Genomic DNA, 131,050 nt, shown 5'->3' with positions numbered 1-131,050 from the left:
GCGCAGGGTGCTTGGTCACCTGTTGGAGCATGACCTGTACGTCAAGAAATGAGAAATGCATGTTTTTCCAGCAGTCCGTCTCCTTCCTAGGGTATCGCATTTCCACCTCAGGGGTGGAGATGGAGAGTGACCTCATTTCAGCCGTGCGTAATTGGCCGACTCCCACCACGGTAAAGGAGGTGCAGTGGTTCTTAGGGTTTGCCAACTACTACCGGAGGTTTATCCGAGGTTTTGGTCAGGTAGCGGCTCCCATTACCTCACCGCTGAAGGGGGGCCTCGGTGCGTTTGCAGTGGTCGGCTGACGCGGACAGAGCTTTTAGTCACCTGAGGGCTCTGCTTACCTCAGCTCCCGTGCTGGCCCATCCGGATCCCTCTTTGGCGTTCATAGTGGAAGTGGACGCGTCCGAGGCTGGGATAGGAGCTGTGCTCTCTCAGCGCTCGGGTACGCCACCGAAGCTCCGCCCCTGTGCCTTCTTCTTGAAGAAGCTCAGCCCGGAGGAGCGAAACTATGACGTGGGGGACCGGGAGCTGTTGGCTGTCGTCAAGGCCTCGAAGGCGTGGAGACATTGGCTTGAGGGGGACAGACACCCTTTTCTCATCTGGACTGACCACCGCAATCTGGAGTACATCCGGGCAGCGAGGAGACTGAACCCTCGCCAGGCAAGGTGGGCCATGTTTTTCCCCCGTTTTGTGTTTACCCTTTCCTACAGACCAGGCTCCCAGAACGTGAAGTCAGACTCATTGTCCTGGCTGTATAACACAGAGGAGAGGCCCATGGATCCCACTCCCATACTCCCCGCCTCCTGCCTGGTGGCGCCGGTAGTGACCGGTTGATCTATTGGGCCCACACGTCACCCTCCTCTGGTCATCCTGGGATCGGTCGGACAGTGCGCTGTTTGAGCGGGAGGTACTGGTGGCCTACCTTGGCTAAGGACATGAGGGTTTATGTTTCCTCCTGCTCGGTGTGCGCCCAGTGTAAGGCTCCTCGGCACCTGCCCAGAGGTAAGCTACACCCCTTACCCATTCCACAGCGGCCTTGGTCGCACCTGTCGGTGGATTTTCTGACGGATCTTCCACAGTGTAACACCGCGATCCTGGTCGTTGTGGATCGTTTCTCTAAGTCCTGTCATCTCCTCCTCCAGATCCACATGCTGTGTGTGCCTCCAGTTAACGAACTGCACTTCCTCCCCAGTTATGCTTACACACAGGTGTTCTGAGCACGCTGGATAGCAAATTAACACTGGTGGCCGCCTATGTCTTCCGTAAACAAATGATTTAACATTGAGATATAGCTGTGTGGGAACACTAAACCTAACCCTATACAGTGCCTTCAGAAAGTATTCATACCCCTTGACTTATTACACATTTTGTTGTGTTACAGCCTGAATTCAAAAATTGATAACTTTTTGTTTTCTCACCCATCTACACACAATACACTATAATGATGAAGAGAAAACATGTTTTTAGAAAAATGTGCCAATTTATTGAAAATTAAATACAGAAATATCTTAATTACATAATAATTCACAACCCTGAGTCAATTATTTGTTGAAGAACCTTCAGCTGCGATTACAGTTGTGAGTCTTTCTGGGTAAGTCGCTAAGAGATTTTCACACCTGCGCAACATTTGCCCGATATTATTTTTTAAATTCTTCAAGCTATGTCAAATTTGTTGTTGATCATTGCTAGACAATCATTTTCAGGTCTTGCCATAGACTTTCAAGTAGATTTAAGTCAAAACTGTAACTTGGCCACTCAGGAACTTTCACGGTCTTTGTGGTAAGCAACTTCAGTGTAGATTTGGCCATGTGCTTTAGGTTATTGTCTTGCTGAAAGGTGAATTCATTTCCCAGTGTCTGCTGGAGAGCAGACTGAATCCTCTAGGATTTTGCCTGTGCTTAGCTCCATTCTGTTTCATTTTTACCCTGAAAAACACCACAATCCCTAACGATTACAAGCATACTCATAACAAGATGCAGCCACCACTATGCTTGAAAATATGGAGAGTGGTACGGTACTCAGTAATGTGTTGTATTGGATTTGCCCCAAACATAACACTTTGTATTCAGGACAAAAAGTTAATTGCTTTGTCACATTTTTGCAATATTGCATCAGTGCCTTATTGCAAACAGGATGCAAGTTATGGAATATTTGTATACTGTACAGGCTTCCTTCTTTTCACCCTGTCAATTAGGTTCATATTGTGGAGTAACTACAATGTTGTTGATCCATCCTCAGTTTATTCCTATCACAGCCATTCAACTCTATAACTGTTTTAAAGTCACCAGAGATTTCCTTCTCTCCAGCAACTGAGTTAGGAAGGACGCCTGTATCTTTGTAGTGACTGGGTGTATTGATACACCACCCAAAGTGTAATTTAACAACTTCACCATGCTTAAAGGGATATATTTGTATTTATTTTTTTACTTGTCTACCAATAGGTGCCCTTCTTTGCTCGGCATTTGAAAACCTCCTTGGTCTTTGTGGTTTAATCTGTGTTTGAAATGCATTGCTCAACTGAGGGACCTTACAGACAATTGTATGTGTGGGCTACAGAGGGAGACCATGCATTTTTTAGACATATTTAACCCGTTTTTTGGGGTAGACACAAAACTACCTTCATACTTCCATAAATTTTTTAAATACCGTACCGTACCGGTTACCTTTAGACGAGTCCTGTGACACATTAGTTTGTAGCCGAAACGGTTTGGACGCTACAAACAGAAGTTGGAACATCGACGATACCGACTACAGAAGATTCCCCTGACATTTTTGGGGTTGGTAGAGCAAAACGGAGACCACCATTGGGGGTGGTAGAGCAAAACGGAGAGCACCATTGGGGGTGGTAGAGCAAAACGGATACCACCATTGTGTTCGTGAGTGTCTCCCCTTTCCATAGAGTGGACAAACCGTTCGGACACTACAGATATTTTCGTGAGGAGACCAATTTCGGAATGTGGTCTGACAAACACCGCTCTAACTCTGCCACCTTTCAACTCTGATGTGGAAGTGCAACACTGGCGCATGCGGTGGATTGAGACGGATCCAATGCAAGAAAACATATCTCTAGCTTAAATTGACAGATTTTTATCTTTAATCGGCTCAATCAACTCTAGGGGGTTAAGTCCACTTCAATAAGGGTAGATGAAGGGGAGGAAACAGGTTAAAGAGGGATTTTTAAGCCTGAAGACAATTGAGACATAAATTGTGTACGTCTTCCATTCAGAGGGTGAATGTGCAAGACAAAATATTGAAGTGCCTTTAAACAGGGTATGGTAGTAGATGCCAGGTGCACAAGTTTGTGTCAGGAACTGAAACGCTGCTGGGTTTTTCACGCTCAACAGTTTCCAATATGTACTGTATCAAGAATGGTCCACCACCTGAAGGACATGCAGCCAACTTGACACAACTGTGGGAAGCATTGGAGTCCACATGGGCCAGCATCCCTGTGGAATGCTTTCGACACCTTGTAGAGTCAATGCCCCGATGGATTGAAGCTGTTCTGAAGGCAAAAGAGGTGCAAATCAATATTAGCAAGGTGTTCCTAATGTTAGGTATACTCAGTGTATACCACCATTCATTTTTTAAACTGTCACTTGGCTACCTTCAGTGTGCCTTCATTGTGTAGCCCAAAATGTTTGGACGCTACAGACAGAAACTGGCAGATCGGCGGTACTGACATCAGACGAGTCCTGTGACACGTTTGGGGGTCGTAGAGGATGCGGTGGATTGAGACGCAGCACATGCAGAAAAAACAGATATCTCTAGCTTAAACAGATGGATTTTGATGGGGATTTTTATTATTATGCTAATTAGATTTCTACGGGGGCGCTTACATCGACTCTAGGAGGTTTAAGCACATTTTCACTCCTGAACTTATTTAGGCTTGCCATAGCATAGGGGTTGAATACTTATATTAGTTTTATAATTGAATTGTAAACATTTTGAAAAACATAATTCCACTTTGACATTGTTGGGTGTTGTGTGACCAAAAATGGGTGACCAAAAATCAGTGACCAATTTGATACATTTTTAATCCAGGCTGTAACACAACAAAATGTGGAAAAAGTCAAGGTGGTGTGAACACTTTCTGAAGGCACTGTAAATAAAGGTGTGTAGCAATTTAAACTTAAATATATTTATATACATATATTATATATATATACATATATTTCTAGCTAATATGAAAAATATGATCCGTATGTTTCCAAACCCGCACTCCAAGCGATATGCTTTAACGTTCAGAACGAGCTTTAGGGATTTTAACAAAACTCACCCAACCAGAAGACACTATCGTCAAAGCAGTTAGCGTCTATGAATGGGGTAGTTAGCAACATTATCCTGGCTAGATGGCTACATTAGCAGTCTATTTATCTAGCCATTTAAATGCATGTGAAATTCCTACACATTTGTTTAGCTTTCTTTGGCTTTAATAAACCAACAGTTTAGCTTGATAGTTAAACTAGCTATCTAACTTAGATGGTGAAGCTAGCATTCTAGATCATGTTTGCTTGTATCTGTGGGTGAGGGGTGGGTAGCCTAATTCAAGTACTAATTGACTTGTAGCTACCCTAGCTAGCTGTATTATTTTGGTCTGGCTTTCCGAGAGGTTTCAGAGATGGATTGAGTAGCATCCTTTCAAGTCAACAGTGTGCTTGCTTTACTGAGGGAAGACATTGGTCCATTTGCTGTTACTGTTATAGCTAGTAGGCAAGGTTATTCCTCATATGGTGGATTTTAAATTAATTGGTATTCACAGATTTGTTTTTGGGTAAAATTACTGTCATGTTATTGATGCCAAATTTCTAACCAAATAAAATAAAATTGTATTTGTCACATGCGCCAAACACCATGAAATTCTTCCTTATGAGTCTTTAACCAACAATGCAGTTTTAAGTAAAAATAAGAGTTTATAAAATATTTACTAATACAACAAAATAACAATAACGAGGCTATATATACAGGGCGTACCGGTACCGAGTCAATGAGAAGATTGTCCTTCTGGAAGGTTCTCCCATCTCCACAGCGGAAGTTGGTCACCTCCCTGACCAAGGCCCTTCTCCCCCGATTGTTCAGTTTGGCTGGGTGGCCAGCTCTAGGAAGAGTCTTGGTGGTTCAAAACTTCTTCCATTTCAGAATGATGGAGGCCACTGTGTTCTTGGGGATCATCAATGCTGCAGAAATGTTTTGTTACCCTTCCCCAGATCTGTGCCTCGACACAATCCTGTCTTGGAGCTCTACGGACAATTCCTTTGACCTCATGGCTTGGTTTTTGCTCTAACATGCACTGTCAACTGTCAACTGTGGGACCTTATATAGACAGGTTTGTGCCTTTTCAAATCATGTCCAGTCAATTGTTTTTACCACAGTTGGACTCCAATCAAGTTGTAGAAACATCTCAAGGATGATCAATGGAAACAGGATGCACCTCAGCACAATTTTGAGTCTCATAGCAAAGGGTCTGAATACTTATGTAAATAAGCTATTTCTGTTTTTGTTTTTTTCAATACATTTACAAACATTTCTGAAAAACTGTTTCCGCCTTTTCATTATGGGCTATCGTGTGTAGATTGACAAGGCAAAAAATATTTGTATCCATTTTAGAATAAGGCTGTAACATAACAAAATGTGGAAAAAGTCAAGCGGTCTGAATACTTTCCAAATACACTGTACGTACGTACGATGCACTTATTGATGAAGGTGACTGATAGTATACTCCTCAATGCCATCATATGAATCCTGGAATATATTCCAGTCTGTGCTAGCAAAACAGTCCTGTAGTTTAGCATTTGCGTCATCTGACAAACCATTTTGTCAAACCAATACAACAAACCATTTCGATGGTATTGATATATAACGCATGCACCACTCTCAAGTTGAGACTTGTTGACTGATGCTAAACGTGGCTGCTGTGAAGAAGGGAGCAGCTGCGGACCAGAAGACTACAGCCATAGCAGCAGTGGTCCACACATGCCCTGACTGTTGGGTGAGTATTTTTGGTTGGTACTGTATGTACCTTTAGGTTCCTCTCTATGTGTAGGCTGTTGTACTGGCATGTGTGGTATAGTCTTTTATATGTGTATTCATTTGTTACATCGTATTGCTTTGTTTATCATTTGTGTCAACTTTGAATTCAATCTAAACCACAGATTAACTTCCTCCATTTTGTACATGACATTTAGACGTAGACCTGAAGACATTCAAGCAGCACTTAGAGAGCAAGCATCTCCAGTCTCCACTGGTCCCAGTACTGGTTGATGCTCAGGCCTAAGTGACCACACACACTTTAATGGACCTACAGGTGGGTTAAGATTCTTCCATAATTTACACATAGTTGACATAGTGTAAACCATCATGTTGTCAACCAAATTCTGTCCTCAATGCTTAAGTTGTATTGTGTATGTCTCAATTGGTGGAAATGCTGTGATCACTTATCGTCTTTAATGTTGTGATCACTCATCGTCTTTCATGTTGTGATCACCCATTGTCTTTAATGCTGTGATCACCCATTGTCTTTAATGCTGTGATCACCCATTGTCTTTAATGCTGTGATCACTTATCGTCTTTAATGTTGTGATCACTCATCGTCTTTCATGTTGTGATCACTCATTGTCTTTAATGCTGTAATCACTCATTGTCTTTAATGTTGTGATCACTCATCGTATTTAATGTTGTGATCACTCATCGTATTTAATGTTGTGATCACTCATCGTATTTAATGTTGTGATCACTCATCGTATTTAATGTTGTGATCACTTATCGTCTTTCATGTTGCGATCACTCATTGTCTTTAATGCTGTGATCACTCATTGTCTTTAATGTTGTGACCACTCATCGTCTTTAATTCTGTGATCACTCATCGTCTTTAATGTTGTGATCATTCATCGTCTTTAATGTTGTGATCACTCATCGTCTTTAATGTTGTGATCATTCATCGTCTTTAATGTTGTGATCACTCATCGTCTTTCATGTTGTGATTCACATACACAAGATGACCACGATTTGAATGTTGTAACTGAGATGGAATGACATCGAGGGACACAAGCTCCCCCTCCCCGAGTATGACTGGACATGGGCAGGATATTTGTGACAACAACCTAAAGGGGTGCAGAAGCACACATCACCTATTCCATGGCCATCCATCCCTCTAGCAATGTCCCATTGTCCCTCAACTTCAGACACTTTGGAACTCTTCATTTTATCTTTATAAATCCACTCTACCTTCACCCGTTTTGCCTACGTTGCTTCCTTAACTTGTTCTTCTCCTGATTTGATAACATCTAGACTCGGTAACACGTTTTAAAGTGTTGTGGTGTACTGTTTCTGCGACCTTTTTTAAACCTGTGTAATGTTGTCCTGCTTATTCTAGGATTCAGGCTGAATGCAGTGGTAAATGTGCTGCTCACAATTGACAGCAGCAACACAGACCTGTTAAATTGACAAGAAAGATGTTGATATAACTGTGTTTAGGCATGACTTCCTTGTTTTGAGTTAAGTGTATTTCTCATTCTGCTGGAGTTGACCTAGTATTACATATTAAACATACCTTAGGGGCAGTTTGACATTTACTGGGGTAAGAGGGCTGGTTCAAAATAGGGGAGGGTTGTCAAACGTAATTTTAAAAAAATATTTGGCACGGGAGGGTGGTGTTTTCCTCCGGAAGGTTTTACTATATATCTTCCATGTAGCCACATTTTATCATCTGGTCCTCTCCTATCAAGATGATTTGGTGCTAACCTTATGCACTGTTTTTTTCTGTGTGCTTACTATACCACAGGTCAATGTAGTCTACCAGTCCATTGTCTATCCTGCCCTCTATCCATAGTGACAATAGTGGTAGTTGGATCATTTGTCCAGAGCTGCAATAGGTTAACTAACATTCATACCACACATAAAATATTTCAAATCTGCACCAATTTTCAATATAAATCCACAAGATAGAGCTGATAGGCAGCTCAAAAAGCTCCCCTATTGATCTTGTTTAGGGACAATAAAATTATCCTACCTAGACTAGCCTACACCACCACATTCCAATGAACAATTGAGTACAATTCATCTCTAGGCTCTAAACTACATTAAACATTTCATTTGAATAATGGCACAAAAGCACTGTTATTTGAATGTTCCATTCCATTTGGATCAATTGTGGGTCCACTCTCTACGGTTTATAGAAAGACACAGTCGCAGGCCAGTCTGATTGTATTTTTTACTTCTGATACTGATGTGCTGTCTGCAGGGCCTAAAATTAACATCCGCCAAGATTTTAGCTAATCACACAAAGAACTACGAATCCTATAATATCCCACCTCTGCGCAACACTGCCTGGCTTGGGAGCTGTGCACTGTCATTGAAGTGCTGAAGTAAGATTAATTTTTAGAAACGCTGTGCACAGGCATAAAAGTTGATCTAATTTACTCAAAAGTAAACTAAAGTGAGACTTTGTCCTTGTGTTCCTTGGCTATTTAAATGATTTTGTTCACAAGCTCGGTTGCTAGAGACATATTGGCTACCAGTCAGATTCTTTATCTCACAGGCAGGTGTAATTATGGCATAAATATATTTTGGTTGGTAAAAATCTGAGTGGCTGGTAGATTGTTAAACTGCCACATTGGCTGGTGGACCAAAAAGTTAATTTCAGGCCCTGGCTGTCTGTTGTCGATCATCATTCCTCCAAGTTGTCCTGTATAGTATGGCCACATAGGCCTTATCCTCCCAGCAGTTATTACAAAAAGATTAAGACTTGTTCTGCCTCCTTTCCGAGCAGCTATTCTTCGACCTAGAACCTAACACTTCAATAGCCTAAGTATTTTCCATTTCATTTTTTCAATATATGACCTTTTATGTGACATAAAGTCACAATGAACTAGTCACAATGAAAATTCATTGCATATATTTTATATAATTATAAATACAGCATCAAAATGCTGAAAATCTTATTTCCCACAAGCTGATCATCAACCTAAGTGTATGTAAACTTCCGACTTCAACTGTACTTTGATGCTAATTAGCTTTTTTCAAATCTAAGAGTAAATAGAGCCAGATATATTGATTAAAGTTACCTTGTCTGAGATTGATTTAACATGGTCGTCAAAATGTCACGCCAGGGGAAAACCTACATGAAACAGGCCTCGGTTGAAGTGGTTCCCTATTGGAAAATTGAATGGCGGAAAAAAACCAAATGGGAACATTTTCTGTGGGATTCTATTACAGATGACTGTGAAAACAGACTATAGAGGGACAATCCAGGAGGAATAACACTGTTGTGGATGACATACCAGAGTCTCCACATGAGACCTGGACGGAGTCCGAGGAGAAAGTGAGAAAATATTTCACCAAAAAGCTGCAGATGGATCATAGGAAGATTGAGGTGGAGTGTGCACACAGGTCTGGAAAACCTGTAACCAGCCCAGGTGACAGACCCAGGCTGATAGTGGTCAAGTTCCTCAGGTTCAAGGTCAAGATGGCTGTTCTGGAGAGAACCAAGAACTTGAGGGACCAACATCTTACTCAACGAGGACTTCTCTGAAGCTGTGCGCCAGAAGTGGAAAGAACTTATCCCAGCTATGAAAGCTGCCAGAGAGCGTGGGGACATTGCTTACTTACACCCGCTACGACAAGCTCATTGTCCACCCTTCCTCGCAAAAGCCTGGGAGGAGTGAGAGCCAAACTTTTGGGTCAGTAGCTTCAACCCATCACACACACACACACACACACACACCAACTGACACTCACAAGTGCCTGATTGACTGACTGTTAGTTAAACAACGTTTAAATTGTTATTTTACTTATTTTCTTTTCACTGATAAGCTACCCAGGAAAGGTCTAAGAAAAGTCCATATTAATAAAAAGTAGCCTTTGAAATAAAGGTTCATGAAATCAATAACTTGCTAACATCACATATCATTCCTATACTGGCCATCTCAAACTCACTTTGATAATTCCTTTGACGATACAGCAGTAGCAATACAGGGATATAACATCTACAGAAGATACAGGAATGCCTGTATATGTTCAGAGCATTATTCCTGTAAAGGTTTAGAGGATCTCATGTCAAATGATTTGGAAGTGTTGTGGTTGCAAGTTCACCTGCCTCGTCTAAAGCCTCTTCTTTAGGGGTGCCATTATAGGCCACCAAATGCTAAAGGTATCAATATCAAATCAAATGTATTGGTCACATACATGTTTGTGGGTGTAGCGAAATGCTTGTGCTTCTAGCTCCGACAGTGCAGTAATATCTAACAAGTAATATCTAACAGTTTCACAACATATACCCAATACACACAAATCTAAGTAGAAATGAATTAAGAATATATACATATATGTCAGAGAGGCATTGGACTAAGATACAGTGGCATAGTATAGAGTACAGTATATACATATGAGATGGGTGATGCAATATTTACACACAATTAAAGTGACTAAGAAACCGTAGCATTGTGTAGAGTGCAGTTTATACATATGAGATGAGTAATGCTCGATACGGAAACATTATTAGTGGCTAGTGATCCATTTCTGAAAGTTTTAATCTATGTCTATAGGCAGCCGCCTCTGATGTGCTAGTGATGGCTGTTTGGCAGTCCGATGGCCTTGAGATAGAAGCTGTTTTTCCAGTCTTTCGGTCCCAGCTTTGATGCACCTGTACTGACCTCGCCTTCTGGATGATAGCGGAGTGAACAGGCAGTGGCTCGGGTGGGTGGTTGTTGTCCTTGATGATCTTTTTGGCCTTCCAATAGCATCGTGCGCTGTAGGTGTTCAGGAGGGCAGATCGCACCATCCTCTGGAGAGCTTTACGGTTGTGGGCTGTGCAGTTGCCGTACCAGGCGATGATACAGCCCGACAGGATGCTCTCAATTGTGCATCTGTTAAAGTTTGAGAGGGTTTTAGGTGTTAAACCAAATTTCTTTAGCCTCCTGAGGTTGGATAATTTGTATTTGGATAATATGTGTCCAATGCTTGATAGTGTGTGTAATGTTAGAGGTCTATTTTCTGGGTGACCTGAACATTGACTGGTTAGCAACTAGCTGTCCTCTCAAGAGGAAGCCTCTAACTGTGACTGATGCCTGTAATATGAGCCAGGATATCACTCAACCAACTAGAGTGTAAACCAATAGTGTTGGATCTGTGACACCCGCTTGTATTGATCATATCTTCACTAATGCTGCAGAGCTTTGCTCCAAAGCAAAGTTCCCATTGGCTGTAGTGACCATACTATTGTGGCAATAACAAGGAAAGCCAAAGTGCCAAAGGTTGGGCCTAAAGTCATTTATAAGAGACCACACAAAATGTTTTCCCAGGACTCTCTTGTTGAACATGTTGGTCTGATGTGTATGAGGAGGTGAATCCAAATGCGACACTGGAATTGTAAAATGATTCATGCCAATTAACTGTGAGAACCGGTTGGAGAGTTATGTTAACGTATATGCACACTCAGTGGCCAGTTTATTAGTTACACCAGCTCGTTCCCGAAAAAGGGCTCGCTCCTACAGACAGTAAGTCACGTGGCCGTGGCTATATATAGCAGGCAGACGGGCATCAAGGCATTCCAGTTACTGTTCGATTGAACGCTAGAATGGGCAAAACAAGTGACCTTAGCGACTGAGCATGGTATGATTGTCGGTGCTAGGCGTACCGGTTCCAGTCTCTCAGAAGCCTCCTGTACTTTTCACGCACAACACTGGAATGATTTGTAAAATTATTCATGCCAATTAACTGTGAGAACTGGTTGGAGAGTTATTTATCCAACAGAACCCAGAGTGTTCTCCAATGGAATCTTCTCTAACATCAGATATGTACAGTGCGTTGTCCCTCAGGGCAGTTGTCCTGGACCTACTCCTCTATATTTTACTAATGATTTGCCACTAGTCTTACAAAGCTAAAATTACAATGTATGCAGATGATTCCACACTCTCCATGTCAGCATCCAAAGCCAGTGAGATCCCTTAAATTCTAAATAAGGAGTTACAGTCATCATCAGAATGGGTGATTAATAATAAACACATCTAAAACTAATAGCATTGTATTTGGTTCAAACTTTCTTAAAAGGCCTAAACCTCAACTGGAGTTGTACATAAAGGGTGTGAACATTGAGCAAGTTGAGGAAGCTCAACTTCTAGGTATAACAATGGATGGTCAATTATCATGGGCAAGTCATTGAAAAAAAGTTGTGAAGATGAGGGGTATGTGTCAGACTCACTGAGGTAGCGTTGTGGTTTTAAAATGTAACACAATGACACCCGAAGAGTTGAATTCAACCTTTATTGTGTTTGCTTAAATTAATTATCTCCTTTGTCAAATCTGAAAACAAACAAAAAGAACCTGAACAGGAGTGATAAAGCCCGCCTTAATTTAAATTGATACACAACAAAAAAATAAAACAATTGGTAACTTTAACGTGTTTGCAAAACACCGCTCCAGCTCAGCTTGGTATGGTAGGTTTTGGCATCTTAATATAATTGCCTTCAGTTGTTTGCTTCTTTAAAAAAAATATTACTGCAATTCAGACAAAAAAAATAATATTTCTGCTAAAACCACAACTTAAGAGAAATATGCATTAGTGCCTATGTTCTTGAACTTTCCACACACACACCTGCATCAAGTACATACACACGGAACACCTGATGTAAAAAATGTCCGCCTACCAAGTGTTTGCAGACACACACACACTATCTCTCACAATCACTCGCTTGTTAATCATGAATCCACTTGTTAATCATGAATGAATCTCTTTGACAAAAACACATTCACCACGGCAACGACAGACACAGGGCGCGTTCCTATGCTTAGACGTTGCTGAAGACAGACCTTACTTAAAATACCTATTCAGGCGTTGTATCAGCTAACCACATCATTGGTTATAGCAATTTGTCAGTCGATGACGTGGCACGCAACCGTTGGTTGTTGCATCGCTTCTCCTTAGCTGTGGACCGCGCCCACAGCCTCACAATATCATCATCAACATACCGTCATGCCTAGCACATTCACACAGGCAGGCAGGAGGGAACATTGTACAGCTAGTAATAAGTGATCATCATGACATAATAACCAACTTGATTGAGTAAGAACAACTATATAACGAGGTCAGCATTTTGAAGGAAAAACAAAAAGAAAAGACATCTTGGATTGTTCCACTTTTCTTTTTTTTTACAAACAGGAAAAAAATGACATACAAGAAGATACATGTTTGCTTGTTAACCATCAGAGCAGTGTGTAACTGGTGAGAAATAGAGAGAAGGTGATTCCCAATGTCAGAACGGGTTGGGTCAGGTAGGTACTGTAAGCCCAACTGGCCCGGCGCTGTAACGTCCTGTAGGTTTGTGTAGTACAGAGTTGTTGTAATAAGTTGTTACACATCACATAGGAAGACCTCCATGTGTTGTCACGTTGTTAGTTCCTCTACAGGGCATGCCTGAGTGATAGGGGCTCAGTATGCTCAGTGTGAGTTCTGTTTTTGTATTACATGGGTGTAGAAAGAGGAGTCATCCAGGTGAGTCTGTCAGTCCAACAGATTCCACCTCTGTCTGTTCAAGTCTTGCTGAAGTCTTCATTTAAAGGTAAAAGGTGTGCGAATGTATGTGTGTGTGTGTAAGATTTTGTGTGCGGGTAGTGTTGGCATGTCACCGTCTATTCGTGACATAATGTGTGACAGTTACCGTCAGTGGACCTGCATGTTTGTAACCAGTGTAGTATGAACTCATTTCATCGGTGTGTTAACGTATATGCACACTCAGTGGCCAGTTTATAAGTTACACCAGCTCGTTCCCGAAAAGGGCTCGCTCCTACAGACAGTAAGTCACGTGGCCGTGGCTATATATAGCAGGCAGACGGGCATCAAGGCATTCCAGTTACTGTTCGATTGAACGCTAGAATGGGAAAAACAAGTGACCTTAGCGACTGAGCGTGGTATGATTGTCGGTGCTAGGCGTACCGGTTCCAGTCTCTCAGAAGCCTCCTGTACTTTTCACGCATAACACTGTCTAGGGTTTAGTGAGAATGGAGCGACAAACTAAAAACATCCAGTCAGCAGCAGTCCTGTGGGTGAAAACAGCTCATTGATGAGAGGTCGAAGGAGAATGGCAAGAAAAGTGCAAGCTAACAGGCTGGCCATAAACAGGGAAATAATGGAGCAGTACAACAGTGGTGTGCAGAACGGCATCTCGGAACACACAACTCGTTGGTCCTTGTCACTGATGGGATATTGCATCAGACTACCGCACTGGGTTTCCACTCCTATCAGCTAAAAACAAGAAGAAGCGGCTCCAGTGGACACACGGTCACCAACACTGGACAATTGCCTGGTCCAACGAATCCTGGTTCCTGTTGTGTCATTCTGAGGGCAGTCAGGATCTGGTGTAAGCAGCATGAGTCCATGGCCCCATCCTGCCTGGTGTCAACAGTACAGGCTGGTGGTGTAATGGTGGGGGAATGTTTTCCTGGCACACGTTAGGTCCCTAGATACCAATTGAGCAACGTTTCCATGCCCCGAAGAATTCTGGAGCCAAAGGGGGGTTTGACCCGGTACTAGATGAATGTACCTAATATACTGGCCACTGGGTGTGTGTGGTAGAACTTGTGTAAGTGCATGTTTTTTCGTAATGTATGCGTTCATGTATTAGGTGTGGTCATTCAGATAGAATCAGCCCCTCCTCCGAGCAGGTCTCCAGGCAGCAAAGCAGCAGGACTCCCCATCTGGTGTCGATCCTCCATGGCAGGGGACCCCCACATACTACTGCTGGGGTACCCTCCACCCCCCATCCCTCCCCACAAACCCTGTCTGCCGGGCTCTACACCCCCAGCCACCCCTCCTCCCCCAGAACCGTTGCTGCTCCACTGGGCAAACATACTCAGGCCGGGCCCCTGGGTGGGGGTAGGATCCAGGGAGCCTCCTGTACCGTCTAAACTCTGCCAGCCAGAGCTGACGGGCCCCGAGCTGCCTCCTCCCCTCCGTTACCTCCTCCTCCAGGGGCAGATCCCTCTCCTTCTCTGGTTCTGTCTCGTTCCCTCTCCCCGCTGCTGTTGGCCCCCATGGCACCTGTCCCTGTGGGGCCTCCCTGGCCTCCGCTGGACCCTGGGGCCCCGGCTGCTCCGCTGGACCCTGCCCCTCCCGCCTGGGAATGTGCAAAATAGCGAGCAACCTCCTCTTCGCTCACAAACTTGGCCAAGATGGTGGTATTGCCCAGGACACACCTGGAGAGAGAGAGGAGAGAGTAAGGAGTGATTGAATGTTAGTTTTGTGTTCACCGGCTATTATCTATTAGTGTTCACTTTTTATTATAGTAATCGCCATTAAGTCTAAGCAGGTTTTCCCCAGCCCATTCCTACGAAATGAGTGTGTTCCATGCCCACCAGACAGCCAGCATGGAATGTCCTTGATTTTCAGTCTATGGTATGTCCATCTATGGAGCTGGAGATTGTTCATCTACAGCAGTGGCTCCAAACTGTGGGGCGTGCATTAGTCATTGCATACCTTACATGTCTAGATCAACTAGCCCATGTTAGCGAATGTTTGATTTTTTAGGCCATAGATATTTGAGTGACAATAAAATTACAACTATCAAATGAACACACATTAGACATGACAAAATGTATACAACTGCAGGAAATAATCTTTAAACCATGAACATTCCCTCCACCAAAACAGGGGTCTGAATAGCTTGTCATGAACAGTGCTTGTGCCCATAGAAATAGATGTGGGGGGGTTGGGTGTTTCCCCCAATGCTGAAAGGGGGGGCACCCTGAGTGAAAAAGTTTGAGAAGCCCTGATCTACAAAACTACACCATTGAGGCTGATTGACAAGCTGAGAGGAGGGGCTTACATGTGTAGTGCGCTCTGGGCCTTTGCTGCTTCCTGTGGGGTGCTGTAGCGAATCAGAGCACTGCCCTGGGTCAGGCCGAGGTGAAAGGTCAGCAGGGGGCCATGCTGCATACAGATGGTACGGAGGGTGGAGCCGTCAATCTGCAGGAGGGAACAGACGGACATGGGTTAGGGATGACTTATGTGGTAGAGGGGGATATGTGAAGGAGAAGTGATGGTGCGTGGGTAGCCTCGAGGGGCGGTGTGTGTAGGTAGCCTCGAGGGATGATGTGTGTGTGTGTGTGTGTAGGTAGCCTCGAGGGATGATGTGTGTGTGTGTGTGTGTAGGTAGCCTCGAGGATGATGTGTGTGTGTGTGTGTGTAGGTAGCCTCGAGGGATGATGTGTGTGTGTGTGTGTGTGTAGCCTGAGGGATGATGTGTGTGTGTGTGTGTGTAGGTAGCCTCGAGGGATGATGTGTGTGTGTGTGTGTGTGTAGGTAGCCTCGAGGGATGATGTGTGTGTGTGTGTGTGCCTGAGGATGATGTGTGTGTGTGTGTGTAGGTAGCCTCGAGGGATGATGTGTGTGTGTGTGTGTAGGTAGCCTCGAGGGATGATGTGTGTGTGTGTGTGTAGGTAGCCTGAGGGATGTGTGTGTGTGTGTGTGTAGGTAGCCTCGAGGGATGATGTGTGTGTGTGTGTGTGTGTGTGTGTGTGTGTAGGTAGCCTCGAGGGATGATGTGTGTGTGTGTGTGTGTGTGTGTGTGTAGGTAGCCTCGAGGGATGATGTGTGTGTGTGTGTGTGTGTGTAGGTAGCCTCGAGGGATGATGTGTGTGTGTGTGTGTGTGTGTGTGTGTGTGTGTGTGTGTAGGTAGCCTCAAGGGATGATGTGTGTGTGTGTGTGTAGGTAGCCTCGAGGGATGATGTGTGTGTGTGTGTGTGTGTGTAGGTAGCCTCGATGATGGATGATGTGTGTGTGTGTGTGTGTGTAGGTAGTCTTGAGGGATGATGTGTGTGTGTGTGTGTGTGTGTGTAGTCTTGATGAGGGATGATGTGTGTGTGTGTGTGTGTGTGTGTGTAGGTAGTCTTGATGAGGATGATGTGTGTGTGTGTGTGTGTGTGTGTGTGGTAGGTAGCTTGATGAGGGATGATGTGTGTGTGTGTGTGGTAGCCTCGAGAGGATGATGTGTGTGTGTGTGTGTGTCGGTAGTCTTGATGAGGGATGATGTGTGTGTGTGTGTGTGTGTCGGTAGTCTTGATGAGGGATGATGTGTGTGTGTGTGTGTGTCGGTAGTCTTGATGAGGGATGATGTGTGTGTGTGTGTGTGTGTGTGGTAGTCTTGATGAGGGATGATGTGTGTGTGTGTGTGTGTGGTAGTCTTGATGAGGGATGATGTGTGTGTGTGTGTGTGTGTAGTAGTCTTGATGAGGGATGATGTGTGTGTGTGTGTGTGTGTGTGTAGGTAGCCTCGAGGGATGATGTGTGTGTGTGTGTGTGTGTGTGTGTGTGTGTGTGTGTGTGTGTGTGTGTGTGTGTGTGTAGGTAGCCTCGAGGGATGATGTGTGTGTGTGTGTGTGTGTGTGTGTGTAGGTAGCCTCGAGGGATGATGTGTGTGTGTGTGTGTGTGTGTGTGTGTGTGTAGGTAGCCTCGAGGGATGATGATGTGTGTGTGTGTGTGTGTGTGTAGGTAGCCTCGAGGATGATGTGTGTGTGTGTGTGTGTGTGTAGGTAGCCTCGAGGGATGATGTGTGTGTGTGTGTGTGTGTGTGTGTGTGTGTGTGTAGGTAGCCTCGAGTGATGATGTGTGTGTGTGTGTGTGTGTGTGTAGGTAGCCTCGAGTGATGATGATGTGTGTGTGTGTGTGTGTGTGTAGGTAGCCTCGAGTGATGATGTGTGTGTGTGTGTGTGTGTGTGTGTAGGTAGCCTCGAGTGATGATGTGTGTGTGTGTGTGTGTGTGTGTAGGTAGCCTCGAGTGATGATGTGTGTGTGTGTGTGTGTGTGTGTGTGTGTGTAGGTAGCCTCGAGTGATGATGTGTGTGTGTGTGTGTGTGTGTGTGTGTAGGTAGCCTCGAGTGATGATGTGTGTGTGTGTGTGTGTGTGTGTAGGTAGCCTCGAGTGATGATGTGTGTGTGTGTGTGTGTGTGTAGGTAGCCTCGAGTGATGATGTGTGTAGCCTCGAGTGATGATGTGTGTGTGTGTGTGTGTGTGTAGGTAGCCTCGAGTGATGGTGTGTGTGTGTGTGTGTGTGTGTGTGTGTGTGTGTGTGTGTGTGTGTGTGTGTGTGTGTGTGTGTGTAGCCTCGAGTGATGATGTGTGTGTGTGTGTGTGTGTGTGTGTGTGTGTCGGTAGTCTTGATGAGGGATGATGTGTGTGTGTGTGTGTGTGTGTGTGGTAGTCTTGATGAGGGATGATGTGTGTGTGTGTGTGTGTCGGTAGTCTTGATGAGGGATGATGTGTGTGTGTGTGTGTCGGTAGTCTCGATGAGGGATGATGTGTGTGTGTGTGTGTGAGGGATGATGTGTGTGTGTGGGTAGTCTCGATGAGGGATGATGTGTGTGTGTGTCGGTAGTCTCGATGAGGGATGATGTGTGTGTGTGTCGGTAGTCTCGATGAGGGATGATGTGTGTGTGTGTCGGTAGTCTCGATGAGGGATGATGTGTGTGTGTGTCGGTAGTCTCGATGAGGGATGATGTGTGTGTGTGTCGGTAGTCTTGATGAGGGATGATGTGTGTGTGTCGGTAGTCTTGATGAGGGATGATGTGTGTGTGTGTGTGTGTGTGTGTGTGTGTGTGGTAGTCTTGATGAGGGATGGTGTGTGTGTGTAGTCTTGATGAGGGATGAGGTGTGTGTGTGTGTGTGTCGGTAGTCTTGATGAGGGATGATGTGTGTGTGTGTGTGTGTGTCGGTAGTCTTGATGAGGGATGATGTGTGTGTGTCGGTAGTCTTGATGAGGGATGATGTGTGTGTGTGTGTGTGTGTCGGTAGTCTTGATGAGGGATGATGTGTGTGTGTGTGTGTGTCGGTAGTCTTGATGAGGGATGTGTGTGTGTGTGTGTGTCGGTAGTCTTGATGAGGGATGATGTGTGTGTGTGTGTGTGTCGGTAGTCTTGATGAGGGATGATGTGTGTGTGTGTGTGTGTGTGGTAGTCTTGATGAGGGATGATGTGTGTGTGTGTGTGTGTCGGTAGTCTTGATGAGGGATGATGTGTGTGTGTGTGTGGTAGTCTTGATGAGGGATGATGTGTGTGTGTGTGTGGTAGTCTTGATGAGGGATGATGTGTGTGTGTGTGTGTGTGTGTAGTCTTGATGAGGGATGATGTGTGTGTGTGTGTGTGTGTGTGTGTGTGTGTGTGTGTGTGTGTCGGTAGTCTTGATGAGGGATGATGTGTGTGTGTGTGTGTGTGTGTGTGTGTGTGTGTGTCGGTAGTCTTGATGAGGGATGATGTGTGTGTGTGTGTGTGTGTGGTAGTGTTGATGAGGGATGATGTGTGTGTGTGTGTAGTCTTGATGAGGGATGATGTGTGTGTGTGTGTCGGTGTGTGTGATGTGTGTGTGTCGGTAGTCTTGATGAGGGATGATGTGTGTGTGTGTGTCGGTAGTCTTGATGAGGGATGATGTGTGTGTGTGTGTCGGTAGTCTTGATGAGGGATGATGTGTGTGTGTGTGTGTGTGTGTGTCGGTAGTCTTGATGAGGGATGATATGTGTGTGTGTGTACCTGTGGGGTGAGGTTGCAGAGCACCAGCCAGCAGCTTCCTCTGGAGGTCCCCCCATCACTCCAAGCAGAGCCTGCTAGAATCAAAGCACATAGGAATCAGTTCCAGATATTAGAAAACCACTACCTCTGTACTTGCGGCAGGCAGCTCTGGAGCAATGAATGATAAATAAGCCCTACTGTACTTTAAGCTTGCAGCACCCAGAATAAAATATGTAATTTATCTGGGTCTGCATCCCAAATGGCACCACATTCCCTTTATAGTGCACTAGTATTGACCAGTGCCCATAGGGAATATGGTGCCATTTGGGATGGCACATCAGATCAAGGCAAGGGACATCCTGGGTACATTTAGTCTGCTGAATGCTTTCCCAGGCAGCAGGGCAGCACAAAACAGTACAGGGTGGAAAGACTCAGAAACACAGGCCCCTCCATTCTCTACAACATTGTGTTATGACATTACCAGGGCCATATCTGGTTTCCTGGATCCCACTCGAGCTGCCCCAGCCACGGGCCTGCCACGGGCCACGGGACGGTGAGGCCTGCTTCTGATTGGTGAGTCCCGGGGGTGGGCGTGGCAGCTGCTGGGACTGTTGGTTGCGATTGGTCTTCCACATCTTGTTGTGTCCAATGGGCTCAGGGGGCCAGCTGGTCTTATACTCTGTGTAATTTGCTAGGAGTAACAGGAAATGAACTAGTCAGAACTGCCTCTGTTATAACCGCACATGTGGCGGATGGAACACACAGAAAAACTAAAAACGAAGACAGAGTTGAAACTTGATTTACTGAATGATACAACAGCTGAAACAGTATATGAGTGAAAAAAGCAGAGAAACACTACTGAGTGAATGTGTAACACTTTCAGTGAAAGGCACATTAGGACATTCATAAACCATACATAACACATTTACAGCAATACTGTGAGTGTTTTCCAGTCTGCTACCTGAGTTGTGTGCGTTGTTGAGGGGGCTGTCTGAGGCACTGTAGGGCCAGGCACCAGGTGAAGGCAGCAAGGTGTTCAGGGAGGGGTTGGGTTCTGAAACAAACACCACAAGCTTAGCTAGCATCAACACACATGTATTATTATCACAACCTGATGTTTAACTGACTGATGCATGTATTGATGGGTATGATTTCAGTGTTCTGTGCAAGTTTTTGACTTTGTGAGAACACGGAGGGTTGACAATATACTTATGTAATGTGTTACTGTTAAGTAATAAGTAATGTCAGGTCAGCCGGTCTCAGCAACTAGTGCTCGGAATGTGGACTTAGTCATAGAAACAGGAGTAACTCTGCTTCAATCTAGGTAGGTACCTGTGTTGTCTCTTAGCAACTGGTGCTCTGTGTCGTTGAGGCTGGACGGCCCAGGGATTCCCATCATGCTCCCTGGGGTCATGTAGGGATCAGACTCGGGGTCGATGCTCTGGATCCCCTTCCAGGGCACGCCGGGCTGGAACTCTGACATCACAGACAAACATACAGTAATTCTGGATTAGAATGGCAGGGGCAGTATTGAGTAGCTTGGATGAAAGGTGCCCATATCAAACGGCCTGCTCCTCAGTCATAGTTGCTAATATTTGCATATTATTATTAGTATTGGATAGAAAACACTCTGAAATTTCTAAAACTGTTTGAATGATGTCTGAGTATAACAGAACTCATATTGGCAGGTAAAATCCTGAGTTGAAATCAAAACAGGAAGTCAGAAATCTGAGCTTGTATGTATTCACCAGAGTCCCCAATGAAATCCCCTTGAGATATGAATGATGTTGCACTGCCTAGGGGTTCCACTTGATGTCAACCATCAATATAAATTATAATGAGGCTTCTATGTTGTTGTGGGAGTGAATGAGAACAGAATATATTAGATGTCCATCAAGCAGCCATTTTGAGATCGCCCTTCTTCCTCGTGGTAGTCACTTGCGTTCCATTGCTCACGTAGACAAGAAGGAATACTCCGGTTGGAACTTTATTGAAGCTATATGTTAAAAACATCCTAATGATTGATTCTGTACTTAATTTGAAATGTTTCTTCGACCGGTAATATCACTTTTTGAAGTTTTTGTCCGATATAATAATGACCAGAATTAGCGTTTGGATATGTATACCAAACGCACTAACAAAAGAAGGTATTTGGACAGAAATAACGGACATTTTCATTTATTGCGGACCTGGGATTCCTGGAGTGCTTTCTGATGTAGATCAAAGGTAAGGGCATATTTATCATGTCATTTCATGTTTATGTTGACGCAATCTTTGCAGCTGTGGTGTTTTTACTTTTGAGCGCCGTCTCAGATTATTGCATGCGTTTTCTTTTCTTTAAAGTTTTTTTGAAATCTGACACAGCGGTTGCATTAAGGAGAGGTATAGCTATAATTCCATGTGTATAACTTGTATTACCATCTACATTTATGATGAGTATTTCTGTTGAATGATGTGGCTATGCAAAATCACTTGATGTTTTTGAAACTAGTGAATCTAACGCGCCAATGTAAACTCAGATTTTTTTATATAAATATGAACTTTATCAAACAAAACATGCATGAATTGTCTAACATGAAGTCTTATGAGTGTCATCTGATGAAGATAATTCAAGGTTAGTGATTCATTTTCTTTATTTCTGGTTTTTGTGAATGCTATATTTGGCTGGAAAATGGCTGTGCTTATTGTGGTTTGGTGGAGACCTAACATAATCGTTTGTAGTGCTTTCGCTGAAAAGCCTATTTGAAATCGGACACTTTGGTGGGATTAACGACGAGAATAGCTTTAAAATGATATAAGACATGTATGTTTTAGGAATTGTAATTATGAGATTTCTGTGGTTTGAATTTGGCGCCCTCTATTTTCACTGGTAGTTGTCATAGCGATCCCGGTATCGGGATTGCAGCCATAACAGGTTAACCCTAGTCACAGAGAGTTGCAGGCTTCTGTTCCAGCCCAACACTAACTGATTCAGGGGATTTGATCAAATCAGGTGTGTTAGTGGTGGGATAGAACAATCCCTGCACATTCAGTTGATATTTAGAAGGGCCACTCACCAGGAGGCCAGCTGGACGTGCCCTGGGGCTTGGAGCCCATCTTGTTCCCAGGAGTACGGTGCCAGTTGTCCCCCTGTGTGGGCATACCTAGCCCCTCCCCTCCCATCATGTCATACTGGGAATATGGCGAGCCCCCCCTCCTCATAGGGGTGGACATAGGACCTGAAAGAGAGAGGGGGATAGAAAGACAGAGGGGGAAGAGAAGACCATGAGATGAAGAGAATACAAAAATAAAGTCAGATGAAAAAGCAGCTGATGGGTTGACAATGTTGGCATGTCATACTGTAATTAATTCAGTACACTCACTACAGAATAAGGGCGTTCGCTCTCACCGTTTTTGTGGAGGCTCTCAGGAAGGGAAGGGGCAGGAGAGTGACCCTCCATCATCCATTTGAAGCGGGATTGCTGCCCCCCCACATCCTTCATGCCACCTGGGCCCCCCACCACCGAGCCCCCCATGTCCAGACCAGACATGTTCACTCCTCCACTGTACCCTAGGTGGGGGGGAGCAGAAAGGTGTCAGAGCTGATGGCAGGTGGCATGTACAATGACTCAATTACATGCAGAGCGTCAGTCAGTATGCAATGAAAATCCACAAGACGGTCTACATTGTTAGTGGTTTGTAATGACAATAATATATTCTAGTTAGGTGTTCATTTTAGGAATGTTCTCTCAGGTAAAAAGGGAAATCTCAAGTATGTGGCCAGAGATTATTATCCATCCTTTATCTCCATTCATGTCTGTGTGTACACCACTCACCAGAGTAGCCCTGTGTTTTCTGGTGCAGGTCCAGAGAGCCCCCCATGCCTGGATGGGGCAGGGTGTCTGCCATAGGCAGTTTTGGGCCTCCCCCTCCCAGGTGAGAGGGGGACAGTTTGGAGCCCACTCCCACCCCACCGATGCCCTGCTGCTGCTGTTGCCTCTGCTGCTGGAGAATAGCCACGATCCTGGCCAGCTGAGGAGAGAGAGATGACGGATTAGTGGGATTGAAAACCCTGTAAGCAAACACAGCAACATGCGCGCATCACCACAGTCTGACTATCTATGCGATGCTGTGAAAGTAATTCCTCAAGTACAGAAGTTTACCCGAGTCATAGCATGAAATAAGTGGGGTTGTGTTGTTTCCAATGCAGTAGTATTAGTAGCTGCTGTACCAGAAGTAGTAGGAGTACCTGTTGTGGGTCGGCCTGCTGCCGTACGTTCTGGTATATAGTAGAAGTAGTAGCAGTGCTTGACTTGGACTGAAGTAGGTGCCTGTACTCATTTTGGGTGCAGTAGCTGTAGTGGTTGTAACAGTATTATTTTATTTTATTTAACTATTTAAAAAAATAAACTTTTATTTAACTACGCAAGTCAGTTAAAAACACATTCTTATTTACAATGACGGTGGGTCGTTCAGGGGCAGAACGACAAATTCTTCCCTTGCCAGCTCTGGGATTCGATTCAGCAACCATTCGGTTACTGGCCCAACGCTCTAACCAATAGGCTACCTGCCGCCCCAACAGTAACAGTAGTGGTGACGGTAAACAGTAGTAACAGCAGTGGTGCTGGTAACGGTAGTAGTGGTGGTGGTGGTGGTAGTAGTGTTCCCCCCCCTCAACAATAGTTTACAGACAGATTATTTCACTTATAATTCACTGGATCACAATTCCAGTGGGTCAGAAGTTCACATACACTGAGTTGACTGTGCCTTTAAACAGCTTGGAAAATTCCAGAAAATGATGTCATGGCTTAAGAAGGCTAATTGACATCATTTGAGTCAATTTGAGGTGTACCTGTGGCTGTATTTCAAGGCCTACCTTCAAATTCAGTACCTCTTTGCATCATGGGAAAATCAAAAGATATCAGCCAAGACCTCAGAAAAACAATCGTAGACCTCCACAAGTCTGGTTCATCCTGGGGAGAAATTTCCAAATGCCTGAAGGTACCACATTCTGTACAAACAATAGTATGCAAGTATCACCGGGGGCAAACTACCTGCCCTCCAGGACACCTACACCACCCGATGCTACAGGAAGGCCATAAAGATCATCAAGGACATCAACCACCCGAGCCACTGCCTGTTCACCCCGCTGTCATCCAGAAGGCGAGGTCAGTACAGGTGCATCAAAGCTGGGACCGAGAGACTGAAAAACAGCTTCTATCTCAAGGCCATCAGACTGTTAAACAGCCACCACTAACATTGAGTGGCTACTGCCAACACACTGTCAATGACACTGACTCTACTCCAGCCACTTTAATCATGGGAATTGATGGGAAATGATGTAAATATATCACTAGCCACTTTAAACAATGCTACCTTATATAATGTTACTTACCCTACATTGTTCATCTCATATGCATACGTTGATAGTGTACTCTATATCATCGACTGCATCCTTATGTAATACATGTATCACTAGCCACTTTAACTATGCCACTTTGGTTTACATACTTATCTCATATGTATATACTGTACTCAATACCATCTACTGTATCTTGCCTATGCTGCTCTGTACCATCACTCATTCATATATCCTTATGTACATATTCTTTATCCCCTTACACTGTGTATAAGACAGTAGTTTTTTTGGAATTGTTAGTTAGATTACTTGCTCGTTATTACTGCATTGTCGGAACTAGAAGCACAAGCATTTCGCTACACTCGCATTAACATCTGCTAACCATGTGTATGTGACAAATAAAATTTGATTTTGATTTGATTTGATTTAAACACCATGGGACCACGCAGCTGTCATACCGCTCAGGAAGGAGACGCGTTCTGTCTCCTAGAGATGAATGTATTTCGGTGCGAAAAGTACAAATCAATCCCAGAACAACAGCAAAGGACCTTGTGAAGATGCTGGAGGAAACAGGTACAAAATATCTATATCCACAGTAAAACGAGTCCTACATTGACATAACCTGAAAGGCCGCTCAGCAAGGAAGCAAGCAAGCCACTGCTCCAAAACCACCATTAAAAAAAAGCCAGACTATGGTTTACAACTGCACATGGGGACAAAGATCATATGTCCTCTGGTTTGATGAAACAGAAATAGAACTATTTGGCCATAATGACCATCGTTATGTTTGAGGGAAAAGGGGGGATTCTGGATGGGGCAGTGAGTTTTTCGACTTGCAAGCCGAAGAACACCATCCCAACCGTGAAGCACGGGGGTGACAGCATCATGTTGTGGGGGTGCTTTGCTGCAGGAAGGCCTGGTGCACTTCACAAAATAGATGGCATCATGAGGAAAGAAAATTATGTGGATATATTGAAGCAACATCTCAAGACATCAGTCAGGAAGTTAAAGCTTGGTCACAAATGGGTCTTCCAAATGGACAATGACCCCAAGCATTCTTCCAAAGTTGTGGCAAAATGGCTTAAGGACAACAAAGTCAAGGTATTGGAGTGGCCATCACAAAGCCCAGACCTCAATCCCATAGAAAATTTGTGGGCAGAACTGAAAAAGCGTGTGCGAGCAAGGAAGCCTACAAACCTGACTCAGTTACACCAGCTCTGTCAGGAGGAATGGGCCAAAATTCACCCAACTTATTGTGGGAAGCTTGTGGAAGGCTACTCTAAATGGTTGACCCAAGTTAAACAATTTAAAGGCAATGCTACCAAATACTAATTGACCCACTGGGAATGCAATGAAAGAAATAAAAGCTGAAACAAATACTTCTCTACGATTATTCTGACATTTCACATTCTTAAAATAAAAGTGGTGATCCTAACTGACCTAAAACAGGGAATTTTTACTAGGATTACATGTCAGGAATTGTGAAAAACTGAGTTTAAATCTATTTGGCTAAGGTGTATATAAACTTCCGACTGTATATATTTTTGTAGTCGGGACCCGCAGTCCGTACTGACCCCGCTCTGTGTCCGGACCGCCAGTTGAGTATGGGGGAGGGGGAGCGTCAATATTATCAGATGTGCTATTGGCAATAAGCATCATCACCTGTAGCCTAAATGATGCAGCATAGTGGATATAAAATGTACATAGGTTGAAGCATAAGGTTTGTCCATCTGCATTTACACCATTGGACATATCCTGATTGTAATTATTATTAATAATGTTATTATAAATACATAAATTATTATTCACTCAATTATTTTGGGGGGTTTATTACAAAGTAGGCCTGTTATTGCTCTTTTAAGATGCCATTGCCACTTTAAGAGCTCTGTTGCGCAGCTGCGCCTAACATGTTTGTAAAATGATGCCACTCGCGCAATTGGAAGGAGCAGACAAATAAACGTGGTAGCAATGGAAAACTGGGATCCCCCTCTTTCAACAAAGGACAAAACTGCTTTGTTGAGCATTGACTTCTTGTCAGAAAACATGTTTCCCTCCTATGGCTCTCGCAATTAGAATGCGCCTCGAGAGGAATATTTATCTCGCATAGAACACACAACAAGACGATTTGGTAAATAGGTCAAACTATTCTATAGGGTTGTCTGATAAAAAAATAAATAAAATAAAAATAATAAAAACAATAAAAACATGAGCTGGCGTACACCCAGAGCAAATTATTTTATGTAGAGGTGCTGACTAACGGTGAATAAACTATAAGCTATAAAAAATAGAGTCGCACACTATATATAAATGCCCAGTAATTTATTGGGTAAGTCACCACGGTTTCAGCATCACTGTGCCTTCTTCAGAGTAATGTCAAGAATGCTTGAACCAGGTTATGTAGAGAAACAGCGCAACCAATGACAACAGTGAGGGGTGTGCCATAATTATTAAGTGAATTAGAATGAATTGAGTAAAACTTAAAAAACAATAGTTTAACATATTGAATATATTAGGCTATTGTTATCATATGGAAACAATTAAATATTGTGCATAATATTAGCATAAACATACATTGTTTAATTAAATGTCACATATATTTAATTGTTTCCTATTTAATAAAAAAGTGTTACATGTAATGCATAATAAGCATCATCAACAGAGGGAACATATTGGGTGTACGCTGATGAGCTGTGGAAAGAAAATATCCATTTATAAGACTTGCTCATACAAGAGAGAGTTGTTCATTTGGGGCCTGAGATCAAAGTCAATTTCCAGACCACTAGGGGTCAAAGTATTTAGATGGGATATCCAGTAAGCCTCCTTTTGAAAAAGTAGGATCTCGATGTTACCTCCTCTCCTTGGTAGCGCAATATGCTCAATGCCTGTGTATTTGAGGGAGGAGATGGGATGGTTAGCTTCAACAAAGTGAGCTGCTACTGGATAGAGCAAAAAGTTCATTCGTACCTCCCTCCAAATGCAATGCATCCATAGAAACCTTCTGCAGGATTGTTGAAAATGATGTAGGTGACCTACTGAAAGACTAACAGAAACACAAATCCTATGATAACTGGAGTAGAGACGAGAGAATGGCTCTTAAGGACTTAGTCAGATCCTTCGATTATCATTAAAAACATGTGACTATGTGAATGAAAGTTGTGACAACTATCTAAAGGTGAATTCTATCGCAAACTGAATTATAACCCTAACCTAGAATTCCAGCATAATATCTCATCCACAGTGGAAAGCTGTTCGGAATCACGCCAAATCACCAAAATATTATGTGAATTTCTGTGTTAAATTTTCTAAGATAGCAATTTTTTTATACAGTCGCTAAATTACAAAAGAAAGTCTCCTCCCCAAGGTAGACCCATTGTAGCAGCAATCAACTGATGTCCAACATTTCTAAGTTTGTGGATCACCATATTAAACCGATGGTTGAGAATCTCCCATCTTATTTCAGACACTAGTCACAAGATCTCATTGATAGAGGGCTTAGGAAGGATACCCGAGGGCATCCTGCTGGCCACTTTTGATGTGGAGAGCTTGTACACCAACATCCCACACACTGGAGGCTTGCAGGCGCTACAACACTCCCTTCAGCAGAGAGACTCTACCCTTGCGCCATCCAACAGACACACCCCCTACTTTCTAAAATCCTCCTATGGAAGAGATGCATAGATGTCTTTGTGCTCTGGGAAGGAAATCAGCAGTAACTAAATTAATTCCATACTCGCTCTGAATAATTAAAAATTCACCATGCAGACTGAGGAGAAATAAACTACCTGGACTTATGGATCATAAAAGAGCATTACGTCTACACAAAGGCCACAGACCGCAATACCCTGCTATGTGTGGATAGTATGAATCCCCTTCCCCTCAAGAAAGAGTTAAACAAATCTGTGGCCACCAGACAGATTTTGACAGCAATGCTAAAAGAAAAGGACAGAAATTCTAAATGAGAGGCTACAAGGACAAAACTCTTCATGCTGCAATGATGAAAATATCTGAAAAACCAAGAGAGGAAATGCTAAAAACTCAACCAAAGAAGAAAAACAACACAACAGCTTTTTTTCACCAAGTACACCAAGTGTATGGAGGACATGAAAGAAATTGTGAAAAAGCACTGGCATATTCTGCAATCAGACAAAACAATATATATATAAAAAAATAATCACGCAACTCTTCAAGGAACCCCCACTGGTGGTCTAGAAGCGTGGTCACAATATTGGAGATAGCTTGGTGAGATCTGACCTGCCCACTCAGACACTCTTGACACCCATTCCAAATGTGAACTACAAATGTGGCTATAAGATCTAAAAATCTCTGTTAGGTGTATCTCATGCAAGACCAAGGCAGTAATCTATTTTATCACTTGTTCATGTGGGAAAGCCTACATAGGACAAACGAAAAGGCAATTAAAACAACGCATAGCTGAACACCGCAGCCCCAATCAGGTGTAAGAACATTTGACTATCCAGTAGCAGCTCACTTCGTTGAAGCTAACCCTCCCATCTCCTCCCTCAAATACACAGGCATTGAGCATGTTGCTCTACCAAGGAGAGGAGGTAACGTCGAGATCCTACTTTTACAAAAGGAGGCTTACTGGATATCCCATCTAAAAAAATTGACCCCTGGTGGTCTGAATAAAATATAAATATTTTCTCCAGACGATTTGAGGGAGTGCACACAGCTATTCTATGTTGAGCAGTTAACAAAGAAACAGCTACTCCAATATGCTTAATGTAGAGTTAATGTAACTTTAGTTCTACAAATGTTGGGCTATATGTTTTGTCGTTTAATATATTGTAAGGCTGCATGATGAGACTAATGATGATTTGAAAAAGTCGGGACGAGTTCGGGGACGAGTTCGGCTTTGTTTTTTGCGAAGGGTGTACACACTCCAATAGTCTCATTTACAATTTGACAAGCACTTGATAATGCCTTGAATTTCACAGCAGCATGCCCTTTGTGGCTCAGCAACAAACAAAAAAAGTGTCTTCTCACTGTTAAGTTTGCTGAAAATAAACGCAGTTAACACATGTAAATATTTGTATGAACATAAGATTCAACAACTGAGACATAAACTGAACAAGTTCCACAGACATGTGACTAACAGAAATGGAATAGTGTGTCCCTGAGCAAAGGGGGGGGTCAAAATCAAAAGTAACAGCCAGTATCTGGTGTGGCCACCAGCTGCATTAAATACTGCAGTGCATCTCCTCCTCATGGACTGCACCAGATTTGCCAGTTCTTGTTGTGAGATATTACCCCACCTCTTCCACCAAGGCAGCTGCAAGTTCCCAGACATTTCTTGGGGGGAATGGCCCTAGCCCTCACCCTCCGATCCAACAGGTCCCTGGCGTGCTCAATGGGCAGAACACTAAATTTCCTGTCTTGCAGGGAATCACGCAAAGAACGAGCAGTATGGCTGGTGTCATTGTCATGCTGGAGGATCATATCAGGATGAGCCTGCAGGAAGGGTACCACATGAGGGAGGAGGATGTCTTCCCTGTAATGCATAGCGCTGAGAACAAGCTCAGTCTGATGATGCTGTGACACACCACCCCAGACCATGACGGACCCTCCACCTCGATCCCACTCCAGAGTACAGGCTTCGGTGTAACACTCGTTCCTTCGACGATAAACGCGAATCCGACAATCGCCCATGGTGAGACAAAACCGCAACTTGTCAGTGAAGAGCACTTTTTGCCAGTCCTGTCTGGTCCAGCAACGGTGGTTTTGTACCCATAGGTGACGTTGTTGCCGGTGATGTCTGGCGAGGACCTGACTTACAACAGGCCTACAAGCCCTCAGTCCAGCCTCTCTCAGCCTATTGCGGACAGTCTGAGCACTGATGGAGGGATTGTGCATTCCTGGTGTAACTCGGGCAGTTGTTGTTGCCATCCTGTATCTGTCCCGCAGGTGTGATGTTCGGATGTACTGATCCTGTGCAGGTGTTGTTACACGTGGTCTGCCACTGCGAGGACGATCAGCTGTCCATCCTGTCTCCCTGTAGTGCTGTCTTAGGCGTCTCACAGTACGGACGTTGCAATTTATTGCCCTGGCCACATCTGCAGTCCTCATGCCTCCTTGCAGCATGCCTAAGGCACGTTCACGCAGATGAGCAGGGACCCTAGGCATCTTCCTTTTGGTGTTTTTCAGAGTCAGTAGAAAGGCCTCTTTACTGTCCTAAGTTCATAACTGTGACCTTAATTGCCTACCGTCTGTAAGCTGTTAGTGTCTTAACGACCGTTCCACAGGTGCATGTTCATTAATTGTTTATGGTTCATTGAACAAGCGTTTAAACCCTTTACAATGAAGATCTGTGAAGTTATTTGGATTTTTATGAATTATCTTTGAAAGACAGGGTCCTGAAAAAGGGATGTTTATTTTTTTGCTGAGTTATATAGGCCTATGGGCTAGGCTACATGAGGTGAGCGAGTAGGATTCAAACAAGTTGACAAGAATAGGCATTGTTTCTTATGCTGGGTATCATTCACAGGTGATTAGCTAATATTGTCACCCATCACACTATTCTTGATTTAACCTTGTCTTTACATAAACTAAGTAATATATGTGACATGTGTTTTGATTTAGAATCGACCGTTATCAAGCACCTGTATCAAAACAAGGCAGAGGAAAAAATACATGTCATCTATGCACTTAAATAGCGAACGGAGGACTTTTCCCAGTGGTTTATTTTCATGCCAGCCAGGTAGGGTATTCTCCTTTCGTAAATATAAGCAATGTACTTAATATTAGGAAAGTTAAGAAATAAATATAGTAGGCCTAGCCTATAGAAAGCTGATGGGATCCTATTTTTATTACCGGCCATCACTCGGTTTTCTCCCGCAACTACATAGCCTATAGAAATGTTGCTCAACATGAGCTCATGGGCTCTCATGAAGTGTTTGATTAGATTTTCAAAGACATTTGCATTGATGTCAGAGTGATGAGGGACAATAGAGTGCTGAGTACCAGGCAGTTAGCAAGTTTGGTAGACTACTAACGACCAGCAGCAGCATCAGAGCTTGGAGAAGCCTAATTACCGGGACTAAACGGTCATGTGGAATTGGACTGCCTTCATGACTGGTGACAGCCGGTAATACGGTCACCGCAACAGCCCTTGGTGTGACCACCATTTGCCTCATTCAGCATGATACCTTCTTTGCATAGAGTTCATCAGGCTGTTGATTGCGGCTTGTGGAATGTTGTCCCACTTTTCAATGGCTGTGCGAAGTTGCTGGATATTGGCGGGAACTGGAACACGCGGTAGTACACATCGACCCAGAGCATCCCAAACATGCTCAATGGGTAAAATGTCTGGTGAGTATGCAGGCTTCCAGGAATTGTATAAAGATCCTTGCGACATGGGGCTGTGCATTTTCATGCCGAATGGAACGACAATGGTCCTCAGGATCTCTTCACAGTATCTCTGTGCTTTCAAATTGCCATCGATAAAATGCAATTGTGTTCGTAGCTCATGCCTGCCCATACCTTAATCCCACCACCACCATGGGGCACTCTTAAAGTTGATATCAGCAAACCGCTAGCCCACCGCTAGCCCCACCATGAGGCCAGCCGGATGTACAGCCAAATTCTTTCAAATTACTTTGGAGGGTTATGGTAGAGAAATGAACATTACATTCTCTGGCAACAGCTCTGGTGGACATTCCTGCAGTCAGCATGCCAATTGCACGCGCCATCAAAACATGAGACATCTGTGGCATTGTAGTGTGTAACAAAACTGCACATTTGAGGAATTAATTATTCCTAGCACAAGGTGCACCTGTGTAATAATCAAGCTGTTTATTCAGCTTTTTGATATGCCACACCTGTCAGGTGGAAAGATCATCTTCCCAAAGGAGAAATGCTCACCAACAGGGATATGAACTAATGTGTGCACAAAATTTGAGAGAAATACATTTTTGTGCGTATGTAAGATTTCTGGGATCATTTATTTAATCTCATGAAACCAACACTTTACATGCTGCGTTTATATTTTTGTTCAGTGTATTTGGGAATATATTTCATTGGACAGACATGATTCTGTATTAGACCTGTCATCTCCTAATCAATATAATAGTAGTAGTAACAGTAAAAATATTACCTGTTGTGGGTCGGCCTGCTGGCGTGGGTTTTGGGGGAACTTCCTCTGGTTCTGTAAGAGCTGTTGGAGCTGCTGTGGTGAGGTGAGCTGTTGCTGCTGGGGGTTCTGCTGCTGCTGCTGGAGGAGGAGCTGGCAGGCCTGGGGGAGAGGGATAGACGACTGTAAACACCTGTTACAACACCCTAAGAAGAGGAGGGCAGTTTGAACACAGCAGATAGAGAGAGGAGGGGTATGGACAGAGGTTGATGTCTGATAAAGCTGTAAGATCTCAAAATATGTTTTAAAAACAAATTGGGCCTACAGTATAGTTGGAAAGTATTCAGACCCCTTTCCTTTTTCCACATTTTGTTACGTAACAGCCTTATTCTAAAAAAAAAATTTTTTAAATTAAAAACTCAATCTACACACAATACCCCATAATGACAAAGCAAAAATAGGTTTAGACATTTTTGCAAATTAAATTAACAACAAAGCCAGAAATCCCTTATTTACATAAGTATTCAGACCCTTCGCTATGAGACTCAAAATTCTGATCTCTGATCATCCTTGAGATGTTTCTACAACTTAATTGGAGTCGACCTGTAGTAAATTCAATTGATTGGACATGATTTGAAAAGGCACACACTTGCCTATATAAGGTCCCACAGTTGACAGTGCAAGTCAGAGCAAAAACCAAGCCATGAGGTCGAAGGAATTGTCCGTAGAGTTCCGAGGCACAGATCTAGGGAAGGGTACCAAAAAAGTTTCTGCAGCATTGAAGGTCCCCAAGAACACAGAGACTATCATCATTCTTGAATGGAAGAAGCTTTGAACAACCAAGACTCTTCCTAGAGCTGGCCGCCCGGCCAAACTGGCAATTTGGCTTGAATGCTAAGAGTCACATCTGGAGGAAACCAGGCACTGCTCATCACCACTCCTGAATGGTAAAGCGGTCAGTCCCTGGTTCAAATCCAGGCTGTATCACATCCGGCCGTGATTGGGAGTCCCATAGGGCGGCGCACAATTGGCCCAGCATCGTCCGGGTTTGGCCATTATTGTAAATAAGAATTTGTTCTTAACCGACTTGCCTAGTTAAAGAAAGGTTCAAATAAAATCACCTGGTCAATACCATCCCTACGGTGAAACATGGTGGCGGCAGCATCATGCTGAGGGGATGTTTTACAGTGGCAGGGACTGGGACACTAGTCAGGATCGAGGGAAAGATGAATGGAGAAAAGTACAGAGATCCATGACAAAAACCTGCTCCAGAGCAATCAGGACCTTAGACTGGGATGAAGGTTCACCTTCCAACAGGACAACGAACCTAAGCACACAGCCAAGACAACGCAGGAGTGGCTTCGGGAGAAGTCTCTGAATGTCCTTGAGTGGCCCAGCCAGAGCTAAATGCCTTTTATGCTCGCTTCGAGGCAAGCAACACTGAAGCATGCACGAGAGCACCAGCTGTTCTAGATGACTGTTTGATAATGCTCTCTGTAGCCGATATGAACAAAACCTTTAAAACAGGTCAACATTCAGAAAGCCGCTGGGCCAGGCATATTACCAGCACGTGTACTCAAAGCATGCGAGGACCAACGGTCTTCACTGACATTTTCAACCTCTCCCCAATACCTAGAGAGACCATAATAGTCCCTGTGCCCAAGGAAGCGAGGGTAACCTGCCTAAATGATTACCGCCCCGTGGAACTCACATCGTTAGCCATGAAACGCTTTGAAAGGCTGGTCATGGCTCACATCAACAGCATCCCCTCAGACACTTTAGACACACTCCAATTCGCATACCGCCCCAACAGATCCACAGATGACACAATCTCATTTGCACTCCACACCGCCCTTTCTAACCTGGAGAAAAGGAAAACCTATGTGAGAATGCTGTTCATAGACAACAGCTCAGCGTTCAACACCATAGTGCCCTCGAAGCTCATCACCAAGCTAAGGACTCTGGGACTAAACACCTCCCTCTGCAACTGGATCCTGGACTTCCTGACAGGCCGCCTACAGGTGGTAAGAGTAGGCAACAACATGTCTGCCACGCTGATCCTTAACACTGGGGCCCCTCAGGAGTGTGTACTTAGTCCCCTCCTGTATTCCCTGTTCACCCACGACTGTGTGACCAAACACCATCATTAAGTTTGCTGACGACACAACAGTGGTAGACTTGATCACCGATAACGATGAGACGGAATATAGCGTGGTCAGAGAACTGGCAGTGTGGTGCCAGGACAACAACCTCTCCCTCAATGTGAGCAAGACAAAGGAGCTGATCGTGGACTTCAGGAAAAGGCGGGCCGAAGAGGCCCCCATTAACATCGACGAGGCAGTAGTGGAGCGGGTAGAGAGCCTCAAGTTCCTTGATGTCCACATCACCAACGAACTATCATGGTCCAAACATACCAAGACAGTCGTGAAGAGGGCACAGCAAAACATTTTTCCCCTCAGGAGACTGAAAAGATTAGGCATAGGCCCCCAGATCCTCAAAAGGTTCTATAGCTGCACCATCGAGAGCATCCTTACTGGTTGCATCACCACCTGGTATGGCAACTGCTTGGCATCTCACTGTAAGGCGCTAGAGGGTAGTGCGAACAGCTAAGTACATCACTGGTGCTAAACTTCCTGCCATCCAGGACCTATATAATAGGCGGTGTCAGTGGAAAGCCCATAAAATTGTCAGAGACTCCAGTCACCCAAGTTATAGACTGTTTCCTCTGCTACCGCACGGCAAGTGTAACCGGAGCGCCAAGTCTAGGTCCAAAAGGCTCCTCAACAGCTTCTACACCCCCAAGCCATTAGACTGATGAACAATTCATAAAAATCGCCACCGGACAATTTACATTGACACTGCTGCTACTCGCTGTTTGTTTATTACCTATGCATAGTCACTTCGCCACCACTTCCATGTACAAATCACCTCAATTAGCCTGTACCCCTGGACACTGACTCGGTACAGGTGCCACATGTATATAGCCACGTTAATCTTTTTGTGTTACTTTTTATTTTAGCCTACTTGGTAAATATTTTCTTCTTTAACTGCACTGTTGGTTAAGGGCTTGTAAGTAAGCATTTCACAGTATAAATTTGCAAACATTTCTAAAAACCTGCTTTTGCTTTGTCATTATGGGGTAGTGTGTGTAGATTGGGGGGAGGGGGGGGAACAATTTAATCCACTTTAGAATAAGGCTGTAAAGTAACGAAATGTGGAAAGTCAAGGGGTCTGAATACTTTCCGAATGCACTGCCTATATTAGAGGTCGACCGATTAATTAGGGCCGATTTCAAGTTTTCATAACAATCGGAAATCGGTATTTTTGGACGCCGATTTTGCCCTCTTTTTTTTTTACAAAAATATTTAACGAGGCAAGTCAGTTAAAGAACACATTCTTATTTTCATTGACGGCCTAGGAACGGTGGGTTAACTGCCTTGTACAGGGGCAGAATGACAGATTTTTACCTTGTCAGCTCAGGGATTCAATCTGGCAGATTTACGGTTAAACTAGTCCAACGCTCTAACCGCCTTACTTTGCACTCCACGAGGAGCCTGCCTGTTACTCGAATGCAGTAAGAAGCCAAGGTAAGTTGCTAGCTAGCATTAAACTTACCTTATAAAAACAAATCAATCATAAACACTAGTGGTTGATGATATTACTAGTTTATCTAGCGTGTCCTGTGTTGCATATAATCAATGCGGTGCACATTCGAGGAAAAAGGACTGTCGTTGCTCCAACGTGTACCGAACCATAAACATCAATGCCTTTCTTAAAATCAATACGCAGAAGTATATATATATTTTTAAACCTGCATATTTAGCTAAAAGAAAGGTTAGCAGGCAATATTAACCAGGTGAAATTGTGTCACTTCTCTTGCGTTCATTGCACGCAGAGTCAGGGTATATGCAACAATTTGGGCTGCATGGCTCATTGCGAACTAATTTGCCAAAATTTTACGTGATTATGACATAACATAAGGTTGTGCAATGTAACAGCAATATTTAGACTAATGGATGCCACCTGTTAGATAAAATACGGAACGGTTCCGTCTTTCACCGAAATAAATGTTTTGTTTTCTAAATGGTAGTTTCTGGATTTTACCATATTAATGACCCAAGGCTCGTATTTCTGTGTTATTATGTTATAATTAAGTCTATGATTTGATAGAGCAGTCTGACTGAGCGATGGCAGGCACCAGCAGGCTCGTAAGCATTCATTCAAACAGCACTTTCGTGCGTTTTTCCAGCAGCTCTTCGCAATGCTTTAAGCATTGCTCTGTTTATGACTTCAAGCCTATCAACTCCCGAGATTAGGCTGGTGTAACCGATGTGAAATGGCTAGCTAGTTAGCGGGGTGCGCGCTAATAGCGTTTCAAACGTCACTCGCTCTGAGACTTGGAGTAGTTGTAACGCTGCTTTGAGGGTGGCTGTTGTCGATGTGTTCCTGGTTCGAGCCCAGGTAGCGGCGAGGAAAGATACGGAAGCTATACTGTTACACTGGCAATACTAAAGTGCCTATAAGAACGTCCAATAGTCAAAAGGTATATGAAATAAAAATCGTATAGAGAGAAATAGTCCTATAATAACTACAAGCTAAAACTTCTTACCTGGGAATGTTGAAAACTCATGTTAAAAGGAACGACCAGCTTTCGTATGTACTCATGTTCTGAGCAAGGAACTTAAACGTTAGCTTTCTTACATGGCACATATGGCACTTTTACTTTCTTCTCCAACACTTTGTTTTTGCATTATTTAAACCAAATTGAACATGCTTCATTATTTATTTGAGGCTAAATTGATTTTATTGATTTATTATATTAAGTTCAAATAAGTGTTCATTCAGTATTGTTGTAATTGTCATTATTACATTTATTTTATTTATCAAATCGGCATCGTTTTTTTTTTGGTCCTCCAATAATCGGTATCGGCGTTGAAAAATCATAAAAATCGTCCAACTTCTAGTCTATATAGGTACAGTTGAAGTCAGAAGCTTACATAAACAAGTTTTAATGATTCCAACCTAACACGGAATTCAAACCGGCTGAGCGTGTACGCCATCGTGCATAAATATATTTTGTCCCCCTACACCAAACGTGATTACGTCACGCAGGTTAAAATATCAAAACAAACTCTCAACCAATGACATTCATTTGGGGACAGGTCGAAAAGCATTAACCATTTTTGGCAATTTTTCCTATTTAGCTAGCTTGCAGTTGCTAGCTAATTTGTCCAGGGATATAAACATTAGGTTGTTATTTTAACTGCAATGCACAAGGTTCCCTACTCCAACAATTAATCCACACATAAAAACGGTCAACCGAATCGTTTCTAGTCATCTCTCCTCCTTCCAGGCCTTTCCATCGTTTAACATATGGTGATTGGCATCTAAACTTTCATAGTATTACCACGACAACAGGCAACAGTTCGTCTTTCAATCACCCACGTGGGTATAACCAATGAGGAGATGGCACATGGGTACCTGATTCTATAAACCAATGAGGAGATGGGAGAGGCAGGACTTGCAGTGCGATCTGCATCAGAAATAGGAATGACTTCATTTTAGCCCTTGGCAAAGCAGACGCTCGTTGACAAGCGCGAGCAGTGTGGGTGCAATAATTGAATAACATAGATTCCTAAATTTATTTTGCAACGCACGCGAAGCGAGCGGTGTAGTCAGGGTATGTATATGTGTGTGTGTATATACACTGCTCAAAAAAATAAAGGGAACACTTAAACAACTCAATGTAACTCCAAGTCAATCACACTTCTGTGAAATCAAACTGTCCACTTTGGAAGCAACACTGATTGACAATAAATTTCACATGCTGTTGTGCAAATGGAATAGACAACAGGTGGAAATTATAGGCAATTAGCAAGACACCCCCAATAAAGGAGTGGTTCTGCAGGTGGTGACCACAGACCACTTCTCAGTTCCTATGCTTCCTGGTTGATGTTTTGGTCACTTTTGAATGCTGGCGGTGCTTTCACTCTAGTGGTAGCATGAGACGGAGTCTACAACCCACACAAGTGGCTCAGGTAGTGCAGCTCATCCAGGATGGCACATCAATGCGAGCTGTGGCAAGAAGGTTTGCTGTGTCTGTCAGCGTAGTGTCCAGAGCATGGAGGCGCTACCAGGAGACAGGCCAGTACATCAGGAGACGTGGAGGAGGCCGTAGGAGGGCAACAACCCAGCAGCAGGACCGCTACTGCCGCCTTTGTGCAAGGTGGAGCAGGAGGAGCACTTGCAGAGCCCTGCAAAATGACGTGGCTGGAGTGTGTCAGCAGTTCCTGCTGGTTCCCTAGACCTGAATCCAATTAAGCACACCTGGGACATCATGTCTCGCTCCATCCACCACAGACTGTCCAGGAGTAGGCGGATGCTTAATCCAGGTCTGGGAGGAGATCCCTCAGGAGACCATCCGCCACCTCATCAGGAGCATGCCCAGGCGTTGTAGGGAGGTCATACAGGCAACGTGGAGGCCACACACACTACTGAGCCTCCTTTTGACTTGTTTTAAGGACATTACATCAAAGTTGGATCAGCCTGTAGTGTGGTTTTCCACTTTAATTTTGAGTGGGACTCCAAATCCAGACCTCCATGGGTTGATAAATTTGATTTCCATTGATCATTTGTGTGTGATTTTGTTGTCAGCACATTCAACTACAGTGGGGCAAAAAAGTATTTTGTCAGCCACCAATTGTGCAAGTTCTCCCACTTAAAAATATGAGAGGCCTGTAATTTTCATCATAGGTACACTTCAACTATGACAGACAAAAGGAGAAAAAAAAATAATAATAAATAAAAATCACACTAGGATTTTTAATGAATTTATTTGCAAATTATGGTGGGAAATAAGTATTTGGTCACCTACAAACAATCAAGATTTCTGGCTCTCACAGACCTGTAACTTCTTCTTTAAGAGGCTCCTCTGTCCTCCACTCGTTACCTGTATTAATGGCACCTGTTTGAACTTGTTATCAGTATAAAAGACACCTGTCCACAACCTCAAACAGTCACACTCCAAACTCCACTATGGCCAAGACCAAAGAGCTGTCAAAGGACACCAGAAACAAAATTGTAGACCTGCACCAGGCTGGGAAGACTGAATCTGCAATAGGTAAGCAGCTTGGTTTGAAGAAATCAACTGTGGGAGTAATTATTAGGAAATGGAAGACATAAAAGACCACTGATAATCTCCCTCGATCTGGGGCTCCACGCAAGATCTCACCCCGTGGGGTCAAAATTATCACAAGAACGGTGAGCCAAAATCCCAGAACCACACGGGGGGACCTAGTGAATGACCTGCAGAGAGCTGGGACCAAAGTAACAAAGCCTACCATCAGTAACACACTACGCCGTCAGGGACTCAAATCCTGCAGTGCCAGATGTGTCCCCCTGCTTAAGCCAGTACATGTCCAGGCCCGTCTGAAGTTTGCTAGAGAGCATTTGGATGATCCAGAAGAAGATTGGGAGAATGTCATATGGTCAGATGAAACCAAAATATAACTTTTTGGTAAAAACTCAACTCGTCTCTGTTGGGAGGACAAAGAATGCTGAGTTGCATCCAAAGAACACCATACCTACTGTGAAGCATGGGGGTGGAAACATCATGCTTTGGGACTGTTTTTCTGCAAAGGGACCAGGATGACTGATCCGTGTAAAGGAAAGAATGAATGGGGCCATGTATCGTGAGATTTTGAGTGAAAACCTCCTTCCATCAGCAAGGGCATTGAAGATGAAACATGGTTGGGTCTTTCAGCATGACAATGATCCCAAACACACCGCCCGGGCAAACGAAGGAGTGGCTTCGTAAGAAGCATTTCAAGGTCCTGGAGTGGCCTAGCCAGGCTCCAGATCTCAACCCCATAAGAAATCTTTGGAGGGAGTTGAAAGTCCGTGTTGCCCAGCAACAGCCCCAAAACATCACTGCTCTAGAGGAGATCTGCATGGAGGAATGGGCCAAAATACCAGCAACAGTGTGTGAAAACCTTGTGAAGACTTACAGAAAACGTTTGACCTCTGTTATATACCCTTTGTTGGCAATGACAAAGTATTGAGACAAACTTTTGTTATTGACCAAATACTTATTTTCCACCATAATTTGCAAATTAATTCATTAAAAATCCTACAATGTGATTTTCTGGATTTTTTTTCTCTCATTTTGTCTGTCATAGTTGAAGTGTACCTATGATGAAAATTACAGGCCTCTCATCTTTTTAAGTGGGAGAACTTGCACAATTGGTGGCTGCCCCACTGTATGTAAAGAAGAAAGTATTTATTAAGAATATTTCATTCATTCAGATCTAGGATGTGTTATTTTAGTGTTCCCTTCATTTTTTTGAGCAGTGTACACACACACACACACACAGTTTGAAGTCAGAAGTTTACATACACTTAGGTTGGAGTCATTAAAACTAGTTTTTCAACCACTCCACAAATTTCTTGTTAACCTGTTAAGCTTCCCCCCTACTTTTTCTGAAATTCTGTTAAAAATCGCGCAACATTTTGGCGTCCTGCTACTCAGGCCAGGAATATAGTATATGCATATGATTAGTATGTGTGGATAGAAAACACTCAGACGTTTCCAAAACTGTTTAAATCACGGCTGTGACTATAACAGAACGTCTGTTTCATCAAAAGCGCAGGAAAATCTGATCACTGGAGATGGAAAAAGTATCCATGCGCCACTCCCATGAATTGTTAAAGGTGAACCGTAATATATTTGGCCAAGCTTGCAGTACCTACAGCTACCACAGGATCTATAGAGTCTCCTCATTTGAATCTGAATTGATTCTTGGTAGATCCGCCCAAAGGGAACCGATTCTCTCCGACCACCAACCCGAGGCATTGTCTGTCTTTTTCTCCGGACATTTTTCCACACGGCAGGCTATCGAATTTACATCGCCTCCTGATGATTTTTATAGCTTATTAACGTGTAGTTATACCTAAAGTTGCATTAGAAAGGTATTTCAAGTGTTTTGTAAAAGTTTATCGTCGAATTTTTAACTTTTAAAAATGACGTTACGTTATGAAACGCTCTTTTTTCCGTTTTCCACACAGTCTTCATAGATCGATATCTAGGCTATATATGGACCGATTTAATCCAAAAAAGACCCAGTATTGATTATGGGACATCAAGGTGTGCAAAGAAAGAAGATGGTCAAAGGTAATTAATGTTTTATATTTTATTGTGCGGTTTGTGTAGCGCCGACTATGCTAATTCTTTTGTTTACATCCCCTACATGCTATCAGATAATAGCTTCTCATGCTTTCGCTGAAAAGCATTTTAAAAATCTGACACGGTGGCTAGATTCACAATGACTGTAGCTTTATTTTAATACCAAACATGTGTATTTTAATGAACGTTTGCGTTTTAACTAATACCATTAGCATATAGCGTCGCGCATGTGCATTTCTAGAGCTCTAGGTGAGACGTCTGCGTCTCAAGTAAGCTCAAGAGGTTTTAACAAACTATAATTTTGGCAAGTCGCTTAGGACATCTACTTTGGGCATGACACAAGTACTTTTCCAACAATTGTTTACAGACAGATTATTTCACTGTATCACAATTCCAGTGGGTCAGAAGTTTACATAAACTAAGCTGACTGTGCCTTTAAACAGCTTGGAAAATTCCAGAAAATGATGTCATGGCTTTAGAAACTTCTGATCGGCTAATTGACATAATTTGAGTAAATTGAAGGTGTACCTGTGGATGTATTTAAAGACCTACCTTCAAACTCAGTGCCTCTTTGCTTGACATCATGGGAAAATCAAAAGAAACCTGCCAAGACCTCAGAATTTTTTTGTAGACCTCCACAAGTCTGGTTTATCCTTAAACAATTTCCAAACGCCTGAAGGTACTACGTTCATATGTACAAACAATAGTACGCAATTATAAACACCATGTGACCATGCAGCCGTCATACCGCTCAGGAAGGAGATGAGTTCTGTCTCCTAGAGATGAACGTATTTTGTTGCGAAACGTGCAAATCAATCCCAGAACAACAGCAAAGGACCTTGTGAAGATGCTGTAGGAAACAGGTACAAAAGTATCTATATCCACAGTAAAACGAGTCCTATATCGACAACCTGAAAGGCCGCTCAGCAAGGAAGAAGCCACTGCTCCAAAACCGCCATAAAAAAGCTAGACTAAGGTTTGTAACTGCACATGGGGACAAAGATAGTACTTTTTGGAGAAATGTCCTCGTCTGACGAAACAAAAATAGAACTGTTTGGCAATAATCACCTTTGTTATGTTTGGAGAAAAATGGGGGAGGCTTGCAAGCCGATGAACACCATCCCAACCGTGAAGTACGGGGGAAGCAGCATCATGTTGTGGGGGTGCTTTGCTGCAGGAGGGCCTGGTGCACTTCACATAATAGATGGCATCATGAGGTAGGAATATTATGTGGATATATTGAAGCAACAACTCAAGACATCAGTCAGGAAGTCAAAGCTTGGTCGCAAATGGGTTTTCCAAATGGACAATGACCCCAAGCATACTTCCAAAGTTGTGGCATAATGGCTTAAGGACAACAATGTCAAGGTATTGGAGTGGCCATCACAAAGCCCTGACCTCAATCCTATAGAACATTTGTGGGCAGAACTGAAAAAGCATGTGCGAGCAAGGAGGTCTACAAACCTGACTCAGTTTCACCAGCTCTGTCAGGGGGAATGGGCCAAAATTCACCCAACTTATTGCGGGAAGCTTGTGGAAGGCTACCCAAAATGTTTGACCCAAGTTGCTACCAAATACCAATGCTACCAAATACCAATTGAGTGTATGTAAACTTCTGACCCACTGGGAATGTGATGAAAGAAATAAAAGCTGAAATAAATCATTCTCTCTACTATTATTCTGACATTTCACATTCTTAAAATAAAGTGGTGATCCTAACTGACCTAAAACAAGACATTTTTACTAGGATTAAATGTCAGGAATTATGAAAAATGGAGTTTAAATGATTTTGGCTAAAATGAATGTAAACTTCAGACTTCAACTGTATATAAAAACATTGATGCTTCAACCAACATGGCTTTAATCAGAACAAATCTAAGGTAAGTTTTTGTGTTCCTCAAGGCTTTGTTCTCTGACCACTACTGTGATCATTCTAGTGTTGTATAGGAGTATAGCTACTCACCAGCTGGAACTGGATGTGCGGAGGGTAGATGCTGCTCAGCATGGCGATGTGCTGGGGGGACAGCTGAGGGGGGAACACGCCCCCTCCTACAGCCCCCACCCCACCCACACCTCCGACTCCACCCACGCTGGGAGGCGGCATCTGCTTCAGCACAGAACCTGGCACCTGGAACACGGACCATCGTGTTACCATGGGAACGTGGAATAAAGCATCTTGTCTAGCACATTCCATTTCAAAACAGAAAATCAGTGAGTGCACTCCTCATCGATTTGCTGAGGTTTTTTTTAATCCATTGAGTGTAGTCACCTAAATACTCCCATTAGCCTATGATCAAGAGCAGGCTGGTGAAATAAATCACATCTCTGGAAACAACGTTTCACAGAAAGAACTTACTAAGAAACCAACGGACCAAAAATCTTTTGTTCTGAGCAGAGGTTTGGGCATATAGGAGACTGATTTACATAAGGGAGTCCCTTGAAAAAAGCCTTGTAAAGGTGAACGTAAAAACAACTGACTACTTCTAGTCTGATAAAATGTTAAAATATATATATATTAATAATAAACAAAAAGGGTACCTGAGGTGACAGGAACTGATGAGGCACTTGTGCTCGTATCCCTGCGGACGGGTTTATGGGTGGCACACCGGGCTGGTGTCTGGACTGGGGCATCCCACCACCGCTGCTGCCAAACATGTTATGACCACCCTGACAAGGAAACAGAGGGAGGGAGTGGGTTACAAACATGGCTGACTCTTTGACAGACATAACGATGGGGGAGATGGGAAATGAGACGATACAACACTGACACAGAGGAAATGATTTTGGGGGACTTTGTACTTGATGCTTAAAGGGAAAATCTGCAATTGCTGCATACATTTTTTTTTCTATTAAATGATATGTACTCATTGATTTTTAAGAACACAATTTATGAGGGATGGACAGTAAGATAAGTTTCTATGTACAGGGAGATGTGGTGAAGTAGCCTGTCCCAGATCTTATGGAATAACAACAATAATCAGTTGGCTAAAGCAGAAACAGATCTGGGACCAGCTTAGTGGTGAAGCAATGAGCTGATGGTCTAATGGAGACAGAGGGACACAGCCTTACTTGTCTAGGGGGGATAGTGTGGTTGTAGAGAGGGGAGGGCTTGTAGACAGAGGGTGGAGAGTACTCCTCCCCAAGGCACCCATCCTGATTGGTGAAAGGCAAGGTCTGCTGATCACAGTGACAGCCAATCAAAGTAGTTTCCCAATATGGGGGAAGAAGTAGGTGAGACAGGGAAGGGACCGGAAGAGGGACACCAAAAGAAGGAGGGCACACGAAGAGGGACACCAAAATAAGGAGGGAACAGGAAGAAGGTTACCAAAAGAAGGAGGGGAAGGAAGAAAGAGACATAGAATAAAGTGTTAATGAGACAAGTGGTACTTGGAGAAGTCAAAGTCACAGAGGTTGCGTCCGAAATGGAACCATGTACCCTTTAGTAAACTACTTTTGACCAATACCTATAGGGCTCTTATCAAAAGTAGTGTACTATAAAGAGAATAGGATGCCATTTGAGACCCATCCACAGAGCGTTGCAATGGTCTGAGGTACCAACCTTGTCATAGTAAGGCCCAGGGTCGCCAGGCCCCATCTCTTTGGAACCAGGTGAACGGTAGACCATCCCTCCTCCTCCCATGGCTCTCTGCCCTCCTTTACGCATCTCTCCATTGTAGTCATTCAGGACCATCCCTCGCTTCTCTCCTTCCATCTTCTTATCCTGAGGAGGACCAGGGGCCAAGTCCAGAGGCCGCCCACTAGGATCATCACCCTGCAAACACAGCACATATCCTCATCACTACCACCATCATAAATCAACCCCACCACACCTATTGGCATGTCACGCTCATTGTAATAGATACAACAACACATTTCTCACTACATACAGTATCTCAAACACACAGTGGATGCCTGTGGGCTCTAAACTTAGCCTTTTCTCTGAAACTTACCAGGAGCCCCATGTTGGAGAACTGTTTGTTCATGGGGTTCATCCAGGAGTCTCCTCCTCCACTCTTCAGGGGAGCCTGAGAGACAAACATACAGATATAACATTTCTGGCAGTAGGTTTTCTTCTGGCACAAACAAAGGCCATTTTCCCACCAAAAGGCCTCATCAAATATCCAACTCCTCTCAAGTTTCTGAATGAGGCAACCACCATAGAAAACCTAACCTAACCCATTGTGGATGCTGTCCTACCTTGTTGTTGGGCTTCTTGCCCCCATGACCTTGGCCCCAGCCCCCACTGTTGTAGGACGAGCTGCTGCCCTGGGACCCAACACTGTTCCACACCCCTGCTCCTCCCTCCTCCTCTTCCTCCCAGCTGGGGTGACGCGAGGCCGCCACCGAGCCCTGGTCTCCCTCACCCCAGCCTCCTTCTTGCATAGACTTTGAACCTGCTATGGAAATAACAATGAGTAGCATTATTACACCAATAATATGCTGTGTGTTATGACGACACTGCAAATCTGTGATTGTGTCTGGATTTTTTGGGAGACATTTTGTAAACAAACCCTATGTCTCCACCATTAATGGTTAAAAAGTTACTGACGATTTACTCTGAGAATTTAGCATGATCAGAGTAAATAGAATATTATAACGGTCATGGACATAAATGGTCGCTGCTCACTAGAACTCGTCACTGCTCTGTGGGCAGAATGGCACTAACTTCATGACAGTCCGCTTGTAGTTTGCCAAAGGGCACCTCAAGGACGCAGACCATGAGAAACAAGATTATCTGGTCTGATGAAACCAATATTGAACTCTTTGGCCCGAATGCTAAGAATCACGTCTGGAGCAAACCTGGCACCATCCCTACGGTGAAGCATGGTGGTAGCAGCATCATGCTGTGGGGATGTTTTTCAGCGGCAGGGACTGGGAGACTCGTCAGGATTGAGGGAAATATTAACAGAGCAGAGGGAGATCAGAGAGATCCTTGATGAAAACCTGCTAAATAGCTGTGCAGCAATGGGAGAAACTTCCCAAATACAGGTGTGCCAAGCTTGTAGTGTCATACCCAAGAAGTTGAGGTTGTAGTCTCTGCCAAAGGTGCTTCAACAAAGTACTGAGTAAAGGGTCTGAATACTATGAAAATGTGTACATTTGTAAAAAAAAAATATATATATATATATTTTTTTAACATTATGGGGTATTGTGTGTAGATTGATGAAGGGAAAAATCAATATACTCAATTTTAGAATGTAGAAAAGGTAAAGTGGTCTAAATACTTTCTGAATGCACTGAACCTAATCAGACATCGTCATGTCTTTTTGAGGCTTTACAGTAGTTAGTTTCCTTACCAGATTTGATGGGGTTGGGTGAGGGGTTTCCCCAGCCAGAGGTGTTCTTCCCAGGTTCCTCCCCAGGGTCTCCCCAGCCGGTGGGGGTCTCAGTGGGCTTTCCCCAGGCTGCGGTGCCGTTGTCCACCGGGGGGTCTGAGGGAGAGCCACCGTCCCAGCCAGACGATGGAGCTACACACATGGGCAGGGATAGGGATGTATCCATCAGTGACACAGTGGTGTGATTTATGTACTGTGCTCTATAGGTTGATGGGAAAGACTGAGTTCTATAAGCCTTCCACTCCGCATGTCTATTAGGTAATAGGCTTAAATCTTATATTTAAAAAAATCTATGCGAACGGTCCTGCACATCAGCCTAACAGTTAGTCTCTTACCCATCCCTGGAGCTTTCCCAGGTCCAGGTCCATGGCCAGGGTTGATGTCCCTGCCTCCCATCCCAGTGGGCTGCCTCCCAGGCCCAGGTTGCTGCTGTAGAGCTGGAGGCCCAGGCTGCTGCTGTTGGGGCGGTGGTCCTGGTCCCTGGCCGTGCATTGGCAGCTGCTGACCAGTGGGAACGCCGTTCTTCTCCCACAGGTTGACAGTCTTGTTATTAAACTGGCTGGGGTCTCCCCAAGCCGACGTCCCATCGTCAATGTCCATCTTCCTGCTAATGAATTGTGGTGAAGGTTCCTCCCAACCGCTGGACTGCGGCCCCTCTCCTCCATTAGGACCGCTGGGGATGGGTCCGGCCGTCCAGCCTGAGCTGCTTTGGTTTTGGGCCTGGGGGCCCGATGGTCTCCCCCAGCCCTCTCCTCCTTGCATGTCCCCTGGGTCCAGTGCTTGCTGCGGTAGCGGCTGCTGCTGGGGCTGTGATTGGTGCTGCTGCTTTTGTGCCATGGGACCTTTCACAGAGGCTGTCTGGCTGTTTGGCATCTGTGACGGGTGCATTTTCCCACCCCCCCCTCCACCCCAACGCCCCTGGTGGGGTTTGCTGCCCCCATGTCCACACCTGCCCCTCCTCCACATGTACCTCCTGCCCCCAGGCTCTCCTAGGGGCTCCCTCGTCCCAGCTACCCCACGTACCGACTTCTGAGTCTCCCCACCTTTCCTTTCCTCTCCCCATGCTCCTCCTCCACTGCTCGATTTGGCCTCTCGCTCTCCCCAGTCCCCCCACCCCTCTCCCTCTGTCCACCACACCCTCCTCCATCCCTCCCCATCTCCTTCCATCCTCCTCCTGTCCCCTTCTCCTCCTGGCTGCCTCCCCAGCCACCACCTCCTCCTCCTCCACCTTGGTTACCCTGTTGTCCATTATCTCCCCACCCTCCTCTACTACTACGTTCCCTCCCTCCACCCCACTCTGATCCTTCGTTCCCCCATCCTTTTCCTTGGCTCTCCCCTGGTCCTACCCCACCCCAGCCTCCTGTAGGCTTACCCTGGCCTGGTCCAAGGCCTCCTCCTCCTCCCATACCTGCTCCAGTGGTCATTGACGCAGATTGTGTGACACCAGAAACATTCCTCATGTTGGATCCCGGGTGAGGTGGTCCTCGGTTGGGTAGGGAGTTGCTGCAACCGCTGCTGCTGTTACCACCACTCTCCCAGCCCTCCCCAGAGCCACCAGAGGTCCCCAGGGAAGGGTTGGAGTTCAGGTTTGGAGCTGAGCCAGGGAGAAGGGAAGGAGAATCAGTAGTTGTAGCAGAGCCAGTGGAGTACTGAGAAGACGGACCAATGGGAGGTGGAGAGTTTTTGGATGAAGCAGACAACCCAGAACCTCCTTTTCCTGGTTCTAGGTCCCAGGCCACGTTCTGTCTGATCTGGGTCTGGCCCCAGCCTGTGTTGGAGAGGACGCGCGGGTCCAGGTCATTGCGGCTGAGCATTGCCTGTAAGGCCACTTCAGGGTTGGGTGGTGGGGGATGGGAATACCGGTGGTGGCCATACCCATGGTGTTGATTGTGATTGCCGCCACCTCTGGATGAAGAATGACCTCTTCCACCCCGGCCCCCCCCCCACTCCCCTGTGTCCCCCTCTGTCCCTCCGTCCCCCACTCCAACTCCCTTCTGATTGTCCAAAGCTCTTGTTGTAGTGGTGGATGATTTGGGAGAAGAGGCGGCGGCAGGGGGGTTGCCGATGCTGCCCCCACTGCTGCTGCTGCTACTGCTGCGGCCGCCGACACCACCAGCCTCCCCTCCTGAATTGCCAACTCCACCACTTCCACCCATCCCACCTGAATTACCTCCCCAGTCTCCAACTGAAGACCCTCGCTCTCCTCCTCCTCCCCACCCTCCCTGAGATACCCCGGCGGTCTGAGTGTTACCCCCACTTCCAGCGCCCCAGGCTTTCCCTCCATTACCCCCTGAGCACTGTACCCCCACCGCGAGCCTCCACCACCCTCAGCAGCTCCCCCTTCCCAACCATCAGTCCTTGAGGCACCCGTTTTGGAGTTAGCAGCGGGGAAAGGCTGGCCTCCCCAGGAGGAAGAGGTTTGGGAAGCAGAGAGGTTGTCTCCCCCGTTGCCTCCTCCCCCACAGTCTATATTGGCTCCCTCCCCTGTCCCCGCATTTTTTGGTCCTGCTCCGGTCTCCAGCGCCGCTCCACCCCAGCCCCCGTCCGACGGGTGCTCTCTTTCTCTGGATTGCATTTGGTGAAGTTGGTGCTGATGAGCAGATTGATTCAAAGCTAGAGGTGGGTTCCCCAGGGCCGGGGGAGGGTTGTTGGCAGACAGAGACCCAACCTGGCTCTGGAGGAAGGAAGAGGGGGGGGCACCTTCAGAGGAAGCTGCCCCAGCTCCATCCTGCTGCACTAGGGCAGGCCAGGCAGAAGGGTTGGCATTTGGGTTGAAGTTGGCACCAGGGATCCCCCCACTGCCACCAAGTGAGCCATCAGGGCCCACTGGCAGAGGGGAGGATTTGGGAATGGGTGGCAATGACGTCCCTGGGGCTGCATTCCCTTCTACAGGACCCTGTGAGGCAGCAGACCCCCACACCACACTGCCGGACAGCATACATTCATTGGACATTGAGAACGAGGAAGTGGGTGAAGGACTGCCAGGATCCCCACCTTTCCATGAGGCACAGCTGTTCGGCATTCCACCACCGCCCTCCACCGACGACTCACTACCGCTTCCTGGCCCTGAAGCTCCACCTCCTCCGCTCCCGTCGCCAGGGGCAATGTTAGGCCACTCCTCTAGGTCCGAGCCGTCCACAATGACCTTCTCCCTGCCCTGAGAGGAGGGCAGGCTGCCAGAGCCCGTCCCCCACGTGGAATTTGCATAATTTGAAGAAGTAGAAGAAGCAGCGATTGATGATGAAGAGGATGACGAGGTGAGGGGCAGTGAGGGTGCAGCTGGACCCACATAGCCTGGACTGGAATCTGGACGGGAAACAACAAAGACACGAGAGACACACACATTGACTGCCGCCCAATTTTTATGGACTTGGACAAAGAGAGAACAAACAGTTTTCCCCAAAACGGTCTACCAAGACAAAGCGAGTAAAGTGGGATGCACTTATAAAGTATTCAAACAGAGCCTAACTTCGCATGATGCCCCATGTCGACTCGTGCCAGACACCCACCTGAGGCAGCAGCCATGGTTGCGTTGAGGCCGTCTCCCCCTCCGCCCCCTCCACCCAGTAGCATGGAGGACAGCGGCGGCTGGCCCCTCTTCAGTAGCACTTTGTGGTCTTGCTGGCAGCGGAATCGCGGGGGCACTTCGCGGGGCATGTAGCGCTGGGGGGCCTGGGTGCCTGCTGTGGGGGGCTGTCCGTTGGCCACCGCCGGCCGCTTCGCATTGTTCCCGCCCTGAGGGGGGGCGCCGCCTGCAGCCGCGGTGGCAGGGGAGGAGGATGCCGAGGGGATGGGTCCAGGGCTGGGGGAAGCAGAGCTGGGGGCAGCAGGAGACTGGGTGGACAAGGGCTTGGTCAATTCTGGCACTGCATGGTGAAGGAGAAGACAGAGAGAAGTTAGTAAGGAGTATAGAGGACAGTCAGCATAAAAATGGTGATATGAAATTAAAATAATATTTCCTAGTGGATAATAAAACATTTTATCTAGCCATCATCGTACGGCAGGGTAGCCAAGTGGTTAGAGCATTAGACTAGTAACCAGAAGGTTGCAAGTTCAAACCCCTGAGCTGACAAGGTAAAAATCTGTTGTTTTGCCCCTGAACAGGCAGTTAACCCACTGTTCCTAGGCCATCATTGAAAATAAGAATTTGTTCTTAATTAACAGACTTGCCTAGTTAAATAAAGTTAAATAGAGTCAAATTGCCACATGCATCTAAACAATAGACCAGACCTGGTTCAAATACATCAAATACATAGCCAAATATACTACTTTCATTTGAAGTATTTTGAAATAATTGGCTTGGGTTATTTGAAATTGGCTTGGGCAATGAACAGGGGTATTTGGAAATAGCCACGGGATGACCGTTGAAACTATTTAAGACTCTTTATCTATCGGAATATCTGTAGCTACTTTTTAAGTAAATAACTGCAGTCAACTTCTGCCCTAAGTTAGGAGATAAAGCAGATTGCGTTGTTCATTTCACCCTTCACATTTTTCATTTCGAAGCTTACCGGTAGTCCCCAGTCATATTTTATATGTTTTCAAACACATAACGACGAGACCGTTGACTGTTGTGCAGCACTCGTCAGGAAATCTAGCTACAGTATGGAAATTACAACTTTGCCAGCTAGATATCTTATAACTAAGTTAACTGTCTAACATGTGCTAATTGCTCTGCAGTTGTACATTTGGTTTGCTAATTTAGTGGCTAGTTAGCTAGCTTCTTGCAAAATTAAGAGTCTTGGTAACAGCAGAGAATCCACTCCTGGATCTAGAGGCTTACGGTCTAATATTTGCTTTGTGCGTACAGCAAACTGAGTAGCAATTTTGCGTTACTTGTATAACTTTAAGAGCTGGGATGTCTGTCCTGCAAATTGTTTGTCAGAGACTGCATAAAATGTTTTCAATGTGTTCATTCCCTATGGGATTTTACATATACTTGTTAGCATTGCTAACCTTTGGGGTTCAAAAATAGCACCCCTTTTGTGTTCAGTGCCAGTATTACCAAATATCCTGGGATCGCACAAGGATTCCAAATACATTTCAAATAACTCTAGAGCAAATCAGACCGGAGTTAAAATGCATGGAGTATTGCAATATTTGTATGAGTATTTTCAAATGTATGTCAATATTTTCCAAATGCATTCCCTAATATGTACAGGGGGTACTGGCCACACTATTGTTATTTTACTGCTGCTCTTTAATTATTTGTTACTTTTATTTCTTCTTTTTTTTTCATATATTTTTTTAAACTGTGTTGTTGGTTAAGGTTGTAAGCATTTCACTGTAAGGTCTACACCCGTTGTGTACAGCGCATGTGACAAATACGATTTGATTTAATATATTCCAATATTCAGTTACTTGTGAGAAGGATGGAAGAGGGAAAGAAACAGTGCTCTTTATCTGCTGGATAGTGTCACTGGAGTGACAAAGCACAAAGCCAACCGCATAAACAAACAAAGCTCAGGCTACCCAGAACCAAAATCTTGCGTAATTGCATCAGATGCTTGATTAAGTTCTGGTGGGAGAAATATTAGAAAATGTACTAATGAGACTAGCGAAGTCTCTAGCAAAGTCTCCACCCCTCCGAACAGAAACTCAGTTTTGGGCAAGTCTATGAGCCAAAGATGCAAGCACTTGCGAAATCGTGATTAGTACAAATGATCAGTGACGAAAAATCTGCATACTGGAACAGTACTAAGTTCCTCATTAGGTGTCGCAAAAAAAATGCTAGCGATGAGAACGACTAGACCACCATAAGCAGACAGAGAAACAGGTGCGACGTTGTGAACATTGCAACCAGGTGAATCTAGCAGAGGACACAAAGACACCACTCACCTTTGTTTTTTTGCTCTGCAACCTGAAATAAGACAAAAGTACATCAAAAGCCAAATATGGAGATATTAATTAATTTGTTAAAGACATTCAAGTGAAAAACAAACATAACTGTATGAACATCAAAGTAGGACAATGAGAGAGTCAAATGTGTGGTGTGGAAGTGGCTGGTTGGAGTACTGTGGTCTGGACAGAGTGCCAGGCATAACAACACTAATCAACAATCTATTATTCATTACATTTAATTTATTGAGACTTGTTGTGTGTATTGTATACAACTTTGCAATACTGAATATACCCCAGCTGGCCAGGTCATCACAACTTGGTGATATCATGTAGCATATAATCTGGTTCATCAGAATACTATTGTGTCAAAACAAAAGTTCTAAGAAAAACAATGAGACTGCAACAAGTTAAACTGAGCATCATTCTGAGCAAAGTTGTATGTTGGCGTGGAAATACATCTTTACCTTCTGAGATGCTTCCCTTTTCCTTTTGTCGTCTTTCTTCCTTTTCTTGTCTTCCATGAACTACTGTTCCCTGTCCTGATACTCTTTTCTGGGGTGAGAGGAAATAGAAGAAACACATTATAAACCGCAAACCAGTGCAACTGTCCTTAGAACAATCTATATACTGGCTTGAGCCACAATGATCTACAAGCCTAGGGTTCAGAAGATTGCTTGGCAGGTGCTGTACTGTTCATAGGGTAATTATCCACATAATACACCTGCAGGAAATGTCTGGCTTATCCTCCCCTCCAAGCCTTGTGAGTTAGCCAGTAAAAGGATGGAGTGTTTAGGTCTTGTTCTAAGCTTCGAATGCTAAATGCCCAGTCCTGTTGACAAAGCAGGGACACACTTTCTAATGCCTTGTTTTCAAACTATGACTTAACAGTAGCTAGCCTATGCCATGACAGCACTGTAAGGGATCTGAAGTATGGCTGCCTTGACACACCTATTAAAATGCAGTTACTGTTTCTAAAAGGCCAGATATACTAAACGGGTTGATGTTTCTCTTAAGGAACCCATAAGTAAGCATTCAAATAAAAAACGGGGCATGTAACGTTACATCACAAAAAATACATGAACAGCCAGCACACTCATTGTTGATAAGAGTCAAGGTGACACATCGCCATGGACACAATGCTCTGAAAATGACCTGCAAAGGCAACAAAACTGATCATGATGCGAATGTGCAGCTATCTGGCCCTTATTTATCAGTGGCATAGTTAACGTTAGAGGCTATGGGGGCTCACTATGAGCCACAGTTGTCATGATTTCGGGAGCTCGGGGTAACTACTGTCAGCCTTCTGTAGCTAGTTACGTTAGCTGCAACAGCTATCCTTCATTCACGCACGTAACCTTTCGTGCATGGGAATAAGCAACATAGTTCGCTAGCTACCTTTGCAAGTATGAAGGTGCAACAATTATTACAATGTAACTAGCTAATGCTAAACCCTGCCGATGGTGGCCATTCAGCAACCGTGGCTAACAACCAAAACGCTGCATGTCGATGGATGTTAGCCATCGTTATGAAACTATGGCGGGCTAAAAATGGACACACGACAAGGACAACAGGCTCAGATCACGAAACCGATGAGCTAACGTTATCTATCCACGCAACACAGGTAGTTCACTGACTAACGGTAAATGGACCAACATCTTCATATTTTAGTGTACGCGAGGTCTTGCACCAACCTAGCAAGGTAAAAGAGATGTAGCTAAATTAGCTATCTGCTGTGTCGACCAACTACACACCCTATAACTAGTTGCTAAACTAGCTAGCAAGCTAACACCAAATGTGTTGTGTTTTTTAAATACAAGTATGCCAGCATTATTTTCTGCAGGATTACTACCCAGACTCCGGATTTATATTGCTACATTGGTCTGCTCGTGACAGAAGTGAGCGCCAAGAGAACTCCTCCAGAGGCTCACTCGCGCGACGACATCAACTCTGTAGCATGCTAGCTAGACATATTTTAGCACCGATGTCGACAGAAAATTGCTGCGTTGCAAGACTGTTAGCAATAGCCTCTTATCTATGGAATATGCATATCATTGCAAAATATGCATGCAGTTAACCAACAACTTTACAAATAGTGACGAAGATATACTCACCTCAGGAATCACATATGAAATAGAGCTAGCTAACTAAAGCTAAGATTATTTCCTCTTTCATCTGTGGCTAAAGTGCTTCAGTGCGAAATCCTCGGTTTTTTTTTGTCATTCGAGGCTACTTGAAAATCAACAGCCCCTAAACGAATAATGAAGTAACGTTATGTGGCCAACAAAGAAATATACTTGTTGGTGCTCTTGATTTCTAAGTAAGTACTATGATAATGTAAACCTAGCTAATGTGCAGAAGAATTCGTTTTTAAAGCGCTGGAAAGTCAGTTGGTTGACGGTCGGCCATTTTGCAGCTATGAATCGAATGTCTCGCCAGCAGCAAGCTCTCTCTGGTGGGGGTGAGGGAGATTTTTGTCCTTCAATTAGACAACTGTGGAGTTAGTTTCATACAGCATCATTACCGTTAGACAATAATTCCTTCGTCAAATAAAATACCAGTTTTAATGAATGGGTTGATCAAGTATGGAGTGTGTGCTGTTAAGGGCTGTATTTGTAATGACGTCGTATTTCAAAAATGTCTGCCACAAAAATGTTTTAATTTAATGGATTTGGTATTCTAACTGAAACGTTTAGAGGCCCCCCGCCCTTCCCATATTATTTAGAGGCATTGATTGTAGATGTACTTTTTTGCGCTGCAGTATTGACTAAACCCTGAGAGTGGCGCAATTTCTTGCTAATTTTCTCCCCCAAATAATCCGCTCGTTTGCTGTCTGCGAGGCGTTTGTGTTCCTTTTTGTTGAACTTGTCAGGGATACAGTATTTTGGTTGCAACAGTGGTGAAATTCTAATTTGAACTGATTATAACTATATTTCAAATGTACAAGTATAGTTGTCTTCTTTAATTACTTGGATGCTGTCTTCAACTTATTTTTGGTCTATCAAGAAAGAGAGAAGCAAGGAAAACGAAATAAGGAGTGATGGACAAAGAAAAGGTTTGAGCAGGTGAACCAACAGAAGACAGGCCAGAGGAAAGAAGGACCAGGGAAAGTCAGGAACATGGGAAAAACAAAAATATAAAAGCAACATGCAACAATTTAAACGATATGACTGAATTACAGTTAATTTAACGAAATCAGTCAATTTAGATATATCAAATCCATAGATTAAGGCCTATTTAATTTGACTGGGCAGGGGTGCAAACATGGTTGGGCCTGGGAGGGCATAGGCCCACCCACTTGGGAGCCAGACCCAGCCAACCAGAATGAGTTTTTCCCCACAAAAGGTCTTTATTACAGACAGAAATACTCTTCAGTTTCATCAGCTGCCAGGGTAGCTGGTCTCAGATGATCCCGCAGGTGAAGAAACCAGATTTGGAGGTCCTGGGCTTGCATGGTTACACGTGGTCTGCGGTTGTGAGGCCGGTTGGACGTACTGCAGGATTCTCTAAAATGATGTTAGAGGTGGCTTATGGTAGAGAAATGGACATTACATTCTCTGAGAATAGAGAATACGATAGACATCAAGAAAGCCAGTCAGTTGATTATTGACAAGTTTTTCCAACACTTGATAAACAGGGCAAAATAGAAATTGGCCTGTAACAGTTAGGATCAGCTTGATCTCCCCATTAAATAAAGGATGCAGCGTGGCTGCCTTCCAAGCAATGGGAACCTCCCCAGAGAGGAGAGACAGGCTTAGCAATGATAGGGGCTGCAACCTTAAAGGATCTAAACCATCTGACCCAGATGTTTTTGGGAGGTCAAGTTTAAGGAGCTCCTTTAGCACCTCAGACTCAGTGAAAATTTGTAGCAGGGCAGGGGAAAAAGAGGGAGGAGCACCAGGGCTAGTTGCATTAAAAGGGGTGGGAGATGAGGAAATGTTGGATGGGCAATGAGGGATGGCTGAGTCAAATAGGAATCCTGACTTAATGAAATGGTGATTAAAGAGCTCAGCCATGTGCACCTTGTCAGTAACAACCACATCATGGGACATGTGCAGCTGTGAGGACGAGGGTTGATTCTCCAGGTCTTTAACCATTTTCCAGAACTTTTTGGGGTTAGACCCACAGAGAGAGAACTGCTCCTTAAAGTAACTAACTTTGGCCTTCCAGATAGCCTGAGTGCACTTATTTCTCATTTGCCTGAACGAGAGCCAGTCAGCCTGAGTATGTGTGTGCCGAGCCTTTCGCCAAATGGAATTCTTGAGTTGGAGTAACTCTGCAAGATGACTGTCAAAACGGGCTGAACCTGGTTTTTTTCTCATCTTTATGGGGTGTATTATACCACTGAAAATATTTTAAAAAGAATGTCCAAGCGTCTTCAACAGAGGGGATCAAGCTGATTCTATACCAATTTACAGAGGCCAGGTCATGAAGGAAGGCTTGCTCATTCAAGTTTTTTAGCAAGCGTCTATGACAAATCAGGACAGGTTGTTTCACTGAGCAGCCATTACGAACACAAGCTGTAAAACAGTGATCACTAAGGTAATTACAGAAAACACCAGACTGATACCTATCCGGATTATTTGTGACGATAACATCAAGGACAAACATTGGCAGTAGAATGGGCGTTAGTGAAAAGCTTAGTGACTTTCAACAAAGCACTGTCATTGGATGCCACCTTTCCAATAATTCAGTTCGTCAAGACACTGTCCTGCTAGAGCTGCCCCGTTCAACTGTAAGTGCTGTTATTATGAAGTTGAAAGTCTAGGAGCAACAACGGCTCAGCCGCAAAGTGGTAGACCACACAAACTCACAGAACTGGACTGCCGAGTGCTGAAGCGCATAGCACGTAAACATTTGCCTGACCTAGTTTGCAACACTCACTACTGAGTTCCAAACTGCTTCTGGAAGCACTGTCAGCACAATAACTGTTTGTTGCGAGCCGAGCAGCCATACACAGGCCTAAGATCACCGTGCGCAATGCCAAGCATCGGCTGGAGCTTGCCACCATTGGACTCTGGAAAATTGTAAACAGTGAATCACGTTTCACCATCTGGCAGTCAGAGGGACAAATCTGGGTTTGGCAGATGCCAGGAAACGCTACCTTCCCCAATGCATAGTGCCAACTGTAAAGAGGCCCCTTAGTTCCAGTGAAGGGAAATCTTAACGCTACATCATTCAAATGGTCAGTTGTTCCTTCACAGCTAACTTTACCAGCAGAGGGTGCTATGGACACAGAAATACACTATTATGCCAGACCAATAAGCCGTTGAAGCATTCTGTTTACTGTACCATGAGTGCTGGTTAAGGCGGTAAATACTCGTTATTTAGGCATAGGAACTTTTATATGAGGGACCTTTTGGATCCAGTCAGTCTCTAGCAGGGCAAAAATATTTTATAGGATCCTATGCCTAATGTTGGATATAGTCATTCTGCCCTCATCTAACAATTTCTTTCTCTCCCACTCACTACCCTTCCTCTCTCCATTCTCATCATTATAAAATGTGAAATGGGAGACCCTGGCTTACTGTACTCTTCTGTCCCCCCCTCCCCCCCTGGCCAGCTGTTGAATACATACCCACCCTTTGGTGCAGACAGCTGCCCATAGCAGGAGGTCCAGCACAGTCACACCAGATTACATAACACCTCCCCCATGAGACACACCATCACACACCATACTGGCATGGGAGGTATGTTTAGATGTACATCTATACATCATGGGAGATATGCCATGGACATCATTTCTCTATCATGTACAGTGTGAAACCATTTCCACAAACAGTAGTATATAGGCTATTGGATAGCAATGATTGAGTCAGAGAAAGGCAAGACCAATGAAGTCCTGAGCAGTGAAGGCTATGGCTAACATATAAGTGCCTCCTGCCCTGTAACTCTGAAGCAGGCTTTACAATTACAGTGCTGTAATTGAGAAACACTCCATCATGAATACTTCCTTTCACCCTAATACATTTGATTAGAGCAGGCTTTACACCTACAGCCAGTCTGAGCTGTCTTCTATACTGATTCTGCAGAGCGTCATTGAGCGTTGAGGGAGAGGCAGGAAACACGTCTTTCTGCGGGGTGTGAACAGAGACAGGAAGTGGAGGTGCCTGGCCCAGGAATGTCTCTGCCTCTCTGGCCCCGCCCACAGGAAATGCCAGTCCGCTGCGTGTCTGGATCAACAGGCTTCTGGAGGTCCTTAGACAGGGGACTGGAGTGCATCACAAATAACACCCTATCCTCTATATAGTGCAGTACTTTTGACCAGAGCCGTTTGGGCCCTGGTCAAAAGTACTGCACTATAAAAGGAATAGGGTACCATTTATGACTAACCCTGAAGTGAGAAAGGGCAGGGCAACGACCCAGTGAGGGGGCAGAATAGGCTGGGTTACATTCTTATAGTTTGGGTGTGATATTCCGGGAGAGGGGGGTAGGGGAACAGTAGTAACACACACGCAACCACATATCGGTACACATCCTCTGCTATTGTGACCCACTTGGTGGTTTAGGGTATATGTCCAAATGTGAAGGAATTCATAAGAGATACTACATGACGTTGTCCTACTTTCATAAATCCTATTCCTCCTATTCTTCCTCTGGAAACATGGAGGTATTTGAGCTGAATGTGCCCTCTGATACTTGGAAGCTCAAGTTCAGCTCAGTGAGTAGTCCTCCCTCTCTGTCATTACATTTTGATGAGAGTATTTTCCATAGCAGCCTAAAGCCACCAATCTAATTATAAGACATTGTAAATACTTCCAGATATTCTTGGTTAGACCATGCAATGTCATGGTGGAAGACCACTTGACACAATAAATAAAAGGATTCTGACTAACCAACCATTGGATGATCAGTCATTTGACTCAATTTCCATCTGCATCTCATTGACGAAACACTCCTATTAAAATATAAGTATCATTCAAATTCAGAGGATGAAGTATTATTACTTCAACATTTATGTTATTCTACACCAATCTCGACAAAACAATTTTTGTATGTACCTCACTTTGTGTACTGGGGCATTGTCATGAAGAAACAGTAAAATGCCTTCCCCAAACGATTGCCACAACGTTGGAAGCACAGAAACGTCTAGAATGTAATTGTATGCTGTGGCATTAAGATTTCCCTTCACTGGCCTCCTGAGTGGCTCGACCGGGAGACCCATGAGACAGTGCACAATTGGCCGTGTTGTCCAGGTTAGGGAACGGTTTGGCTGGCCGGGATGTCCTTGTCCCATCAAGCTCTAGCAACTCTTGTGGTGGGCAGGGCACATGCACGCTGACATGGTCGCCAGTTTGACAGTGTTTCCTCCGACACATTGGTGCGACTGTCTTTGGGGTTAAGCGAGCAGTGTGTCAAGAAGCAGTGCAGCTTGGCAGGGTCGTGTTTCCATATATAAGTTGCAGCGATTAGGACAAGACCGTAACTGCTAATTGGATATCACAAAAAAGAGGTAAAGAATATAATAATATTTATAATAATATTTCCATTCACTGGAACTAAGGGGCCTAGCCCTAACCATGAAAAACAGCCCCAGATCATTAATCCTCCATCACCAAACTTTACAGTTGGCACTTTGCATTGGGGCAGGTAGCATTCTCTTGGCATTCACCTTAACACAGATTCATCCGTCGGACTGCCATATAGTGAAGCCTGATTCATCACTCCAGTGAACGCGTTTCCACTGCTCCAGAGTCCAATGGCGGCGAGCTTTACACCACTCCAGACAACGCTTGGCATTGCGCATGGTGATCTTAGGCTTGTGTGCAACTGCTCGGCCATGGAAACCCATTTCATGAAGGTCCTGACAAACAGTTCTTGTGCTGACGTTGCTTCCAGTTTGGAGCTCAGTAGTAAGTGTTGCAACCGAGGACAGGCGATTTTTAAGCACTCTGTCCCGTTTTGTAAGCTTTTGTGGCCCACCACTTCATGGCTGAGCCGTTGTTGCTCCTAGATGTTTCCACTTCACAAAAGTAGTACTTACAGTTGACCGGGGCAGCTCTAGCAGGGCAGAGATTTGATGAACTGACTTGTTGGAAAGGTGGCATACTATGACGGTGCCATGTTGAAAGTCAGTGAGCTCTTCTGTAAGGCCATTCTACTGCCAATGTTTGTCTATGGAGATTGCATGGCGGTGTGCTCGATTTTATCACCTGTCAGCAACAGGTGTGGCTGAAATAGCGGAATCCACTAATTTGAAGGGGTGTCCACATACTTATATATATAGTGTATGTACAGTTGAAGTCGAAAGTTTATATACACCTTAGCCAAATACATTTAAGCTCAGTTTTTCACAATTCCTGATATTTAGTCCTTGTAAAAATTCCCTGTCTTAGGTCAGTTAGGATCACCACTTTATTTTAAGAATGTGAAATGTCAGAATAATAGTAGAGAGAATGATTTATTTAAGCTTTTATTTCTTTCATCACATTCCCAGTGGGTCAGAAGTTTACATACACTCAATTAGTATTTGGTAGCATTGCCTTTAAATTATTTAACTTGGGTCAAATGTTTCAGGTAGCCTTCCACAAGCTTCCCACAATAAGTTGGGTGAATATTTTGGCCCATTCCTCCTGACAGAGCTGGTGTAACTAAGTCAGGTTTGTAGGCCTCCTTGCGTTGAGATGGTGTTCTTTGACTTGCAAGCTTCCCTCTTTTTCCTCCAAGCATAACGATGGTCATTATGACCAAACAGTTCTATTTTTGTTTCATCAGACCAGAGGACATTTCTCCAAAAAGTACGATCTTTGTCCCCATGTGCAGTTGCAAACCATAGTCTGGCTTTTTTATGACGGTTTTGGAGCAGTGGCTTCTTCCTTTCTGAGCGGCCTTTCAGGTTATGTCGATATAGGACTCGTTTTACTGTGGATATAGATACTTTTGTACCCGTTTCCTCCAGCATCTTCACAAGGTCCTTTGCTGTTGTTCTGGGATTGATTTGCACTTTTCGCACCAAAGTACATTTATCTCTAGGAGACAGAATGCGTCTCCTTCCTGAGCGGTATGATGGCTGCGTGGTCCCATGGTGTTTATACTTGCGTACTACTGTTTGTACAGATGAACATGGTACCTTCAGGCGTTTGGAAAGTTCTCCCTTGGATGAACCAGACTTGTGGAGGTCTACAAGTCTTTTCCATGATGTCAAGCAAAGAGGCACTGAGTTTGAAGGTAGGCCTTGAAATACATCCACAGGTACACCTCCAATTGACTCAAATGATGTCAATTAGCCTATCAGAAGTTTCTAAAGCCATGACTTCATTTTCTGGATTTTTCCAAGCTGTTTAAAGGCACAGTCAACTTAGTTTATGTAAACTTCTGACCCACTGGAATTGTGATACAGTGAATTATAAGTGAAATAATCTGTCTATAAACAATTGTTGGAAAAATGCACAGAGTAGATGTCCTAACCGACTTGCCAAAACTATAGTTTGTTAACAAGAAATTTGTGGAGTGGTTGAAAAACAAGTTTTAATGACTCCATCCTAAGTGTATGTAAACTTCTGACTTCAACTATACATACAGTACCAGTCAAAAGTTTGGACACACCTACCCATTCCAGGGTTTTTCTTTATTTGTACTATTTTCTACATTGTCAAATAATAGCGACGACATCAAAACTATGAAATAACACATATGGAATCATATAGTAACCAAAGAAGTATTAGACAATTCAAAATATACAGTATTTTATATTTGAGATTCTTCAAAGTAGCCACTCTTTGCCTTTGACAGCTTTGCACAATCTAGGCTGTCTCGTCATCGTGGGTGATCAGGTTGTAACTACCAATTGGATACCACGAAATTGGGGAGATAAAGAGGTCAAAAAAATAAATAATGATAAATAAATCAGCAAACTTTAATTTATTTATCATTATTATTTTTTTGGACCTCTTTATCTCCCCAATTTCGTGGTATCCAATTGGTAGTCTTGTCTTGTCTCATCGCTGCAACTCCCGTATGGACACGGAAGAGGCAAAGGTCGAGAGCCGTGTGTCCTCTGAATTACAACCCAACCAAGCCGCACTACTTCTTGAGAATGCCCACTTAACCCGGAAGCCAGCCACACCAATGTGTTGGAGGAAACACCGTACACCTGGCGACCGTGTCAGTGTGCACTGCACCGAGCCTGCCACAGGAGTCACTAGTGTGCGATGGTACAAGGACATCCCTGCCGGCCAAACCCTCCCCTAACCCGTACGACGCTGGGCCAATTGTGCACTGCCCCATGGGTCTCCCAGTCGCGGCCGGCTGTGACAGAGCCTGGATTTGAACCCAGAATCTCTAGTGGCACAGCTAGTACTAGTGCCTTAGACCACTGCGCTACTTGGGAAGCTCCGTCAGCAAACTTAATGATGTTGTTGGAGTCATGCGCTGCCACGTAGTTGTGGGTGAACAGGGAGTATATGAGGGGACTAAGCACGAACCCCTGGGGGGCCCCTGTGTTGAGCTTGGTGGATGTGTTGTTGCCTACCCTCACCACCTGGGGGCGGCCCGTCAGAAAGTCCAGGATCCAGTTGCAGAGGGATGTGTTCAAGCCCAGGGTCCTGAACTTAGTGATGAGCTTGGATGGCACTATGGTGTGGAACACTGAGCTGTGGTCAATGAACAGCATTCTCACATAGGTGTTTCTCTTGTCCAGGTGGGAGAGGACAGTGTGGAGTGCAATAGAGACTGCATCATCTGTGGATCTTTGGGGCGGTATGCAAATTGGAGTGGGTCCAGGATGTCGGAGATGATGGTGTTGATCTGAGCCATGACCAGTCTTTCAAGGCATTTCATGGATACAGATGTGAGTGCTACGGGGCAACAGTCATTTAGACATGTTCTTGGGCACAGGTATTATGGTGGTCTGCTTGAAACATGTAGGTATTACAGACTGGGTCAGGAAGAGGTTGAACATGTCAGTGAAGACACTTGCCTGACGGTCAGCGTATGCTCTGAGTATGCGTCCTGCTAATCCATCTGGCCCCACGACCTTGTGAATGTTAACCTGTATAAAGGTCTTACTCACATTGGCTATTTATAGGGAGATTATACAGTAGTCCGGAACATCTGGTGCTCTAATTAATGGTTCAGTTTTGCTTGCCTCAAAGCGAGCATAGAAGGAATTTATCTCGTCTGGTAGGCCTCTGTCACTGGGCAGCTCGCAGCTGGGTTTTCCCTTTCTAACCCTCGATAGTTTGCAATTCCTGCCACATCCCTGCCATAGTCCTGTATTGACATTTTGACTGTTTGATGGGGTCGTGGCGGGATTTCTTATAAGCGTCCGAATTAGTGTCCTGCTCCTTGAAAGTGGCAGCTCTAGCCTTTAGCTCAGTGCGGATGTTGCTTGTAATCCATGTTTTCTGGTTGCGATAAGTACTGTACATAGGTCACTGTGGGGACGACTTCATCGATGCACTTATCAATAAAGCTGGTGACTGATGTGGTAAACTCCTCAATGTTATCGGATGAATACCAGAACATATTCCAGTCTGTGCTACCAAAACAGTCCTGTGGCTCAAGGTTACCCAATGAGCAGTACATCCACAGCTGCCGAATCGTTGTATAAATCTTCATCCAAATCGAGGTTCGTGATCACTGTTCTGATGTCCAGAAGCTGTTTTCTGTCATAGGCGATATTATTATTTTTTTAAAGTGAGGCTCAACGTAAAAAAAAACACAAAATAGCAGAATTGGTCAGGAGTCCGAAGGCGACAGCTATCCCCCCCGGGCGCCATTGTCTTCTTTTGTGTGTGTACGTGTGTGTGTGCGTGCGTGTGTGTGTGTTTGTATGTGAGAGAGGGGAGGAGGGCAGGGGCAGAATCGTCTTTAGCTGGGCAGTAAAGGCCCTGCATACGTGGCTCCTCAGTTATAGTCAGGCTTTAGCACCAAGCCAAGTTCCATATCCACCGTCTGACTGTCCCCATGCCAGCAGCTCCCAATGAAGATACCATACACACATACACAAACACAAAATCTCACACACTTGCACATACACACTCAAACTAAAGTTCCTCAAGGAATGGTAAGTGTATAACAGGTTGGAGTCCCTCCTGCAATCTCAGCATTACATTGAATTAGTTCCAAACTGCCCTGTATATCATAAATCAAACCTAAGATGTAACATTCCTTCCTTTCATGTCTGTGTGTGCATGCATGTGTGCTTTCCTCCCTGCGTGTGTTTTCATAGCATTTTTGCCGTTCATTTGTGTGGTCATGTGGCAGATCTGTGTATACAGTAACAAGCAGTGCTTTGAGTGGCTGTTTTAGGAGAGTAGATGCGATCTATAAACAGCTGTTGAAAATAACATTTATGGTAAGTAAGCACTATCAAGACATTTAAAATTACTTAAGACATTAAAAAAATGTGTTTAAACCTCTCAGCAGGGTCAATGTGGATTTTACATGCAGTTAAACCAGTGTCTCTGTGGAGAGGGGAGAGAGTTGGGTCTCTATATAAGGAGGCCTCCTGTGCCTCACTCTGTTTCTGTCCCAAATGGCACCCTATTCCCTATATAAGGCCCTGGTCAAAAGTAGTGCACTATATAGGGAACAGGGTACCATTTGAGATGCAGATTCTCTCTCTGGACCTGGCCTCAGGGTAAGTAAGGAATGCTACCCAGTGGTGGCTAGGCCTGGGTAGAAGGTCTGGGCAGAGAGCCATGCAGAGACTGGCTGTCACAGCACAGTAGTAGGACTACCACAGTCTCCTCTCAAGGTCAGTCCACATCAGGCCCTGTCTCTGTCTCTGTCTGCCTCCCTGGCCTGGCATCATCCCTACACCACCATCTGTCTTTCTGAGAATACACCAATACAAAGACCAGTACAGAGTAGAAGAGATACCAGCACAGACCAGTACAGATACCAGAGAGGACTAGTTAGAATAGCAAAGACCAGCATGGATCTTCACATAATTGACAGACCAGATGCAAAGACCCGAACGGTCCACTTCAGAGACCAGCATAGAAAAGTGAACAGCAGCACATACCAACCAGCACAGAAAAGCTCAGACCACAAGGCCCCATTGGAGGAAGATAACAAGTCCAGCTGTTTGTTTCTCATAGCAACAAAACTTCTGTTGGTTGTTTCTATAATTCTGGAGAGCAAGAACCTTTTAGTGCCCTCATTTTTTTATAGAAAAATGACCAATCTCTACCCCCACCACAGAATGGGTGACCGCATGCCTCTTTTTCCACTTACATGCCCACTGTCACAAACACACACTCTACTGTTAAGATGCCACTCTTCACCACATGTTGAGTACTAATTACCCTGAGGTGAATACAAACACACACAGACACTGTCTCCAAAACAGAATGGGAGAGAGTGTTATCCACATGTTGACTGACGTACAAACACACACATTACATTTCAGTATGTTGCATGTCCTTTACACGCAGGGAGGAGTCAAGAGTGTGCCTGGTGTGTGTGTGTGTGTGTGTGTGTGTGTGTGTGTGTGTGCGTGCCGCACTGTGCATGCTATAAGGAATGTCTGTGATCACGACTTTTGGGCTACTGAGTGGCGAAGCAGTCTAAGGTGCCACTGCAGTCAACACTACAGTCCCTGGTTTGAATCCAGGCAGAATCACATTTGGTTGTGATTGGGAGTCCCATAGGGCGGTGCACAATTGGTCCAGTGTTTTCAATGAGGTAGGCCGTCATTGTAAATAAGAACTTGTTCTTAACTAACTTGCCTAAGTTAAATAAAAAATAAAAAAATTCTGTGGACCACTGGCCTGAGAGGCTGAGCCTTTATGTGTCTGCTACACACACACTGCTCCACTCCGACACAGACACACACTCTTGACCCCTCCTGTCCCCTGCTCCTCGGATATACGGCTCAAACTAAATAAACACATACAGTTTATGTAGCAAAGCTCCCCTTCTCTCTGTTATCACATGGACAGATACAGGCTTAGAGGACAACACTGGCTTTTTCCATAAGATCCCTGATAACTGGGACCTAAAGTCTCAGCATAGTCCTGTGAACTCAGACACGTCACCTTTACAACAAATAGAGGAGGGTTGGGGCTGGGATGATCCATTTGTTTAGGATGGGTACGAAAGGATGAAAGATCTATTGTGGGAGAGATCCAAAGCTATTTGGAGACTGTGAGGCATGTGTCAGACGATTTCTGTTTGTGAGTGTGTGGGTCTTTTGAGAGAGAGAGAGTGTGGGTGTGTGTGTGTTTCAGTCCGTTTTCCTGTTTTAGTCTTGAGCATATAGCTGGACCTTATAATAGCCCATTGTCTCTGGTCCCCGCCACATTTCCTTCCAGGTTAGAATTCACGGAAACAGGGACACAGTCCAAACAAATACCAACAGCTACACCTCCATCCCTACCTCACTACTGCGTTGCTAGAGGAACCGTGTGCCTACAGGGGTCTTGTTCCCCAGAGGAAGCTAATCAAAGTCGCACCCTGACCTGAGAAAAAGCCACATGCGATTGTCCTTGGGCTTGGGTACATAGAGATAAATGGGCGGATGAGGGTTTTAAAATGAAACCAAGACTGTGATATTCAATAGTAGCCCGTGTAGCTTGTTTGGCCCTAATCCAAGGTAAGGATTTGAGGAAGGTAAACTGATCCTAGATCTGTGCGTACAGGCACCATCCACCCAGAGAGGTTCCACAGCAGATCATTGGACTCGGGGATATAGACTGGGTACCAGGGATACAGGCCTCTCCTGTACATCCCCTCCACTTCCCACCTTCCCTTCTGAAGGCAACATCTGGGATTTATAGTAACCAAATCCAGCTCTGCTCTCAGCTCCTAATAGAGCTCAAATACCGCGGCTGCATGGCCAAGGGTCTCTGGGTCTATGCTTTGGCTGCTCTGACTGCTCCATTACATAAATATTTGCTTTCTGGGAAAACAAAAGAAGGAGAAAATGACCCAACATGTTAACTGTTGATGTCCCTGCTGTTCAGAGACTAGAAAAACAGAAAGTTGATATACAGAAGTTTCTTTCATGATGTGAATGTAAACATATAAATACGCACACACTTGCACACACACGCAATTACACACACAAACACACACAAACCTTTCCTCCGCTAAGCCCATTGGCAGTATAGGAAGGGAAAGAGTAGGTCAGGAAACAGACTTAATGAAAACAAGAATTTGGGGATTTTTCATCTGGCCACTAAGATTTCACTGCGACTGCAGTAAGTCACTCCAGAACATATCAAACCCTGTGCCATACTCCTGGAGAAGATGCACTATACCTGTGGTCCCTCCAGACTTCTCCCTCCCTCAGATGGCTGAAAAACACAGTAGTTGCTGTTATTTTAGTTGTCAAATTAGTTTGGACCTCAACATGGAACCTCATTGCAGCTCTAGATGAGTAATTGAAAACAGTTGTTTTCACAATTAAGCATTCACTGCAATAAAGCTAGGAAGATATTGGTTAGCGGTATAATTTGAATTTAACTAAGTTAAGTTACATTTGTGGTGTAAATTGCAATTTAAAAGATAGTCTCATCATGGAACTTAATTGTAGTAGACCCAGTCCAAGATCTCCCACAAACGGTGTGTCTATGTTATTAGCAAACTGTTGCTGGACCATTTGCAGCGCCACTTTCTTTCAAACCATTACATATACATTTGTGAGGCTGCTTATTACCTGAACATTTTAAATTATACAGTTTTAATTTTTAAAATTTTTATTTAACCTTTTTTTAACCAGGTAGGCTAGTTGAGAACAAGTTCTCATTTGCAACTGCGACCTGGCCAAGATAAAGCAAAGCAGTGTGACACAGACAACAACACAGAGTTACACATGGAGTAAACAATAAACAAGCCAATAGCACAAACAAGTCAATGACACAGTAGAGAAAAGAAAGTCTACATACAGTGTGTGCAAAAGGCATGAGGAGTTAGGCAATAAATAGGCGATAGGAGCGAATAATTACAATTTAGCAGATTAACACTGGAGTGATAAATGAGCAGATGATGATGTGCAAGTAGATATACTGGTGTGCAAAAGAGCAGAAAAGTAAATAAAATTTAAAAAGTATGGGGATGAGGTAGGTAGATTGGGTGGGCTATTTACAGATGGGCTATGTACAGCTGCTCAGATAGTTGATGTTTAAAGTTGGTGAGGGAAATAAAAGTCTCCAACTTTAGCGATTTTTGCAATTCGTTCCAGTCACTGGCAGCAGAGAACTGGAAGGAAAGGTGGCCAAATGAGGTATTGGCTTTGGGGATGATCAGTGAGATATACCTGCTGGAACGTGTGCTACGGGTGGGTGTTGTTATCGTGACCAGTGAACTGAGATAAGGCGTAGCTTTACCTAGCATAGACTTATAGATGACCTGGAGCCAGTGGGTCTGGCGACGAATATGTAGCGAGGGCCAGCCGACTAGAGCCTACAGGTCGCAGTGGTGTGTGGTATAAGGTGATTTGGTAACAAAACGGATGGCACTGTGATAGACTGCATCCAATTTGCTGAGTAGAGTGTTGGAAGCTATTTTGTAGATGACATAGAAAGCCGATTCTAGATTTCATTTTGGATTGGAGATGTTTAATATGAGTCTGGAAGGAGAGTTTACAGTCTAGCCAGACACCTAGGTATTTATAGTTGTCCACATATACTAGTTCGGAACCGTACAGGGTGGTAATGCTAGTCGGCGTGTGCGGGCAGCGAACGGTTGAAAAGCATGCATTTGGTTTTACTAGCGTTTAAGAGCAGTTGGAGGCCACGGAAGGAGTGTTGCATGGCATTGAAGCTCGTTTGGAGGTTAGTTAGCACAGTGTCCAAGGAAGGGCCAGAAGTATACAGAATGGTGTCGTCTGCGTAGAGGTGGATCAGGGAATCGCCCGCAGCAAGAGCTACATCATTGATATATACAAAGAAAAGAGTCGGCCCGAGAATTGAACCCTGTGGTACCCCCATAGAGACCGCCAGAGGTCCGGACAACATGCCCTCCGATTTGACACACTGAACTCTGTCTGCAAAGTAGTTGGCGAACCAGGCGAGGCAGTCGTCAGAAGCTGTTGGCCGGGGTTGGAGTAGCCAGGAGGAAGGCATGGCCAGCCGTTGAGAAATGCTTATTGAAATTTTCGATTATCATGGATTTACCAGTGGTGCCCGTGTTACCTAGCCTCAGCGCAGTGGGTAGCTGGGAGGAGGTGCTCTTGTTCTCCATGGACTTTACAGTGTCCCAAAACTTTTTGGAGTTAGAGCTTCAGGATGCGAATTTCTGCTTGAAAAAGATAGCCTTTGCTTTCCTGACTGACTGCGTGTATTGGTTCCGGACTTCCCTGAAGAGTTGCATATTGTGGGGACTATTCAATGCTATGGCAGTCTGCCACAGGATGTTTTTGTGCTGGTCAAGGGCAGTCAGGTCTGGAGTGAACCAAGGGCTATATCTGTTCTTAGTTCTGCATTTTTTGAACGGGGCATGCTTATCTAAGATGGTGAGGAAATTACTTTTAAAAAATGACCAAGCATCCTCGACTGACGGGATGAGGTCAATATCCTACCAGGATACCCGGGCCAGGACGATTAGAAAGGCCTGCTCGCAGAATTTTTTTAGGGAGCGTTTGACAGTGACGAGGGGTGGTCGTTTGACCGCGGACCCATAGCGGATACAGGCAATGAGGCAGTGATCGCTGAGATCCTGATTGAAAACAGCGGAGGTGTATTTGGAGGGCAAGTTGGTCAGGATAATGTCTATGAGGGTGCCCATGTTTATGGATTTAGGGTTGTACCTGGTGGGTTCCTTGATGATTTGTGTGAGATTGAGGGCATCTAGCTTAGATTGTAGGACTGCCGGGGTGTTAAGCATATCCCAGTTTAGGTCACCTAACAGAACGAACTCTGAAGCTAGATGGGGGGCGATCAATTCACAAATGGTGTCCAGGGCACTGCTGGGAGCGGAGGGGGGTCGATAGCAGGCGGCAACAGTGAGAGACTTATTTCTGGAGAGGTTAATTTTTAAAATTAGAAGTTCAAACTGTTTGGGTATAGACCTGGAAAGTATGACAGAACAGTAAGATAAGCATCCTGCTAAAATCTGAAGTAAATCATTATATTTAACAAAAAATGTGAGGAGGCGTTTGGTAAAAGGGTTTCAACATAGCTGGCAGACCTTCTATACTGTGTGAAAGTCATTTCCTGGAAAGACATCCCTGTTCTGTCTGTGATATACTCATCACATTTTACTGGCCCCTTGAAGAATGTAAGAATATCCAAACTGTTCTTCTCTCCAATTACAATGACACAAATCACAAGCAAAGGTTTGGAAAAGATTGGCACATTTACACTTCCAAACACAAAACTCAGGAGACAACAGGAGACAACATGGGCTTATACTATGAACCAGACATACACACAGCCATGTACACACCTCCCCCTACCAAACAACCCAAAAACAAAACACACAGTCAGTCCACTAAAAATGAAAACCTGTGAGGCACGTTTGTCTCTCTTTGGTTCTTGACCTCAACCTCTCTCTCGCTCTTTATCTCTCTTCTCTCTCTCTCTCTCTCTCGGTTGTTGTTGCTCTGGTTATTGTGTAATTACACCCTCAACATGCTCAGGAAGCCAAACAGTTATCTGTATCTCTATATAGGAATGGTGGCCCAGTCTAAACACGGGATACCATGTTTGTGTGTGTGTGTGTGTGTGTGATTGTGTGCGTGTGTGCGTGTTCATGTTTGTAGGATGCTGTGGTCTGACAGTAGCTCGCCTCGCCGGCTGGTTACTGTGCATGGCTGACGGAGGTTGCTGTCATCGCACACTGTCGCACAGCTGATACACAGTGCTGATGGGCTGTAACACAAGGAGGGAGAGAGGATAGAGAGGCAGACAGATGGTAAAGAGATGCAGACAGACAGAGAGTGTTTAATGTCAAGACAACTACCAAAGACCACCAAAAAAAACAACAACAATCAAGACAATTATCTAAACCTAAAAGAGAATGTAGTGTGTTACCGCCAACTGTGTTGTTAAAGTGTGTGTGGGTGACTGTGTGTGTCTGTGCGTGCTTATGTGTGTGAGCTCCTGTGGGACTATACTGAAGTTTAGCCATAGCTTTGAAGCCTGAGAACCAGAGGTGTTCCCCTTATGATCATTTAGGGAGAGTGTTGAAACCCCTGGCCAGTCATAGAAACATGTCAGTGATTGTTAAACAATGAGGGAGAGGGGGACTTGATAGTGTACAACTGCTGGGCTATGGAGAGGGTGTGCAGGTCAAATGTAAGGGTGCCAGTATTACAGTACTGGGTGTGATAATTACCCAAATTGTGAGTCCACAGGGCCCTTTGAATGATTGACTTAAACCTCATCTGAGAGAGTGAGGGAACGAAAGAGCTAGTCAGACAAAGGGAGACAGAGAGAAAAATAAAAAGGATTACATTTGTAATCTTGCCTCCCTGTGGGGACCCATATATCTGAACAGTGTCCAAAATCTGTGGGCTTTTTTTGGACAAATAGCTGGCATGCTTCAGCACTGGGTTGTTTATCTTGGGACGGAGAGGGGAGGTAGTACGGAGGGATTCAGGGATAGCCTGTGAGAAAAGAAGGAGAAAACAGACCCAAATAGATGGATTGGAAGATAGAGTATGAGCTTATGCAAAGGCAACAGAAGAAAGAAAGCTAGAGAGGGAGAGATGAGAAAGATGAGAGAGAAAGAAAAAGAAGTAGGCCTAAGCCTGATACTATCCCTTCATCCATCCCGGTTTAAACCAGATTGGGAAGCCGGATCAGTTTGCTTCAAATTGCTGATGTCACAATGCTCCTTGTCACAAGATAGATCACAATATCGATCAGGCATTGAACCTAGTTTGTGGGTGAAAAAAAGTCAAATTTGGTTCAAGACACCTAGAGCTGTGCACAGCAGGTGGTTTGTATAAGTACCAGCCTTGTCAACGTCTCATGCCACACCATTTGAATCAGAGAAGTGTGGGTAGAGGTGGCAGCTGGACACAGGACAGACCATAAACAGCCCTGCCATCCTCACATGCCCTACTCTACTTGTTTATACTGATACAAGTGTGTGATCCAAAATGGCCAGGCAGACACCTCAGCGAAGGCTTGAGGTAGACATTGTTGCTAGGCACAGATTTGGATCAGCTTATTGTTCCACAGGTCTACAGCCATAAACATGTGGAGGTGAAACGCAAAACTGACCATATATCAGCACTGAGGGGAAACTTTGTCCTACATTTAAGTGATGAGATGAGGAAGGGTGTTTACTTGGTTTTTACAGTTCTACGGAGGTGGTGTGTTTGTGTTTGTGTTTGTGTTTGTGTGTTTGTGTTTGTGTTTGTGTGTGTGTGTGTGTGTGTGTGTGTGTGTGTGTGTGTGTGTGTGTGTGTGTGTGTGTGTGCACGTGTGCGTGTGCGTGTAGGTGTGTGTGAGATTGTGTGTGTGTGTTTGTGTGGTAAAGTGGTAAGTGGTAAAACATGAAGAGTGGGTGTCATCAAAACTCGATCAGCCTTGCCAGAAGCTCAGGCCACCTGGGAGTTGTTGCTACTTAGCGGCCGACACATAAAATACTTTGAAGACCGTCTTCAGGATACTTCTGTGTTCTTGTTGATAAGAACGTAGTATCCTGTTGAACATGTCAGCATTGGAAACTGGAAATCGGTTTCGTTACTGTGTATACAGTGGGGCAAAAAAGTATTTAGTCAGCCACCAATTGTGCAAGTTCTCCCACTTAAAAAGATGAGAGGCCTGTAATTTTCATCATAGGTACACTTCAACTATGACAGACAAAATGAGAAAAAAAATCCAGAAAATCACATTGTAGGATTTTTAATGAATTTATTTGCAAATTATGGTGGAAAATAAGTATTTGGTCACCTACAAACAATCAAGATTTCTGGCTCTCACAGACCTGTAACTTCTTCTTTAAGAGGCTCCTCTGTCCTCCACTCGTTACCTGTATTAATGGCACCTGTTTGAACTTGTTATCAGTATAAAAGACACCTGTCCACAACCTCAAACAGTCACACTCCAAACTCCACTATGGCCAAGACCAAAGAGCTGTCAAAGGACACCAGAAACAAAATTGTAGACCTGCACCAGGCTGGGAAGACTGAATCTACAATAGGTAAGCAGCTTGGTTTGAAGAAATCAACTGTGGGAGCAATTATTAGGAAATGGAAGACATACACCACTGATAATCTCTCTCGATCTGGGGCTCCACGCAAGATCTCACCCGTGGGGTCAAAATGATCACAAGAACGGTGAGCAAAAATCCCAGAACCACACGGGGGGACCTAGTGAATGACCTGCAGAGAGCTGGGACCAAAGTAACAAAGCAAACCATCAGTAACACACTACGCTGCCAGGGACTCAAATCCTGCAGTGCCAGACGTGTCCTCCTGCTTAAGCCAGTACATGTCCAGGCCCGTCTGAAGTTTGCTAGAGAGCATTTGGATGATCCAGATTGGGAGAATGTCATATGGTCAGATGAAAGCAAAATATACCTTTTTGGCAAAAACTCAACTCGTCGTGTTTGGAGGACGAAGAATGCTGAGTTGCATCCAAAGAACACCATACCTACTGTGAAGCATGGGGGTGGAAACATCATGCTTTGGGGCTGTTTTTCTGCAAAGGGACCAGGACGACTGATCCGTGTAAAGGAAAGAATGAATGTGGCCATGTATCGTGAGATTTTGAGTGAAAACCTCCTTCCATCAGCAAGGGCATTGAAGATGAAACGTGGCTGGGTCTTTCAGCATGACAATGATCCCAAACACACCGCCCGGGCAACGAAGGAGTGGCTTCGTAAGAAGCATTTCAAGGTCCTGGAGTGGCCTAGCCAGTCTCCAGATCTCAACCCCATAGAAAATCTTTGGAGGGAGTTGAAAGTCTGTGTTGCCCAGCAACAGCCCCAAAACATCACTGCTCTAGAGGAGATCTGCATGGAGGAATGGGCCAAAATACCAGCAACAGTGTGTGAAAACCTTGTGAAGACTTACAGAAAACGTTTGACCTATGTCATTGCCAACAAAGGGTATATAACCAAGTATTGAGCTAAAATGTTGTTATTGACCAAAAACTTATTTTCCACCATAATTTGCAAATAAATTCATAAAAAATCCTACAATGTGATTCTCTGGATTTTTTTCTTCTAATTTTGTCTGTCATAGTTGAAGTGTACCTATGATGAAAATTACAGGCCTCTCTGGTCTTTTTAAGTGGGGGAACTTGCACAATTGGTGGCTGACTAAATACTTTTTTGCCCCACTGTATGTCTGTAACAGTTTGGGTCTCGAGTGTCACCCCCTTTGAAGAAGGGGATGACCACGGCAGCTTTCCAATCTTTAGGGATCTCAGACAATACGAAAGTGAGGTTGAACAGGCTAGTGATAGGGGTTGCAACAATTGCAGCTGATAATTTTAGATAGAGAGGTTCCAGATTGTCTAGCCCAGCTGATTTGTAAGTTCAGATTTTTTGTAGCTCTTTCAAAACATCAGCTATCTGGATTTGGGTGAATGAGAAATAGGGGAGGCTTGGGCAAGTTGCTGTGGGGGGTGCAGAGCTGTTGACCGGTGTAGGGGTAGCCAGGTGGAAAGCATAGCCAGCCGTGGAAAAATGCTTATTGAAATTCTCGATTATCGTAGATTTATCTTGGTGACAGTGTTTTCTAGCCTCAGTGCAGTGGGCAGCTGGGAGGAGGTGCTCTTTGTCTCCATGGACTTTACGGTGTCCCAGAACTTTTTGGAGTTTGTGCTACAGGATGCAAATTTCTGTTTGAAAAAGCTAGCCTTTGCTTTCCTAACTGCCTGTGTATATTGGTTCCTAACTTCCCTGAAAAGTTGCATATCGCGGGGACTATTCGATGCTAATGCAGTATGCCACATGATGTTTTTGTGCTGGTCAAGGGCAGTCGAGTCTGGAGTGAACCAAGGGTTATATCTGTTCTTAGTTCTACATTTTTTGAATGGGTCATGCTAATTTAAGATGGTGAGGAAAGCACTTTAAAAGAATAACCAGGAATCCTCTACTGACGGGATGAGGTCAATATTCTTCCAGGATAGTCGTGCCAGGTCGATTAGAAAGGCCTGCTCACTGAAGTGTTTTAGGGAGCATTTGACAGTGATGAGTGATAAATTGACAGTGATGAGTGATAAAGATAAGTAAATAAATAATTAAAGGGATCAATGTAAATTGTCTGGGTAGCCCTTTGATTAACTGTTCAGCAGTCTTATGGCTTGAGGGTAGAAGCTGTTCAGATGCCTTTTGGTCCCAGACTTGGCACTCCGATTGTGCCATTCAAGAAGCGCTTCTACTTTTTCTTCTTGTTGCTCGTTAGTATGTGCTTTTTTCCTGTTGTTGCTCTACTGTTGACATCACGTTCATAGAATCTAGTGATTTTCTCTTCTGTGGCTGTGCTAATTATGTTACACTGCTTTTTCCTGGAGTATTGAAGACTTGTTGGCCTATTTTCATTTGTTCTTTGACCAGGCCATACTTTCTCAGGATGTTGCCTGTGAGCATTTTTGAAGCCCCTTGTTTGCACTCTGCATTTTTTAATACTTTTGCTTTAGCTCTGCAATGGTGGCATTTTGAAACAATTAAAATCCTTCTCAAGTTCTTCGGCGTTCCCTTAATTTGCTGTTTTGACTTTGTCTTAGGAGAATCTTGTCTCTCCATTTTCTTCATCAGTTGATCATACCTTTTTTTTCTCAGCTTTCTGTAAGTTTGATCAAGTTTGACATTTGACATGCAATGAAATCTGTATGTTTTTGAGTGACCTCTTCCAACCTTTTTCCTTCCAGCAAGTATTTGACTTCTCATTCCTGTTGCAGATGATGAGGAAGGGGTATCAGGGCGTGCATCAAGGGCAGGTAAGTTAAGTGCAGGTAAGTTAGGGGCAGGTATGTTGGCCTCATGTTCTGGCTGCAGGTCATCTGGTGACTGAGGTGGTGTGTCGCCTGAGAGGTAAGTTTCCATTGCAACTGTTCTCTTTAAAGTCTGTCTTCTATTCCGTTGGTTACATTTCCATTGCCATCTCTTGCTTCTTCGTTCTTGCTTTGTAAGCTCAGAGATAGATTTAACTTCTCCCATCTCTTTTTTCTTCCAGTATCTCTCTCTGTCTATTTGCAGATGTTCCAGGTATGGTATAGGATATTTTTTAAATGTTGTTTCTGTCTCTATGTCTTTATGTGGCATCTTTTAAAAGCAAAGAAAAATACTACTTCAGTTTTCAATTTGTGTACACATTGGAGCATTTTCTAGATTAAATTAATTTAAAGCATGACTAAATAAACCTAAAGCAAAACAAAGTAAAAAGAAATAACATAATGGATTTTTTTGTGAATACATAAAAGAAAACATAAATTATACCCCAAATTAACGAAATTATAGCCTGTTTGACCCTATAACCTGCATATAACTGCGGGACTGCAGGTTATGAGTCAACCCGGGTATCACTAGCTACTTCATAAAGTAAATTCCCCTTGCCTGCTTCGCTTCTGCTGATTCGATGATGGCCTCGTCATCAGTTTATGAGTAGCCCGCACCATTCTTCACCGCCTACTCAAGCTCATTCTGCTGAAGCTGAACGCGCTAAACGTACTGTCCGGTTACAAGACCGGCTACTAGAACTCACAATACATTATGATACTTCATTATAATTACGGATTTTTGGGATTATCATAAAAAGTACGCTCTTTTAATCGTATCCCATCTGCATGAACGGCTCTTAGTCTACTTGCCCAGGTAAGTTTTTCTTTACACTCAACTTTTTATTTTCCTCTCGTAGCCTCTCCTTTCATTGGGCTATTTGAATACATATTAAGGCTATTAATTAGTCTTCTATAAATGCATTCTCTCAAATATCAATAGACTCTGTGTCAAATGAAAGTAAAGTATGGAGGACAAGTTTTTTGTTGTTCAATTGTTTAATGTTGTCTTGCTGTCTTTTCACAATCACGTCATCATATATGATAACTGAAATTATGAACCACAGGCTGCCGATGTATACGGTTCTATGGCTCTGTAGCCTAGCTGTATCCTAACATGCACATTTGTTATTGTGGTAAAAGTTTTGAGGGTGACTGTCCATAGATCATTTGGCATGAAACATAATCTGTCCTGCATTATATTTAGGGTTGCTTGTGTTGCAATATATCACTGGTCTATGCTTAGGTCTTAGCTGATCAAAAATATTGTCCACAAATTATATGAATCTATCCTCTCCTGTATTCTTCGTTCTGCTTATGCTCATCAGATGTTTTATGGGGGGAATCATAACATTTACCATTGAGGATTCAACTATTCATTAAAATGACTTGTTTAACAGAACACCATAGGGGAACCCCTGACTCACATATTGACAAGTTAATGACGCAGCTCCTGCTCCACATGTCAAGGGTAGCAACACCACATAACAGAGCTCTCATTACTCTGACCTCATTAGGGAGATCAGCCAATACAATTGATTGGAGAGCTTGTTAGCTTCACACACAAGGCAGATCAATGGAGAGAGCAGGCTCTGTGATAATAGTCATGTTTTCCTGGCGCTCTGCCTGCAACACCAGGCAGGTCTGATGGATCTACTCTTGTTCACGCATGGCTGCAGTAGACCTGTTTGACCATCGCCTCTATTGATTTTTATTTTTCAATTTTGGCCTGCCGCCGGCCTTACTCATGCATATTGAACCAGAATAACCAAGCAAACACCTAGAATCAGAACCTGATGATGAGGTATTGGAATGTAGAGTTGGGGCATTCCTTCCTTGTTGGCCTCATCCAATGTGATTCCTTCATTTGAACTCTAGACATTTGTACCTTTGCCCCACATTCCTCCAATGTGACCTGTGTCATTGACACCAGAGTCTGAAGAGGAAGCGAGACACCCCACTCTCAGGTTTTGTTCTGGTTACATTGAAGTCAATGACCTAATCAGACCAGACCCAGATGCTATCGCATTGGTGTCTATGGGAGAGCCATCCCGTTAAGCGGACAGAAAATAATTCAACGGTAAACGGCCTGAGTGAACTATCTTCATTTATCCACCATCTTTGATTGACACAACCAGGAAAGAGTTTAGTTTAGAAGGTGTGAACTCCCAGTATGGACGAACTGTCTGTTTTAACACCTGAGGCTACTTGTTGTTGGTGACTTGGTTGCCACACATAAAGAGTAGAGGATACATTACCTGTCAATGTCACCAAATGGGCCTGACTCATTCCTTTCCTGACTCCCTCAAAGTCTGTCCACAACAGCATGGCAAATGACAAATGGAGAGAAAATGGGGTAGAGAGAGAATGAGGGGGACGGGAGAGAGCGCTGAAAGGAGGGAAAAGGAGGACAAAGGATGAAGGAAGGCTGATGCTTCAAGAGCCTATGGATGTTTTTTGAAGAAGCATTAAAAAATGATTGGCTTAGGGGAAGTGTTGCTCTATTTTCCTTGGATTCAAATAGAGCACAGCTAAGGGGAAGATAAATTATTTGGATGTGGTGGGGGAGTGAAAAAATGCAGCCTTATCTTGTATGTTTGTTCACCTGGTTAACTAAGTTAGTGAGTAAGGGACTTACAATAGGACCGGAGTTTGGAAAGGAGGAGAGGGGTCAAATGCTGGTTGGTATACCCAACAAAACATAATTCTGTATAAAATCCTGACTCATTCGATTCAATAAAAGATGATTGAGAGTACAGTATAGTATCTCTCCAGTCCATTGATCTAGCCATGTGTTTTTTTTTGCATACAGTACTGTAACACAGCCAGACTCAGAGAAGGAAAGCGGGATCAGACCTTAATAAGGTGTTTCTAATCAGGGATGTGGTTGGGTTCTTTTCTTCTCTCTCTGATGTGATGGTTGTAATGGAGAGAGAGAGTCCAGTGATGTTGCTCCCAGGAATGTGTTCACACACACACGGCTCCTATTAGAGCCTGGCTTCTCCATCTACAGTGCGTCCCAAATGGAACCCTATTCACTACATAGTGCACTACTTTTGACCCGGTCAAAAGTAGTGACCTATATAAGTAATATGGTGGCATTTGGAATGTTGCCATACCATACCTCACAGACCAGTCAGTGAACATCCACCATCCCTCACCTTGGCTCACAGGTATGGCAGCTACATGGTGGAGGGGGTGGATTGGATGGATGGTTCTGGGATGTAGCCTACCAGAGAGATATTCGGGAAACCCCCTTAATACTCAGCTTGTGTAATTTTGGAGTTTTGTGTTATGTTTAGCCAGTTGAATTACAGTCAAACAGAAACTATTATATAGTTACTACTTGGTTAGTGGCAGGAAAAGGAGTGGAAAAAATTTGGAATACAAACAAAAACAACTGTCAGTACCAGCTGCACTTTGAAAACAACTGTCAGTACCAGCTGCACTATGAAAACAACTGTCAGTACCAGCTGCACTATGAAAACAACTGTCAGTACCAGCTGCACTATGAAAACAACTGTCAGTACCAGCTGCACTATGAAAACAACTGTCAGTACCAGCTGCACTATGAAAACAACTGTCAGTACCAGCTGCACTATGAAAACAACTGTCAGTACCAGCTGCACTATGGAAACAACTGTCAGTACTAGCTGCACTATGAAAACAACTGTCAGTACCAGCTGCACTACGAAAACAACTGTCAGTACCAGCTGCACTATGGAAACAACTGTCAGTACCAGCTGCGCTATGAAAACAACTGTCAGTACCAGCTGCAGTATGGAAACAACTGTCAGTACCAGCTGCACTATGGAAACAACTGTCAGTACTAGCTGCACTCCAAATGCCAGATGATTTACCTTTCATTATATTTCTATGTGTGTCTTACCTACAGTTGAAGTCGGAAGTTTACATACACCATAGCCAAATACATTTAAACTCAGTTTTTCACAATTCCTGTCATTTAATCCTAGTAAAAATTCCCTGTCTTAGTTCAGTTAGGATCACCACTTTATTTTAAGAATGTGAAATGTAAGAATAATAGTAGAGAGATTAATTTATTTATGCTTTTATTTCTTTCATCACATTCCCAGTGGGTCAGAAGTTTACATACACTCAATTAGTATTTTGTAGCATTGCCTTTAAATGGTTTAACTTGGGTTAAATGTTTCGGGTTAGCCTTCCACAAACTTCTCACAATAGGTTGGGTGAATTTTGTTCCCATTCCTCCTGACAGAGCTGGTGTAACTGAGTCAGGTTTGTAGGCCTTCTTGCTCGCACACGCTTTTTCAGTTCTGCCCACAAACTTTCTATAGGATTGAGGTCAGGGCTTTGTGATGGACACTCCAATAATTTGACTTTGTTGTCCTTAAGCCATTTTGCCACCACTTTGGAAGTGTGCTTGGGGTCATTGTCCATTTGGAAGACCCATTTGCGACCAAGCTTTAACTTCCTGACTGATGTCTTGAGATGTTTCTTCAATATATCCACATAATTTTCTTTCCTCATGATGCCATCTTTTTTGTGAAGTGCACCAGTCCCTCCTGAAGCAAAGCACCCCCACAAGATGATGCTGACACCCCCGTGCTTCACGGTTGGGATGGTGTTCTTCGGCTTGCAAGCCTCCCCCTTTTTCCTCCAAACATAACGATGCCCATTATGGCCAAACAGTTCTATTTTTGTTCATCAGACCTGAGGGCATTTCTCCAAAAAGTACGATATTTGTCCCCATGTGCAGTTGTATTACTTCCGGCGCCGACAGAGATGGCCGCCTCGCTTCGCATTCCTTGGATACTATGCAGTTTTTTGTTTTTTTACGTGTTATTTCTTACATTAGTACCCCAGGTCATCTTAGGTTTCATTACATACAGTCGAGAAGAACTACTGAATATAAGATCAGCGTCAACTCACCATCAGTACGACCAAGAATATGTTTTTCGCGACGCGGATCCTGTGTTCTGCCTTACAAACAGGACAACGGAGTGGATTCCATGCAGCGACCCAAAAAAACGACTCCGAAAAAGAGGGAAACGAGGCGGTCTTCTGGTCAGACTCCGGAGACGGGCACATCGTGCACCACTCCCTAGCATTCTTCTTGCCAATGTCCAGTCTCTTGACAACAAGGTTGATGAAATCCGAGCAAGGGTAGCATTCCAGAGGGACATCAGAGACTGTAACGTTCTTTGCTTCACGGAAACATGGCTCACTGGAGAGACGCTATCCGAGGCGGTGCAGCCAGCGGGTTTCTCCACGCATCGCGCCGACAGAAACAAACATCTTTCTGGTAAGAAGAGGGGCGGGGGCGTATGCGTTATGACTAACGTGACATGGTGTGATGAAAGAAACATACAGGAACTCAAATCCTTCTGTTCACCTGATTTAGAATTCCTCACAATCAAATGTAGACCGCATTATCTACCAAGAGAATTCTCTTCGATTATAATCACAGCCGTATATATCCCCCCCAAGCAGACACATCGATGGCTCTGAACGAACTTTATTTAACTCTCTGCAAACTGGAAATGATTTATCCGGAGGCTGCATTCATTGTAGCTGGGGATTTTAACAAGGCTAATCTGAAAACAAGACTCCCTAAATTTTATCAGCATATCGATTGCGCAACCAGGGGTGGAAATCAAATGAAATCAAATCAAATGAAATCAAATGTATTTATATAGCCCTTCGTACATCAGCTGATATCTCAAAGTGCTGTACAGAAACCCAGCCTAAAACCCCAAACAGCAAGCAATGCAGGTGTAGAAGTACGAAAGACCTTGGATCATTGTTACTCTAACTTCTGCGACGCATATAAGGCCCTGCCCCGCCCCCCTTTCGGAAAAGCTGACCACGACTCCATTTTGTTGATCCCTGCCTACAGACAGAAACTAAAACAAAAAGCTCCCACGCTGAGGTCTGTCCAACGCTGGTCCGACCAAGCTGACTCCACACTCCAAGACTGCTTCCATCACGTGGACTGGGACATGTTTCGTACTGCGTCAGATAACAATATTGACGAATACGCTGATTCGGTGTGCGAGTTCATTAGAACGTGCGTTGAATATGTCGTTCCCATAGCAACGATTAAAACATTCCCTAACCAGAAACCGTGGATTGATGGCAGCATTCGTGTGAAACTGAAAGCGCGAACCACTGCTTTTAATCAGGGCAAGGTGTCTGGTAACATGACTGAATACAAACAGTGCAGCTATTCCCTCCGCAAGGCTATCAAACAAGCTAAGTGTCAGTACAGAGACAAAGTAGAATCTCAATTCAACGGCTCAGACACAAGAGGCATGTGGCAGGGTCTACAGTCAATCACGGACTACAGGAAGAAATCCAGCCCAGTCACGGACCAGGATGTCTTGCTCCCAGGCAGACTAAATAACTTTTTGCCCGCTTTGAGGACAATACAGTGCCACTGACACGGCCTGCAATGAAAACATGCGGTCTCTCCTTCACTGCAGCCGAGGTGAGTAAGACATTTAAACGTGTTAACCCTCGCAAGGCTGCAGGCCCAGACGGCATCCCCAGCCGCGCCCTCAGAGCATGCGCAGACCAGCTGGCCGGTGTGTTTACGGACATATTCAATCAATCCCTATACCAGTCTGCTGTTCCCACATGCTTCAAGAGGGCCACCATTGTTCCTGTTCCCAAGAAAGCTAAGGTAACTGAGCTAAACGACTACCGCCCGTAGCACTCACATCCGTCATCATGAAGTGCTTTGAGAGACTAGTCAAGGACCATATCACCTCCACCCTACCTGACACCCTAGACCCACTCCAATTTGCTTACCGCCCAAATAGGTCCACAGACGATGCAATCTCAACCACACTGCACACTGCCCTAACCCATCTGGACAAGAGGAATACCTATGTGAGAATGCTGTTCATCGACCTCAGCTCGGCATTCAACACCATAGTACCCTCCAAGCTCGTCATCAAGCTCGAGACCCTGGGTCTCGACCCCGCCCTGTGCAACTGGGTACTGGACTTCCTGACGGGCCGCCCCCAGGTGGTGAGGGTAGGCAACAACATCTCCTCCCCGCTGATCCTCAACACTGGGGCCCCACAAGGGTGCGTTCTGAGCCCTCTCCTGTACTCCCTGTTCACCCACGACTGCGTGGCCACGCACGCCTCCAACTCAATCATCAAGTTTGCGGACGACACAACAGTGGTAGGCTTGATTACCAACAACGACGAGACGGCCTACAGGGAGGAGGTGAGGGCCCTCGGAGTGTGGTGTCAGGAAAATAACCTCACACTCAACGTCAACAAAACTAAGGAGATGATTGTGGACTTCAGGAAACAGCAGAGAGAACACCCCCCTATCCACATCGATGGAACAGTAGTGGAGAGGGTAGCAAGTTTTAAGTTCCTCGGCATACACATCACAGACAAACTGAATTGGTCCACTCACACAGACAGCATCGTGAAGAAGGCGCAGCAGCGCCTCCTCAACCTCAGGAGGCTGAAGAAATTCGGCTTGTCACCAAAAGCACTCACAAACTTCTACAGATGCACAATCGAGAGCATCCTGGTGGGCTGTATCACCGCCTGGTACGGCAACTGCTCCGCCTTCAACCGTAAGGCTCTCCAGAGGGTAGTGAGGTCTGCACAACGCATCACCGGGGGCAAACTACCTGCCCTCCAGGACACCTACACCACCCGATGTTACAGGAAGGCCATAAAGATCATCAAGGACATCAACCACCCGAGCCACTGCCTGTTCACCCCGCTATCATCCAGAAGGCGAGGTCAGTACAGGTGCATCAAAGCTGGGACCGAGAGACTGAAAAACAGCTTCTATCTCAAGGCCATCAGACTGTTAAACAGCCACCACTAACATTGAGTGGCTGCTGCCAACACACTGACAATGACACTGACTCAACTCCAGCCACTTTAATATTGGGAATTGATGGGAAATGATGTAAATATATAAACAATGCTACCTTATATAATGTTACTTACCCTACATTATTCATCTCATATGCATACGTATATACTGTACTCTATATCATCGACTGCATCCTTATGTAATACATGTATCACTAGCCACTTTAACTATGCCACTTTGTTTACATACTCATCTCATATGTATATACTGTACTCGATATCAGCTACTGTATCTTGCCTATGCTGCTCTGTACCATCACTCATTCATATATCCTTATGTACATATTCTTTATCACCTTACACTGTGTATAAGACAGTAGTTTTGGAATTGTTAGTTAGATTACTTGTTGGTTATTACTGCATTGTCGGAACTAGAAGCACAAGCATTTCGCTACACTCGCATTAACATCTGCTAACCATGTGTATGTGACAAATAAAATTTGATTTGATTTGATTCGATTTGAGTTGCAAACCGTAGCCTGGCTTTTTTATGGTGGTTTTGGAGCAATGGCTTCTTCTTTGCTGAGGGACTTTCAGGTTATGTTGATATAGGACTCGTTTTACTGAAGATATAGATACTTTTGTACCTGTTTCCTCCAGCATCTTCACAGGGTCCTTTGCTGTTGTTCTGGGATTGATTTGCACTTTTCGCACCAAAGTACGTTCATCCCTAGGAGACAGAACGCGTCTCCTTCCTGAGCAGTATGATGGCTGCATGGTCCCATGGTGTTTATACTTTGCGTACTATTGTTTGTACAGATGAACGTGGTACCTTCAGGCATTTGGAAATTGCTCCCAATGATGAACCAGACTTGTGGGGGTCTACAATTTTTTTTCTGAGGTCTTGACTGATTTCTTTTGATTTTCCCATGATGTCAAGCAAGGAGGAACTGAGTTTGAAGGTAGGCCTTGAAATACAGGTACACCTCCAATTGACTCAAATTATGTCAATTAGCCTATCAGAAGCTTCTAAATGACATCATGACATCATTTTCTGGAATTGTCCAAGCTGTTTAAAGGCACAGTCAACTTAGTGTATGTAAACCTCTGACCCACTGGAATTGTAATACAGTGAATTATAAGTGAAATAATCTGTCTGTAAACAATTGTTGGAAAAATGACTTGTGTCATGCACAAAGTAGATGTCCTAACCGACTTGCCAAAACTATAGTTTGTTAACAAGAAATTTGTGGAGTGGTTAAAAAACAAGTTTTAATGACTCCAACATACGTGCATGTAAACTTCTGACTTTCAACTGTATGTACCGGTACCATGACCCACCATTTCTAACTCCCTGTCTCCCCCCTCTCTCTCTCCCACAACAGACAGCATGTTCAGAGTGAGGCCAAGGTAGCTTCTCAGACCCAGATAACCAGCAGATAACCAGCAGGCCTGGTGGAGAGAACCAGCACAGACCCAGAGAGAGGAACGTCAGTGCCAGGACAGAGCCCAGAAAGAGGGAGGAGAGAGCCCCAAAAAAGTATTGACGGACAGGCGAGGGGAAGAAGAGATCCAGGGATTAGGGGCTCATCCAGGCTACGACCAATCCCCTGAGGAGACCCCCTTTTTCCTTCTGAAAACTCAGACAGCTGCCGGGATTACTGCATTAAACTTATTACCCTTTATTAGAGACTGTTTTTGTTATTTTTTCTGAAACCAACTGGTGCTCAATTTCAGCCCTGCGCTATCAGATGCCTGGAGTGTGGGCGGCTGGATTTGTGTAACTCTGAAAACAAAGGATCAGAAGGAGAGGAGGAGGACAGAGCAGGGCATGGGGGGATTCTGGAACGTGTAGGAGACATCTAGGAGCGTTCCTTAAAGACGTGTGGGGATAAACCTTCGGGCTCCAGCTGTGTCTGCGGGAGTCAGACGAGAGGTCAAAAAGTCTCTCTCTCTCTCTTTCTCTTTCTTTCAACCATGAGAGAGAATCTGCTTTGCTTCACATTCACACACAAGCTGAGCAGTGCCTGATTGCTTTTGCCTCTGCAGCTCACAGTCACATAGGAGAGTTAGTCAGAGATGTTGAGGTGGTGGCTTGAACTGTAAGTATATGAAGTCTGGTTATGAGTGTCTGGTTCATGCTCTCGAGAGGTTAAGACTATCTCAAATTCAACATCACACCTAATAGAAGTCTGTTGGTCTGGTAAGTAGACCCCTGGTACTGCTCTCTATCTCTCTCTCGACTCCTCTCCCTCACTCTCTCTCTTTCCAGTCTGTGGTATGAGGTGTGCTTCCTCCCTCTGTGCTGCACCCAGCTGCCGCTCTTAAAACGCCAGCCAGTGGAGACCTAAAGGAGAGGGCCTGGGACTGTGGTCAGGAGCAAATTAAAAGGCTGCTTTAACCCTGACGCAATCCCATTCAGAGGTCTGCTCCAAGTCATTAATAAAGACAGGCTATCGCTTGTGGGAGGGCCTCGGTAATGGAAAGCTCTTAAAAGAATAAGAACACCTTGTCAGTGTACGTTACACTATCAAATTATTACAGAAAGCAATATCCATTACTTTGCTGGCTAAAGATAACAAAGGAAAAGTCCATTATTTGCATACCTCCTGCCAGTGTTGACTTACTGGGGTATTTTGTGCAGTCAAAGTCAGCTAAGTGATTTTCTTATCAGTACATTTGTCAGTATTTTATGAATTTTGGGCTAAAAATAGTATGTTTTTTTCTAGTGGAACATACTTTGCATGTTTGAAAACAAGATTTGGGGCTTCTGGTCAGATCAGTTGTAAGTGTTGAATGAGGGTCTCTGCTCTGCTTTTATAGAGATTTTGCAAAAGTATTTTGGGGAAATATGTGATCTGATTAAGTAGCACGCACTCATGTTGTAACAAAACACAGGACGAGAGAGAGACAAAATAACCTGAAACTCTCAGACAATTAAAACATACATTTAATTTGTTCTCGAGGGCAGTGACAGGAGAGTCACTGTGGTCTACATTTAGAAGGTTCTAGAACAGTGGACTTTGAAAACCGGAACTTTGACGACAAACAGTAGGCAAGGGTCTGTAGAAAAACCTGATCCAGTTACTTTATGACTGAATGTTCCAGATAGTGATGTGTTCTGCCAGATCTCCTACCTGGTTCTACATCTATACACTAAATCAGTCTCTAGCAAAAAAAATCCCCTCAGGGTTACTGGACTGTTATAGCTGCATTTGAGCCTCTTCTAGGCGGAGAATTGAATACATTTTTTGTGCTTTCTTTTAATAAATGGTTCCAGTGTACAACCACAGGAGGGATATTTGCAGCTAGAACTGGGGTTATTCCTGAGCTGATGTTTTAAAAACCCAAAGCCTAAAACAACTGTAGAGCATAGCGTCTCTGACCACACTCAAACTGGCAGTGAATTCCAGGAACTGAGCTGCATACTTTTTCCCTCCATTTCTCCACTTAATCCAGCTGGATATGGAAGACAACAAACAGCAGAAAATGGGACTGAAATTGCAAACAGCACATGATAACAAGAGAATACAATAGACGTCTCCATTACCGAGGTTGACCCTACAAGACCTGGTGGTGGAATTCTATTCAAAACCTAAACTTACATGATCATTACTTTTGAGCCACACAATCCCCCTGGGAGAATTTCTGAAGCAAATCTTTCACCAAAGATATTTAAATTCCTTTTCCATCCCTACTTTCAGTGGATTTAAAGGGATTTTTGTATTTTTTTTTTAGAGAACCTTACCCTTGGCCATCACCATGAACCTGGGGAAGATCCCTGGGTTGAAGGGCCTGGTGGCCGGCTCTCAGGGTAAACGTCATTTCAAGGGTGACCTCACCTTGGACATGATCAGCCCTCCGCTGGGAGACTTCCGTCACACCATGCACGTGGGCCGTGGAGGGGACGTGTTCGGGGACACTTCGTTCCTTAGCAATCACGGCGGGGCCGCCAACGGAAACGAGGATGATGATTCCGTCACAAGTCCTGACAACAAGATCGGGGCTTTCTTCTCCCGGACCCTCCGGCATGTTCGGAAGACACCAGAGCATCCCAGGGTGGGGTCGAAGGACCTGTCCCCGCCACCCCCTCCCATCTCCCCCATCATCAAGAACGCAGTGTCGCTCCCCCGGCTGGATGTGGACGGCTGCCCTATTAAAAACCTCTTCCACACCTCTCCTACCTCCCTGGATGAGACCACTTATGGTTATGGTGAGTCTTACTGTACACCCACACACACACATACACAAACATATGCACGCATCCACACAATAAATGAACATGCAACCATACCTGTGAATACTTGCGGTAGATCCTGGACCTAAGGTCTTAGCTTAAGCTCAGAAAGCTACCACTGTTTGTGGCATGCATAGACGCAATAGCTGCTGTTGGGCATGCTGTGAAAACATACTCTCATTTCCACAGTAATTCAGACAAATTTTCCACAGCTGTCATGATGAATCACCTTGGCTGACACACAACAACCCTCACACTCTCTTTAGCTTGTTATGTGATGTTAAGAGAGAGGCGCATCAGACATTACTGTGCTGCTGTGTGTCTGGTCTGAGGCCCTATGATGCTGACTACCCCACATTAATACCCTCATGTTTCACTGTCTGACTTCTCTGCTCTATTTTGGTGTGTGTGTTTGGAACCTGTTTTTATCTATGTGCGTGCAAGCATGTTATTGGTGTAACAGACCTGTACTCCCAGGCAGAGGGCACTTCCCATTCAAACTATGTAGTGGTACTAATTTACCTTGTATCGTGTTTGTTTCCAGCAGACCTGGGCACATTTTCTTAGCATTTTGTAGTTTATTTGAAAATACCAACTTTTCAAATACTTATGGTAGTCGAATATACTGTAGTTTATATAGAGTTTAAACAAAAAGACAACTATTTTCTTTGATATTTAAATACAGTACCAGAAAACTAAACAATATTTGAATGTATTTGAATACATGCAAATTATTTGAAATATATGATCATAAGCACATGGTTTTGAGGGCTCTTAGATATTAATCTTAATGTAGCCTATAGCCTATAATTAAATACACAAGGGACATGGAATCACCTCAACATTAGATTAGACCACTTTTGCAGCTTCAAAATTACTAACAAATATATTTCCATAATGTCTGAGTCATAAGGTAATACCAACAAACTCTCACAGTCTAACTTCATCCACATTCTCCAAACATTACATTTCAATAGTGCTCAAAATGTAAAATTTCAAAGTGTTTTTCACACCCTGGGTTGACTCCTGCTGCTCTTTATCGTTCCATTTCTCCAAATGTCAAATTTGGAAGTTAAGGTGTAAGTTTAGGCACTCTTTCTGAATGGTTAAGGTAAGGGTTAAGGTTCGGGATAGGGTTAAAACCCCAAAATGCCTCCACAGTGGCACAGCGGCACTGCATCGCAGCACTAGAGGCGTCACTACAGATCCGGGTTCGATCCCGGGCTGTGCCGCAGTCGACCGTGACTGGGAGACTCATGGGGCGGTGCACAATTGTCCCAGCGTCGTCTGGGTTAGGGGAGGGTTAGGCCGGCTGGGATGTCCTTGTCCCATTGCACTCTAGCGACTCCTTGTGGCGGGCCGGGCGCATGCACGCTGACTTTGGTCACTAGCTGTACGGTGTTTCCTCTGACACATTGGTGCGGCTGGCTTCCGGGTTAAACGAGCAGTGTGTCAAGAAGCAGAGCGGCTTGGCGGGGTCGTGTTTCGGAGGACGCATGGCTCTCGACCTTTGCCTCTCCCGAGTCCGTACGGGAGTTTCAGCAATTGGACAAGACTGTAACTACCAATTGGAAATCACAAAATTGTGGAGAAAAAGTGGTAAAAAGGACAAAACATATACAGTATATATTAATTTTTTCTAATAAAAATAAAAGAACAGTGTTCACGACTGGGATCGAACATACAACCTTCTGATCCAGAGTCATGAGATTACTATTTCTGAATGGTTAAGGTAAGGGTTAAGGTTTGGGATAGGGTTAAAAGTAGCATGCTTGAAGGTAAGACCCAGAGGTGGGGCAAAGGTACAGGATGGCAGGCAGGGTCAGGGGCAGGCAGAGTGGTCAGGCAGGTGGGCTCAGAGACAGGGCAGGCAAGGGTCAAAACCAGGAGGGTGAGAAAAAGAGAGACTGGGGAGAAGCAGGAGCTGAGATGAAAAACGCTGGTTGACTTGACAAACAAGACGAACTGGCAACAGACAAACAGAGAACACAGGTATAAATACACAGGGGATAATGCGGTAGATGGTTGACATCTGGAGGAGGTGGAGACAATCGCAAAGACATGGACACATGAAAGGTGGGATGTATACGAAGGGTATGTGGCAACAGAAGACAAACAGCTGAGGGGCTAATCATTTTGGCGATGGGAAATGGGCCAATAAACCGGGGGGAGAACTTGTGGGATTCCACCCGGAAGGGCAGTTCCCTGGTGGATAGCCATACCTTCTGCCCAAGATGATGCCGGGGAGCCGGGGTCCGATGGTGCCGACCGGGCTCTCCTTCAGGTATGATGACAGCGGCAGACAAACATCTGGGCAGAAGGCATGACGCACTCTTCCTCCTGCTTGGGGAAGAGCGGGGGCTGATACCCCAGGGAACACTCAAAAGGAGATAAGCCCGTGGCAGAGCAGGGAAGGGTGTTGCGGGCATATTCAACCCACACCAGCTGCTGGCTCCAGGAGGTGGGGTTGGCGGAGACCATGCTGTGCAGAGTAGTCACCAGATCCTGGTTGGCTTGCTCCGACTGGTCGTTGGACTGGGGGTGGAATCCGTAGGACAGGCTGGTCGATGACCTAATGAGGGTGCAGAATGCCTTCCAGAACCGAGATGAGAACTGAGGGCCCCGGTCAGAGACCATGTCGACTGGCAGTCCATGGATCCGGAAGACGTGCTGCACCATGAGCTGGGCCGTCTCCTTGGCTGAGGGTAGTTTGGGGAGAGGAATTATGTGGCGGCTTTGGAAACCCGATCCACCATAGTCAGGATGGTGGTGTTGCCATCAGATGGGGGAAGACCGGTGACAAAGTCCAGGGAGATGTGGGACCAGGGATGGTGAGTGACAGGCAGAGGTTGAAGGAGACCAGCTGGAGCTTGTTGAGGAGTCTTGTTTTGTGCACACACTGTGCAAGCGACGACAAATGCGGAGACGTCAGGGACCATGGTAGGCCACCAAAAGCCAGGGTCCGGCGGGAACCCAGGTGGCAGGCCAGTCCAGGACCGTGGAGCGGACCACGTCAGGCACGAACATCCGGTCATCTCAGCATAAGAAAATGATGAGGATACCCCTCATGTTTGGGTTCAAGGAACGATATTACTAGTATTGCTAAGCATTGAACTTGTTATAATTTTTATATTGCCTTTCGTCCAGGACATTTACATAGTGATGACACCATGCCAATTAATGAACAATGGACAATATATGGATCATACAGCTGTCATGACGTTGGCCTGGGGGATAGGTTTATGACAGTCATAAATACCTCTTTCCCCCTCTTTCCCCCTTTTTCCTCTCTCTCTCACTGAGGTTACATCTGCAAACCCCTTGGTTAACATAGAGATTCCGGGAACATCAGAAGGTGGGGGGAAATTAACTATATTCTGGTAATCTGGCCCATTGAACATATGCGGTGGTACTTAATGAATATGATGTAATTTCGGTTGTCATCTGAGACATTCTCATCAATGATAAAATGACAAACTCTACAGTGGAAAGTCTATACATTAGAGTTATCGGATTCACATGGAATTGTTGTTCAATTTAAATGTTTGAATATGAAATTATTCATGACGGGATGAAATGTGATTTTAGCTTCTAAAATGTGAGATTTGGGTTTTCATAAAATAGGGCTGCGCTCAATCAGTGGCCCGCCCCTGTGAAGGGACATGGGCTATAAAACTTTTCAAACACGTCCTCCTCTCCCTTCCTATATAAGCCCTTGACGACAATATAACCTCCTGTTCCGAGGATGTAGGACGACGGTCCGATGTCAGAATGGTTCAGATAATAACTACAGAACGAAGCCAACATCAGCGTGAGCTTTGGTTGCGAATCATATGAACTTTGAACTCTTATTCACTACAGAAGTGATACCTCCTAGCCGTTTAGTTAGCAACAGCAGATGCAAACGAGGGTTAGGAAGGAACAGACAGAGTATCCCGTCTATCACACTACGACGTTACTACAACGTATTTAATTGACAACCAGAGACATTCTTCAAAGGACTCGGTTGGGCAACACGGCCTTCTATCTACCACCAACCTACCGAAGCGCAGCTCAGAGTAAATATTTGTTGCATTTTCCTTTTCCAAATGGGCGGTAATTTAGAATGCATAAGATACTGTATTTACGATAGCACAGCTTCGGCCTTTGTTCCTCAGTCTTCCCGCTCCTTCACTCTAACCCAGCCCCTTTTCTTTTGTGTAACCAACTGTCATATCTGTTCCGCCCGCTAGGGACGTTTTCCTTTATGACGTAATTTGTAATCAAGTTATGATTTAATTATGTGTATGTGTAATTCTGTGTGATTAGTTAGGTATTTAGTAAATAAATGATTAAACCCAATTTTGTATTGCTGATTCAAATTGTTAGCCAGGGTTCATGCAGATAACCAAGAATTTACAACTTTCAGATGAGACTGAAGTAAGATGACGATTAATATTGACTGCTATTGATGTAAAATATTACTAGGTCTTTAAGAGTTTATTCGGAAGATAACAGCTCTATAAATATTATTTTGTGGTGCCCGACTCTCTAGTTAATTACATTTACATGATTAGCTCAATCAGGTAATATTAATTACGGAGAAATGATTTTATAGAATAGCATGTCATATCACTTAATCCGGCATAGCCAAAGACACGACACAGCTATCCCAATTTTTTTTTTACTGTTTATGCATTAAGGGTTGCATATCTGTTATCATCTTTTTGTTTTCATTTTCGTTCTTGCTTCTTCAATACCCACCCTTACTCGTAAAATCTGCTAACCTAATTGTAAAGGTCTGAATTGGTTACTTATTTTGTTTGACATTGTTATTATTTAATTATCATTAGACCAGAAATATGCTGCTTAATTTATTTCATATGTAAGGCTGCCATTATGCCAAAACTCTGGAATTATCGTGCAGGTCTGGGAACCGGGGAGGGAGGGCTGGGGAAAAGGGGGCAGGGAAGTGGGAACGATTTATAGAGTGTCTTCTGGGTGGGTAGTGACCAGTGAGTGGGTTTTCCTGTGGGTCCTGCTTTTTATTTTAGATCTATGGGATTATCAATACTTGTCATGTGTGCTCTCTCTCTGGCCTCTAGGTCACCAGGTTGCTCGTTATGGCACACACCTGTCACCATCATTAAGCGCATCTGCGCGTCATCAGACTCATCCGGACTCAATCACCTCCTTGATTACCTGCCATATATATATATATAACTTGGTTCCTTCCCCAGGCATCATTGTTTCTGTTCCAGTGTCATGTTTGTGTTTCTTGTTTTGTATTTAGTTGCGTTTTATTTATTAAAACACTCACTCCCTGAACTTGCCTTCCGACTGTCAGCGCACACGTTACAGAACGACGCCTCACCAAAGGGAAGCATCAGGGGGTAATATTTTTTTTGTGTTGGAGGTGATGTCTGGTCCGGGTGTCCGAACCGGAGCTACCTGGGAGGCCTCAGCCGGTTTGTCGGGTTCCCCTGCCTCAGCTGGATCGACGGGTTTCCATACCTCAGCGGGATCGATAGACCCCCAAACCTCAGCTGGCTCGACAGGATCCAATGCCTCAGCAGGTGAACAGGTTCCCGTGCCTCGACAAGGCAACTGGGGAGGTCTCAGCTGGCTCATCAGACTCTCACGCCTCAGCCGGTTCTTCAGGTTTCTGCGCCTCAGTGGAGGCGACAGGTTCTCTCCGGGTCCCCGGGATTGTCCCTTTTGGTTAGCGTCCTGCGGCTGGAGCCGAATGCGCCAGAGAGGGGGTACCGTCACGTGTGCTCTCTCTTCGGGGCTCTAGGTCGCCATGCTCCCATGCCTCAGCAGAGGTGACCGGTCCACTCCTGAACCCCGGGATCGTCATTTTGGTCGGCGTCCTGCGGCTGGAACCGCTTGTCGGGAGGGGGTACTGTCACGTGTGCTCCCTCTCCTGCCTCTAGGTCACCTAGGCTGCTCATTATAGTGCACACCTGTCACCATCGTTACACGCACCTGCCCGTCATCAGACTCACCTGGACTCATCACCTCCTTGATTACCTGCCCTATATCAAATCAAACTTTATTTGCCACATGCGCCAAATACAAGTGTAGACCCTTACCATGTAATGCTTACTTACTTACTTAACGAACAGTGCAGTTCAATAAGAGGAAAACATTTTCCAAGTAGGCTAAAAAAATGTAACAGAATAACAATAATGAGGCTACAGTTGAAGTCAGAAGTTTACATACACCATAGCAAATACATTTCAACTCAGTTTTTCACAATTCCAACAATTAATCCTAGTAAAAATCCCTGTTTTATATCAGTTAGGATCACCACTTTATTTTAAAAATGTAAAATGTCAGAATAATGGTAGAGAATTATTTATTTCAGATTTGATTTCTTTCATCACATTCCCAGTGGGTCAGAAGTTTACATACACTCAATTAGTATTTTGTAGCATTGCCTTTAAATTGTTTAACTTGGGTCAAATGTTTCGGGTAGCCTTCCACAAGTTCCCACAATAAGTTGGGTGAATTTTGGCCCATTCCTCCTGACAGAGCTGGTGTAACTGAGTCAGGTTTTGTAGAATTCCTTGCTCGCACAAGCTTTTTCAATTCTGCCCACAAATTTTCTATAGGATTAAGGTCAGGGCTTTGTGATGGACACTCCAAAACCTTGACTTTGTTGTCCTTAAGCCATTTTGCCACAACGTTGGGAGTATGCTTGGGGTCATTGTCCATTTGGAAGACCCATTTGCGACCAAGCATTAACTTCCTGACTGATGTCTTGAGATGTTGCTTCAATATATCCACATACTTTTCCTACCTCATGATGCCATCTATTTTGTGAAGTGCACCAGTCCATCCTGCAGCAAAGTACCCCCATGCTGCTGTTGGGATGGTGTTCTTCGGCTTGCAAGCCTCCCCCTTTTTCCTCCAAACATAACGATGGTCATTATGGCAAAACAGTTCTATTTTTGTTTCATCAGAGGACATTTCTCCAAAAAGTACCATCTTTGTCCCCATTTGCAGTTGCAAACCGTAGTCTGGCTTTTTTTATGGTGGTTTTGGAGCAATGGCTTCTTCCTTGCTGAGCGGCCTTTCAGGTTATGTCGATATAGGACTCGTCTTACTGTGGATATAGGTATCTTTGTACCTCTTTCCTCCATTATCTTCACAAGGTCCTTTTGCTGTTGTTCTGGGATTGATTTGCACTTTTCGCACCAAAGTACATTCATCTCTAGGAGACATAATGCTCCTTCCTGGGAGGTACAGTGCCTTGCGAAAGTATTCGGCCCCCTTGAACTTTGCGACCTTTTGCCACATTTCATTGGATCATTCAGAGATCCTCACTGAACTTCCGGAGAGAGTTTGCTGCACTGAAAGTAAAGGGGCTGAATAATTTTGCACGCCCAATTTTTCAGTTTTTGATTTGTTAAAAAAGTTTGAAATATCCAATAAATGTCGTTCCACTTCATGATTGTGTCCCACTTGTTGATTCTTCACAAAAAATACAGTTTTATATCTTTATGTTTGAAGCCTGAAATGTGGCAAAAGGTCGCAAAGTTCAAGGGGGCCGAATACTTTCGCAAGGCACTGTATGACGGCTGCGTGGTCCCATGGTGTTTATACTTGCGTAGTATTGTTTGCACAGATGAACATGGTACCTTCAGGCATTTGGAAATGTCTCCCAAGGATAAACCAGACTTGTGGAGGTGTACAATTTTTTTTCTGAGGTCTTGGCTGATTTCTTTTGATTTTCCCATGATGTCAAGCAAAGAGGCAGTGAGTTTGAAGGTAGGCCTTGAAATACACCCACAGGTACACCTCCAATCGACTCAAATTATGTCAATTAGCCTATCAGAAGCTTCTAAAGCCATGACAATTTTCGGGCATTTTCCAAGTTGTTTAAAGGCACAGTCAACTTAGTGTATGTAAACTTCTGACCCACTAGAATTGTGATACAGTGAATTATAAGTGAAATTATCTGGCTGTAAACAATTGTTGGAAAAATGACTTGTGTCATGCACAAAGTAGATGTCCTAACCGACTTGCCAAAACTATAGTTTGTTAACAAGACATTTGTGGAGTGGTTGAAAAACAAGTTCTAATGACTCCAACATAAGTGTATGTAAACCTCCGACTTCAACTGTAGGGGGGGGTCAATGTAAGTTGTCAGGTGGCAGTCTAATGGCTTGGGGGTAGAAGCTGTTGAGGAGCCTTCAGGTACCGCTTGCCATATGGTAGCAGAGAAAACAGCCAAAAGGGTGACTGGAGTCTTTTACAATTTTAAGGGCTTTCCTACACTGTCTATTTACAGGTCCTGGATGGCAGAAAGCTTGTACTGGGCCGTTCACACTACCCTCTGTAGCATCTTAAGGTCAGATGCCGAGCAGTTGCCATACCAGGCGGTGATGCAACCGGTAAGGATGCTCTCGATGGTGCAGCTGTAGAACTTTTTGAGGTTCTGGGGGCCCATGCCAAATCTTTTCAGTCTCCTGAGGGGGAAACGGTTTAGTCGTGCCCTCTTCACGACTGTTTTGGTATGTTTGGACCATGATGGTTCGTTGGTGTTGTGGACACCAAGGAACTTGAATCTCTCGACCCGCTCCACTGTTCGGCCCGCCTTTTCCTGTAGTCCACGATCAGCTCCTTTGTCTTGCTCACATTGAGGGAGAGGTTGTTGTCCTGGCACCACACTGCCAGTTCTCTGACCTCCTCCCTATAGGCCATCTCATCGTTGTCGGTGATCAGGTCTACCACTGTTGTGTCATCATCAAACTTAATGATGGTGTTGGAGTCGTGTTTGGCCACGCAGTCGTGGGTGAACAGGGGATACAGGAGGGGACTAAGTACACACCCCTGAGGGACCCCAGTGTTAAGGATCAGCGTGGCAGACGTATTGTTGCCTTCTCCTATCACCTGGGGGCGGCCAGTCAGGATGTCCAGGATCCAGTTGCAGAGAGAGGTGTTTAGTTCCAGAATCCTTAGCTTACTGATTAGATACGTGGGGACTATGGTGTTGATTTCTGAGCTGTAGTTGATGAACAGCATTCTCACATAGGTGTTCCTTCTGTCCAGGTTAGAAAGGGCGAGTGTGGAGTGCGATTGCGATTGTGTCATCTGTGGATCTGTTGGGGCGTTTTGCGAATTGGAGTGGGTCGAGGGTGTCCGGGAGGATGCTGTTGATGTGATCCATGACCAGCCTTTCAAAGCACTTCATGGCTACCGACGTGAGTGCCATGGGGCGGTAATCATTTAGGCAGGTTACCTTTGCTTCCTTGGGCACAGGGATTATGGTGGTCTTCTTGAAACATGTAGGTATTACAGACCCGGCCAGGGAGAGGTTGAAAATGTCAGTGAAGACACTTGACAGTTTGTCCGCGCATGCTTTGAGTACACGTCCTGATAATCCGTCTGGTCCAGCTGCTTTGTGAATGTAGACCTGTTTAACTTCTTGATGCACCCATCCCGTTAGCGGGATCATTTTCGTCAACATCCGCTGAATTGCAGAGCGCCAAATTTAAATTAAATTACTAAAAATATAAGTGCAATATAGCAAAACACAGCTTAGCTTGTTGTTAATCCACCTGGCGTGTCAGATTTCAAAAAAGCTTTTTGGAGAAAGCATACCAAGTATTTATGTAAGGACATCTCTCTCAGCAGACAAAACATTACAAACAGCTAGCAGCCAAGTAGATTGGTCACGAAAGTCAGAAAAGCAATAAAATTAATCGCTTAACTTTGATGATCTTCGGATGTTTGCCAGTTATACAATAAATGTTCCTTTTATTCCATAAAGATTATTTTTATATCCAAAATACCTCAGTTTGGTTGGTGCGTTATGTTCAGATTTCCACAGGCTCGAGCGGTCACAACCGGGCAGATGAAAATTCCAAATAGTATCCGTAAAGTTCATAGAAACATGTCAAACGTTTTTTATAATCAATCCTCAGGTTGTTTTTACAATATATAATTGATAATATTTCAACCGGACTGTACCTTCTTCAATAGGAGAGAGAGAGAAAATGTCTGCTCCAAACTGTTGCGCATGCAAAACGCTGCTGGCACCCAGCCATACAATGACGCGATGTGATCTTTCTCGCTCATTTTTCAAAATAAAAGCCTGAAACTATATCTAAAGACTGTTCACAACATGTGGAAGCCATAGGAAAATGAATCTGGTTGATATCCCTTTAAATGGAGCGAAGGCAGGCAATGGAACAGAGAGCTTTCGGGAAAAACATCACTTCCGGGTTGGATTTTCCTCAGGTTTTCGCCTGCAATATCAGTTCTGTTCTACTCACAGACAATATTTTGACAGTTTTGGAAACTTAAGAGTGTTTTCTATCCTAATCTGACTGTTCTACTCACAGACAATATTTTGACAGTTTTGGAAACTTAAGAGTGTTTTCTTTCCTAATCTGAATCTAATTATATGCATATTCTAGATTCTGGGCCTTAGAAATAGGCAGTTTCATTTGGGTACGTTTTTCATCCAAACATCAAAATACTGCCTCCTACACTCAACATGTTAAAGGTTTTGTTCACATTGGCTACCGAGAGCTTTATCACATAATCATCCAGAATAGCTGCTGCTCTCGTGCATGCTTCAGTGCAGCTTGCCTCGAAGCGAGCATAAAAGGCAATTAGCTTGTCTGGTAGGCTCGTGTCACTGGGCAGCTCGCGTCTGGGTTTTCCTTTGTAGTCCGTAATAGTTTTCAAGCCCTACGAGCATCAGAGTTGGTGTAGTAGGATTCAAACTTAATCCTGTATTGACGCTTTACTTGTTTGATGGTTCGTCTGAGGGCATAGTGGAATTTCTTACTAGGTTCCGGATTAGTCTCCCGCTCCTTAAAGTGTAAGCTCTAGCCTTTAGCTCGATGCGTACGTTGCCTGTAATCCATGGCTTCTGGTTGGGATATGTACGTACAGTCACTGTGGGGACGACGTCATTGATGCACTTATTGATGAAGCCAATGACTGAGGTGGTGTGTTCCTCAATGCCGTTGTATGAATACCAGAACTTATTCCAGTCTGTGCTAACAAAACAGTCCTGTAGTGTAGCATTCGCGTCATCTGACCAGTTCCGGATTGAGAGAGTCACTGGTACTTCCTGCTTTAGTTTTTGCTTGTAAGCAGGAATCAGGAGGATAGAATTGTGGTCATATTTGCCAAATGGGGAGAGCTTTGCATGCATCTCTGTGTGGAGTAAAGGTGGTGTAGTATTTTTTTCCCCCTGGTTGTACATGTGACATGCTGGTAAAAATTTGGTAAAACTGTTGCCTGCATTAAAGTCCCCGGCCACTAGGAGCACCGCTTCTGGGTGAGCATTTTCTTCTTCGCTTATGGCCTTATAGAGTTGGTTGAGAGGGGTCTTAGTGCCAGCTTCGCTTTCTGGTGGTAAATAGACGGCTACGAATAATACAGATGAGAACTCTCTTGGTAGATAGTGTCGTCGACAACTTATCATAAGGTACTCAAGCAATACCTTGAGACTTAATATTAGACATCGCACACCAGCTGTTATTGACAAAAAGACACACACCCACACCCCTCGTCTTACCAGAGGTAGCGTCTCTGTTCTGCCGGTGCATGGAAAATCCAGCCAGCTCTATATTGTCCGTTTCTTTGTTCAGCCACGTCTCGGTGAAACATAGCATGTTACAGTTTTTAATGTCCCGTTGGTAGGATAAGATGATTAAGATGGCGCAGAAGAAAATGGCTGACGTTTTACAATCTCCCAAACAATTGTGCAATTTTTATTTATTTTTTTGAGTTTTGTGTAACTTATTTTTTTACTTATTGCGTACATAATGTTGCTGCTACCGTCTCTTATGACCAAAAATTACTTTTGGACATCAGAAAAGCGATTACTTACCACGGACTGGAAGAAACTTTTTCCTTTAACGAGTCCAACGAGAAGGATATCCTGCTTTCACTGGAACAGGCCCAGATCCACGCCTTTTGCGTGAAGAATCGAATCTGAATCTGAATCTGAATCAGGTGAATTACTATCAGAACCCATATTAATCGACCAAAGATTATCCCGTTTCTATAAAGAATTGTACACCTCTGATTGTAAATCCACACCAAGGCAGATTGAGTCCTTTTTAAAATATAACCACAAAGGGTGGCTACTTTGAAGAATCTCAAATATAAAATATATTTTGATTTGATTAACACTTTTTTGGTTACAACATGATTCCATATGTGTTATTTCATAGTTTTGATGTCTTCACTATTATTCTACAATGTAGAAAATATTAAAAATAAAGATAAACCCTTGAATGAGCAGGTTTGTCCAAACTTTTGACTGGTAGGCCTACTGCATATGGCAAGGTAAGCTATAGTGCACCCTGGTAGAGGTGAACTGATTTATCCATTAAACAATGTAACTAGGCTTTGGTACTATTATTGCTCACAATTGTGCACTCCTATTATTATCCACTCCTTAATTGTCCAGTGTTGGTGATCGCATACCCACAGAAGCTGCTTCTTCTTGCGTTTGGTTGATTGGAGTGGTCATCTGCTGCAATAGCCCATCCATGACAAGCACCGACGAGTTGTTCATTCACAGATGCCGTTCTGCACACCACCGTTGTACTGCGTCGTTATTTGGCTGTTAGTGCCATGACGGTTATCTTGCACGATTATTGCCATTCTCCCTCGACCTCTCATCCACAAGCTGTTTTCGCCCACAGGACTGCCGCTGACAAGATGTTTTGTGCTTGTCACACCATTCTTGATAAACCCTAGAAACTGTTGTGCGTGAAATGCACAGGAGGCGGGAGACTGATTAGCAACCCAAGTTGCTAGGTGGAGTGGGAAGGGGTGGGAAACATGGTTTCCAGGAGTGGGGGAGGTTGGGGCTGGAGGCACACTTTTTCCCCACTTTTTTTTCCTGCTTGTAATTGAATTCATCACTTAAACTCTGTATGTACTTGTGGCAGCCTATGGATACATGTTTTATAAACATATCATTTTAAATGGTTAATGTATATAGTGTTTTGGAACAAAACGGTTAAAATATGGCTGTCAGATTGATTGCAATAGTATAGGAGATTGTGTGTGCTCTATTCATTCTATCTTCAACATGCAGTTCCAGATGCAGCCCTGCTATGAGTTGAACGCAGCCAATCTGATAGTTTCAGAAAAGTAGTCACTTCCAAAGATCTGTATTCAAGTATTTTACAAAAGTAGTTACTTTCTGTGAACTTTATTCAAATATACTGAAAAAAATATAAATGCAACATATAAAGTGTTGGTCCCATGTTTCATGATCTGAAATAAAAGAGCCCAGAAATTTCCCATACACACAAAAAGCTTATTTCTTTCAAATGTTGTGCAGAATTTTGTTTACATCCCTGTGAGCATTTCTCTTTGCCAAGAAAATCCATCCACCTGACAGGTGTGGCATACCAAGAAGCTGATTAAACAGCATGACCATTGCACACGTGCACCTTGTGCTGGAGACAATAAAAGGCCACTCTAAAATGTGCAGTTTTGTCAATGCCACAGATGTCTCTAGTTTTGAGGGAGTGTGCAATTGGCATGCTAACTGCAAGAATGTCCACCAGAGCTGTTGCCAGAGAATTGAATGTAAATTTCTTTACCCTAAGCCGTCTCCAATGTTTTTTCAGAGAATTTGGCAGTACGTCCAACCGGCCTCACAACCGCATACCACGGGTCAGCCCAGGACCTCCACATCCGAGATCCTGAGGCCCATTGTCTTGCCATTCATCCCGGCGCCCTCCCCTCATGTTTCAGAACAATAATGCATTGCCCCATGTCGCAAGGATCTGTACACAATTCCTGGAAGCTGAAAATGTCCCAGTTCTCCCATGGCCTGCATACCCACCAGACAGGTCAACCATTGAGCATGTTAGGGATGCTCTGGATCGACGTGTACGACCACCTGTTCCAGTTCCTGTCAATATCCAGCAACTTCACACAGCCATTAAAGAGGAGTGAGACAACATTCCACAGGCCACAATCAACAGCCTGATCAACTCTATGCAAAGGAGCATTCTATTCCTCAGCACTGCATGAGGAAAATGGTGGTCACACCAGATACTGACAGGTATCTGTGACCAACAGATGCACATCTATATTCTCAGTCATGTGAAATCCATAGATTAGGACCTCATTTATTTATTTCAATTGACTGATTTGCTTATTGGAACTGTGACTCAGTAAAATCTTTGAAATTGTTGCATGTTTCATTTATATTTTTGTTCTGTGTAGTTTTTAAAAGTAGTCACTTTCTGAAATCTGTATTCTACTAGTTTTAAAAAGTAGTTATTTATGGGGATTCAAATAGTTGTTGACACCTCCAAAGTAACTATTTGTTCCCCCGGAATAATATTTTACTTTCCACAAAGCATAGGTAAAACTATAGTTATCCCAGGTCTTGTTTCAGATATGGAAGCAGTAAGTCATGAGGGCACTGGTGTGTGACATGTCATGTGAGTAATCTGTCCTGGGAACAATGTGCCTGAGAGGTGATGTCTAACTCAGAGATAGAGAAAGAGTTGGAATTTTTCAGCATTTTGAAACTGGCAGGACTCACTATTTTATGACATAGTTTACACTGCCCTCTGTTGGTGATGGGAGAGCATCTACAGTGCATTCAGAAAGTATTCACACCCTTTGACTTTCCCCCCATTTTGTTGTGTAACAAAGTGTGATTAAAATTGAAAAAAATAAATAAAGTCATTTTTGGTCATCGGTCTACACAAAATACTCTGCAATGTCAAAGTGGAAAAAAGTGCTAACATTAAAAAAAACTTTTTTTTTTTTTAAACAAACACTAATATACTAATATCTTGATTATAATAAGTATTCAACCTCCTGAGTCAATACATGTTAGAATCACCTTTTGCAGCAATTACAGCTGTGAGTCTTTCTGGGTAAGCCTAAGAGCTTTCCACACCTGGATTGTGCAACATTTTCACATTATTCTCAATGTATTTTTTCACACTCTGTCAAATTGGTTGTTGATCATTGTCAGACAACCATTTTCAGGTCTTGCCATAGATTTTCAAGCAGATTTAAGTCAAAACTGTAACTCGCCAACTCTCTTTCTATAACTTCTCTTTCTATAGGATCCTGTGCTTAGCTCCATTCCATTTCTTTTTTATCCTGAAAAACTCCCCAGTCCTTAACAATTACAAGCACACCCATAAAATGATGCAGCCACCACTGTGCTTGAACATATGGAGTGTGGTACTCAGTAATGTGTTTTATTGGAGTTGCCCCAAACATAACACTTTGTATTCAGGACAAAGAGTTTAATTTGCTTTGATACATTTTCTGCTGTATTTAGTGCCTTGTTGCAAACAGGTTTTGGAATATTTGTGTTCTGTACAGGCTTCCTACTTTTCACTCTATCAATTAGGTTAGTATTGTGGAGTAACTACAAGGTTGTTGATCCATCCTCAGTTTTCTCCTATCGTAGCCATTAAACTCTGTAACTGTTTTAAAGTCACCATTGGCCTTATGGTGAAATACCTGAGAGGTTTCCTTCCTCTCCGGGAACTGAGTTAAGAAGGACACCTGTATCTTTGTAGTGACTGGGTGTATTGATACACAATCCAATGTGTAATTAAATCTACCAATAGAGGCCCTTCTTTACAAAGCATTTGAAAACTTTGTGGTTGAATCTTTGTTTGAAATTCACTGCTCAACTGAGGGACCTTACAGATAATTGTATGAGTGGGGTACAAAGATTCAAAAATCATGTTAACTATTATTGAACACAGTGAGTCCATGGAAATTATTATATGACTTGTTAAGCACATGTTTATTTAATGTTAAAACTATGGTGCCAACTGAAATTCCATTTATTATTTTACATTTTTAAGTTTCTGTCAAAATCTAAATCACAATACAGAATGTTATGCCTAATCTCCCTGTCTCTACTCCACCTCAGGTCTGGAGTCAGGTTTCGTTACTCTGCCCCGTCTCTCCCGCTCAGCGGAGCGTCAGTCGCAGCAGGGAGGCTCTAACTCCTGTACCCCCAACACCCACTGCGGCTCGCTCACCGACGTCTCTGCCCTCCTGTCCTCCTCCGCTGACCCGACCCTGACCACTGGCCCCAGTCACATGACCCGGTTCGACTCCTTGTCCTCCATGGCATCCTTCACATTCGACCTGGGGCCCTCCCTCATGAGCGAGGTGTTCGGTTTGATTGACAGCCCTAATGGCCACCCAGAGCCCAGCCACGCCTGGGAGGCAGAAGAGGCGGAAGAGCCAAGTGGCTCTGCGATTGGGTTTGCGACCAATGAAGGCTCGGAGATGGACTCGGAGATGGATGCCACCACTGCCTCATTGGTGGATTCTCTGCTTCGAGAGGACTGTAGTAGCAGCAGGAAGAGTCCATATGGGATGGAGTGGGAAGAGGAGGAAGAGGAGGCTAGGAGAATGGAGGTGAATGGAGGTGAGCAGCATCTTAAAGGGGCAGTGCCTGATTTAGTTATGGGCTCCCCCTCTAGACAGAGGCCTGCTATGGAGAGTGAGAGGTTCCAGGGTGCCACTGATGTGCTGGGGGTGCTCTATGGGGTTGGAGGGCTCCTGAAGGGGCAGCAGAGGATGGATCTGGAGGGAAAGGTGACCATGTGCCAGACCATGAAGAAAACCCCTTACATCTGCATTACATCTGATGAGGAGGAGGAGGAGGAAATCAAAGTCTGAACTACAATGACAGCCTCAATTGTGTTTAACTAGAATTACCTACAACAGATGTCCCACTGGGCACACACTGGTTGAATCAACGTTGTTTCCATGTCATTTCAATTAAATTACTTGAACCAACATGAAATAGACGTTGAATTGACGTCTGTGCCCAGTGGGTTGTGATTATTGGTTAATTCCTTGTAAAGTCTTGTTTTAAGAAACTGCCTCTATTGACCTGACTCAGCTTTGAACCCTTCTTCATCATTTTCAAATATTCCTTTCAGAAATGTCATGTTATGTCGTCAGGAGACTCACTTAAAGACTTTGATTGTTCCCAAATTGTTCCCAAATTCACCCAAATGTAATGGAAAGTATGTTTGTTGAAAGACTCATTGAAAGATTATGGATGCTGAAAGTTCCCCAAGCAAACATGCTGTATGGAAGGAGCTAGAACAGGCTAATAATAGCTAACTACATGTCCTTTTAAAAGAGGTCACTGGAACCAGTGGAGAACAAAGAAATAAAGAGATGGGGTAGAAAGTGTGAGAATGTACCAGAGAAAGTGGTTGGACACAGAGGAGTTACCATGGAAACCGTAGGAGGTTGGTGGCACATTAATTGGGGAGAACAGGCTCGTGGTAATGACTGAAGTGGAATAGTATCAAATACATTAAACACATCTATTTGCCATCCATGCCATGCATTTGTGCCGTTCCGGCCATTATTATTAGCTGTTCTCCCCTCAGCAGCCTCATGTGATGTAAACACTAAAGACGTTGCTCAACAGTGTGTAAGTCTGTTAACAGCTGGTTAAATATATACTGTGTGGACTTCCTGAGAAAAATGCTCAGTGTGACTTCATATAACTATTCAAGGCAAAAGGTAGGACACGAAGACAAAGTAGTAGCGGTTTCAACCCAACTTCATCTTTCCCTCACCACCAACCAGTCCCATGGAAATTAACTACGCCTATAGAGAGATCTTAACTCTTAGCACGTGATGTTAACTTCAGCAAAACAATACTCTTTTGCCTGAAGATTACACCCAAGACAAACACTTCATTTTTGCTTATTCTACCGATACAGTATGAAGCACAAACCATGAGAAATTCACTCAGAAATGAAATTGAAGATAATTTTGTACAATGTAATAATCACAAGTATAATGTTGTTACAGTATGTTTGTTAATTCACATATTTACATCATACCCCATTTAGACATGTTTCCCAAATTCATTATGGGTCTAGCTAACTCTCATCTTGCTTTTCGATGGGATAGTCACCTGCTTGTCTGCTATTCTGTCAACCAATGGTTGAATCCTATTTTTAGACTATATTAAGAAAAACAGTGTCCCCCATCCGCATCAATGTGCTGCTATTGATACCAATGATATTTCTATAATGATAAATGAAATAAAATGTTTTTAATAAGCATGGGCATTAATATTTTATTTACATGTCTGAAAACATTCATACAACTGTGATACAAAACATGCACTAAAGAAATCACAACATATAATGCATGTATGGTAGCTCTCAAACTACAAAGCACTTTTTCTCTAAGAGTTGAACTGGCTGCAAAAGCACAATACATCTCTGGCCTTGATATGCAACCCAAAGCAGGTTACTCCAAATGTCAGGTTACAGTCAACATTTGTACCTAAAGTGTAAGAACACTTCTTTACACAGGCTTAGATAATACACTATACACTACATGACCAAAAGTATGTGGACACCTGCTCGTCAAACATCTCATTCCAAAATGGGCATCTCATTCCATCATGGGCATTAATATGGTGTTGGTCCCCCCTTTGCTGCTATAACAACCTCCACTCTTCTGGGAAGGCTTTCCACCAGATGTTGGAACATTGCTGCAGGGACTTGCTTCCACTCAGCCACAAGAGCGTTAGTGAGGTCAGGCACCGATGTTGGGTGATTAGGCCTGGCTTGCATTCGGCGTTCCAATTCATCCCAAAGGTGTTCGATGGGGATGAGGTCAGGACTCTGTGCCGGCCAGTCAAGGTCTTCCACACCGATCTCGACATACCATTTCTGTATGGTCCTCACTTTGTGCACGGGGAAATTGTCATGCTGAAACAGGAAAGAACATTCCCCAAACTGTTGCCACAAAGTTGGAAGCACAGAATTGTCTAGAATGTCATTGTATGCAGCAGCATTAAGAATTCCCTTCACTGGAACTAAGGGGCCTAGCCCGAACCATGAAAAACAGCCCAAGACTATTATTCCTCATCCACCAAACTTTACAGTTGGCACTATGCATTGGGGCAGGTAGCATTCTCCTGGCATCCGCCAAACCCAGATTTGTTTGTTGGACTAACAAATGGCGAAGAGTGATTCATCACTCCAGAGAAAGCGTTTCCACTGCTCCAGAGTCCAATGGCGGCGAGCTTTACATCACTCTAGTCGACACTTGGCATTGCACATGGTAGTCTTAGACTTGTGTGTGGCTGCTCGGCCATGGAAACCCATTTCATGAAGCTCCGGACAATCAGTTATTGTGCTGACGTTGCTTCCAGAGGCAGTTTGTAACTCTGTAGTGAGTGTTGCAACCAAGGACAGATGATTTTGATGCCTTACGTGCTTCAGCACTCAGCGGTCACATTCTGTGAGCTTGTGTGGCCTACCAATTCGTGGCTGAGCCGTTGTTGCTCCTAGACGTTTCCACTTCGCAATAACATCACTTACAGTTGACCGGGCAGCTCTAGCAGGGCAGAAATTTGATGAACTGGCTTGTTGAAAAGGTGGAATCCGAGGCCATGTTGAAAGTCACTGAGCTCTTCAGTAAGGCCATTTTACTGACAATGTTTGACAATGGAGATTGCATGGCTGTGTGCATGATTGTATACACCCTGTCAGTATTTTTATTTTATTTCACCTTTATTTAACCAGGTAGGCCAGTTGAGAACAAGTTCTCATTTACAACTGCGACCTGGCCAAGATAAAGCAAAGCAGTGCAACAAAAACAACACAGAGTTACACATAAACAAATGGGTGTGGCTGAAATATCCAAATCCACTCATTTGAAGGGGTTCACATACTTTTGTATACAGTATATAGTGCATCTCTACCCCCTCACTGCGCTATAGAGGTCACCTGTTTGCTTTCCAGTACTGGGGGCTTGGGAGGTGGGATTTGGGGTGGCCTAATTGCACCCTTTTTGCTTAGGGTCTTCTTCAGGACTGGAGCAAGAGGCTTGGGTGCAGGTTGTAGCTGGGTTTTGGGTGTCTCTGCTGGTGCTAGAGGTGCTGGGGCCCTGGGTTTGGAGTATGTAACGGCCACCTGCTCTTTACTCTGGATGGGCGGCATGTGTTGAAGGAAGGATTTCCTAGCTGTGAAAAGAGAAAAAGGAGAAAGGGGTGTTGAGGATACGTTTAGAATACGTATTTTTGGGACTATAGATGTGTATTATTATATTAGAGTATTTGGGGTATGTATTTACAGTGCCTTTGGAAAGCATTTAGACCCCTTGACATTTTGCACATTTTGTTATGTTACAGCCTTATTCTAAAATGGATTAAATAAAAACATTTCCTAATAAATCTACACACAATACCACATAATAACAAAACAGGTTTGTAGACATTTTTGCAAATGTATTACAAACAAAAAAGTCAAATACCTTATTTGCATAAGTATTCAGACTCTTTGGTATGAGACTCGAAATTGAGCTCAGGTGATTTTTGTTCAACTTGATTGGAGTCCACCTGTGGTAAATTCAATTGATTGGACATGATTTGGAAAGGCACACACCTGTCTATATGAGGTCTCACACTTGACAGTGCATGTCAGAGCAAAAACCAAGCCATGAGGTCAAAGGAATTGTCCATAGAGCTCAGAGACAGGATTGTGTCGAGGCACAGATCTGGTGAAGGGTACCAAAACATTCCATCATTCTTAAATGGAAGAAGAAGTTTGGAAACACCAACACTCTTTTTAGAGCTGGCCGCTTGTCCAAACTGAGGAATCGGAGGAGAAGCGACTTGGTCAGGGAGGTGACCAAGAACCTGATGGTCACTCTGACAGAGCTCCAGAGTTCCTCTGTGGAGATGGGAAAACCTTCCAAAAGGACAACCATCTCTGCAGCACTCCACCAATCAGGGCTTTATGGTAGAGTGGGCAGACAGAAGCCACTCCTCAATAAAATGCAAAATAAAATTATGTTAACCTTTATTTACTAGGCAAGTCAGTTAAGAACAAATTCTTATTTACAATGACGGCCTACCCCAGCCAACACTGGCCCAATTGTGCACCGCCCTATTGGACTCCCAGTCACGGCCAGATATAATGCAGGCTGGATTTGAACCAGGGACTGCAGTGACACCTCTTACACTGAGATAAAGTGCCTTAGACCGCTGTGCCACTCGGGAGCCCCTCCAGGCACATGACAACCTGCTGGCACCTAAAGGGTTCTCAGATCATGAGAAACAAGATTCTCTGGAAACCAAGATTGAACTCTTTGGCCTGAATGCCAAGCGTTACGTCTATAGTAAAGCTGGCACCATCCCTATGGTGAAGCATGGTGGTGGCATCATGCTGTGGGGATGTTTATCAGCAGCAGGACTGGGAGACTAGTCAGGATCGAGGCAAAGATGAACAGAGCGAACTACAGAGAGATCCTTGATAAGAACCTGTTCCAGAGTGCTCAGGATTTCAGACTGGGGCGAAGGTTCACCTTCCAACAGGACAACGACTCTAAGCACACAGCCAAGAAATGCAGGATTGGCTTCGGGACAAGTCTCTCAATGTCCTTGAGTGGCCCAGCCAGAGTCCGGGCTTGAACCCGATCTAACATCTCTGGAGAGACCAGAAAATAGCTGTGCAGTAACTCTCCCCATCCAACAGACAGAGCTTGAGAGGATCTGCAGAGAAGAATGGGATTAACTCCCAAATACAGGTGTGCCAAGCTTGTAGCATCATACCCAACAAGACTTGAGGCTGTAATCGCTGCCAAAGGTGCTTCAACAAAGTACTGATTAATGCGTCTGAATACTTATGTAAATGTGATACTTCAGGTCATTATTTTTTTTATACATTTGCAAAATGTCTAAAAACCTGTTTTTGCTTTGTCATTATGGGGTATTGTGTGTAGATTGATGACGGAAAAAAATACCAATTTAATCAATTTTATAATGGGACTGTAACCAAACAAAATGTGGAAAAGGTCAAGGTGTCTGATTACTTTCCAAAGGCACTGTATATCTACTTGAAACTAGAAGTGTGGGTTGTGGTAGTGCAACAGTTTTTTATCAGGACAGTTTTGTCATTAGAAGATGTTGGTTATTTTAGCCACTGCTGCCGGGGATCGTGGCTTCCTTGTACTAAAATGGGGCAGTGGTTTGTCACTTCTGCTGGGTGGTCTATAACACAACGTGAGTGCTCTGAGGGACTTTAGTATTGTCTAAGTAAGTATTGTCTTCACTACTGTCTAAACATTAGATGTCGTTAGCTAGCTAGCACGAGTTATGTGCTTTACATTTGAGTAATTTAGCAGATGCTCTGATTCAAAGGGACTTACAGTAGTGAGTGCATACATTTGAATACTTTTTCATACTAGTCCCCCGTGGGAATCGAAAACACAACTTCGTCGTGGACGGCCACCTACGTTTGTATGGTGAGGTGATCTTCAGTGTAGCTCTGGGGGAGTCCGGTGGGGCCTCTAGGATGGGTTCTAGTGAGCCCGATTCAGGGCTCTGCTTCTGGGTCGGACTGCAGACTGGTGGTGGGGAGGGAACCAGGGTTGGGCCAGGTGCCAGTTTGGGGCTGGGTAGTGGGGATGGGTTGTGGACCAGTGTCGGGCTTGGGACAGGGGACGGGCTCTGGGTATGGATTGGGGTAAGGTTAAGTGGGGTTGAGCATGGTGGGTCTGAGGCAGGGTTCCCCCAGGTGGTGGTTCTACGACCAATGGAGCCTGACTTAATGATGAAAAAACCTCCACTGTCCTGAGATGCTGAGCTGTGGAGGAGACGGTCGGTGTTAGATAACACACTGTTATAATAGAAAGTGAACATAAATCCTGTTCAGTCTGTGCCTGTGGTACCTGATTGTTTTACAGAGAGAAGCATGAGAAGAGGAAGAGGAAGCGCATGATGAAGAGGAGGAGGTCATTCTGGCAAGGTTCTCTTTCCCAGACTCTGAAGTTTGAGGTTCTAACATTTTCAAATCTGGGACCCCAGGAAGCTCAGGAATCTCAAAGTCCACCTCTGGAAAGGAACACAACACAGGCCTACTTTGAGAAACCGTGTTCCATACAAAATACATAGACCTACCTAACATACAGTTCAACATAATGAGACAAAAATAAGTGCATGAATAAAAATACTATCCAAAGGTCATAAGGGGTTCAAGCAGCCCTCTCAGTTATCTAGTAGCTAACTTCCACACATTTCATGCAAATCAACTCATCCCTAAAAAATCTTCCACTGCTCCTCCCTCGATCACACAAACATCACATTGAATGTGGTACTGTACCTTCATGAAACAGGCTGCTGGAGTGTTGTATGAGAGGCTCAACCACCGCCACCACCTGGACGGAGGAGGCAGATGCCATGTCCAACAGAGCTGCCTCCCTGAAAGAGAGGGAGAGAGGTTGATGGAGAGATGTGAAGAGAAAAATGTATGATGGTACAGAATTGGACGGGGGAGAGGGAGATTGAAAGGAAGAAAGAAAGAGAAGCAGGATGAGGGGTGAGAGATGAGAAAGTGAGATAGAAAGAGAGGGAGAGAGAGAAAGAAAGAAAGAAACACACATAGGTTAAAGTCAAGTACTAAAAAGCACAGAGACATAGCTAAACAGACATAATCAGATTAATAACAATCATGTAACAATAGAAAGTGACACCAGGAACAACATTGAGACAGGGTGATTATGACAGACTAATAGAGTGGTTTAGTTACATCTCTCTGTCAGTATGTCAGTAGTACCCACCCCTCCATGCGAGGCCACAGCAGGTTGGGACCCAGTACTATGGCAATGTTACTGGGACTCATCCTGTTAACCGACTGCTGCTCTGACAGGCACGACAGGAACTGTACCAGGTACCTAATAGGGGGAGGGAGGGAGGGAGGGAGGGAGGGAGGGAGGGAGGGAGGGAGGGAGGGAGGGAGGGAGGGAGGGAGGGAGGGAGGGAGGGAGGGAGGGAAAGCACATACAGTGGCGTGTATTCATCAAATCAAATAAAAGTTTATTTGTCACATGCGCCGAATACAACAGGTGTAGACCTTACCGTGAAATGCTTACTTATAATCCCTTAACCAACAATGCAGTTCAAGAAATAGAGTTAAGAAAATATTTACTAAATAAACTATAGTAAAAACATTTTATCAAAATGAAAAAGTAACACAAGAAAATAACAATAATATGGTTATATACAGGAGGCACCGGTACCGAGTCAGTGTGTGGGGGTACAGGTAAATTGAGGTAATTTGTAAAGTGACTATACATAGATAATAAACAGTGAGTAGCAGCAGTGTAAAAACAGAGGGGGGGGTGTCAATGTAAATAGTCCGGGGTGGCCATTTGATTAATTGTTCAGCAGTGTTATGGCGTGGGGGTAGAAGCTGTTAAGGAGCCTTTAGGTCCTAGACTTGGTGCTCCAGTACCGCTTGCCGCGTGGTAGCAGAGAGAACAGTCTATGACTTGGGTGACTGGAGTCTTTGACCATTTTTTGTGCCTTCCTCTGACTCTGAATAGTATATAGGTCCTGGATGTCAGGAAGCTTGGCCCCATTGATGTACTGGGCCGTATGCACTACCCTCTGTTGCGCCTTACGGTCAGATGCCGAGCAGTTGCCATACCAGGAGGTGATGCAACCAGTCAGGATGCTCTCGATGGTGCAGCTGTATAACGTTTTGAGGCTCTGGGAACCCAGTCTCCTGAGGGGGAAAATGTGTTGTCGTGCCCTCTTCACAACTGCCTTGGCGTGTTTGGACCATGATAGTTCGTTGGTGATGTGGACACCAAGGAACTTGAAACTCTCGACTCGCTCCACTTCTGGCATGATGGTGTTGATTTGAGCCATGACCAGCCTTTCAAAATCTTTCAAAGCACTTTATGGCTACTGACGTGAATGCTACGGGGCGGTAATCATTTAGACAGGTTACCTTCACTGTCTTGGGCACAGGGACTATGGTCGTCTGTTTGAAACATGTAGGTATTACAGACTCAGTCAGAGAGTTGAAAATGTCAGTAAGGACATTTGCCAATTGGTTAGCGCATGCTATGAGGACACGTCCTGGTAATCCGTCTGACCCTGCGGCTTTAAGAATGTTGACCTGTCTGAAGGTCTTGCTCACATTGGCTACGAGAGCGTGATCACACAAGCATCCAGAACAGCTGGTGCTCTCATGCATGTAGAAATGAGGTAAAATGGATTTAAGTTTGCCTGCATTAAAATCCCCGGCCACTAGGAGCGCCGCTTCTGGATAAGCATTTTCTTGTTTGCATATGGCCTTATACAGCTCGTTGAGTGCGGTCTTAGTGCCAGCATCGGTTTGTGGTGGTAAATAGATGGCTATGAATAATATAAATGGGAACTCTCTTGGTAGATAGTGTGGTCTACAGCTTATCATGAGGTATTCTACCTCAGGCGAGCAATACCTCAAAACTTTTTAAATATTAGACATCGCGCACCAGCATTGCGCACCAGACGTAGTTGCTCTGTCCTGCCGATGCACGGAAAAGCCAGCCCTATATTATCCATGTCATTGTTCAGCCACGTCTTGGTGAAACAGAAGATATTACAGTTTTTAATACCCCGTTGGCCGGATAGGCTTAATCGTAGATCATTTGTTTTCCAATGATTGCACGTTGGCCAATAATACGGAGGGTAGTGGTGGTTTAACTCCTCATCAGCAAATTCTTTCAAGGCACCCCGCATCTCCTCCCCTCCCCGTCTCTTTTCTTCACGCTGATGACAGGGATATATTTAGAGTCGGACTCATTACAGAAAGAAATCGCTGTTCTGATGTCCAGAAGCTCTTTTCAATCATAAGAGATGGTAGTAGCATCATTATGTAGAAAATTAGTTACAAACAATATGAAAAAACAAACAAAATAGCACAGTTGGCTAGCAGCCCGTAAAACGGCAGCCATCCCCTACCGTGCCATTATTATCATGGATGCCAAGGGAAGCCAGGCTTCCCAAAAAGATGTACTAAGAAAAAAATAAAATGTATCTTTTGTCTCTCTGTGTTACATACATTTCCTTCAATTCTGATTCTGTCTGGTCAAAAAGAGTATGACATTGTTGCTGCCCAGAGCATTGAATGCAAGGGAAGCCAGCGAGCATTTGGCCTACCTTGATAAAAAAAGGTTAATGGAGATATGAAGATAATGGCCAACCAGCATTGAGCTAAACTGAGTGAACTCAGTTAATTGACTGATAAGGGAACTATATGCTTAAAGGTAACGATTAAAGAATTCCACCCTGAAACGTAACTATTAGTGATTATTAGTTTATGTAGCATGTATAATGAATGATTCAAGTACTAAATGTAAGTCCAATAAGGTTTGGTATAGAAATGTGTGTGTGTGTGTCTAAGAAAATACCAAGAACAATTCAACTGTGTTTGACCCGACCTGGCTAGAACTCTGAGAAACGTATGATAGACAGGGAATCCTTTCAAGGTCCCTCTAATCTCGGGGGAATGGAACTGTCGGCTTGTTAATGATAAACAGTGGATACAACTCACCTACTGTTCGTATGTATGTATGTGCTTAAATAGGGAGTGAGTTATAAAATTGATGTCTTTGTATTATGGACTTCAGAGCACTGTCGTGAATAAACTGTACGAACCTTTTGCATAAGCTGAGTCTTTGCCTAATTATTATTAAATCCAGGGCCTTACAAACCTCGGGGATTGGTCAAAGCTTATTGATTGATAGTTATTATCATTGGGATTGAAGATTCTCTTGACATTGACAGAGTCATAGACCGTTTAGACAACATGAGGAGGACTGCATTGGCATTTCTCTACAAGTAGGGTGAGTCAACATATTTTCTACTTGCACACACAGAAATCAGTACCATGGACAGCCACATCATATTTAGCTTACATTGGTTGGACTAAATAGTTTTGGGCATTTTTGGCATAGATTATTAGATGATGCTGAAATGTTGAAGTTGAAATGACGCTGGAATAGTGAAGACAGCTCCTGTTTTCTTTGCGACAACTTTCAATGGTTCTAAATCTATAGTTGTTTAGTAGTTCGAAAATGTCAGAAACATTACCTTGCTTGACCATGCTCGAGGTCATGTAACTGTTTGTTACATGCAATATGTTTTGTGGACTTCACCGGACAGATGTTGCTCTCCGGGTTTTGTAATGTGTGGTTGAATTAGTTCTGCCACTGTGTCTTCTTATTGCCTCGACCGTAGGCCTATATATCATGGTGCCAAGGCATACGAACTAGCAGGTCATAGCAATGCAATTATCACAACACATAGTTGTAATATGGCTAGCGAGATATTCACAATCATACACCCTGCATCATTCATGAGTTTTTACAACTTCACACAGGAATCGGTCAAGATCTGAGAGAGCTATGGGTTACAGAGATATGGACATACCGGAGGTTGTTGTAGTTTTCTGATGGTAACTTCTTCAGCACAATTTTAAACTGCTCAAGTTTGTCTGTCAATTCTTTCTCCCTAAATAAAGAGGGGAATAGACAGACATTTGAAGAGCAGAAATTAGAGGGGAGCGAAATCATGTAAAGACACTGTGTACTGTATGCTTTTAAGATGTAGACCAATCAAGGACCTTACCCTGCTGCTTGAAACCAATCATTGTAGAGTTCAAAGGTCATGAGTGGTTCAGGCAGCTCTCTCAGGTAGCTTTTCAAAGCCCCTACATGGATAAAAGAGAAAATGCTGCTTAGTGCCTATGCGTTGTTTAACTGTCAAGTAAAGATATTTGAAACTTGAAAACCATGAATAAGGGGTACCGTCAACAGGGACGGTCTCTCTGACCTGCGACTGCATGAGGGTCAGTGAATTCACTGTGGTTCACGACCCCTCCATCCAGACTGCTCTTCAGTCTCTTCACTACCGAGGCTGCTGCTGCCAGACGAAACAGACCCTGGGAGAGAGATGAAGGGAGATAGAGATAGACAGATTTGAGCCAAGAGGGCAAATATTATCGTAGACTGGCTACAGTCCTTTCACCTGCTCAGTTAATTAATAATATCCCATTCACATGTATACCATGTAGTAGATTAATAATCCCAGTCCTCACCTCCTCTCTCATGCCGGTGTGCAGCAGCATGTGAACACACTCCTGGATGGGAACAGCGATCTCCCTGCCGCTGTTGTACAGGTGAGTCAGCAGAGGCTCCCCGTAAACCTTCCCCTTATAGTTATTCTCCTGGGAGTCTGTGTTAACACACATACTGGTGACACACTGGACAAATCCTAGGCAAGTGTGTGCTACACATTGGATAGGGGGTTACCCATGTACACTAAGTATGGCCTGGGTATTGTAATTGCAAATACACACACACACACACACACACACACACACACACACACACACACACACACACACACACACACACACACACACACACACACACACACACACACACACACACACACACACACACACACACACACACATCCTATTCACCTGTTTGACTATCTTTCAGCTCACTGATGTTTCGTTCGAGGAAGTCATGGGAATTCTTATGATGTTCTGCTTGTAGTTCCAGCAGCTAAGGAGAGAGCACAACCCAGACACTTATCAATTATAATTCCTAATAGCTAATAGCACATGATAATTAAAGTACAGCTTGAAAGGGAGGACAATTAGTAGGCCACACTCACACGAATGAAGTAGTTGGCATAGTCATCTTCTTTAGTGGCAAAGTGATACAGATCTGCAGAGTATTGGTCCTGCAGGGAATGTACAGCCACACGTTAATACTGTATGTTAGAGGCTGAAACTACTGCATTAAACAACAAAGTGTCTGAAACAGTAACATCCAACACCATACAACACCTTGATGCTCTCCAGTTTCCTCCAGGCCTCCTCCACCTCCTCTTTCAGCCCATCCTGCTTTGCCTGAGGTCCCGTACTAGCCTGGGACCTGAAGGGGCAAAGTCATTCATGATCAGAAGCCATAAAAAGTAAAAGAAAGGACTCAATGGAGATACTGACTAAAGGTATTTATTATATATGTATAAATTAACTGTGTACTGTCTGGAGCATATAGGGTCTGTCAAATACAAACACACAGAATGTGTGACCCACTTGTTGCGTGCATTGTGCCAGTCCATTGTGAGTTTGGCAAACTGCTTCTTGTTTTTGAGAATCTCTGGAAGGTCTTCCTACAGATAGTGTACATATGTCATTACATCTCTCACTAAAGCTTCACTAAAGCTCCAGTAGATTACTAAGAAAGGCTCATCCTTTGTTTAAAAATGGCATTTTGGCCTTTATACAGATTACAACTTCCCAATTGAAAATGAAACCTTGTTCAAAGTATCACTCTTCCTTAAAAAAGTCCTGCAAAGCTGGTTACAATTCCAATATTATCTACCAGAAAATACAGAAAAAATATTATAACCAATATTATGGTTCAACTCAAATATACTGATTGATAAAAAAAAACATTATGGATTTTGTAAAATTGTATTATATTTATTACAAATATTATGAATAGGAATGGTGTAGTTATGTCACATATGCAGCTATCGAAAATATATGGAAATGTTTTCTCAATCCAAAGTTTTACTGATTGCAGCATTACCTCAAAAATGGATGAGTCAAGTGGAAGGTGGAGAAGGTAGGGAATTGTCTGTCTGCCATACTGTATATTAAAGACCAAAATTGGCTGAAAAAGGTTGGCATATATATCGAAAAATATGCCAATTTCATTTGAGGACAAAAATATTGACAGCTACGCCATACACGTTGCAAAAATATCTGGGAAGAGATTTTCGATGTACAGATTCCATGCACATGGTGTATGAACTGATACACAAAACAACGCTTCATTCAACATTGAGTTTTTCAATTGAAATATTAAACAAAATTCTTGCCACCAACAGAATGTTATATATATGGGACATACAACCATCTCAGCTCTGCATGTCTTGCTGTGAAGAAACAGAATCCTTAGATCATTTATTCTGGTATTGTCCCCATCTAGCTTGTTTCTGGCTGAAAAATCACAACATTCTTTTAAAATTATCCCTACAAATAGCAGTGTTGGGCAATTTGGAAAGCCATAGTCAATCAATCAACAATATAAAAATAATCTTAGGAAAAATTTTCCTCTTTAACTCACAATCTGTGGATACTGTGCGATTAGAAAGGTTCAAAATGAATGTAAAACAGTTGAAAAATACATGGCACGTGGATATCAAAAGAGGATGTCTACAGAGATAGGTGGGACGGGCTGAGAGTAGCCCAAAATGTCATGTGTATAATCCAAAAACAATATCTTTGTTGTGTAATTACTGTGTGAAAAAGTACCATGTATGTCAAATGTGTGTCAAATGCATACGTAACAAAAAAGTGTAAAAAACTAAAATATAAAACAAAATTACTGTTGTCCTCAGAAGAGGGGGGGCAATAACATTTTTTAAATAATAATATATATATTTTTTTTCAAGTATTCATATGTAATACTACATCATCACAAACTTAAATTGTTATCCAAAAGTGTCTGAATAACTCTTGCTAATGCAGCCCTTACCTCACTGAGTTTATTGAGAGGTTCCAAAACCTCCTTCTCCAGCTTCAGCTCAAAGTCAGACAGTGTTGCGGCCAGATGACTCTCCATGAAGCAACACATCTCCAATACTTTCCTATCAGAAAGGAAATAGACTAATTGATTCATTGACGAATTTTCAACTGATCATTTGGATGATTGAATACATGGTTTGGTTACTTAAAGTACCTGATAGAAGAGTCTGGATCAAAGTCTTTAAAGCTCTCAGCCATGCTAACAGAGAGCAGCATGAGAGGGAGTTTTTTCTGGAGAGAGAGATAATTTTAGATTGATAATCATAATAGAATGACTTCAAGTCAAGGGTCAGGGGTGAAAGGTGAAAGAGTATAGACTTTACCATTCTTCTCTCTGTGTCCAGCCCTAGTTGACTCTGCAGACAGCCCAGCAGCTTCTTGTGAATAACCTGCGCTGCCTTCTTGGCTGGCTCCACCCGCTGCTCCACCTTAGACCAATGAAAATGACAGATATAGAGCGTATCTTATGTTCACACTGAGCTAGGTACAAATGTATTCACTGAGAAATCTTTTCACGTAGTGAAATGAGCCACCACTGTCACCCTTTATCATCAGCCTTAACTCACCATAACCAGATCTTCTGTGAGAAGATCTGTGGCATCCTGTGACCTATTGATAGTGGTAAAAAAGGCTTTCAGGCAATATTTGTGTTACAGTGTGTTACAGTCTTATTTGGCAATGTTCTTGGTGAGTGGAGTGTGCCAATACAGTATATTTTGCACTATGCTTCTTTGACTAGAATACTGACATTACACAAAATAAAATAAACAGTAAGGCACATTTCCGCATATGATCAAATGCGACATTTTTGCTTAACGTTTCATTTATACATCTACAGTGCCTTGCGAAAGTATTCGGCCCCCTTGAACTTTGCGACCTTTTGCCACATTTCAGGCTTCAAACATAAAGATATAAAACTGTATTTTTTTGTGAAGAATCAACAAGTGGGACACAATCATGAAGTGAAACGACATTTATTGGATATTTCAAACTTTTTTAACAAATCAAAAACTGAAAAATTGGGCGTGCAAAATTATTCAGCCCCCTTAAGTTAATACTTTGTAGCGCCACCTTTTGCTGCGATTACAGCTGTAAGTCGCTTGGGGTGTCTCTATCAGTTTTGCACATCGAGAGACTGAAATTTTTTCCCATTCCTCCTTGCAAAACAGCTCGAGCTCAGTGAGGTTGGATGGAGAGCATTTGTGAACAGCAGTTTTCAGTTCTTTCCACAGATTCTCGATTGGATTCAGGTCTGGACTTTGACTTGGCCATTCTAACACCTGGATATGTTTATTTTTGAACCATTCCATTGTAGATTTTGCTTTATGTTTTGGATCATTGTCTTGTTGGAAGACAAATCTCCATCCCAGTCTCAGGTCTTTTGCAGACTCCATCAGGTTTTCTTCCAGAATGGTCCTGTATTTGGCTCCATCCATCTTCCCATCAATTTTAACCATCTTCCCTGTCCCTGCTGAAGAAAAGCAGGCCCAAACCATGATGCTGCCACCACCATGTTTGACAGTGGGGATGGTGTGTTCAGGGTGATGAGCTGTGTTGCTTTTACGCCAAACATAGCGTTTTGCATTGTTGCCAAAAAGTTCAATTTTGGTTTCATCTGACCAGAGCACCTTCTTCCACATGTTTGGTGTGTCTCCCAGGTGGCTTGTGGCAAACTTTAAACAACACTTTTTATGGATATCTTTAAGAAATGGCTTTCTTCTTGCCACTCTTCCATAAAGGCCAGATTTGTGCAATATATGACTGATTGTTGTCCTATGGACAGAGTCTCCCACCTCAGCTGTAGATCTCTGCAGTTCATCCAGAGTGATCATGGGCCTCTTGGCTGCATCTCTGATCAGTCTTCTCCTTGTATGAGCTGAAAGTTTAGAGGGACGGCCAGGTCTTGGTAGATTTGCAGTGGTCTGATACTCCTTCCATTTCAATATTATCGCTTGCACAGTGCTCCTTGGGATGTTTAAAGCTTGGGAAATCTTTTTATATCCAAATCCGGCTTTAAACTTCTTCACAACAGTATCTCGGACCTGCCTGGTGTGTTCCTTGTTCTTCATGATGCTCTCTGCGCTTCGGACCTCTGAGACTATCACAGTGCAGGTGCATTTATACGGAGACTTGATTACACACAGGTGGATTGTATTTATCATCATTAGTCATTTAGGTCAACATTGGATCATTCAGAGATCCTCACTGAACTTCTGGAGAGAGTTTGCTGCACTGAAAGTAAAGGGGCTGAATAATTTTGCACGCCCAATTTTTCAGTTTTTGATTTGTTAAAAAAGTTTGAAATATCCAATAAATGTCATTCCACTTCATGATTGTGTCCCACTTGTTGTTGATTCTTCACAAAAAAATACAGTTTTATATCTTTATGTTTGAAGCCTGAAATGTGGCAAAAGGTCGCAAAGTTCAAGGGGGCCGAATACTTTCGCAAGGCACTGTATGTGCTTTTACGAAGAAAGAAAACATTTAGGCTATGAGGACATTTATATTCATAGCCACATCCATCGTAAAAATAAGTAGATGACAATAGTGGTCATGTCGACTCCGTGTATTTTTCCCCCAACTCCTATGGTGGTGCAGTCTGCTAAGGTTGTGAGTTCTAATCCCACACGGGGCAGGTATTATTTGTTTTCAAATCCTTTATTTACAATATTCAACCCTTGCCCACATACTTCTAATTCTGATAAGTGAAAGTATACCTGTGAGAGAGGTTGCCCTGGTAGTAATGTCACGCCCTGGTCTTAGTATTTTGTGTTTTCTTTATTATTTTGATCAGGCCAGGGTGTGACATGGGTTATTTTATGTGGTGTGTTTTGTCTGGGGGTTTGTTGTAGGTTATGGGATAGTGGTTAGTGGGGTTGTCTAGAATAGTCTATGGCTGCCTGGAGTGGTTCTCAATCAGAGGCAGGTGTTTATCGTTGTCTCTGATTGGGAACCATATTTAGGCAGCCATATTCTTTGAGTGTTTCGTGGGTGATTGTTCCTATCTCTGTTTGCACCAGATAAGGCTGTTTATGTTTTCACGGCTCAGTTTGTATTAGTCGTGTTTATCTTTTATTAAAGATGAATAAAAAATAACCACGCTGCATTTTGGTCTGCCTCTCCTTCGACGGAAGAAAACCGAAACAAGTAACTATGTTTTTAAACAGTATCCAAGAGCAATCTGTGAGTTAATTTGACCATTGGAAAAAGAGCTACTGTGTAAATACTGCAACACAGGTTGGATTCATTTTCAAGGTGATGATTACACTGTTCCTACCAACACAATACTACATTAGAAAGATTATATTTTCTGTCCAGAGCTGTATTTGCTCACAATGCACATCATTTTATGATCAAAGCGTGCCAGTGGACTGGTAAGTATGCTTTAGTGAGAAATTGTTGGGATCAATTGCAACTGTTTACCCATCCCCCAAATCAATATTTATGAGTAATTCCCTCCAACCCACAACTTCTCACTTGAATGCATTTTATAAAAATTGGATAGCGGTTGGGTAAATGCTGAAATTGGGGTTGAGAGTTATCCTTTAAAGTTAGAGAGTAGAGGCTACTGCTGTGGGCTGTTTTAGGGGACTTACAGGTGGGATGAGAGAGAGAGACAGAGAGAGACGGAGAGAGGGGGAGAGAGAGAGAGAGAGAGAGAGAGACAGGCAGAGAGAGAGAGAGAGAGAGAGAGAGTGACAGGCAGAGAGAGAGAGAGAGAGAGAGAGAGAGTGACAGGCAGAGAGAGAGAGAGAGAGTGACAGGCAGAGAGAGAGAGAGAGTGACAGGCAGGCAGAGAGAGAGAGAGAGTGACAGGCAGAGAGAGAGAGAGTGACAGGCAGAGAGAGAGAGAGAGAGTGACAGGCAGAGAGAGAGAGAGAGTGACAGGGAGAGAGAGTGACAGGGAGAGAGAGAGAGAGAGAGAGAGAGTGACAGGGAGGGAGAGAGAGAGAGAGAGAGTGACAGGCAGAGAGAGAGAGAGAGAGAGAGAGAGAGTGACAGGCAGCGAGAGGGAGAGAAAGAGACAGCGAGAAAGCGAAAGAGAGAGAATGAAAGAATGGCAATGAAGTTTCAGCAGCATCTGATGGAGAGCAGTGAAACAGCTGCAGTGAAGCCCAAGCATTTTCTAAAAGTTTTTTTCTTCAACTAAACAAAAGCCCATAGGTGTCTATCTGTGTGTTTTTTTTTTATAGTTAAGGTCACATTCAGTTATTCTGAACAAAGTGAGAATAGTGTAGGTAGGGGCTCCTTTACTGTGGTTAGAGCTCTGTTCTGGTGCAGCCGCCTTGTTAATTACCAGGGATTATTAATAGCCTGAAACACGTCAGTGGCATGTAGGCCTGCAAACACACCACTTCCATGGTCTGTTGCAACCTGCTGCAGACACGCTCAGCTATCAGCCAGGGTAGTGTGGGCATCAACAACCCGACGTGGGTATCAACAACCCGACGTGGTTATCAACAACCCGACGTGGGTATCAACAACCCGACGTGGGTATCCAATTACATATTTTTGCTGATCTGAAGCATAATACACGTACATACAAATGTACAGATTGGCTTTTGTACATGGGACATTACTGAATCAAAGGACATTCAGTTTACTCTTTAAGGTATAGGGGAATCTCAAATAAAATTGTATTTGTCACAAGTTTCATAAACAACAGGTGTAGAGTAACAGTGAAATGCTTACTGACAGGCCCTTCCCAACAAGAGAGAAAAATAATAACATGAGGAAAAAATACACAATGATTAACGAGAACTTGGCTATATAGACAGGGTACCCATACCGAGTCGATGTCCAGGGGTACGATGTAATTGAGGTAGATATGAATCTTGTGGGCGGGGATGTGCCCTCAAGTTAACAATTTAACCCCCCAGAGTCATATATTTAGAGAGTTTTGCCAATGTAGTTACTGCATTATCAATCAAATGTATTTATAGAGACCTTTTTTACAACAGCAGTTGTCACAAAGTGCATATACAGAAACCGAGCCTAAAACTCCAGAGAGCAAGCAGTGCAGATGTAGAGGCACGTTGGCTAGGAACAACTCCTTAGAAAGGCAGGAACCTAGGAAGAAACGTAGAGGACCCGGCTCTGAGGTGTGGCCAGTCGTTTTCTGGCTAATGTAGTTATTGTACATGACATTTCAACATTCTATGGTAGCCATGTTAGCTCCCCATTGACATGACATGGTAAATATTTAAACAATGCTATGTAACTGAATGTCTAGAATTAGAAGAATATTCTAAATTCTAAAAGTTGGCCTAACTCTCTTAAATATATGGCTCTGCTGTGTCATTGTGTCACAGGCCACACACAAAGTAAGACATGATGCAGGTAATCTTGCCGTGACGCCATTCAAAACAATTATTCATTGTTATGACTGTTCTCTCACTCATGAAGATGAAACATTACAGTCATCCACTATTCGCACTACACCATGGAACCCTGTTTGCTTCACTCTTCCTCCTACTTTCATACCAACGGTGGCATGATGATCATGAACTCTGTGGTTGTCCTCAGACACCAAAGATACTCTGTCCTTTGCAGAAGTCAGATGACTTTACCACAGGATGCTGCTGAGGGGAGGACGGCTCATAATAATGGCCGGAACGGAGCAAATGGAATGGCATCCATGTGTTTGATGTATTTGACACCATTCCCCTGATTCTGCTCCAGCCATTACCATGAGCTCATCCTCCCCAATTAAGGTGCCACCAACCTCCTGTGGACTCTACCAAACAGGCTCCCCTCTCACCAAAAGCTTGTCTAAAGGTTCTTCTTTCACCCACAGATGCTCATGATGAAAATAACTAAGATTAGAACGTAGAATCAGACTTTAGAGTTTAGATTGTCACAAAGCTTGATAGCATTGGTTAGAAGTACAGTATCTCACCATTTATTCTCCATTCTATGCAGTTAGTTCCAAGTTCTTTGAAAATAACTATTGTATTAGAACTGAAAAGAAATAGGCTATTGTATTTTCACAAATATATCCCCCTCCAAAAAAACAAAAAGTCCAAAATGGCACATGAAAGTACTTACTTCCCCACAGAGCCAAGCTGCTTCAAGAGGTTGAAAGATTTCAGCATGGTTGCATGGGAGTCAGCCCGCCTCTTACAAATTATCCCTCTGTCTTGACTCCAGCCAGGTCCTCAGTCATGTGTTGCCAAGTCAGTGTCTGTATTATTTCATTGAGCAGACACCACTGCAAGTGGTTTTCTTCAGTGTGTGTTGTTGGTGCGATGTTCTGTCATCCAGCAGTATTCGTTCTTGTTTTGAAAATGTGCTCTGTGACTGTGTTCAACCGCCACTCAGTCACACAGAGCTCTAAGAGAAGAGGAAGTTGCCTCAACTGAAGCAGCAGCAGAGGAAGAGGGGTTTTTCAATATCAATGTGAAATAATATATACAGTGAATTCGGAAAGCATTCAGACCCTTGACTTTTTCCACATTTTGTTATGTTACAGCCTTATTCTAAAATTGATTAAATAAAAACATTTCCTCATAAATCTACACACAATACTCATAACAAAGAGAAAGCAGGTTTGTAGACATTTTTGTGAATGTTTTCTTTATTTTTACTATTTCCTACATTGTAGAATAATAGTGAAGACATCAAAACTATGAAATAACACATATGGAATCATGTAGTAACCAAAAAAGTGTTAAACAAATCTAATTATATTTTATATTTGAAAGTACCCACGCTTTGCCTTGATGACAGCTTTGCCCACTGTTGGTATTCTCTCAACCAGCTTCATGAGGTAGTCACCTGGAATGCATTTCAATTAACAGGTGTGCCTTCCTAAAAGTAAATTTGTTGAATTACTTTCCTTCTTAATGGGTTTGAGCCAATCAGTTCTGTTGTGACAAGGTCAGGGTGGTATACAGAAGACAGCCTATTTGGTAAAAAGACCAAGTCAATATTATGGCAAGAACAGCATAAGTAAGTAAAGAGAAATGACAGTCCATCATTACATGAAGGTCAGTCAATACGGAAAATTTCAAGAACTTTGAAAGTTTCTTCAAGTGCAGTCGCAAAAATCATCAAGCGCTATGATGAAACTGGCTCTCATGAGGACCGCCACAGGAAAGGAAAACCCAGAGTTACCTCTGCTGTAGAGGATAAGTTCATTAGAGTTTGCAGCCCAAATAAACGCTTCACTGAGTTCAAGTAACAGACATATCTCAACATCAACTGTTCAGAGGAGACTGCGTGATTCAGGCCTTCATGGTCGAATTGCTGCAAATAAACCACGACTAAAGGACACCAATAAGAAGAAGAGACTTGCTTGGGCCAGAAAACACAAGCAATGGACATTAGACCGGTGAAAATCTGTCCTTTGGTCTGAGGAGTCAAAATTTGAGATTTTTTGTTCCAACCGCGCCTTTGTGAGACACAGAGTGGGTGAACTGATAATCTCTGCATGTGTGGTTCCCACTGTGAAGTACAGAGGAGGAGGTGGGATGGTGCTTTGCTGGTGACACTGTCAGTGATTTATTTAGAATTCAAGGCACACTTAACCAGCATGGCTACCACAGCATTCTGCGGTGATTCGCCATCCCATCTGGTTTGCTTTTTTTTGTAAGAGGGCATATCAAACCAAATTAAAGTTTATGTGTCTCTTGCCCCGAGTACAACAAGTGTAGACCTTACAGTGAAATACTTACTTACAAGCCCGAACCAACAGTACACTTTAAGTAAAAAGTAGGTATTAGGTAAACAATAGATAGTAAAGTAAAGATAGTAAAGTAAAGAAATAAAAAAAAACAGTAAAATGACAGTGAAAATAACAGTAGTGAGGCTATATACAGGTGGTACCAGTACAGACTCAATGGGGCACCCGCTTAGTTGGGCTAATTGAGGTAATATGTACATGTAGGTAGAGTTAAAGGGACTTAGCATAGATGATAAACAGAGTAGCAGCAGCGTAAAAGAGATGTCCTATGGCTTGAGTGTAAAAGCTGTTGAGAAGCCTTTTGGTCCTAGACTTGGCGCTCCGGTACTGCTTGCCATGCAGGGAGCAGAGAGACCAGTCTATGACTGGGGTGGCTGGGATCTTTGACAATTTTTAGGGCCTTTCTCTGACATCGCCTGGTGTAGAGGTCCTGGATGACAGGCAGCTTGGCCCCAGTGATGTACACACTACACTCTGCAGTTCCTTGCGGTCGGAGGCCAAGCAGTTGCCGCACCAGGCAGTGATGCAACCATTCAGGATACTCTCGATTTTGCAGCTGTAGAACCTTTTGAGGATCTGAGGACCCATACCAAATCTTTTCAGTCTCCTGAGGGGGAATAGGTTATGTCGTTCCCTCTTCACGACTGTCTTGGTGTTTTTGGACCATTCTAGTTTGTTGGTGATGTGGAGACCAAGGAACTTGAAGCTCTCAACCTGCTCGACTACAGCCCTGTCGTTGAGAATGGGGGTGTGCTCTATCTTGATTACGTTGAGGGATAGGTTGTTATTCTGGCACCACCCGGCCAGGTCTCTGACCTCCTCCCTATAGTCTGTCTCGTTGTTGTCGGTGATCAGGCCTACCACTGTTGTGTCGTCAGCAAACTTATGGATGGTGTTGGAGTTGTGCCTGGCCATGCAGTCGTGGGTGAACAGGAAGGGCAGGAGGGAACTGAGCACACACCCCTGACGGGCTCCAGTATTGAGGACCAGCGTGGCAGATGTGTTGCTACCTACCCGCACCTCCTGGGGGAGGCCCGAAGTTCAGGATCCAATTGCAGAGGGAGGTGTTTAGTCCAAGGATCCTTAGCTTAGTGTTGAGCTTTGAGGGCACTATGGTGTTGAACGCTGAGCTGTAGTCCATGAATATCATTCTCACGTAGGTGTTCCTTTTGTCCAGGTGTGAAAGGGCAGTGTGGAGTACAATAGAGATTGAATCATCTGTGGATCTGTTTGAGCGGTATGCAAATTGTAGTGGGTCTTGGGTTTCTGGGATAATGGTGTTAATGTGAGCCACTAGAGAGCCTTTCAAAGCACTTCATGGCTACGGACGTGAGTGCTACGGGTCTGTAGTCAATTAGGCAGGTTACCTTAGTGTTCTTGGGCACAGGGACTATGGTGGTCTGCTTGTAGCTTTCATCAATCAATCAATAAATTAGTCAAATTCATTAAAAATCCTATAATGTGATTTTCTAGATTTTTTTTTCTTCTTCTCATTTTGTCTGTCATAGTTGAAGTGTACCTATGATGAAAATTACAGGCCTCTCATCTTTTTAAGTGGGAGAACTTGCACAATTGGTGGCTGACTAAATACTTTTTTGCCCCACTGTACACACACCCACATATATATAAATATACATACAAATACATATCTTTTAAAAATGCATTTTACTTTATTATTTCCCTGAAACCTTACTCTAATTGGAGTAAACTACTAGATAACAACACTTAGGCTTCTACTTCCAGCTTATACATACTATATATATTTTACAGACACAGACACAATCTATTTTACAATAGATATATTTAGTTTGTTTTTAGTCCTGGCCTTCCTCTATTTCTGATGTCCATTCATTTGGATTTCTATTTGCTATATATTTTTAACTGTGCTATTTCACAAATGTTCTGAACCTATATATACATTTTACAGACACAGTATATTTTACATTTATTATCTTGTTGTTATTAGTCCCACCCTTTAGCTCCATTCAACCCCTTCCACTATCTCTTAACACCATCCAAAGTGGATTTCCATTTGCCATATATTTTTCAACTGTGCTGTGATGCTTCACAAACGTTCTGAACCTTCATATTCTCATAGCTTCTACAGATTGTAAATGAAAGATAAAACTACTTTTAGCAAAAATGTTTATATTATTGTTCGTATGACTATGACTTTTCAAATCACCCAGTATTGCTAACTACAGTGTTAGCTCCAGGTAAATGATTAAATTCTTCAGCCATTCTTTGACCTGTGACCAAAATGAGCTATGTATGGACAGTACCAAATGAAAGTGGGACTATCGTTCGTTTTTCAACAGGACAATGACCCAAAACACACCTCCAGGCTGTGTAAGGGCTATTTGACCAAGAAGGAGAGTGATGGAGTGCTGCATCAGATGACCTGGCCTCCACAATCACCCGACCTCAACCCAATTAAGATGGTTTGGGACAAGTTGGACCGCAGAGTGGAGGAAAAGCCGCAACAAGTGCTCAGCTTATGTGGGAACTCCTTCAAGACTGTTGGAAAAGCATTCCTCATGAAGCTGGTTGAGAGAATGCCAAGAGTGTGCAAAGCTGTCATCAAGGCAGGGTGGCTACATTGAAGAATCTCAAAAATAAAATGTATTTTGATATGTCTAACACTGCTTACTACCTGATTCCATGTGTTATTTCATAGTTTTGATGTATTAGCTATTATTCTACAATGTAGAAAAGAGTAAAAATAAAGAAAAACCCTTGAATGAGACAGTGTGTCCAGACTTTTGACTGGTACTGTAAGTATTCAGACCCTTTGCTATGAGACTCGAATTTAAGCTCAGGTGCATCCTTGTTTACATTGATCATCCTTGAGATGTTTCTCAAACATGATTGGAGTTCACCTGTGGTAAATTCAAGTGATTGGACATGATTTGAAAAGGCACACACCAGTATATAGCATTGAAGGTTCCCAAGAACACAGTGGCCTCGGACATTCTTAAATGGAAGAAGTTTAGAACTACCAAGACTCTTCCAAGAGCTGGCCAAACTGAACAATCGGAGGAGAAGGGCCTTGGTCAGGGAGGTGACCAAGAACCCGATGGTCACTCTGACAGAGCTCGAGAGTTCCTATGTGCATATGGGAGAACCTTCCAGAAACCCAATAATCTCTGCAGCACTTCACCATTCAGGCCTTTAGGGTAGAGTTGCCAAACGGGAGCCACTCCTCAGTAAAAGGCACGATAGCCCGCTTGGAGTTTGCCAAAAGGCACCTAAAGAACTCACAACAAGATTCTCTGATCTGATGAAACCAAGATTGAACTCTTTGGCCTGAATGCCAAGCGCCACGTCTGGAGGAAACCTGGCACCATCCCTACGGTGAAGCATGGTGATGGAAGCATCATGCTGTGGGGATGTTTTTCAGACCAGGGACTGGGAGACTAGACAGGATTGAGGGAAAGATGAACGGAGCAAAGTATAGAGAGATCCTTGATGAAAACCTACTCCAGAGCGCTCAGGACCTTAGACTGGGGCGAAGGTTCACCTTCCAAAAGGACAACGACCCTAAGCACACAGCCAAGACAACGCAGGTGTGGCTTCGGGACAATTCTCTGAATGTCATTGAGTGGCCCAGCCAGAGCCCAGACTTGAACCCGATAAAACATCTCTGGAGAGTCTGGCAAATAGCTGTGCAGCAACGCTCCCCATCCAACCTCACAGAGTTTGAGAGGATCTGCAGAGAAGAATGGGAGAAAATCCCCAAATACAGGTGTACCAAGCTTGTAGCGTCATACCCACAAA

The 131,050-nt window shown here is 43.9% G+C and overlaps 3 protein-coding genes across 6 annotated transcripts; 1 reads left to right on the top strand and 2 right to left on the bottom strand.

Moving 5' to 3' along the window:
• Window positions 1–12,241: 12,241 nt before the first annotated feature.
• On the bottom strand, window positions 12,242–55,787 carry tnrc6ba (trinucleotide repeat containing adaptor 6Ba). The gene is given in 24 exon segments (XM_042306308.1): window positions 12,242–15,183; window positions 15,813–15,952; window positions 19,510–19,583; window positions 19,970–20,179; window positions 20,450–20,542; window positions 20,821–20,964; window positions 22,545–22,706; window positions 22,877–23,038; window positions 23,304–23,499; window positions 32,937–33,095; window positions 44,057–44,221; window positions 44,632–44,760; window positions 45,163–45,270; window positions 45,653–45,865; window positions 46,044–46,118; window positions 46,291–46,490; window positions 47,391–47,561; window positions 47,765–48,623; window positions 48,776–49,252; window positions 49,255–50,735; window positions 50,939–51,295; window positions 53,268–53,289; window positions 53,735–53,822; window positions 55,382–55,787. Coding segments are annotated over 23 exon segments (5,946 nt in total). The 5' UTR covers window positions 53,792–53,822; window positions 55,382–55,787; the 3' UTR covers window positions 12,242–14,891.
• A 21,956-nt stretch (window positions 55,788–77,743) lies between these two features.
• cdc42ep1a (CDC42 effector protein (Rho GTPase binding) 1a) lies at window positions 77,744–107,253 on the top strand. 4 transcript variants are annotated; one of them, XM_024387942.2, is made up of 4 exons: window positions 77,744–77,933; window positions 86,334–86,884; window positions 88,687–89,161; window positions 105,078–107,253. In XM_024387942.2, the coding sequence occupies exons 3-4, from the start codon at window positions 88,711–88,713 to the stop codon at window positions 105,836–105,838; spliced, it is 1,212 nt and encodes a 403-aa protein (XP_024243710.1). In that variant the 5' UTR covers window positions 77,744–77,933; window positions 86,334–86,884; window positions 88,687–88,710; the 3' UTR covers window positions 105,839–107,253. The 4 variants fall into 4 exon arrangements, with proteins under 4 accessions (XP_024243710.1, XP_024243709.1, XP_024243708.1 ...); XM_024387941.2 differs by having other exon boundaries at window positions 86,334–87,050; XM_024387940.2 differs by having other exon boundaries at window positions 86,334–87,151.
• Window positions 107,254–108,790: 1,537 nt separating this feature from the next.
• On the bottom strand, window positions 108,791–125,930 carry LOC112224406 (SH3 domain-binding protein 1). The gene is made up of 18 exons (XM_024387939.2): window positions 125,638–125,930; window positions 120,156–120,198; window positions 119,913–120,017; window positions 119,744–119,820; window positions 119,540–119,651; window positions 118,090–118,166; window positions 117,838–117,925; window positions 117,663–117,731; window positions 117,466–117,550; window positions 117,076–117,212; window positions 116,811–116,919; window positions 116,607–116,688; window positions 116,409–116,489; window positions 112,766–112,879; window positions 112,309–112,406; window positions 111,878–112,040; window positions 111,443–111,792; window positions 108,791–109,169 (listed from the first exon to the last, which is right to left on the bottom strand). Exons 1-18 carry the CDS (start codon window positions 125,682–125,684, stop codon window positions 108,913–108,915), a joined length of 2,094 nt encoding a protein of 697 aa, XP_024243707.1. The 5' UTR covers window positions 125,685–125,930; the 3' UTR covers window positions 108,791–108,912.
• Window positions 125,931–131,050: the final 5,120 nt, after the last annotated feature.

The sequence above is a fragment of the Oncorhynchus tshawytscha genome, linkage group LG25, assembly GCF_018296145.1.
Source record: "Oncorhynchus tshawytscha isolate Ot180627B linkage group LG25, Otsh_v2.0, whole genome shotgun sequence".
NCBI lineage: Eukaryota > Metazoa > Chordata > Actinopteri > Salmoniformes > Salmonidae > Oncorhynchus > Oncorhynchus tshawytscha.
This window is presented reverse-complemented; position numbering and strand designations above follow the sequence as displayed.

What these genes read in the sequence shown, in the direction of transcription:
- cdc42ep1a (XM_024387943.2), top strand. Translation starts at nt 88,711, where the DNA reads ATGAACCTGGGGAAGATCCCTGGGTTGAAGGGCCTGGTGGCCGGCTCT. An exon ending in TGAGACCACTTATGGTTATG is followed by an intron (nt 89,162 to 105,077) that starts GTGAGTCTTACT and finishes ACTCCACCTCAG; the next exon opens with GTCTGGAGTCAGGTTTCGTT.
- LOC112224406 (XM_024387939.2), bottom strand. Translation starts at nt 125,684, where the DNA reads ATGCTGAAATCTTTCAACCTCTTGAAGCAGCTTGGCTCTGTGGGGAA. An exon ending in ATGCCAACTACTTCATTCGT is followed by an intron (nt 117,551 to 117,662) that starts GTGAGTGTGGCC and finishes CTCTCTCCTTAG; the next exon opens with CTGCTGGAACTACAAGCAGA. An exon ending in TCTCTCTGTAAAACAATCAG is followed by an intron (nt 111,793 to 111,877) that starts GTACCACAGGCA and finishes TCTCCTCCACAG; the next exon opens with CTCAGCATCTCAGGACAGTG.